This window comes from Eretmochelys imbricata, chromosome 11 (genome assembly GCF_965152235.1).
Source record: "Eretmochelys imbricata isolate rEreImb1 chromosome 11, rEreImb1.hap1, whole genome shotgun sequence".
In the NCBI taxonomy this organism is placed as follows: Eukaryota; Metazoa; Chordata; order Testudines; family Cheloniidae; genus Eretmochelys; species Eretmochelys imbricata.
In genome coordinates this window covers 40,518,739-40,662,917 of record NC_135582.1, presented here as the reverse complement: position 1 = coordinate 40,662,917, position 144,179 = coordinate 40,518,739, and the positions used below count along the sequence as shown (strand labels likewise).

General features: G+C 42.8%; 3 protein-coding genes and 1 long non-coding RNA gene across 7 annotated transcripts; 1 reads left to right on the top strand and 3 right to left on the bottom strand.

Annotated features, from left to right (window-relative positions):
• Window positions 1-31,603: 31,603 nt before the first annotated feature.
• On the top strand, window positions 31,604-33,495 carry DLX2 (distal-less homeobox 2). The gene is made up of 3 exons (XM_077830196.1): window positions 31,604-31,949; window positions 32,338-32,522; window positions 33,151-33,495. Exons 1-3 carry the CDS (start codon window positions 31,604-31,606, stop codon window positions 33,493-33,495), a joined length of 876 nt encoding a protein of 291 aa, XP_077686322.1.
• Window positions 33,496-44,661: 11,166 nt separating this feature from the next.
• On the bottom strand, window positions 44,662-47,972 carry DLX1 (distal-less homeobox 1). Of its 2 annotated transcripts, XM_077829975.1 has the most exons (3): window positions 47,555-47,972; window positions 46,920-47,119; window positions 44,662-45,839 (listed from the first exon to the last, which is right to left on the bottom strand). In XM_077829975.1, exons 1-3 carry the CDS (start codon window positions 47,865-47,867, stop codon window positions 45,585-45,587), a joined length of 768 nt encoding a protein of 255 aa, XP_077686101.1. In that variant the 5' UTR covers window positions 47,868-47,972; the 3' UTR covers window positions 44,662-45,584. The 2 variants fall into 2 exon arrangements, with proteins under 2 accessions (XP_077686101.1, XP_077686102.1); XM_077829976.1 differs by lacking the exon at window positions 46,920-47,119 and having other exon boundaries at window positions 45,661-45,839.
• A 3,440-nt stretch (window positions 47,973-51,412) lies between these two features.
• METAP1D (methionyl aminopeptidase type 1D, mitochondrial) lies at window positions 51,413-124,876 on the bottom strand. Of its 3 annotated transcripts, XM_077829744.1 has the most exons (10): window positions 124,585-124,876; window positions 77,745-77,914; window positions 74,339-74,488; window positions 70,835-70,983; window positions 70,115-70,157; window positions 65,380-65,543; window positions 56,473-56,570; window positions 54,753-54,800; window positions 53,789-53,867; window positions 51,413-53,659 (listed from the first exon to the last, which is right to left on the bottom strand). In XM_077829744.1, the coding sequence occupies exons 1-10, from the start codon at window positions 124,622-124,624 to the stop codon at window positions 53,581-53,583; spliced, it is 1,020 nt and encodes a 339-aa protein (XP_077685870.1). In that variant the 5' UTR covers window positions 124,625-124,876; the 3' UTR covers window positions 51,413-53,580. The 3 variants fall into 3 exon arrangements, with proteins under 3 accessions (XP_077685870.1, XP_077685872.1, XP_077685871.1); XM_077829746.1 differs by lacking the exon at window positions 77,745-77,914; XM_077829745.1 differs by lacking the exons at window positions 51,413-53,659; window positions 53,789-53,867; window positions 54,753-54,800; window positions 56,473-56,570 and adding an exon at window positions 58,646-60,314.
• On the bottom strand, window positions 101,228-106,769 carry LOC144272008 (uncharacterized). The gene is made up of 3 exons (XR_013347480.1): window positions 106,607-106,769; window positions 103,429-103,681; window positions 101,228-102,434 (listed from the first exon to the last, which is right to left on the bottom strand). It is a non-coding gene; the product is annotated as an uncharacterized LOC144272008 (long non-coding RNA).
• Window positions 124,877-144,179: the final 19,303 nt, after the last annotated feature.

Below are 144,179 nucleotides of genomic sequence, written 5' to 3'. Positions count from 1 at the left end.
TTAATTTGCAAACTGGATACAATTAACTTTGGCTTGAATAAAGACTGGGAGTGGATGGGTCATTACACAAAGTAAAACTATTTCCCCATGTTTATTTCCCTCCCCCCTACTGTTCCTCACATGTTCTTGTCAACTGCTGAAAATGGCCCACCTTGATTATCACTACAAAGGTTCCCCCACGCCCCCGCTGGTAATAGCTCACCTTACCTGATCACTCTCGTTACAGTGTGTATGGTAACACCTATTCTTTCATGTTCTATGTGTATTTAAAATCTCCCCACTGCATTTTCGGCTATATGCATCCGATGAAGCGAGCTGTAGCTCATGAAAGCTTATGCTCAAATACATTTGTTAGTCTCTAAGGTGCCACAAGTACTCCTTTTCTTTTGCGGATACAGACTAACACGGTTGCTACTCTGAAACCATACGTTAATCAGACCAACATAATAGTGATGGCTGTAGGCAAGAGGCATTGTCAGGCTCCAGGACTCTGGAACAGGAGGTCCCAAACCCTCCCTCCCCCCCCCCCCCCCGAGGCCCACCTGTGCAGCTGCAGTAGGCACTGTGGCTCACTGTTAACAAGCGTCCATCAGGGAGAGGGGCAGCTCCAAGCACGTGTGGCCCCTTACCTCAGCAGAGACCAGGACCATCGAGAGGGCGAAGGGGCCAGGCAGGTGCCACAGCCAGCCCCTGCCAACACCCTCCACTTAGCAGCTTGGTGAGTGCCTTGAGCTTGTCACTTGGCAGCCCTGCCCCAATGACCCACCCAGCCGTGCCTCACAGGCACCCCTGCCTGGGAACGAGGGAGGAACTCAGGGGCTACCAGTGCCGGACAGAGCCAGGTGCTTGGCACATCACCTAACAGTCCCGATCACAGCGTTGTCCAGGCAGAAATAAAGTGGCACTGCCCAGCCCCAGTCCCTGATGGGGGTTGGGGGGGTTGGAAGGCCGATACTCCAGGGGGCCCAACAGCCATGGATCACAGGGCGCGGTGTCTCACAGCGGAAATGGCCACAAACGGACCAGCCTCGTCCAGCCACCATGGGAGCTGCTGCCTCTCAGGGCCAGCCCCTTCTCCTCACCCTCTGACTACAGCCCAGTTGCTCCACTTCACCCTCTGCTGCCTGCCAAGGGTGCTGGGCTCCCCTAGCCCTGGGCAGTGGCCACCACCAGCCATCACTCCACCAGCAACACCCCTTCCCCCCAAACTCTGCCCATGGTGGACTACCCAGGACTGCTTCATGGCCCACCTTTGGGCTGTGGCCCACAGTTTAGGAACCCCTGCTCTAGAGCAGAGGTTCTCAAACTGTGGTCTGCAGACTACCAGTGGTCCGCAAGCTCTATTCAGGTGGTCCGCAGATAGTTCCCTCAAAGGTGCGCGCCTGGACGACCACACCCGACAGAATGGAGGGCCACCCACCTAATTAATGGAGCCACACCTGCCTGGACGGTGGAGAAGATGCACATGTAAGATGAGGTGGTGGCCTCGGGGGGGGGGAGGGGGAGATAGGGGAAATATGGGATAGGTGGGAGGGGGCAGCAGGGGCAATTTGGGATGTGCAGGGCTGCAACGGCCAGAGAAAGAAAGAGGCAACTCCCCAGCACCTGCAGCTCTTGAGCTGGGGAAAGAGACCCCCTCTCCTTCCCAGCCCCAGCTGCCACGGCTGGAGAAAGGGCACATTTATCGCATTAGAAAGGTAAAACTACTGATTAAACAAAAATATGAGTTGTGTGCTATTTGTAGAAAAAAAAAGTTTAAGGTTTTTTATAAATATAGTGCTTTTTATCCAAAGTGCTTTACAATAGTTAGCTAATGGTACAAACAACATTTGGAAAGACCAGTAAGTGGTCTGCCAAGACCTTCAGCAATTTGCAAGTGGTCCACAGGGAAAAAAAAAAGTTTGAGAACTACTGCTCTGGAGGATGATATGGAAGCATCCACTAGGTATATTTGGAAAATAAAACCTGCTTTTAGGAGGAAAGCTTTCACCCAAGTAAAAGCTCAGACATTGTTTTTCACTTGTAAAAAGTGTGTTAATACCAGTCTACTGTATTAATGTTATTACTCTGATGCATACTAGCACACGTATTGGCTACAGATGAAGTTACACACACACACACCATTCAGTGGGTGTGTAACTGGAGGCAATCTAAGCCACACGTGTGTTGTAGTGCATACTCTTTTTTTTTTTATCCCCCCCCCCACACACACACACACAAACAAACAAAGAAACCTGAAGTTCATGGTACTGTATAGTTCACTTTATTTATGAACCCTGAGGTCCTTCAGGGAATCTCCTTTGTATGCTCTACAGGGAAATTGGACTTTTCAACTATATCCAACGTGTGTTGAGGAAAACAATTGTGACAACTGAAAGTTTTCCACTAAGACTATTGAATTCTTACCACCACCTCTAAGGGTGGCTATTTTCACTAACATTCAGCTAAAGGCATTAAGGATCCCAGAATATCACCGCAGTTCATTGCAGAAGAGGATTTGCACCCAGTTCTCAGTGTATACTCTTCTCTTTTCACTTCCCTAACTCCCACCCCTCCACAGAGAGAGGACAAGCTTCCAGAACTGGTCATCAAAACCACCTGTGCAAGTCTCACACCTGAGCCCATGAACGGATACTCACCATAGTTACCCATTCTGTACATAAACGGGAAATCTGAGCACACAGTTTAGATCAGTTTTGAAAGTGCTTTCCCAACTGTCTCCTCAAGAGACTAAATTACTATTCTTTTACTTCCAATACATTAGATATTTGTGACTAGGACCTCGCACAGTTTCTTAGGGAGTTTTTAGTCAGAAAAAGGTGACAGATCCTGCCCCCAAAGAGCTTCCAATATGAAAGCACATCTGTGAATCTCCAAGCACTTTACATGTGTTAATTAAGCTTCAAAAGAACCCTGTGAGGTAGGAAAATATCCTCCCTTCCCCTCTGCCACAAAAAAAAAAAAAAAAAAATCTGCAGATCAAAAAGATAATAGTCTAAGTTTCCACAAGTGATCACTGGATTTTGAATGCCTCAATATTTGGGAGACAACTTGGGCCTAGCTGACAAAGGTGTGTGTCCACTGCTTCCACTGGACTTCAGTTGCAGTTCTGACTTTTCAGCATTTCAGGAAAAACAGATCTAATGTGTCTCAAGCTGGCCACCGAAGAAGAGTGGCCACTTTTGAAAGTTTTAGTGCAAATGAATTACCCAGGATCCCACAGAAGTCTGCATCACAGCTGGAACTTGAACTACAGTCTCCTAGCTCCAAGTTCTTGGTCTAACCCCATAAAGCCTTTAAAAATATATACACACAAGTTTACAAAACATTCATGAATGGGATAGAACCTTAATTCCTCCTTGATGCTACCAGGCAATAATATTGATAGAATATCCTGTCTGAAGGAGACTATGCATCACTGACTGACTGCTTTAATGGACTTGAAACATGGGACTTACGTTAAAGTTAGCATATCAGATGTGTCCGTCTAGCCCCTGTCAACACTAGTAGGAGAATGAGTGAGATGAGGCAAGAAAACTGCTTGATGTCAAATACATCACCTGAAACAGGAAGTTCCAATTTGTTTGACTCCAATGATATGCTTAAACAACTGCTAGTTTGTGTAACAGATAGACAGGACAGATATACAATAGCTTGTGTGTTTACTTTGCTATCCATTCAAGATATTACCAGCATTGATTTCCGTAATGAGGGCTAAATACAGTGAAGTTGAATGACTCTTTAAGAGCACCTTTTACCAACATGATTATTGTAGAACCTAGGCTAAATACACAGTGCCACTGCTAAGGAGTCTGAACTACAGGTAATTCAAGCCAGAAATTAAGGCAACCACAGGCCTAATCTACACTACAAAGTTAGGTTGAAGTAAGTAACCTAGCCTCAACCTATTGCCCAACTATCTACACTCAAATTTGTTTATGGCCAATATAAGCACCCATTTTAGCAATGCAGTAAAACCACCTCCTGAATGGCACAGAGCCACGGTTAACCTACTGAGGTCAACACAGTGCAAGTTTAAACACTGAATGACTTTGTGTCAACCCTTACAGTCCTCCAAGCAGGGGTCCCACCGTGCCACTGTTGCAGGAAATGGGGCAGCTCTGGTCACAGTTATAAACCACTGCACAGGAATCAGGGCGACTATCAGCGACACAACACTTTAAGAAATTATGTGTGTTTTTGAAATTCCTTTGCTTGATTGCCCACCTTGGCAAGCACACCTAGCAGCTCTCTTGTTGCATGCAACTGCCCAGCCAACCATGCTGACTCAATGCAGTAGACGTATTGGATCTCCTGGGCCTGTGGGAAGAGGAGGTTGTGCAGGCATAGCTATGGACCAGCTGTACAAATCCTGATATGTTGGAACAAATTGCATGGGGGGGTGCAGACAAAGGGACAGGACAGCGATCAGCAGCAAGGATATATGAAAACAAAGAACCTTTGCAAGGCGTACCACAAGCCTAGGGAAGCCAACAATCAATCTGATGCTGAGTCACAGACCTGCTGCTTTTACAACAAGCTGCACACCATACAGGGCAGAGACCCCACCAGCACCCCCACAGAGCACCATGGAGGAACCTAAGGCAGAGATCCTTGCTGTGAACAGCAAGGTGGAAGAGAAGGAGGGGGAGACTCTGCTACAGTCTAGCCAGTTCCGCCAGCTGAGCGCAATGAAGGGAAAGGGACCTTGGGAAAGTGTGTGCATGTATTTTGGCTTGCAATGTTTAAATTTAAAGATGGCATCCAGCCCATCCCCACATTAACAAAACACAGTATTGACTTTCATTGTTTTACTCCTATGAGAAGAGGCAGCAGTACAAAAAGAGGTAGAGTTGGCATTTGCTTTTCACTCCCTGTTGGGTTAGGCAGTGGGGATGTGTGGACCACTCGGTTTATATGAATAGGGATGTCCCTTTTATCCTCCGGAGACCTTGATGAAACTTTCACGGAGATACTCCGCAATAGTCTCCCAAAGATTTCTAGGGAGGGCTGTCTTATTTCTTCCTCCATGGTAGGACACTTTCCCAGGCCACTGCACAATGAGTTCAGCTGGCACCATCGCAGTAAACAGGCGAGTGGCAAATGGGCTGCACAGCTTTGGGACACCAAGAGCAGCTGTGCTCTCTGTACCTTTTCTACCCTCAGGAGTGAGAAATCACCTACAGCCACCAGTAATAAGGGAAAACAGTACTGATATTCAGTGTCTTTGCCCTGTACTTATACCCAGGGACTACGGGCTGAACTTTTACTGCTTCTTGCAAGTGAAAGTCCTTCCCCTTCTTACCCATGGGGGGCCATACTCACCCTGGTGGGGACTGGAGAGCAGTGCCATGCACACATACTCCAAAGTGTCAAGTTGTCTTATTCAAAACTCCTTTCCCTTAGGGTATATCTACACTACAAAATTAGGTCGAATTTATAGAAGTCCGTTTTTTAGAAATTGTTTTTATATAGTCGATTGTGTGTGTCCCCACAGAAAATGCTCTAAGTGCATTAACTCAGCGGAGTGTTCCACAGTACCAAGGCTAGCATCAACGTCCAGAGTGTTGAACTGTGGGTAGCTATCTCACAGTTCCCGCAGTCTCCGCCGCCCATTGGAATTCTTGGTTGAGATCCCAATGCCTGACGGGGCAAAAAACATTGTCACGGGTGATTCTGGGTACATGTCATCAGGCCCCCATTCCCTCCCTCCCTCCATGAAAGCAACAGCAGACAATCGTTTTGCGCCTTTTTCCTGAGTTACCTGTGCAGACGCCATACCACGGCAAGCATGGAGTCCACTCAGCTCACTGTCACCGTATGGCTCCTGGGTGCTGGCAGATGCGGTACTGCATTGCTACACAGCAGCAGCAACCTATTGCCTTGTGGCAGCAGATGATGCAATAGGCCTGAAAACCATCCTCATCATGTCCGAGGTGCTCCTGGCTGCCTCTGTAAAGTCGGTTAGGAGCGCCTGGGCAGACATGGGCGCAGGGACTAAATTAGGAGTGACTCGACCAGGTCATTCTCTTTAGTCCTGCAGGCAGTCCTATTGTACCATCTTATGGTGAGCAGGTAAGAGATGAGGATGGCTAGCAGTCCTACTGCACTGTCTGCTGCCAGCCAAAGATGTATAAGGATAGATGGAGTGGATCAAAACAAGAAATAGACCAGATTTGTTTTGTATTCATTTGCTCCCTCCCTCCCTAAAATCAACTGCCAACAATCATTTTGGTGAAGTCTGTCAGGGGCACCTTGAAACTTTTAACAGCGATTCAGTCCTGCCTGAAATACCAGAGGGAGGGATAGCTTAGTGGGTTGAGCATTGGCCTGCTAAACCCAGGGTTTTGAGTTCAATCCTTGAGGGGGCCATTCTGTGTGACAGTTGTTTTTGTTTCTCCTTGATGTAAAGCCACCCCCTTTGTTGATTTTAATTCCCTGTAAGCCAACCCTGTAAGCCATGTTGTCAGTCGCCCCTCCCTCCGTCAGAGCAACGGCAGATAATCATTCCGCGCTTTTTTTCCTGTGCAGACGCCATACCATGGCAAGCATGGAGCCCGCTCAGATCACTTTCGCAATTGGAAGCACATTAAACACCACGTGCATTGTCCAGCAATATATGCAGCACGAGAACCTGGCGAAGTGAAACTGGGCGCATAGGAGACGTCAGCGCGGTGACGAGAGTGATGAGGACATGGACACAGACTTCTCTCAAAGCACAGGCCCTGGCAATGTGGGCATCATGGTGCTAATGGGGTAGGTTCATGCGTAAGGGCACTTTCATGGAACTTTGTGACTGGCTTTCCCCTGACCTGAAGCGCATGAATACCAAGATGAGAGCAGCCCTCACAGTTGAGAAGTGAGTGGCAATAGCCCTGTGGAAGCTTGGAATGCCAGACAGCTACCAGTCAGCTGGGAATCCATTTGGAGTGGGCAAATCTACTGTGGGGGCTGCTGTGATGCAAGTAGCCAACGCAATCAAAGATCTGCTGATATCAAGGGTAGTGACCCTAGGAAATATGCAGGTCATAGTGGATGGCTTTGCTGCAATGGGATTCCCTAATTGTGGTGGGGCCGTAGACGGAACCCATATCCCTATCTTGGCACCGGAGCACCAAGTTGGCGAGTACATAAACCGCAAGGGGTACTTTTCAATAGTGCTGCAAGCACTGGTGGATCACAAGGGACGTTTCACCAGCATCAACGTGGGATGGCTGGGAAAGGTACATGATGCTCGCATCTTCAAGAACTCTGGTCTGTTTCAAAAGCTGCAGGAAGGGACTTTATTCCCAGACCAGAAAATAATCATTGGGGATGTTGAAATGCCTATAGTTATCCTTGGGGACCCCGTCTACCCCTTAATGCCATGGCTCATGAAGCCATACACAGGCAGCCTGGACGGTAGTCAGGAGCTGTTCAACTACAGGCTGAGCAAATGCAGAATGATGGTAGAATGTGTATTTGGACATTTAAAAGCACGCTGGCGCAGTTTACTGACTCGCTTAGACCTCAGCGAAACCAATATTCCCACTGTTATTACTGCTTGCAGTGCGCTCCACAATATCTGTGAGAGTAAGGAGGAGAAGTTTATGGCAGGGTGGGAGGTTGAGGCAAATCGCCTGGCTGCTGGTTACGTACAGCCAGACACCAGGGCAGTTAGAAGAGCACAGGGGGGTGCGGTGCACATCAGAGAAGCTTTGAAAAACAGTTTCATGACTGGCGAGGCTACGGTGTCAGAGTTCGGTTTTGTTTCTTCTTGATGAAACCTCCCGCCCCTTGGTTCACTCTACTTCCCTGTAAGCTAACCACCCTCCCCTCCTCCCTTCCATCACTGCTTGCAGAGGCAATAAAGTCTTTGTTTCTTCACATTCATGCATTCTTTACTAATTCACCATACAAATAGGGGGATAACTGCCAAGGTAGCCCAGGAGGGGTGGTGGAGGAGGGGAGGACAAGGCCACACAGCACTTCAAAACTTATTGAATGCCAGCCTTCTGTTGCTTGAGCAATCTTCTGTGGTGGAGTGGCCGGAGGCCCCCCCCACATTCTTGGGCATTTGGGTGAGGAGGCTGTGGAACTTGGGGAGGAGGGCAGTTGGTTACACAGGGGCTGTAGCGGTGGTCTGTGTTCCAACTGCCTTTCCTGCAGCTCAACCATATGCTGGAGCATATTAGTTTGATCCTCCAGCAGCCTCAGCATTGAATCCTGCCTCCTTTCATCATGCTGCCGCCACCTTTCGGCTTCAGCCCTCTCTTCAGCCCACCACCTCTCCTCCCTGTCATTTTGTGCTTTCCTGCACTCCTACATTGTCTGCCTCCACACATTCATCTGTGCTCTGTCAGTGTGGGAGAACATTTCATCGCGAGTGCGTTTTTTTTTTGCCTTCTAATCTTCACTAGCCTCTGGGAAGGAGAAGATCCTGTGATCCTTGAAACACATGCAGCTGGTGGAGAGGAAACAAAGGGACAGTGGTATTTAAGACGACATTTTTATAGAGCATTGGGTACACTCTTTCACAGTAAACCTTGCTGTTAACATTACATACATAGCACATGTGCTTTCATTCCAAGGTCGCATTTTGCCTCCCCCCACCGCGTGGCTAACCTCTCACCCCTGACCCGTCCCCGTGGCTAACAGCGGGGAACATTTCTGTTCAGCCACAGGCAAATAGCCCAGCAGGAACAGGCATCTCTGAATATCCCCTTAAGAAAAGCATCCTATTTCAACCAGGTGACCATGAATGATATCACTCTCCTGAGGATAACACAGAGAGAAAGAACGGATGTTGTTTGAACGCCAGCAAACATACACTGCAATGCTTTCTTCTACAATGATTCCCGAGTACATGCTACTGGCCTGGAGTGGTAAAGTGTCCTCCATGGTGGATAGAATAAGGCTGCCCTCCCCAGAAACCTTTTGCAAAGGCTTTGGGAATACATCCAGGAGAGCTGTGAATGCCAGGGCAAATCAATCATTAAACATGCTTGCTTTTAAACCATGTATACTATTTTAAAAAGGTTCACTCACCAGAGGTCCCTTCTCTGCCTGGTGGGTCCGGGAGGCAGCCTTGGGTGGGTTCGGGGGGTACTGGCTCCAGGTCCAGCATAAGAAACAGTTCCTGGCTGTCAGGGAAAACTGGTTTCTCCACATGCTTGCTGTGAGCTATCTTCCTCGTCCCCAAAACCTGCTTCCGTGTTGCCTCCATCTCCACTGAAGGAGTCAAACAAGACGGCTCAGGTAGCGGTGGCTGAACCCCCTAAAATGGCATGCAGCTCATCATAGAAGCGGCATGTTTGGGGCTCTGACCTGGAGCAGCCATTTGTCTCTGTGGTTTTCTGGTAGGCTTGCCTCAGCTCCTTAAGTTTCACATGGCACTGCTTCAGGTCCCCGTTATGGCCTCTGTCCTTCATGCCCTGGGAGATTTTGACAAATATTTTGGCATTTTGAAAACTGGAACATAGTTCTGATAGCATGGATTCCTCTCCCCATACAGCAATCAGATCCTGGATCTCGCGTTCGGTCTATGCTGGAGCTCTTTTGCGATTCTGGGACTCCATCATGGTCACCTCTGCTGATGAGCTCTGCATGGTCACCTGCAGCTTGCCACGCTGGCCAAACAGGAAATGAAATTCAAAAGTTCGCGGGCCTTTTCCTGTCTACCTGGCCAGTGCCTGAGTTGAGAGTGCTGTCCAAAGCGGTCACAATGGAGCACTCTGGGATAGCTCCCGGAGGCCAATACCATCTAATTGCGTCCACAGTACCCCATATTTGACCTGGCAAGGCCGATTTCAGCACTAATCCCCTTGTCGGGGGTGGAGTAAGGAAATGGATTTTAAGAGTTCTTTAAGTCAAAAAAAAAGAGCTTCGTCATGTGGACGGGTGCAGGGTTAAATCGATTTAACGCTGCTAAATTCGACCAACTCTTAGTGTAGACCAGGGCTCATGCCCATAAATACTTTTAATCTTTTCTTTCCCTTTTCATTATGACTGTTAACCCAGTGATACTTTTGTTCTTGTTTGTTTTTGTTTTTTTAATATATATTATTAGCAGCTTCTCCCATTGTGGCCTTGAGGGATGTCCCCTCCACATCCACAGAACACCTGAGTCTGATGAGAAAAAGAGGTGGAGTAGGAAGGATATGTTCAGTGAGATCATGCAAGCACCGTCCTGCTGAGACAGTAGTTGAATCTTTCCTTGGTGCTGTGGCCAGCATGCAGTTTCATGAGCCACAGTAGCCAGGGGTAGGCTGGGTTTCCCAGAATCACTCTTGGTGTTTCAACATCAGCAATGGCAATCCCCCAGTCAAGAAAGAACATCCCTACTTGCAGCTTTCTGAACAGGCCTGTGTCCTTAAAGACATGAGCATCATGCACTTTCCCTGACCAGAGTACATTGGTATCAGTGAACAGTCCATGGTGATCCACCAACACCCGTATAACCACAGAAAACTAGGGCCCTGTCTGTTAATATACTCTGTGGCAAGGTAGACTGGTGCCAAAAATAGGGATAGGCATGCCATCTATTACCCCAACACAGTTTGGGAACCCCACTGCATCACATCCATCATGTCCTGCACATTTCCGAGAGTAGCAGGAGCCCTACACAGTTGCATGCCAGTCACCCCCCACTATGTATTTTCCAATTCCAAAATAATTTCCTCCTGACTAGTAGCAATTTGGAGTTGCAAGCTTCCAGAATGCCATCACAACTTGCTTTTCCACTGTCAGTGCAGCTCTCATTCTACTGTCTCAGCACTGGAGGGACAGGGTGAAATCAGCAAGCAAATCCAGAAATGTGACCTTTTGCATCCATAAACTCTGCAGCCACTGCTGATCATCCCAAACCTGCATAACAATCCCACCAGCTGGTGCTCATTTCTCAGGCCCAGAAATGGCACTTCACAATCTGCAATTGCTCCCTGAATGCCAACAATACTGAATTGGTTTTCCACTATGTCCCTCAGTAAACTGTCCAAGAAATCATTATGTCTTTAGTTGTTGCAGTACTTCCTAATGGTCTGCAAATACAGGAGAATCCTGTGTTTGCAGTATTCATGAGAATAGTTCAGAGCTCTGCTGGCTCCATGCATCTGTCAGAAATGACACAGACTGAGAAGTGCCATACAAGTTTGTAGGATTTATTTTTATATATATTTTTTTTTAAAAAAAGATGAGTAAATCATAGAATATGCAAGGCATTATGGGACAGAGAAAGTTGCACATTGGGAACTTGACCCTTAGCTGCCAGAGATCCCTGTACAAGTCACTTCTATTCCACAACACATTGCCAACATTTCCCAAAAGGCTTAGCACAGGACAGCAGCATGTGTCACACTGGGATATCTACACTCATACATGCACTTTGCCGTGACAAGCACTCTTTGCGTCAGTGCTGTGTGAACTCGCCATCAGCCAACTATGCACACACCCAGACTATATACAAACTCGGCGGCTGTATGCCAACATAACTTGCATTGACCAAAGTTTGTAGTGTAGATATGGCTTCATTCTCAGCCTACAGACAGATATCTTTACAAGTTAATAGATAAGAATCGAATCCTAATAAGTTATATCCAGCCCTACTGAAAATTCTGACAGCAAGTCATGGAGACCAGAACCCCAAGAGGTTCCGAAACATTTAAAGTGCCCAATCTGGCACAGCCTGGTCTGACATATGACAAAGATGATATTCAATAAATGCAATAAAGTTACCTACTACAGGACAGGCCCAACAAAGAAAATAACAGAACGCCACTAGCCATCACCTTCAGCCCCCAACTAAAACCTCTCCAATGCATCAAAAGATCTACAACCTATCCTGAAGGACGACCCATCACTCTCACAGATCTTGGGAGACAGGCCAGTCCTTGCTTACAGACAGCCCCCCCCAACCTGAAGCAAATACTCACCAGCAACCACACACCACATACCAAAACCACTAACCCAGGAACCTATCCTTGCAACAAAGCCCGTTGCCAACTGTGTCCACATATCTATTCAGGGGACACCATCATAGGGCCTAATCACATCAGCCACACTATCAGAGGCTCGTTCACCTGCACATCTACCAATATGATATATGCCATCATGTGCCAGCAATGCCCCTGTGCCATGTACATTGGTCAAACTGGACAGTCTCTACATAAAAGAATAAATGGACACAAATCAGACATTATAACATCAAGCGTTATAACATTCAAAAACCAGTCGGAGAACACTTCAATCTCTCTGGTCACTCGATTACAGACCTAAAAGTTGCAATTTTTCAACAAAAAAAACTTCAAAAACAGACTCCAATGAGAGACTGCTGAGTCGGAATAATTTGCAAACTGGATACAATTAACTTTGGCTTGAATAAAGACTGGGAGTGGATGGGTCATTACACAAAGTAAAACTATTTCTCCATGTTTATTCCCCTCCTTCCCCCCCGCCCCGCCACTGTTCCTCAGACATTCTTGTCAACTGCTAGAAATGGCCCACCTTGATTATCACTACAAAAGGTTTTTTCCCCCCCGCTCTTCTGCTGGTAATAGCTCACCTTACCTGATCACTCTCGTTACAGTGTGTATGGTAACACCCATTGTTTCATGTTCTCTATGTATATAAATCTCCCCACTGTATTTTCCACTGCATGCATCCGATGAAGTGAGCTGTAGCTCACGAAAGCTCATGCTCAAATACATTTGTGACTCTCTAAGGTGCCACTAGTACTCCTTTTCTTTTTGCTTATACAGACTAACACAGCTGCTACTCTGAAATAAATGCAATGTAAGATTTAGTCAGTCTGCAACATCTCTTTTCATTGTAAGGAAGTGAAAGTCTCCTATATGGCAAAAATATATGGTTTGATTTTCCCACAGCCTTCCTCTCCCTCCAGTATACCATTCTGTCTGTAGAGTTCTCCCCCAGCTCACTAATACTAAAACTTAGAATTTGTGAGTGTACTATGTTAAGTGTTAACTGGCAGTCACAGCTAATCACCCCTTGCTGAATATTCACCAGTAGCTCTATTTTATGTTTAGGGAAGGTAGAATGCTTTGGCCAAAGCTACATATTAAAGATGGGTCAGGACAGGACAACTCCCTTGCTCTGTCTCACAGCTAGACCATGCTACATCTCACTACTGAGCTGCCCCCTCCCCTCTTGTAGCCAGAGGGCACATTGCCTCTTCTGCAGGTGGGGAGGGAGCTTGTGAAGGGACGTAGCACCATCTGTGACAGGTTCTAGTCCAGGGGCCTCAAACTCAAATCACCACGAGGGCCACATGAGGACTAGTACATTGGCCCGAGGCCCGCATCACTGACACCTTTTAATACAAAGATACAAAAGCCCACCCCTCTGCCCCTGGTCCCACTCCACCCCTTCCATGAAGTCCCGCCCCTTCCCCAAATCCCCATTCCAGCCCCACCTCTTCCTCCCCTGACCATGCCACATCCCCACTCTTCCCCTCTCCCACCTGGAAAGTCCCAGCTGTTTGGCAGTGGGAAGCACTGGGAGATAGGCAGAGGAGCAGCACACTTGCGAGATGAGGAGAGCTATGGCGGACTGCGGCAAATAACTCTGCGGGCCGCATGCTTGAGACCCCCTGTTCTAGAACCATATAATGGCTGGGATTCCCCACCAGGGACTGCACGAACTGCACATGATTGTTGCAATTCTCTCTCTCTCTCACACACACACACACACAAATTCCCCCCAGGGTGAAGAGAGACAGGAAGGTTTATGAAATTACACACACAAAAAAAAAACACACATGCTGCACCATTTGCTCATAAGCATTTTTAGTCCTCAACCAAGAGATAGCACACGTTACCCAAGAGGAACAGCTTACAGTTCTGCAAGGAGGACAAAAGTTCAGACTGCCAGAGTCAGGCCTCCTCCTCTTCATTTGTTTACTTTTTCCAGCACCAAATCTATTATGAAGTTTTGACCAAATCAATACAAGTATACTAGAAATACACTAGTTGAGGAACTGGCCAGAGAGGACTGCAAGGATCTTAAAATATTACAGTTCTGAATTTGACCGTCCTATGATCCATAATTCACTTCCACCATTATTTAATGCATTGCACAAATATTTAAAGAGCCTGAGCTAGAATTCTGGCCCTTCAGATCCAAGAACACAGTAAAAAGCTTGTCTCCCTAGTGATCAGTTTCACCAAAGAGATCATTCTCACAGCATATTTTCACAGCTCTTATTTTTATGTTATATCTGAGCTGAGATTTGACATGTATATGATCACAAGAGTCAGAGCTAAAGCTGTGGGTTTTGTGAGCCCAGATGCCAACTCACATCAGAGTTTCTTTGTTCCATGCAAAGCTACTACTGAAGCCAAAAGAGCCAAATCTATCACTGGTGTAAGGGGACTCAATTTAAAGGCAGTTATAACCAGATTAGTTTGGCCCAATGGAAGTCTTGTGCATACCAAGAGGGATGCTAGAATAGGATCTATTGATAAAAATCCACACCCAGCCTTGAAAACTACAGCCACAAAATTCATGAAATATACCCCAGCATGAATGTGCACAGAAGACATTGTTTGCTGGAAGAGAAGCCACAGCTAGAATGCCTCTCTCCCCCCAGCGTAGAGTTTCTAACCAAGACCTTTCAATTATAACCCAACATGTACAGTCACAAAGATATGAGTTAGACTAAGTCCTCCATGGAAAGAGCACAGTCTCCCTACATGTTCTTTCAGTGCTGTGCACACAGGCAGCTATTTGAGTGTCAGTTTGCATTCAGATTTTAAAAACAAAAAGCAAAACACACTCCTAACAAGTGAAAAGCCAGCCATGGCCTGTAGCAGCTAATGAATTTCGAAGTTGCTCACAATTTACTCACCGTTACTCAGACTCAGAGAGATCTGGTCTACAGTACCATTTAAACTAGGCTAGAAAATCATGTATAGACACATACCGTTGCTAGATAACTGTAGAGTTAACAAGGCTGCAGGGTGCCATAAACGTTGTGCTGTTATCAATGGATGATCCCAGATCGATGAGAAAAGCGCAATTGCAGTAAGGACATAGAAGCATAATTAAACAGTGGTATACACCTAGAGGAAAGAGAGAAAGCCAGGACCTACTAGGAACAGAATAATCTCCTCTTGCAGTTCTCCCAACAAGCTGAATGGTCACCATATTGCTATTCACCCACCCCTTTTTTTGCTAGGTAGATGAGTCAATCCAATAAGACTTTCTGGGCAGGACAGCTCTACAAGTGTCGCTGTGCTCCTCTGTCATATACACAGTACCTGACCTCTAGGATTCCACTGGAACTACGAAGGCACCACTCATCTGGGGGCTGAGGTAGTCTAACCCAGCAGATCCTAAGCGTTTAGAGACAGATATTCAGAGGTGATGAGAACTTTCAGCTAACCTTAAGCTCAGCTGGATTTATACATATACTTGCTTAAAATAAAAATATTCAGGTTTATGTTGGCTGACTCATCGGAGTTCTTCCAAGGCATCAGGAGCACATATTGCAAGGGTCACCGCTACACTTTTAAGACCCTCAATAGGAGGGAACTATGGCCCTGCCCCTTTACGGGAGTGCAGTGTCACTAGCTGGCTCCACTCTCCCAGTCCTAGTATGGAGCAAACACGTTGTGCTCCTTACTCTTCCCCTTGCATATCCATGTAGGGACAACCATAGTCTGGCCCATAATGTATAATTTATAAATAACTTTGGGGACCTGTCTGTTATTTAGATGGCACATCCTATAAGAAACCTTCTCTTATTAGCCATTCTTATTCATTACCTGCAGCAGAAAGAACCTGAGTTCCATATCTGACTGCTAAAGGAACTGGGTAGTTAAAGCAGAGGACTGAATCAGGAAACTTAGGTTCTCTTCTCAGCTCTTCCTTAAGCTTTGTAGGTCTGTCTAGCTAGTCTGTATTAGAAGATATTTGCCAGTATACAAGTTCAAGTTCTGCTCTCACTAATGCCAGAGGAAAGCCATTAAAAAAAAAAAAAAATCAATGGAGCTGCCTCAAGTTTTCAGCAGCATAAAGAGGAGCAGGAGTTTAACTAGCATAACACAAGCCAACCAACTACAGCAGCCCTGGTCAAATCCAAGGGAAACTTAAATTGATTCTTTCCAGTATGATCTTCCAATCATATTTTGTCTATTCACAACAAATGAATAATCTTAGTGAAAACCTCAGACCTTGTCTACTTTGTTCTGTACGGTTCACTGAACTTCCTAACACAGAAGAGCTTTGGTTGGCTCACTAAATTTCTTCCTTCCTGCCTCTATAAGCAGCAGTCACTACTGAACTTAATCCTCAACCCAGGCATAGCTAGCTATCTTCTCAGTTAGTAAAGGCATATCACATGCAGCTCAATTCAGTGCACAAAAGAGTAAATTTCAATCCTTAAATCATGGGCCAGGGTGGGCGTGTGTCGGATAGTTAAGTGTGAAGCTTTGTACTACTGGATAAATGCCCTGATACATTAGTGTGGAACAGTGGTGACATCCAGTGGCCAGTTAGATTATTAACACTTAAGTGTTTTTATTATTATTTACTTTATTTATTCAAATCCATGTTGTCTGAGGATTCTATTCAGATCCAAATTCATTTCATAAAGTTATGAGCCCTAAATGCAATGGGGTTCTCTCAGCTGGTGTCCCACAAAGCCTTCTACATAACCCTTTATTAAAAGCACTCCACACCACTTTACACACCCCACATTCCTGTTAACTTTTCCTTTAATTCTCTTTCAGCTAGAATCCATGTATACTAGAAGGTCCACATAAAGAGGCTGGCCTGCTGTTATGACATAGTGCTCAACTGTGACAGGCATGCATCCAAGACAAAAGGGACATTATTTTTCTTTGATTTGTTTAGATTTATAACATCTTTAGAAAGCCCCTATCCTCAGCTCTAGGCACCCTTGTGAACATTAAAAATGCAAGCAAATTAAAAATAAAGCCAGCCAGTACTTCCCATCCATAAGCCCAAAATAACTAGCCACAGTACAACTCAAGGCCAACAAATCTTCCCCATCTGAAAACAATAATAGTCCTTTTCATTCCCCTCCCTCCAAAAGACTATTTCAGACCAAGGTTGGGCAAGTTTCAAAGCAGAGAGAATCCCATGACAGCAGCTCCCCCTGTTTTCATACTCAGGGGTCTGACTCCAGTTCAAGCACCTTAACGGATTTCAGTTTTGGCAGCAGGACACAAGGAGAAGGTGGTCTCTCAAACAGAGAGTTTACAAGCCAGTTACAATTCTCCAGGTCAAGATCAACACCTTACAATGAGAACTGATTGAAAAATGTGGGAAAACTTTAATGAAAAAATGTTGATTTTTGTGTGTGCAATTTGTCTAAATTTTGACTTTGAGAACTGTTGGGCTCTTTATATACCAATACACAGCCAAAAAAATTCATTAAATTTCCTCCCCCCCAAAAAAAAAAAATTGAAAAGCTGTATTTAAAATACACTAGGAAACCAACTGGCTGCCAGCGTAGGTCATGGAGCATTGGCATCCTATGCCCCTACCAAGAGGCACTGCTTAATAGGCTGGCAGCTGCATTTTTACTTTACTTTCTGAGCGGATTTAAGGTGTAGGGCCACGTAAACTGCAATGCAATAGTCTATCTTGTCAAGAGCGCATGGCAGCAGTCTAATCTCCTCAAATAATGGTGTATTGAGCAAAAACTAGTAACCATTTCTTGAAGAAAAGCCAACATCCAGTTCTCCCATAGGAGGGTTCATGGTCTCCACTAGCAATAGACCCCATTTCTTCACCAGCCAGGAAGGACACTTGTCCAAAGGACAAAACATAGGATAAAACACCTCAGATAGTATTACCTGCCTAAACTCAGCCAAGAAGATTGAAGAGGGCAATATTAGGTCTTCTCAAATGTCTGTCTGTGTCAAGGAACAGAGATAATCTGCTCAGTTTTACCTACAAAACAATCTGAAATCTCATCACAACAGAAGAGATGAATATCAATTACCAAATCAAGGCAGTTTAGATTAACCAAGCTGTTCACTGTGAACAACAAATCCACTGATTGAGATTTTGTGGCTGTTAAGATAGAAGTAAAGAACCTCTTCTTTGCCATCCATCCAATGATGATGCAGGAACTTCAAAGCCATTATGATATAAATGAGACCAGCTTCAGCCTGAGACTGTCACCTTTACTCTGGCCAGCTTCCCTCATGCTTCATCTAGCACAGGTCATCAGTAAATCAAAGCATCGTAAATTCAAGTGCCTTGTGATGTTACCCCCATAAAATGAGTTTTGGGGCACTGCTACACTAATCTGCCTTAATCTCTTCTTCCTGAGGTAAGAATTCCCAGGGTTGCTAAAGAAGCATTCTAAAGGACAGATATATAACCTACTGATAAAGTAATTGACATAGGCAGTTATCTTTCCAAAAGTATTATCTTTTCATTAAAATAATAATCCCTAATACAGTGTATCCTAAAAATCCTAAACAATGCACAAAATCCGTGAGACACCAATCCATTATTGCAAGTTAAAGGGCACCTAAACTACAATAGCATATAGTACAAATGATACTAAGCAAAGCAATTTGTTGCAAGTGGCCAATTTGCAACAAAATTACTGACAGGAGATCTTAAATTGCTTTAAAGTGTACCTAAGTAAGTAAAACACACATACGCATCTCAAACACACACATATTAAATACTATAAAACAACCCTAAACTAATATCAAATCTATAATTAAAAGAATGTTAAGCTTACTCTATAAATCCATTGCTGCTTGCTTTTAAAAAAATCAAATCACTACTGCTGCTGTTCAGCTCCTAGTCAATCAGTTTTGCTCCACTCCAGCTTTCTTTTCTCTCTCTCTCTCTCTCTCTGCATCAGTTTGTCTTTAGCTTCTCTTACTAGCTTCCCAGCTCCTTCTGCACAGCCCTCCCCTTCTCAGATGCATTTTACTAGCAGGTGGCCTTTTATGCAATGTTCTAGCTCTTTCTTTATATAACTCACAGGCTCTAACTTTTCAAAGTGGGGGGGGGAGCCAACCCCTGGCCCGGCCCCCACTCCACCCCTTCTTCCAGGCCCCACCCATGCCCCACCTCTTCCCACCCAGTTCCATCCCCTCCCCCAGACTCCTGCACAACACCAAGTGAAACAGCTGTTTGTGGTAAATGGGAGGTGCTGGGAGGGAGGAAGAGGTGCTGACCGGTGGGGCCCACCGGGGCAGGTGGGAGGAGCTGATAGACGGGGCTGCCAGTGGGTGCTCCAGCCCCAGAATCAGCACCTATGATATAGCTTTCTATTCTTAGCTACAGTTACCACACTCACATGTTGAGCCTTGACCATTACCTCAGAATTCTGATTGACAGCTCTGACCTTTAAAACCAGTTGTGACTGGTCTGAGTAGGTTCTGACCCCCTAGAGGCCTAACTGACTGACCTCTCTCTCTCACCCTTCCCTTTACTGCACATGCTCAGTAGTGCTATAGCAGGGGTTCTCAAACTGCGGGGCAGGAGCCCTCAGGGGGTTGCAAGGTTATTAGGAGGGGGGGTCGTGAGTTGTAAGCCTCCACCCCAAACTTTGCTTTGCCTCCAGCATTTATAATGGTGTTAAATATATAAAGAAGTGTTTTTACTGTATTCGGGGGGGATCACACTCAGGGGCTTGCTATGTGAAAGGGGGCACCAGTACAAAAGTTTGAGAACCACTGTACTATACTATTGGCCGTCAGGTCTTTGCTGGGCATGATTTTGCACCTGCTCACTAGTTGCCAATCTTCAACCTGCTCATTGATGTCCTTTACTTCAGAGCTGTGATGCTGCCTAGCCACACCCACATACACTTGGCTCTTTGTCAGGGCACCTTTTTTTTTTTTTTTTTTTTTTTTTGGGTAAATCCTAAATTCTTACTCAGCATGCTCTGAGTCTGTAGCATCATCTCAGAGTGGAGTGCTGTCAAGGTTCCTTCCCCACTCTGAACAGATGTGGGGACCTGCATGAAAGACCCCCTAAGTTTATTCTTACCAGCTTAGGTTAAAAACTTCCCTAAGGTACAAACTTTGCCTTGTCCTTGAACCGTATGTTGCCACCACCAAGCATCTTACACAAAGACCAGGGAAAGAGACCACTTGGAGACATCTTCCCCCAAAATATCCCCCCAAGCCCTACACCCCTTTTCCTGGGGAAAGCTTGATAAGAATCCTCACCAATTGGTACAGATGAACACAGACCCAAACCCTTGGATCTTAAGAACAATGAAAAATCAATCAGGTTCTTAAAAAAAGAATTTTAATTAAAGAAAATGTAAAAGAATCACCTCTGTAAAATCAGGATGGTAAATACCTTACAGGGTAATCAGATTCAAAACACAGAGAATCCCTCAAGGCAAAACCTTAAGTTACAAAAAGACACAAAAGCAGGAATATACATTCCATTCAGCACAGCTTATTTTACCAGCCATTAAACAAAAGGAAATCTAACGGCATTTCTAGCTAGATTACTTACTAACTAACAGGGGTTGTGAGGCTGCATTCCTGATCTGTTCCCAGCAAAAGGATCACACAGACAGACTCTTTGTTCCCCCACCCCCTCCAGATTTGAAAGTATCTTGTCCTCTCATTGGTCATTTTGGGTCAGGTGCCAGCTAGGTTACCTTAGCTTCTTAATCCTTTACAAGTGAAAGGGTTTTGCCTCTGGCCAGGAGGGATTTTATAGCACTGTATACAGAAAGGTGGTTACCCTTTCATTTATATTTATGGTAAGTGCTTTGCTATTCAGAATAGAGATCAGAAATACAAAATTGAGGCTAGAGGATTTTATCTGGTAATAGTAAGGGCAATTTGGGAAAGAAAATGCTTAAGGGCCACCCTTCCAATGGCTCAGGATAAAAGTTTATGATTGCATCCTATTAAACCCTTGAAAGAGTGGTCTGTCATAGCAAGAATACCTTCCTTCAGGCCTCCAGGATCCATTAGCCTTTGAGAGAGCTCCAGCAAAATGGATTCTTGGTGCTGACTGAAGGGTGTTCCCCAACCTGAGAACACAGAAGATAATGGTGGGTGTATGTTATTAGCTAATATACAAGTGTCTGTGTCTAGCCTCTAATCTGAGCCCAAACCCCAGATCAGTGGTTCAGGAGCCAAATTACCCATAAGAGCCACAGTAGTGTGAATGCATTGTTACTATAGTACTATATATTCAGTATGATAGGGGAAATATTTAATTTTTATATATACATATGTTATTCTCACAGCAAAATGATTGACCAATTATTATTTTATCGACTACAATTGGCTAATAACATAGTAAAAGCATCCTGACTGGTTAATAACTTATACTGGTTAATAATTAAATCACACAATATTTTAATATGTACTGCAAAGAGCCACAGGAGACACAATAAAAAGCAGCTTGTGAGCCTCAGTCTGAGTATCACTGAACTAGATCAAGAGCGTGACTAGCTGTGTGAGTTAAATCAGAAACCACCCAGGATAGTCTGTGTTTTTCATGGTGGCCATAGAAGCCTGAACGAATTCTAAGGATGTGTCATCCACACAGATGTTAAAATCATTGAATACTATCAGTGTCTTTAATGCCACCATGCAGGTAATATTATTGATCACACAGGACATTTGCAGTGAAGTGAGGAAATGAGTACATTAAAACTAGTCTCATTTTGACATAGTCTTGGGACTCACATACAAGCTAAACTATATTTGATCTAATTTTGGGGAAGAAAGCTTCCACCATTTGAGGCTGCATGCAAACAGCACGACCACATCAGCTCCTCAGAAATATCCTTTTAGCTTCATACTGCACTGACTATCCAGTTCTGACATGGACAGCAGGGGAGGATTCTGCAAGGCAGAGCAACAAAAAAAAACCAACCCATCACCTTTAGAAGGAAACATACATCTGCCAGGGCAATCACTAATAATATTTTCCAGTTTGGGGTTCTTGCTAATAACTAGATTGTGACAGAGTGTGAGTAGCGTATGGCTGATTCATCACTCTGTACTCTTGGGAAGTGTCCCCACATGGGGTAAATTGACAAGGTAACAGTTTAAGTACTAAATGATTAATTAATTAGCTGGTTGAGTCAGGTCTTCAGCTGGAAACAGTTAAAGGAGAGGCAGGAAAAAACTGTAGGGAGACAGAAGGCCCAAAGAATTCCAAGAGCAAAGCTTCCCCTCCCACTGTCCCAAATATGCCTTGGTGGTAGGTAAAGGCTTGGGGAGAAAAGCCTTATGCTGTGAGAAACAAACACTTGTAGAGCGTGTAATAAATACAGCACATGGCATTGAACTGGTCATTGGGGTGGGTGAGGACTGTTTGCAGCAAGGAATCCAGGGTGAGGAAACCCTATCCTGCGACCAAGGTTTTTTCAGCCTACACAGGCTGACTTCACCTAGGAGAACGATGATGGCTGACCACCACCCTGCCCACCCCTACACCATTTTCACTGTATAGTTCCATGGAAAGATAAAACCAAAACAATACGGAGAAAGAAGACAAGATGCAAATAAACTTAAATGCAGTCAGTGCAACCACTTAATTATGTGCCTCCCACCTCATATCTCTGCTGTTTTTCCTCTCCAGGAGTGTAGGATTCTATACTTAATTAGTTCAAAATCTCCACTCCTAGCCTCCAGCTCCAATTACTCTAATCTGATTGCTCCTGTTTTCTTGTGCATTTGCTACCCCTTCAGTTTGACAGTGCCTCTGGTCTGGCTACTCAACTAAATCAAAGAATAAATGTAATAATATACAGGATGTGGGCTTGATTGCCAGGAACTGGCCAAGCAGAGTTGGCTAGCCCCTAGGGCAACAGAGAGTAGTTCCCCTTACAACAGCCTTCCTTTGCTTTCTCTTTATAGGACCCCTCATTAGGAAGAAAGTGAGGCTGCCTGTAGTGAATCAGGCTCCCCTAGAATGCAGCTGTCCCCTCTCAGTTCTCCTGAGGTGAGAGAGAAAAACTTCTGGAGTCTAGTTTCTCCTGGTATATTCCTGTCGAACATTCTAAATCAGTGTCGCTTTCTGTTATTAGGAAGACACGAACAGTAGAAAGTTATGACCATGGGAGCCCTCTTTCTCTACTGACCATGATTTAGTTGATCAAAAAGCCTCTGGGAAGCCTAACAAAGATTCAGACTGCCAGGAAGCATCACCGTCTTAAGCCTGACTCCATCACTATGGGAGAAGAAACTGCAGGGAGCTCCTAGACTGACTGACTGATCTGCATATGATCCATAGACCACAGACTGAAAACCGCTGTTCTAGCATTTTCTTGTCTCTTGCTCTGCGGGCAGAACAGTTTCTCTTTCTGGTTATACCAGTGATTACATCCCAGAGGGAACTGATGTTTTACTACCATCCCATGCAGCAGGTAGTGCAGCTTTGAGAGCCATTGCACAATATGAATTTCCCCAACACAGTGCCTGGAAACAAAGTAAAGAAACACCTGTTTTAAATAACACTGGGCTAATCCACTATTAAAATTCATAAATTGTCCTCCAGCAGAGGTTTTCATTGTTTATAGGTGTTGAGCTGCCATAGTATCTTCAATGAAGGAGATAATCTGAAGTCAAGGTGGCTTAATAAACAACTCCAGAAGGATTTTGCAGAGCACATGTCTCAGACAAAGCTTGAATAAGCTGTTTACAATAAGGACCAAAGACTGGAAATTCTGGGAGAGCCAGGCAAGGGGGCAATTCCCCCAGAAGAGTTTTGTGATTTTTTAGAATAGAGTAATCTGGTACACAGATGGATGAGAGAATAAACAGTTTTTAGAGAGGAAAATGATAGCACTGGATTCTGAAACTAAACACAGCAGGCAGGAAGATTCTGGATGGATATTAAAAAAAACTGTCCCAGGGTTATCTTATTTTCTAAAGCTGATATTCTTAAACCCTCACAGAAGGAAGTGTAACTGTTATCATTATTTCAAAATTAAGTGCCTGATCTCCTGGTTATAATGCAAGTATTAACCATCCTCAAGACTTAATTTGGCACATTACTAACTAGTTACCCTTCTGTTATGTAGGCAGAGGCCTAGGATTGTATGAAATGCCATTACTCATCCACTGGAAACTGTTTGCTACAATCCTGGAAAGAAGAAGACTAGATCAGCTGATGGGGCACTATTATAGAAATTATTGCTGTTTCTATAAGAGAGTTTATAACTGTGTGTGAGCACATGTATTCCATTGCCACCACATTCCAAATTGTTGCAGATCACTGACACCCCATGGAAAACTTTGAAAAAAATTCTATTTCATAATAATTCCACTTATACATCATCTATATTCTATATTGCCCATCCTTCTTTCTTTACTACTCATGGCATCTGATTAAACCACGATTTCTGTTTCTCAGGAGTTCATCACCTACTTATTCTTCACCTAAAAGCATAATCCTTTGTGATACCACAGTTACTTCAACATAAACCAGCTGTGATGTGTCAAGCAGAGAATTAGGATTTCACATGAGGAACAGCATGAGATATTTATTCTTACTCTTCTTAATACTGTACTAAAACATGGGAGGAAAACAGTGGCTCAGGGGATACGTAACTGGCTATTGAGTCTTTCACCTTTGAATCAACTCTGCTCCAGGATGTTAGTAATCAAAGGTTACTGCTATCCAATGGCTCTTTAGTAGTCTTATGGATAATGAGTTGATCCATTTGTTAAGCCTGATCCACTGAATGGGAGTTAGGTCAGAGTTGGACCTCTAATGAACAAAATAATGCATCACAATAGGCATCCTCACTAGAAAGGCCAAAGACTGATTGGGTATTAAAAGTAAACTGCTTTCTCAGTGCTAGATCTAGTCCCCTCCAGGTCAGGGTTGAGCCAGATCTCTGTAGGACAGCTTGCATTGCTCGTGCCTGTGTTAAACCTATTCTGTACACAGAGGAATCCAACCTCCAATGCTATCTTTTAGGGGCCTTTTGATAACATTAAATTCACAAAGGAAAGAAAGGAAATATAACATATATTGTGCAAGAAAAAAATGTTTTTAATAATTTATGTGAGTCATCTGCAGCCAGACTGTACAAAAATTGATGCACACTGAAAGGATTGAATGATCAGCCCCGGATATGCTGATTTTTAGTAGGAGCTGGATGTTTCTTGGGAATGTGTACTGTTAATTTAATAAACAAAACATGTCACCGGCATTCTTACTAACCAGCTCTAAATGGGTATGTGGATGCTTCTAAAACAAACAAATTAACAAAAAACAGTTCAATTCTCTTGCAGCCTTTGCAACTGAATGATTCACAGTACATATGAATCTCACAGCTAAAACCTTTGACAGTGCGCCTTTCAGTGATCAAAAGCAATGTGTTTCTCTCCCATTTGTGACTGCCTGATTAAAGCCTCTAAATATTTTGTGTCATTACAGTGCACCTTCTGACCAAACTACTAGGTCACAAACAACTGACCTATAATTCCAAATCTATTCAACACTTCTGTCATTGCTGAAGAGTTAAACAATGTATACAAAGCACTGATATTTTCCTGGCTGTCTCCCTTTAAATCTCTCCTCATAATCCCCATTTTCCACAGTCACTCCAACAGTATTCCACTATGTTGTGCTAAACTTCTCAACTAACCATATAAAGCAATTAGAGGAAGAAAATAGACTATGATTAATTTCATATAAAAAAAAGCAACTGCATAAGCATAGGCTATGTCATGACACCAGTTTTTACTGATTTCAGTAGGAATTCTGTTTAAAAACTGACAGTACAAAACCACGTTAATTTCAGTGTAGAGTTTTGATTGAAAATCTATAGTAATATAAGCCCCCTTGTTTTGTGTATTCTGCCCTCCTTTCTTCCCCTTGCCTGATGTAATCTCCCCTGCAATCAAAGTTAGCCTTTACTTAGGGCTTGGTCATGCAAGCCCTTATTTACAGGAATAACAAAAGTCAATAGAATTACTCACGTGAGTAAGGACAATTCAGCTGAGTAAGAATCGCTGGATGGTTTCCTAAGGAGCCAGTCCTGCCAATGTAGATGAATCACTTTACTGATGTTAATGGTCTCATTCATTGATTTCAGTTAGATTATTTGTGTAAGAAAAATCACTCACATATATAAGGAATTGCAGAATGAGCCCTAGGACTGTAAGCCACTTGGGCAACCACCATGCGCTCATTCTTGCAAACTCTCATACATGTGCAAAGTTCCATTGACTGAAGTTGGGCTACGTGTATAAGTAAGAACTATTCAGAAGAGTAAGGGTGCGCACCATGCACACATAAGGAACAATACAAACTATTAACAACCTCTAATACCTTATAAAAATATTTCATATTTTTAGACAACTGAAGCCTGCCATATAAAGACACAGAGACTATGATTAAAAAATCTTTCTCAGCCCATTCAGAAAGGAGTAATAAAAGGTGTAATTTTTTCCCTTTGTACCTCACCTTTAATGAGTATTTTGAGGGCTTAAAACTGTGGTTTGTGATCAAATTATAAAGAGTACCATTTTGATTACTCTGATCACTGTTTTTAATCTCTGAACATTTTCTCCTCTTTTGTACTATTCAATGGCTGTTTTCAGCTGCTGGTCTCAAGCCAACAATGAGGGGAAATATTATTGTCAAGATCTAAGGATTATGCATCTGGAGTACATTGGAAATCTAGAACATGCACTTTGGAAATCAGCAAACCTTGTGATCTGTATAAAATGTACCAGTTTTTACAAGGGACAATAATAGATGAATTTATTCTCTACATTTTTCTGAATTTGCTTTGATATTTACTGTTCCACCCATACACTGAACAAACAGGCTTTTGAGGCCCCCTAGGTAAACACTGGATTTAACTAGATGCATCAGGTATGTTTTCTGTCTCCTATGGGTTTGAATACATTGTTTATTTTAGATCAGATTTAATTAATAATGTGTGGATTGTTATTAATTATATTATTATTTATTATTATATCTGAGGATTTCAAACTGTTTTACAAACAGGAATTGATTGACACTTCCCAACATCCCTGTGAAAGGAAGGAAGTATCATTATCTCCATTTTGCAGATGAGGACACTAGCTGAGGCAGGGAGAGATTGGGGCAGAACATGATGTCAATGGAAAGACTCTGATTAGCTTCAGTGGGGGTGTGAATCAGGCCGCAGGTCTCCTGCCTCTCGGTGCTATGACTTAGCCACAAGAGCTTCTCGTCTTAGTTTTCTCTTCTTACCCTCTCTGTATCCTCCCCTGCTGTGAAAAACGCACCGTGACAGTCCTGAGAGCACATGCGTGCAACGTCCAGAATAGGTCCCGCTTACCTTAGACCAGGGCATTTCTGTGAGCTGCAGGTAGAGACGGAAGCTGCTAGCTCTGCCCTGAAAGGAAGCAAGCGCTCAGCAGCCAAACAGAGGCTTTTAAACTCCTTGTTCAAAGCAAACACGTCGGGCACAGGGCCTGGGACAGTGAGGGCTCTGCAGCATTAGGAGCCTTGTCGTCCATGTAGGGGCATTGAGGAGTCTGACTCAGCATCTAGGAGGGAAATCAGAGCAGGCGTTTGAAGAAACCGGAGTTAAACTCGAACCTAGGGCTCTTGGAAAGTTCGTTTGTTCTCTGGATACTGGTAGCAGCCTGCAGCCCCTTCCCCCGCCCCTTTTCCTCTCCTCGCGTCCTCACAAGCCCTTCGTACCAGAGCCTCGCCCGGGGTGTAGTTTGCAGAGGATGGAGACACGCGGTTACCGAGCTGCTGGTACAGGTGCTGGGGGATCCGGGAGGATGAGAGGCAGTGCTCTAGGTCCGACCGGGCGGGGACCCTCTGCGATGGGCACTGGGGGAGAGGGGGAGCTATTGCTAGAATGATGCACAGCTTGGCTCCTACCCTCTCCCTCTCCAGGTGGATGCCTCTGGCAGGCACGGGAGACGGAGAGCAAAGACACAGGGATGCTGGTTGTTTCGCTCTGCAGGTTAGTGACATGACCTGTAACAAGTGCAATGGCTGAAGAGTAAACAAGGGCGATCTATGGCAAACAAACCGCTCAGAGAGCCCAATACTGATCTCATTGATCCCACTCTCCCTCCGATTTACTCCGCCTTTACACCAATGGCAATGCAAGCAGAATGTGTCCCAGGAGTGGTGAAGACCAGGAGAGCATGGATCTTGGAGCATCCTAGGGGCGAAGAGGGACTGGAGATAATGAGTCTCTTGCAAAAGAGGATCCTTGAGAAAAACAGAAAGTTAAAATGTAAAGAAATCAGTGTCACGCTAAGAAATCTCCCTTACCTCGAGGTTGCTTCCTAAAGATGGATACAGATGAAGTTAATGCATTTGGGCAGAGGAAACAACATGCAAGGCACTGGTACTTCAACAGAAACAAGTCCAGCCCCCGACCTAGACATTGTCAGAGCCGCCCGGACAGTGCTGATGGGAGCTTCAGCTTTGAGTAATTGCGATTGTTTTCCCCAGTACTTTATATTTAAAGCTCTCGGAAGGTCAAAACACCATCACTGCATAGGAGGGATCATAAACTCGGCCTGAATAGCAAGGAGAATAAGCAAAAGTATAAAGACACAAATTCCTTTTTAACACCACCTCCCCTTCCCACAGCTAGAGTTGCCACTCCTCCAGGATTACCCTGGAGTCTCCGGGAATTAGAGATCAATCTTTAATTCGAGATTATGTCATGTGATGCAACCTCCAGGAATACGTTGACCACACTTGGCAACCCTACACAGCACACTCACCCACCCACCCCTCCGGGACAGCTGGCCTCGTGTAGGAAGAAAACGGATCTGATCTTCTGAGGGTGGGGGAGGAGTTTGGGGGAGCTGAAGAGACTGCTCCCTGTAGCCCACCCCCCAACCTTTAGATTCAGCCTTAACTTGTTGACCAGTTTAAAACTCTGCAAAGAAAGCAATTAACCGGGTTTTATTCCATTCTTACATTATTAAAAATCAATTAACGCATAAATTTTGCCGGCGAAGTAGCTGCCTTTCTTCTCAGCTTGTCTTAAAATAGAGGGCATTAGTACTGAAAAGAGTGGGTTTAACATGAAATGCACGCTTATTAGACTTCCAGAGGCAATCGCTTCTACCACAAACGCAGCTGAGCTACGTGCGTGTTTTACAAGGTAGGATCGCTACAGGGATTAATTTGCATTTATAAGTTCCTCTAGGAAACAATTTTCTGACAAGTAGCATTGTATTGATCCACAATTGATTGTATTTAGCTATTAATAAAGTCAGAAGGGGAAATACAATATTTCAGCTATATCACTTTGCTTGTGCTTTTACAGTGAAGCTCTGTATCTGTATAGAACCGGGGGACTAACTGAGATCTCGTCATGAAATGAAAAGGAGGACTTGTGGCACCTTAGAGACTAACAAATTTATTTGAGCAAAAGCTTTCATGAGCTACAGCTCACTTCATGGGATGCATTCAGTGGAAAATACAGTGGGGAGATTTATATACACAGAGAACATGAAACAATGGGTGTCACCATACACACTGTAAGGAGAGTGATCAGGTAAGGTGAGCTATTATCAGCAGGAGAGCGGGGAAAAAACCTTTTATAGTGATAATCAAGGTGGACCGTTTCTAGCAGTTGACAAGAATGTCTGAGGAACGGGGGGGAGGGAAATAAACATGGGGAAATACTTTTACTTTGTGTAATGAGATAATATTTTTCATACCACCAACTTGTTTTCCGTTACACTGTTGATGCAACAATTTGGTTCAGTGACACAATTATGTCTTTCCTCAGAGGAACTTCAGGCAGTGAGTTCTAGCACAGTTTTGTGGCTTTTAATTACCATTTTGTAAATTGTTCTTTTGGGTGTTTGGAGAGACTGGCGCCTCGGTACCAATAGACTGTATGTCTATCTACTCTACCTGAACGCAGAGACACAGTGTTTTGCCCGCTAGGTGGCGGTACAAGGCAATATCATAAATTTAACTTGGGCATCCATAAAACGTGTTTTCCTTCCTCCCAGTCTGTACTTCCCACTTTAAGAAAGAAGAGAATCAAACCGGGCTTTTAAAAATGTATGTTGTAAACAATCGTTAAGAAATAAAAAGTTATCCTGAGACCGCAACAAAACATGAACATGCAATTCATTTAATACCGGTGCCGTATATTGTTCAATGGGAAGTGCCCTAAAGAATTTGGAATGGAATCTAATTGTTAAGGATAGGAATTATGAAGCTCAGTTCCGTTAAGAAAATATTGTACATCTTTAGTTTTTCATCTTTCTAATTCGATCTAATAACTGTAACAATATGCACATAAAAATAGAAATGATTAAGGTAACCAAGGATGTTCCCGAATTGACATAGTAATAAATATAATAATTTGTATGTTATATAGAGTCTTTCATTCAAGATTCTCAAAGAACTTTATGTAATCCAAACATTCGTTAACTGGGACTCAGGGCTACACCCACCCCTGCTTGAGGTGCAGATTATTGACAGCTCTAGGTCCATGCAGATATTAAAAATGAATACCGTTTGACACCTACATAGCAGTTTTTACTCCCCAGATCTCAAATCACTTTACAAACAGGGATGAGGGTCCTTATCCCCATTTTACAGATGGAGAAATCAAGGCACAGAGAAGTTGAGTGACTCGTCCAGGGTCACAAAGCGACTCAATGGTAACCCTAGGTATAGCACCCAAGTCACTTGTCTCCCATTCTTCTGCCCTCTTGTCACTGAATTACATCTATCTGTCTATTTAGATTCTTGAACGGAACCCATCACCTTGTATCTGAGGGACACGCTTTAAGTGCGAACTGTATAATATTCTGTCTGTATATCATCATCATTCCAGTAATAGCACCCACCGCTCCACTCTAAACTCAGCTCTCATGAAAAGGATGTGTTTAAGCGGGAAACCAGAACAAATGAGAGTTTGCGGAGACTCCAGGGGTTTCTTGCCTCCGTGATAACTATATCAACAAATATACCTAGGGCTTCACCAGGGACATAACCAGTTCTGGCTAAAGTAGAATATGACTAGGCTACAGTAACATCTAATTAGACTAGAATCTTGCTGGGCTAGGATCTGGCCGTGGATCTCACGGGGCTCAGATCTAACTGCTCCATCTTCCCCCTAGTTTGCCGTATTTATACATACTGCTGCAGTGTGAATACTAAAATGGCAATACTCTGTTTTGTGTAAACCCCCCTGTAGGCTGGTTCCCTTTTGTATGTGTTCCCCCTCCCCGCACGCACCCCTCCCTTTCCGCGCACGTGTCACATGTGAGGCGCCTCCTGTGTCCTGGGGTTCTATGGAACCCGAGGGGATACAATGTGATTGCGCACTTGATTGGCTGTTGCTAGGTGACGTCGCCTTCCCTCACGTGACTGGTGTTAAATGCCCGCCTGGCAGCTTCCACCGCGGCAGACAATCGTAAAGCTGCTGGGGAGCCGAGTGAGCTGCTGCGGCCGCCGCCCGGTGTCTGGGAGAGTGTGTGACCGGGCTATGATGGTGACTCCTCCAGCAACAGAGTGGGACCTCCAGTGATCTCCTCCTCGGGGCTTCCAGCAGCAGCGTCTCTGCTCTCCCTGTACTTGTCCTGAGGGCTGAGGCGCCTTTCTCCCTCGCCCCCTGCTGCTGCGGCTGCCTCCCCCCACACCCTACATTTGGGGAGGGAGGACCAGGATGACTGGAGTCTTTGACAGTCTAGTCTCAGATATGCATTCAAACCAGATTACCTCCAACAGTTACCACCAGCACAGCAGCCTGCACAAGTCCCAGGAGTCCCCCACCTTACCCGTGTCCACAGCTACCGACAGCAGCTACTACACCAACCAGCAGCAGCAGCACGGAACAGGCGGCGGAGGAGGCGGGTCGCCCTATACACAGATGGGCTCTTACCAGTATCACGCCAGCGGCATCAATACGGTTCCCTACTCCGCCAAAGCCGGCTACGACCTGGGTTACACTGCCACTTACAGCTCCTATGGACCTTATGGAACCAGGGCTTCCCCGGCTAACAATGAGTCTGGTAGGGCTAAGCCTCTGGGGGGAATAGTTTGGGGTCAGCTGGTGTCAAACAGAGCAGCTCCATCGCCTTAGACAGAGCTTGGTCTGTTTACACCGGACGAGGATTTGGTCCATTATTTTTAAATGTGCCCCTCCCTCCCCCTCTCCTTTTTAAGGCAATCAAGCCGCTCTGGCTGCGGATCACTGGTTTGGCGGGGGATGGGAGCAAGAGGCTAGCAAGGGGATGGACTGGCCACGTTTCTCCCGGTAATTCACGCAGGGCTTATAGGAATAGGCTGCATGGGGAACAACGTCTTGCAAATCAGCTGCCTTTTGTTGATTCCAGGTTAACTTTTCCTTACAGCATGGCTGGTGAGTGATGGTGGTGATTGTTGTTGTCATTATAGCAGAGAAGGAAGAATGCGAGCCCGAGGTCAGGATAGTAAACGGGAAGCCAAAGAAAGTGCGGAAACCCAGGACAATCTATTCCAGCTTCCAGCTGGCCGCTCTACAGAGGCGTTTCCAGAAGACCCAATACCTGGCACTGCCCGAGCGAGCTGAACTGGCGGCATCCCTAGGCCTCACCCAGACGCAGGTAAGATGCCCCAGTACTTTTCATCCTCAGGGTGAACTCCGGGCCCTGTTGAATTCAGTGGGAGTTTTGCCATTGACTTCAACAGGGCCAGAATTTTTGCCCTTTACGCCTTGCACCCTGCGTCCTGCAGCAAAGGGTCCGTGCCTTTTAGCACTGGCTCAGAGGGGCAGGTGGCATATTCCCTGCTGTGTCTCACCGTGTCTGGTCTGTTTTTCCTGCCCGCTGTTACACATTCAGTAACGGAGAACCCTGTTTGCAGTTCCCACTTTGCGCTCCCGGGATGATGAAATGGGCCGTGGCCCTTACCCCTCGTGTCCGTGGGAGGGAGGCGCTGGGGTTAACAAAACTCTCAGAGAAATGTTATCTGTGCTTCGTCTGCTCTCCGGCATACGGAGGGGTTGAAACAACTGATTGGCCCTTCTTGCTCTCTTTAGCGCCCGTTCCCCACCCCCACTGCCCTCCAGCTCGCCCACCCGCATGCTCTGCCTGGCCCAGCTGAGGATCTTGGAGCAAGCCCTCTGCTCATAATAACCTCTGGCTTGCCATTACCCTGCCCTGCCAGCCCCCCCACACCCAGCACCTCCCCAGCCCAGCCCTCACGCCTGTCTGTCTGTCTCCCTTTGGAAAGGTGAAGATTTGGTTCCAGAACCGCCGGTCCAAGTTCAAGAAGATGTGGAAAAGTGGCGAAATCCCCTCGGAGCAGCATCCTGGAGGCAGCGCCTCTCCCCCCTGCGCTTCGCCTCCGACCTCGGCCCCTACCTGGGACTTTGCTCCACACCAGCGCATGAGCAGCGGAGGAAGCTCGGGATCTAGCCCCAGCGGCGGAGCGGCCGCTTTCCTCGGTAACTACTCCTGGTATCACCAGGCGGCTAACACCGCTTCTCACCTGCAAGCCGCCTCCCCGATCCTGCAGCAAGCGCAGCCCCATCACCATCACCACAGCGCGGCCATCAGTGCAGGGACGATTTTCTAACTCGGCAGAGACTGAGCAAACAAGCCCCGCTGAGCAGAGATCCAGGGGGATCAAACCCAACACACACCCGAGCGGACTGAGGTACAGACACTGGTGCTTTGATGAAGAATTTCTTCGGCATTCAACGCCTCCCTCTCCCTCTGGCACATTAAACAGGCGAATAACTCTTCCCTGCAGACTTTGCTTTGTTCTGATCCGGGCTCGGTTACCTCTGTGTCTCCCTCACCCCGTGTCTTTCTCTATTCCAACTCGCAGACTAGTTCCTGCCTGCGGTTTATGTCCCCCTTCCCGTGTAGTTCACAGCAAATAGAAAATAAAACTTCCCCTTCCCTCCTCTCCTATTTTTCATCAAATCACCAGTGGATAACTTTTGTTAATTTTGTTTTTTAAAAGTTTATAGGTGCCTTTGCGGATGACCTCATTTTGATGTTGAAAAAAGATAAATAATTTTTATATGTAGATTTAAAAAAAAAATTCCCGAGTTTAAATTATCTTTTTTAAATGGGTGCAGGACTATCGTTCCCGAGGAAATGTTTGTAAATAAAGCTGTCTGTGCAGATTTTTTTTCATGTTTTCTTTGTATAAAAAAAAATTCCATTGGATCAGCCTGTATTTCATTTTTGGTTTTTGTGACCAAAGTGTGGAAACTCCCAGCTCTCTGCGTAGGCGCCACACCTTCCTGCTTATTTTCAGTTTGATACGTTTTCTCTTTGCTGTCAAAATAAGCTACTGATTTCCCCCTCACCGTCGTTGTTTAAACCTTAAAAACAAAAAAAAAGGTACTGTTGGTTATTTATTATGGACACAAAATACTCTTAATGTTGCTTTTACAGTAAGAGATTATTTAAATAAATTATTTTGTTTTCACTGTACTTGGTCTGTATTTCCTTCGGGATCCAGACTCACACACATTATAGACACCTATTTACACTAGCCCCTGCAGCTCTGCAGACTTACCTAGCACTCCCTTACAGCCCAGCTCTGGAGGAGGGGTCTGTATGTTTCTTACGTGGCTTTCTTTGCCCTCCTTACAACTGTTGCGTTGAGTAATTGACCGCCCCCTCCCCCTTCGCTTCCCTTCCCTTCCCCTCCACAGTCAAATCTCGCCCCTGCCAGTCTGCAGCAGCCATGAATCACTCAGCAAGCCCCTAGCAATGCCAGACTCGGCCCCTCCTCCCAGCGCGCTGGCGCCACAGACATTTAGCCCGGGACTGTCTCCTGCCGACTTGCAGCTCCTCCGGGCTCCAGTGTGACACACGGGGCGGCGACACTGGTAACCGATTCCAGCCCTGACCAGTCTGCACTGGGCGCTGCACCCCTAGCCCCAAGAAGCTTTTAAAATTCAGTGTTAACTACCTAGTGCCAAGCTCCAGGGCCCTGCAGTGCGCTGGGGCTGGCTGCTAGGCAGAGCTGCCCTAGTTTGCCTGCATGATTGCTGCTAAGGGGAAGGTTGGGATCCTACAACGTTATTGCTGTGCGAAAGCCTGGGCCAGTCGAGGTGTTTTGTGTGTTCCATGGTACCTGATCAGTGACCTCCCTTCAAAGCAGCCCTAAATCCAGCTCCCCACCAGCCAAGGGGGAGCTGTATGGAGCTGTATCAGCCTCTTCCAATCAGGCCCAGTCAGTGCAATGTGCAGGCTGGTTACATTGCAGGCAGGTAACCGATTCTTTACCAGCCTTCCCTAGTTTGGTTACCAATAAAACAAAGATTTTTTTAAAAAAATAAAACCAACTAGGTAGGCCTTAACTTTGCTCAGTTGCACCAGTGTTCATCTGGAGTAATTTTTATTGAAATCAATGGAGTTACTCCTTTTAAACTGGTCTAATTGACCCCCCCTCCCCCCTTTGGCCCTAACTTGTTACCAGGAGCATTGTTTAGTTTCAGCTTCTGGCTGCAGGGCAAGCACAACTAGTTGGTGTCACTTGACTTTACTGTTCAAGAGCCCCTATGTTTGGGTTGTGACTATTGCAGGGGACTGTTTACAGCCCAAAGAGCGCTGTTGGCATTGCAGGGAAAAAGATGGAAATGCTTCTGCTGCCACCAGCTTTTGCAACAGCTTTTATTTTTAGCAAAGCCTAACTGTGGGTCCGAACCACCGGCCAAAGTCCCTGGAAGGGAGTCCCGCTCTAACCAAGATGCACCAGCGTCAGTGCTAACACCTCATGCCTCTGGTGCTGCTTTTTGACACAGGCATTTTCGGGCAGAGAGCAGCTCTGAAAATCATGCTAATCTTTGAGGTAGCCCCCAAAGGGCTGTAACATGAAAGAGCCTTTCGGCAGGATATGAAGCCATGCACCAAAGAGGCCTGTCCGGAAGCAGGCTTGGGTCCAAATCCAAGGCGGCCTTTTTCTCCGTTGAGCCGCTGTAGATCTTGCTGCTGTTGCTCGGCAAGTGGAACTGGCGCAAGGAGTAGAGGGAAGTGGCTGGTGCTGAGGCCTCTGCTGCAGACGAGATGATTAAGAGGCCTAAACCACAGCGCCTGGGGCAGGGAATGTGCAGCCCCACTTGGAATCACGCAACAGGCCTTGGCATGAGAGCGGGGCGGGCGGGACAGGCGCTGGGTGGGCTGGGTTGGCCCGTAGACGCGGCGGAGTCTTGGAGCCTGGCAGGGCAGATTGCTCCAGGGAGCTACGAACACACTCACCCCGGATGAGACGGAGACAAGGGAGGAGGGAGGGAAAAGAGGAGCGAGTGAGCAGAATGAGAGAAGAAAGGGGAGGAGGGACGGGAAAAAGAAAGGGGGAGTCAGGAGAAGAGCGGAGCGTGGGGGAAGGAGAGAAAGATGGGAGCCGAGGGGGAGAAAGAAAGAGACAGAGGAGAGAAAGGGAGCGGGAGAGCATGGGAGACAGAGAAGGGAGGGGAGGAAGCTAGAGTCTCCATAGCCGCCCCAGGCAAAGCTCTTGGAAACGTTTCTCACAAGTTGCAGCTCTCTCCAAGACACAGGGCCCTGTGATCCGGCCCCTAGCAGACATCCCCTCCCCCGGTGATGAACGGGCCTTCCAAATGTGCTGATGACAAATGGAAATGGGAAACAGTCAACTCCCCTGCATCCACCGGGAAACATCCCGACTTTATCAAACCCATAAATCTTAATTGTAATCCCTCTCGACCTGCACCAGAGCAGTGTCAGGGGAGAGCCAGGCATTGGCAGGTGCTGGGAAGGGCAATCTAGCTAACTAAGAGCCTCTGCCTTAGATAACCACGGCAGGGCCACAGGAGTTTCCAAACTTCCAGACATGATTATTTGTGGTCAGGGGTATACGTTTCATGTTTCGCTTGGAAGCAAACCACTGAAATAAAACCAGGCTTGCGAGGAGCTCTGCAGGCACTTTGGAGGCGAAGGAAGAGTTTCAAATTCAAATACCCTGGAAATGATGGGCATTGAACCTTCCTGGTTTTTTTGCAGTTCAGCAAGGACCGAACAAAAAACAAACCCCTTCCCCAAACTTTTCAGTGTGATCAGCAGAGACAGAAATGTGGGTTAGATTTGACGGCTTCCTCATTCCACTCAGCCTGGAGGGTAAAAAACTGGGAATATCCCTCTGTGTGTAACCATTTCCGAGCCTCTTTAGCGAGGTTTTGAAGGGACACTTGAGCCGTGTTTGTACAGAAATGGAGGAGCCCTTTTACATTCTGCTTTTGCTTCCTAATGCCTGCTTTGAAATGCACCGTGTGTACAGCGCGCCAGGCGCCAAGAGCTCATTTAAAAGCAGTCCCACCTTTTGTATCTTGATAAATAAAAGACGTCTCTCTTTACACCGCCTTATTTCAGCCGCGGTCATCACACACAATACAGAGAGGGGCTTGCTCCACGAGGTGAAAAGTTCGCCAAGCATTTCCCCGCTCGCTACTCACCCCGCCAGGCTGCAACAGGCCGCTAGGGCCCGGGGTGGATTTACACCTGGAACCAAGAAAGTCATTTGCTAAGCTGGTATTTTGTGTAATGAAGTCCCGACACAGAGCAGCCAGGCAGAGCGTGCACCCGCCGCACCCCGGAACCGCGCGGGGCTCCTGCCGCAGCAGCGAGCGCTGTTAAGGTCTACGGCGCTGGAGATGAAGCTTGTCCCGGTTGATCGGGTTCAAGCGCCCGCCACGATCGTGACACTGCGTAACAGCAGGATGTGGGGAGGGAGCAGGGTTCCGACGCCTCGAGGAGCGGGACCTTCTGCATAATAGGGATGTACTTTGTCAGTGATTGCTACATTACAAGATGCTACATTACGCCCTGGGGCTGTCAACAATATATAGCCGTGTAAGCGCCCCCACTGAGAAATAGGAAAACTAGACGATCGCGCCAGGAAGACAGACAGACCGACTGACTTGTCCTGAGAATCCTTTTCGTTTATTTGATTTCCGTGTAATCCAGATACCACTTGGACTGGCCGCTCCTTGGCATTTCCCAGTGTCTCGTCTTTCAAGCCATTGCTTCCAGTTCCCAAACCAGCCCCCCTCTCAGTCACTCGGGTGCTATTTATTTTGCGTTGGGCTTGCTTTACGCGAGCTCTACACGCACGGAACATTCATTAGGGGGAAGGCGCAAACACATTGCGATACTTTACATTCAGACACCTCTTTCATTATTGTTCCCCCTCTTCCTGCCTTATCCAGGCTAAATGAGGCGCCCCCAGAGCAGTGAGCCCTGTCCAGCCTGGGTCCCAGCGACATTGAGTTTAGGCTTTGCAAGGGGCCAGCGGCGGGAACACAGAACACTTCCCATGCCCGGAGGAAGAGCTGCGCCCTAGAGCCGCCAAGCATTGGTGGGCAAATCACGTTTGCAGGCGGAATAAAGGGGCTGAGGTGGGGTGGGGGCTGATCTTGGAACGTGCAACCGCTGGGGCGCTTTCAAGGTTAGCCTCCAAAGGTGCGGAGGAAAGTGGGGCTGGAGATTTCAGTTCTCTCCCCCACCCTCTCGCACCTTTAGCAACAAGCGTGCTCGGATTTGCCTGAACTGCTCCTGTGACTTGCTGCTGAAGGGCTCCTCCCGCCGCGCCCTCTTTCCCTGTGGGGTGGCTGCCACCCTAGGGCTCCTGCAGTGGGTCAGAGCTGTGCAGCAGGCTCGGATCTCCCTGCTGCAGCCCGGGTGGGGAGGGGGATGGGGAGCCGAGCCAGAGAAAGAAGAAGGGTGGGAGGGAATCTGGTGTAATTAACTTCTCCAGCTCAGTTACCAGATTGAGTCCAGGGGGACTCAGCCCGGAATCCAACCTGAGCCAGGGGAATCATCTCCCTGGCAAATTTGCAGGGAGAGGCTGGTGAAATTTTGCCATGGGTAGGCAATTTACTCATTTGCTCCTATTAAGAGAAAAGGCATGAGAAATTGAATTAAAGCATCTCTGGCAAAGGAGTTACTTGAGGCATAAATGTCTCCCCTAAAGCTGTAGCAATCATGTGGCATTAGACACTTCCGGAATCCTATAGCCAACTTGAAAAATCCCAGACCCCCTTTTTCCCTAATTTTTGCTCTGATCTGTAATTTTATCCACATTTGCACTAGTTTGAGCATTCTGGCTCTCCCATCTGAAAGCCTGCAATTACTATATAATTCTTCGCAATTTCACATGTCCTAATATGGACTGTAATTTTTGCGCAAGACAATTTCCTGCTATTTCAAGCATCAACATTGTCAAAGTTGTATGTACATAATAAATGGGAATATCAATGCATAGTTTTTAGCATAACATCTTGACTCCTCGATAATTATATCCGTTCGGAGCCTACGCAGAATTAGCCTGAATTGCATGGTAACTGCTGCTGCTTTAAAATTTTTAAAAATTACTCATAATTTTCCCAAAGATTACCAAGATCTCGAGTGCACAATGTCATCAGCGTAATGAAGAGTAAACATTTATGCTAATAATCTGCAATTTTTTTCATCAGCTATAAAGACAGAGGCTATATAGCAGAAAATTTCAGTCATATTCTGCAAGAGCGGAGCTGCAAAAAAGGCTCTGCTCTCCGAGGCATCTTCATCTCTGGGGGATTTCAATCCACATTTGCACTCTCGGGATATTATTATTGTGCTTGGCTTCTTCTTTTTCTTTTTTTTTTTTTCCTTCTTCCTCTCCATTCTCTCTCCCACTCTCTTTCTCCTGTAACTTTCATAGCAAAATGCCGCCTTCCATCCTTTGAGTTGTTGTAAAGCACAGAATTGTGTCCAGATTAACTGAAATTGAGACTGAAGGTAAGGGTGGCAACACGGTTTCATTTTTCTGAAGGGTGGATGGATGCGCTGTGTCGATAAGTTTCCCAGCGCGGGGAGTAGGGGGGTGGGGGAGTGATTATATATGCACCAACTAATTCTTCCATCAAAACTTCTTGTCAGTTGTGTCAAGATTATTAAAAGGGGGGAGAAACCTTGATGCTAGATCCCTTAAGATTCATAGTGCAATGGGGGGGCGGTAAAGGAATCTAGATGTTGCTGTTCAAGGGGTCTCTGGTGGATGTGTACAGCATATACTGTGTGTGCGGGGCTGCTGGATTTCAGTGTTTGCTTTGGAAAAAATCAGAAATAACAGAACTACAGACAAACGTGCAGCGGTGTGATGATCACAAGCTGCTGACCTGTGCGATCAAATACGATATTTCCTCCCACCTGTTTTAATAAAGAGGCTGCGATGCAGAGTGGGGAAATTTGTTAGGAGGGGGAAACCTCACGCACAAAAGAGGAACCTGGTTTTATTGATTACCGTTTCTTCTTCTAGTTGGTGCTCAGCTGAACAGTTTCCTCTTTGATATGTTTTAGTGAATTTAGGGTGTATTTTCTGGTTTCTGTGATTTTTCGCAAACGTTAAAATTATTCACTGATTAATAAATATCGGGGGTAGCCAAAAGCCAAATCAAACTTTTTCTCTGCTGTGAAACTTGTGAGGGAGCTGCAGGGAAGCCAGCGGACTGTGGAAGGATATTTGATCTGGACAAAATGTGGATTTATTTTTAACACGTGGGGGGAGACATCCGATGTGAACTGGTTTGGACTCTGATTTTTAAAACATTTCTAGATTCAGAGGCTGTGCGCTGCTCTGCAATTAGACTGACATATGTTACAACAGCCATTCAGGGAGTTCTAGAAGACACGCCAGAGGGTTTTTTCTTATTTTTTTGGTAGAAGATATTAAAGAGATATCTGTTGTTTGGCAATTTTGCTAAGTCTGTCTTCATTACTTCGACATTGTGCATTTGCTAATTTGGAAGCCCCTTCCTATTGACAGTCTGGCTCCATACACCTGCAAGCAATTTGCAGTGCTCCAATATAGGAGAATTGCAGAGATGGCAGCTCGCACCTATTTTATTTTTTTTTCCTTCCCTTTTCTCAATGCACAGCAAATTTGGCTTTCAGTGCGTTATCTCTTTTGTTAATGCAAAAAGATTCCCTGGGCGAAAAAATTGCTCATAATTACCAGAGAGATGGGGAAACTGCATTAGAATAAATAAACCTGAAATTACTGTAATTATGTTGTGTTTGATGGGCTCGGCTTGTAATCAAGAAGAGAATACAGTGAAATGATGCTGACCCTCTTGGGTTTGCAGCTGTACGCACACTTTGGGGTCTTTTTTAGCAGAAAAGAGTCATTTTGATCATCATTAAGCGGTGTGTAGCCTAGTTCAGAAGTGTTTGAAAATGAGGGCCACATTTTTTTCCGACAAGAAAAAAAATGTCCCAAAATTGCATTTTGCCATTTACAGACCCATCCATACGGTTGTGTTTGCAGGGTGACAATTGGTAAAGGTATAATATTCGAAATCAGTATTTAATCATTGTAATGAGGTATTGTTTCAATATAAACACCTTTGGATTATTCATAGTTTAATTAATATCCTCATTATGAAAATCTTCGAATCAGATATTTGATGAACTACTTGTCAGCAACAAGGCAGAATTAATTAGATCTTTATTGAGATTAACATTTTCAAATCTATTTCAATTATAATAGACTCTAACTCAAGACCGCCTAGTTGAGAGAAAACTAATAATTTCTCTATTTGAACGGTTAGCAAGACGTTATTGAATTAGTAGAAGCTAATATATCTTAAAGTGTTCCAATATGCTTGACCACACCGTTCCTGTCCGGTCAAAGGCATTTGGTCTCTGACTGCATTAGGCTGGGGCGTGTGAGATTTGCATTATTATCTGTAAATAATGTAGCCACTGAGTCAGGCAATTATTGTTCAGATAGGGGCTGTTCGTGTTCACATTTTAGCCGGTGGCATTGCAGGAAATACAGAGTGTTTCTTCAGTGTTTCTCCAGGCAGAATCTTTCATTCCCTGTGAACTCAAAATGCAGCGGATCTCCCTTATCTCTCCCCTTTAGTCTCCTGCTCCAATCCTGTGTTTAGCAGTAACTGCACCCCGTGCCTTATCTTTTGAACGTACATTAGACATGACCGCATCATTTGATCACTCATCACCAAGAATTGAAAAATGGGTGCGTGTCACAACAAAATCGATACAATTTATCATTACCTTCCTCCACACAACCTCCCGGGAGGGATTCCCCCCCACTATGGAAACTGCATGCAGATCCCCACATTGCAATCGGAATACAAAGCAGATGCAGCGACTTCCCAGATCAAATCTACCATGTGACGATTCTGCTCTGATTCATAAAGCTTTAACCAAAATTACAGCTGTGGGCATCTGATCTTTGCAAAGCCACTTTAATAAGTTGGTATATCTGAGTCCAAACATCGGTCTTAATAACTCTTTAAGTGGCCAGATTAGTTTAGTCAGAAAAATAAATTTTGCAAAAAAACCTAGCTACTGTGAGCTACAGAACCACGTAGCGGGCTCGAGCTCCTTTCCCACCACATCTCCATTGAGTTGATTTGTGACAGGACTCTCCTATTTTATATCTATTTGATAGCCTTATTAGCTTGCAAATTTCCAGCGGCGATTGTTTTGCTTAAGGTTGGGGGGTTTGAGGGCAAACTGTATCCTTCAGAGCATCCCCGTGATTGCTGGCGGCTTGCTCAGAAACATGCTCCTTCATTTCCTGCCCTGACCAAGTGAGTTTTCAGGGACAGCAAATCTCCACGGCCCACACAAGCTGCGTGTCAGAACTGCTCAGATCCAACATGGGGAGGAAAGGAAAATCTCCTCTGCATAATAACGACTTGCCAAATCCTTGTACCGGAGTCCCCACCACCACCACAGACACACATCAACCTGCCCCCGCCGCAGAAAAACGGGAAAGCTGGCAAGGCGCAGTGCAGCTCCACTAACACCGGGAGACATTTTCGGAGCCTGCAAAGCCTGTGGTGCATAATTTGCCGCTGGATAAACTCTGCTTGGGGTCTTTAAAGCTAGGCCTGCGCCCCGCTTTAGTACCAGGGCACCCAAAACTATGGCACCCGCTTGAACAAACGATCCAGTCTCCCGCGCCCACTCCCACACCGGGGGACTACGGGGAATATTTCCCTTTCTCCCCTGCTCAGCCCTTCTTCCTTCTAGCCGGCAGAGGCGGCTCCCACGCCACCCCCCAGCAGCCCCTAGCTTGGCCCTGAAGGGAGGCACCGGGTCCTAGAGCTGGAACTCTCCGTACCAGCTGATGTCCTGACGCTCCCAGCCTCGCTTTACAACGTGTCGGTCCCGTGAAAGGCGAAAGCAAAGCCCTGGGCCCCAGGCCGCTTGGGACACCGGCTCGCTTCGGGCGCAGCTCGCCCTCTGCCATGCCGGCGCTCCGCTTTTGACGTCTGGTGTAAACGCACCTTGTGTGGTTAGAGAGCAGGGAGCACGTTAGCCTCCTTTTAAAGCCCAGAGGGGGCTGCCACTCAAGGTGCTCGCTCAGACCCCAGCACCCAGCCCAGGCCCCTTTGAACTTGTCAGCCCTCCTTTTTTTTAACCTGAGCTCCACTTTAACTTTCTTTCCTCCAAACCGCGGCCTTTTCCTGCAGCACCTGCTTCTTCTTCTAACCATTCACTTAAAACACATCATAGCTTCCTCCGCCATTCAGCCTAGGGGGAAAGACTGCGCCCAATCCAAGAGAGGCAAAAAGAGGAAGCCGGGAGCACCTCCGTTTGCAATGAACAGGACAAAGGATGCATCAAAACAGAGACAGGGGGACGATGGGGCAAGAGGGCGGCAGAAATGAGTTAAAGAGGAGCTTCGGGCCGGAGAATTGGGACTAAACACGTAGCCAAAGCTGATGTGAGTAACATTCCCCACTGCGCTCTCGAGGTCTATTTTCTCCCCGTCAAAACGACAACAAACAACCAGTGACTGTGGGCGAGTTGCAATGAAGGGAAGATAAAACCCAAAGGAGTTTGCACGGTGTGAGTTGTCTGTATCATCTCCCACAGACAGGATCGCTTTGAAATCGGAAGGCAGGATATTCTTAATATTGCCTGTGTGAAATGCCCGCTGGGATCTTACATATATATCACTTATATCATATCATATGTATATTTGCACACACACACACACACACACCCCATGTGTGGAACACACCGAGCCCCTTATTTAGATGCCGATAGAGATCTGTCAATGAGACCTCTTGATTTATTCGCCCGGTTAAAATCTTTCTCTCTGGAAAGTCTCCCACGTGGGTTGGTCTCCACGACGCTCAGATATATAGAAGAGGCCGCAGGTCCCTTAGCCAAGGCCTAATTCCCAGGCTTGAAAGAGGCTTGCACTTTCCCTTGCTGAGGAAAGAGTGTGAAACCCCAGCTGACAGTGTCTGTCAATGTCCCTTCAGATCGGATCGCAGGGTTCCCATCCCCGGTGCTCTTGAGTCTGCTACAAGCGCCGCACGTGAGAAAACAGCACGCATGCAGAGGCTCTTTTTCCAAACCATAATTTTACTGTCTCAAAGAAACTTTATAACTTATGTACAAAGATTTGTGTTTTCCCCCAGATACAAAGCAATAAGTTAACATTCTCAATATAAAACTAAACTTTGACATATAGAACACTAAACACGACTGATCTCAGTTTATCACATCTTCCGAACTTCACAAGTCAAATGTCAAGATCTCAGGTCACAAAGCATCATGTTTTACAGCCACACAAAACGGAACGGAAAAAAGGCTAAATTTGTGCAACGTGTTTACAGAACAATAATAATAATAATAATAATAATAATTAAGAATAAAATATGTACAGCGATCAGATCCTGCACTTCAGTAGCGCATGTAGACTTCAGATTGGCATTCTGTGGTAAAGCCTCGAGATTTCGTTTAAAGCTGAATTGTGTCACGTTAGAGCCAATTGGCATCTCTTCTTCCCTGCCATCTCTTTCCAACTGCTGAGTATAGGGAACTATTGCCTTCCTTTCCCTCTCTTCACATTACGTAAAGCGATCAACAGCTGCCGTGATTCCACTTCCATTAAATAATGCGTATTATTTTCTTTGCTAAATAACTCTAGAGATGTGAAAAATGCAGACCACTCGGAACAAACCTCTCCACACCAGCAAAGTATAAAAGTTATTGTAAAAGTTAAAAATCACATCCTTCTTTTTGCTGTTTTTGTTCTGTTTTGTTTAAAGTAAACTGTGCGTTGAAACAGTGCCCTTTGCAAACCAGATAGTCCGTGTGTTTCTAGCACTCTTACAGTGGTAATTTAAGTCAATAAATTAAATCCCCATCTCTCCCTTTAACAACAACAATAAAAATGTACACAGACGAGTCGTGAATGGTACAGGCAAATGCAAAGAAAAAATATCTGGCTATAGTACAGGTTGTTTTCGCATTGCCGTTAAAGAGGAGTGGGGTAGTAAATAAATGACCTACATTTCATCAGGCTAGACACAGACAGACAGACAGGACAGAGGAGAGCTTTTTTCCTCTACAAACATATTTTTCTGATTGTCCCACAAAGCCGAGGGTCGGATTTTCTCTCTGCTCCCAGGCTGTTCTCCGGTTGAGCTAATGGCTGCTCTGTCAGCTGTCAGCAGTTGGGAACCAGCCCCGCATCACATCTGTGCTTGTCTGCACCACGCTATAGTGCAGTGTTAATGGCTCTGTGGGCAAGAGACCTCTTTCCCGATTGTTTGTTCTTTTTATTTCCCCCTCTCTTTTTTCCCTCTGTTTATTGATTGGGCTTATTTATTTTTCTGGACCGATAGTGCTTGAAATGGGGAAACTGGTTTGTAATCACATCAGCTGAGGTTGCTGCATAGCTTCTTGGTGGGCTGAAGGGTACCACGATGTGTAGCTGGGTATGTAAGTGCCCGGGGTCCCCGTAGAGGTCTTACCCGATGACGAGGTGGTGTTCCACACTGGGGGGACTGGGGGCGAACTGGCCGAGAGCGCCCTGCCATTCGCCAGAGCGCTGCTTTCCAAAGCTGCCCCTCCCTGCTTCATTAGCTTCTTGAATTTAGATCGCTTGTTCTGGAACCAGATCTTCACCTGGAATACAATGAAGCCATTACTGAATGGGAAGAAGGGCAGAGGGAGACGGGATTGTTCATAGGGCTTTGTGTAAAAGTCTGGAGACAGTGTGCCCAGAACAGAGACTAGCCAGCGCCTCTATTGCCGAATAATGGAAAGTTCTTAGCTCGCCCTGACTCCTAATCTCAGTGCGAGAAGTTTGATACAAATAAACCCCTAATACTGGCCAAAGGACTAGGACAGCCGGGATCAGGCTTTGAAATTTCCAACCAAACTGCCTTTACAGCAGGAAATCCTTTCGCAATCTCACGGCATTTTGCTATCAAAGCAAAGATTTAGGGGTTAGCAGAGCCCATTTCCCCCTTTCCCCTCCCAGAAAATGGGTGCGCGTGGGCAGAAACATACATTGGAGTTACAGTTTAAGCACGGGCTTGAAACAGTAATGCAATCAATAAACAAATCGTCCCTTTTGGAAATGAACTCAAGCCCCCCGCTCCCTGTAGTCTCCGGGCGAGCTGTTCATTCCAAGCAGGCTCATTTCCAGGGTTTCCTTCCCCCTGCCTTTGCTAGCGGGGCGGGTGAAACCGTATTTTGTTTTGTTCGATCTCTTCTCCCGGAGCAGGCAACTTTGCTTTATTGTTGTTGCTCCAAACTAGCCGAGAGAGGTAACACTGAGCCGACCCCAAACGGCCAGGCGCCCACAGCTGGCAAAACCTACCCTCCGCTGTGGGAAACTTCGCGTCTCCCCTTTCAAAAATGCCGCGAGGATCAATTTAGAAACGCTGTGGCGAAGCACTTACAGTGAATACACAAATAAACCCGGCCCGAAGGCTGGCCGGGAGGAAGAGGAGGGCGATGCTGGTAGATTTGGGGTGTGGAAGGCTGAGTGATTAGCTCTATTGCTCCAGCAGTCCGGCCACGCGTGGCCCCAAAGCCCCCGGACAGATCCTGGGACAAGCTTTCCACAAGCCGGGCTAAGGCGGCTCCCGGTGCAGGGCAGGGCCACTCGGTGCGAGGGAGAGAGAAGGGGGGAGAGAGGAAAAAGCAAAGCGATGAGGCGGGCTGTGTGGAGGGTAGGACGGAGCGGCGGCTCTGTACCTGTGTCTGGGTAAGTCCCAGCGAGGCTGCGAGCTCGGCTCTCTCGGGCAGAGCCAGGTACTGCGTTTGCTGGAATCTCCTGTTCAGAGCCTGCAACTGCAAACTGGAATAAATAGTCCGGGGCTTGCGGATTTTTTTCCCTTTCCCATTAAAGCGAACTTCCCCTCCTTCTACTACAGTGCTTTTCTCCGAGTCGGCCCCTACAACCACAAACGATGCACAATAAATAGGAGTAACAAGAGAAGCAGCATCAACAATAACAATAATGAGAAGGAAGAAAAGAAAAGTGAAGAACAAGTCGAGCTAACAAAGGCTCCAGGCGATTGTGGCAGTCCAGGCTCCTTCCCAGAGAAAGTTTGCTATTTTTACAGGCTGCAGTTTAGGTTTAATTACCCATAATTGCATACATTGTTTATAGCGCTACGCAATAAATAATTACGAAGACTAATACGTGCACATCTGGGTTGATTTTTTTCCAGCCGGGCATTGTGTGCTCTGTGTGCTGATCCTCGCTGAGCTTCAGCCTTTTCTGACTAATTATTTTTATTTTATTTTTATAGATATATTTTGATACAAGCAACCTCCCTCCCCCCCTCCCTCCCCCCTCCCCCCTCCCCAAAGCCAAGTGCACCTACCTGTCTCCTCTAACCGGGTCTGAGTCAGGCTGGAGCTGTTGGGGTAGGATTGCACTGAACTGATGTAGGGGTTAGACGAGTGGCTGCTGACCGAGTTGACATAGGGGTAGCCCAGCGGTCTGGAGAAGGACGAAGCTGTGCTGTACGAGCTGTCAGGCTGAGAGTGGCCAGCTGAGTGTAAACAGTGCATGGAATAGTGTCCGTGGGACATGGGAGAAGGAGACATTTGCTGGCTGGGTGGCCCAAACTCCATAAAGACAGCCTTCCCTGAGACAGGGCTATTAAGACTCTCTGGCATGGTAGTCATGGTCATTTCTTGTCGCTTGGTCTGTGTGTGGGTTCTCTCTTCAGCCTGCCTTTTGGGGGTCTGTTGTGTTTCTCAGGACAGGAAAGAACCCAATTTAAGCGGAACAGGGCTTTTCACTTTCCATTCATAAGAAAATGGAGTTTGTCTCTTTGAAAAGTCTAAGCATGATGCCGTAGATCTACACAAACTCGCCTAAAAGCTTTGACTCAGCCAAGCCTATGAATATTCATGAGCTGGTGGAGCTGATTGGTCCGCCGTCTTGCATAATCGCTTTGGATTGGTCAAAGGCGCTTGGGGCTCGCCCGGACCCTAGTGAGTGAGACGAGCCGGACTTGGTGAGCTGAGCGTCCCCCGTCCCCTGCGTGTGATCATCTGGAACAGACAACGCCGGGGCGCACAATGAAGGCGGCGAGAGAGAGACTTTCAAGCCAGGGGCGGGCGGCCCAAAGTTACTCCAGGCGGGGAGCCGGCCAGCCAGGGGGCTTCACATCCTCCTGGGAGACCCCAGTGCACCCCCCCAGAGCCCACTCCCCAGCCCGGACACCCCGTGATTCGCTGCGTCCAGAACCTATTAGTAAACAAGCGCGCGGAATCGCCTTGTCTGCGCTAGATGGAGAGAAACGGCATAGGACGCAGTCAGGCAACGCAGGAGTCACAGCAAATCCCCTCCGATCTCTCCCTCCTCCCCCTTCCCCGGCACGAGGCCCTGAGGGTCATCACACCAACCTCTGCTGCTCTGCTCCTCAGGCAGGACAGTCCTGGTCCTTCCTGAAACACAGTGCTCTGGGAAAGGTGGCCCTGCGTGTCTCCTCACAGCAGGACTAGATCCAATGGCTCCTGTTAAAGGCCTTTTGCCACCCACTGATTTCTACTTCACCATAAAGGAGCTAGTACCTATAGACAATTGTGTGAGCTAAGCTGCAATGAGCATACTGTTAGTGTTGTATTTGTTTTAGCATATAGTTTTTGTGTCTGTATGTGAATGTGTACACACACATACTCGCAAATCCATAGACACAATGCATGCTTCTTTGAATTCTCTGCATTCATACACACACACGCATTCTGTACCCACACACAAATATCACTAATATCTGCCACGCTGATTTATACCATCTCATAAATTATTATTAAGTTTTTGCTATCACCTGAGCTGGACCTTTTCCATTTTTTTCCTCCCTAAATTGTGCATTGAAACCCAACCTGGGATGAAAACTTCCGTGTGCGTGCGTGGTGACAAGGTGCGACTTTGGAGATCCTGCACAGAAAGCCTACGCTGAATCCCAAATTACTTTGTTAGATAATTAGAAAGTGTGGATAATTATTTCTTTCATAATTTAGTGGTGTGTGGCTGTAACAGGAAAATGATCTTGTGAAAGTTCACACGTGCAGATGTATTAGTTACTGATTCATTTGATTAAATGCTAGTCTCAAGTGCTCTGATCCACAGCTGAAGGCGGCCCCATTAGCATAACACCGATGTTTAATTTTCATACGCATAATTAGCCATATATTTAACACTAATAGCAACATGCAGCCTTTCAGCATTAAACAGCCTGGGATTTGATCTGGCCTGAGCTGAACTTTCTCGGTTACACCTAGATTGTCTAGGGTGCGCAGTTATCACAGAACCAAATCTATGTAATCAAGCGCATTTTGGCAAAGGGAGCACACCAATAAAAATGAACATTCAAAACAAATCACATTGCTGATGTCGTTACAGATATTAATGGAGGCTTCTCTTCCCTGAGCTCCCGCAGCTCCCGCTCACGGTATTTCTCTCTCAGGGTATCTGGTGGGGGCACAAATATGGCAGGAAGCGTGGCTGGGACTCAACTCACTCCCAAAATACAATCAGAGACCTTTGCCGGCGTTTAAAAGATGTGTAAACTCTTCGGGCAGTGGTGATGTTTGAAGCAACCAGCTAATGACCGTGCAAGCTGACAAGTCTAAGCCTCTCTGCTCTTTTTTTTTTTTTTTTTTTTTTTTTTTTGCTTTAGTGGCTCTGTCGGTTTTAATTGCCCATTTCCTAGCGCCTGTTTTATATCCTTTTTGGTTGCGATGCGAAAAGTTCATTTTCATAAAGTAGCTGCGGATTGGTGCGGGAAGAAGGGGCAATGGTCTATCCCCCCATGGACTCCGCTGGCCATCAGCTCTCTGCCCCGTGCTCATCTTGTCAGCCCTGGCTATGTAAGTGATCATTCGAGGCGGGTTTGAGTTCTTGGACAGAGAGGGAATGGTGACCGTTATCCGAGATCTAGGAGAGGTGTGATTAATAAGCAATAATTAAGTAATGTCTATAGTCAAACTGAAGGGAACTGGCTAGCCAGACTGAGTAATTTATTCCAGACAGCTGCAGATATGTCAACTACTAAGCAACAAGCGTGTGCAGTTGAGGATGTTCATTGCTAGATAAATGCGGTGCCTGAGTGTTTTCACATCTGGACCATAGGATGGATGGACTCCACTCTGGGTACATGGGCGTCAGATTCTGATCCCGGTTACGCTGGTGGACATTCGGAGTAACTCAATTGTCTTCACTATCTTTATTCCGGATCCACAGTGGTGTAAAGGATCGGAATCTGCCCCATTCTGTTAAACGTGCTCTACATATACGAGCTCAGAATGTTGACACTGGCTTTGATAGCTGCATGTCCCACAAGAGATAAAAGCGCAGGCTGAAAACGCTTAGCTTTTTCTCCTCTCTATTTACTGGGTTTGGTGTTTTGTGTGTATAACACACACACACACACACACGCTCCAACGTGTGTGTGTGTGTGTTTAAAACCTCACTTAGTCAAAAAGATCGTTATGATTCTCAACCAGTACTGTGCTTGGTTTTATACCCTTTGGAAGTATGGAACACAAAAGCCCACTGTAATTGTACATAACACCTGTTCCCAGATAGCCTGTCTTTATTTGCGTGGTTCTGAACACAGACTAGAGATATGCTCTTCCATGCAAAGACTCCCAAATATTTACTTGTTTGGAAAGTCACTGGGGAGTAGCAGGACAGCCCTAGCGAAAAGTGTACCTGGATGTGATGGTATCCAGGTGCATTGTGAAGCCCATCCTCGAGCTGAAAAAAGTTTGGTGCTAGCAAATCAACGGGGAAAAAATAATTAAAACCTTCTAAGCCTCCTTCATAATGTCTGCCTGAAACATATAGCCTGAGTGAAGTATTTAAAACCGAGTTGGTTTCCCATACAGCCGAAACGTTTTTACTTTAGTAGTCACCTTTATAATTAGGATTATAAATGTGTACCCTAAATACCATCACCTCGGTATAATTGCTACCCAAACAGCTTGTTACCACAGCAGTTGGTAAAATCCTGCAGTCCTAATAAATTTATACTTGGGAAAACCTCAGAGTAAACAGAGACTAAAACAAGATGCTGGACTAATTGCTAGCAATCCGATTACACTTTGAGGGGAGAAATCACTTTTTGGTTCAGCAGTTTATCACATCGAAACGGTCTATCTATCTCCCTATATTGTATTGTTCGTGCTGATCACCCACAGAGCTATGCAGAACGCTGCTGCTCACCTTTATCACTAGACATTTCTGTAAATCGCTAATTGTGTTTTTGTCAAACTAAAGTCCACTGCCTGTCGCTTTTGAACAGCTCATCTGGGAGGCTGAAATATTACCATTCTCGATTGATAGTCCAGGCCAATACAAGTGACATTTCATATTTACAACCCAACTGTTGGTAAAGAATAAGAAATGAGATGAAAAGACACATATAAAGGGGAAGGTGGTAGGATATTTTATTGTTCCACCTTTCTACTTTAACATTTAAGGCCGATTCAACATCCCTGACGCACCCAGAACTCAGTGGGAATTTGGGGGGAGATGTATTCTTTTTATTTCATTACTAAATTGTCGTTACTTTTTGTAGGGATTAAACCTTTCAACACGGCGAAATAGCAAAGCGTTTTTCTAAACACAAGCACTGGTAGCCCAACCTTCGTCTTCAGGAAACAAAATCTATTTCCCAGTATACTGTATTATGGATTCTACGTCTTCCTGGGATCAATGACTATTTAACTTCTGGGTATTAGTAAAGTTGTTTGATCCATCATTTCTTGTACAGGTTTTAAGGGCCAGCTATCTTCCAAATTAATCTAAAGAACGACTGTGCAGTGCCTAAAATATCACTTTGCATGCCTAAAAAAATCCCTTTACACGGCTCCAGGAAGTCAGAATTGTGCTTTGCCAAAACCGCTGTAAGAAAGGAACAGAGTTGACAGCTTTTTGTGTTCCAGAACAAACAAACAGCAGAGTAAATCTAGTAGAATTCGGTTACTTTGACCCCCCGCCCATCAGTCACGACACGCTGGGCTGGTAAGAGGCTAAAGGAAGCAGTTCGCAAAGAAAAGGCAAGTGATGAAGAGTAAGGTATCAGATTGGCGTTGGCAAAAAGAAGAGGAGTACTTGTGGCACCTTAGAGACTAACCAATGTATTTGAGCATAAGCTTTCGTGAGCTACAGCTCACTTCATCGGATGCATTGGCCTTGTGGCAGTTTTGAATGCCACTTGTCTATCTCTGACTTTGCAGTGCCGGGGCTGGGGATCTGCAAGCTCAGCAGCAGCACCCAGTGTATTTAAATACCAGATTCAAAACACTTATACATTCGGGCAGGGTGATTAGCAGCCACCTAATGGCAGATCAAAACCTTAATCTTCAGGACAGGTCCGGCCTGAGATTTTAGCAATTCATCTTGGAGTGGTGCAGCTGGATTAATTATTAGTTATTATCAATATTCATGGGATCAGAACAGTTGCAGTTCTTATTAAAAGTCCAAACTCCCCCAAATAAGCAACCACCGGAGGGGAAGCTGGGGTCATCTAACTAGGGGTCTAGATCCTAAAACCCACTTCTTAATTTTTGCTAAACGTTCAAAAATGCGGAATGAGTTTCTCATAGCTGGAGCTGAGATCTTTAGAAAAAGGAATGCTCAATATAACATGTGCAAGCTGGCTAATTCTCCAATCAGGGCGATGGTTGATCCTAACAAGGGAAAGACGCTTTTTAGCTCACCCGGAATCTCGTTTTCATCACTTTTTCTTGTGTGCAAAAAAAAACAAAACCCAAAAACATTAACCGAGCCAAGAGGGCAGAGAGCAGCTGGGCAGGCCCGCTGGAGGAATACGATCTCTGTGTTTGATAGCACAAAGGCCGCATTTCGGAAATTAAGTATTTGAATTTATTTATTTAGTTTTCCTAGTAGCGTAGATCACAAGCTTGGGAAATAGCAGTGTGCTCATCACAACGAAGGGAAATTGTTCCATAGCTCTCCACAGTTCAGATATAATAGGAAACTACCATTTCCCTCTGTCTTCTCAATTGCATTTACTAAATATCATCCGATACGTGTTTGTCCAGTGTAAGCATCTGGAAGTAGGAGTAATAACTTTGTGTATCTGCCCCCTTCCCCCCACCCTTCATAATTAAGAACCCAAACTCTTCTTGCTTTTAGAGTGTGCACGGTAGCTTCAAGATTTACACAAATCAACTGATTTGTATTAAATACTTATCAGGCAGTGATCCGCAGTATGTGTCACTCACATCTGCTCTAAAAGCTGTCCACTCCATTTCCTCTAACGAGCCACAGCACCTATTCCCCGTAAAAGTTCCAGAAACCTCCTCTGGCTTGGTAAAGCTGACAGGCATTCCAGGAGCATAGTAACTTCAGCCACTTCTTGAGCCAACCTTAAGATTCTTCCAATACTTTAGTAAGGCTTTCTGCTCCTCCTGATGTAATTACAATGGTATGCTCAAACTGGGCTGATCTGAAATACACATTTAGCAATTATTAGGGGCCAAAGGTGGCTAGCAGTGCCTATGAAACTCACCCATTCCTTCCGGCTGTCAGTGATCAATTCCACAGTTTAAAATACATAAGAAGTAAATTCAGGTACCTTTTATTGTCGACAGAAACTGCAGTCCATTTATCCTCTAGGATCTTAAATTCAGGGGATCCTTCCATTATTATTGGCTCTGTAATAGGGGGGGAAAAAACGTTTGCTAAACTGGCCACAGCACATCGTTGTCCTGTTTCTGAAAAGAAAGGGTCCCCAAAGGTAGAGTTTTGAAATTGTATCGCTACGCTAACATAAGAACTAACGAGGAGGAAGAGGAAACTCTGAAGTATGACGTTATTCATGTATTTTTTTTGGTGAAAGACTAAAGAAGGGCATTTTAATCAAGCTTTAATTAAGACCCCGTGGATAATAACCAAAGCACCAACCACTCCTAAAAACAGCAGATAGTTTTAAAATATTTGAATTTTTAAAAACAGGCTTAAAATGTTCATTAAATCAGCAAAACAACAATTTTCTTATTTCCCTCTAATTGCTGCGCCATTTAGGCACACAGTGAGAAGAGGGCTTTTTTCCCCCTTAAGCTTTCTATGATTGGTATTTAGCACATTCAACCTTCCAGGGAAAGGATTCTGACTGGTTAGCTAGGATGTAATACATCAAAAACCACACAACAGCTCCTGTCATGAAGCAAATGACAAAATAGTCACCAGATAGCTTGGTGGTAAAAACATTGCTTTGGTAACAGAATTAGATTGTACTATTTCTGCAAAGGCAGCTCCCAAATGTGCTGGATAAGTCTCTACCCTACAAAAATATGGAGCAAACCTGTTATTTAATAAGATTTGGGGGGGATTTTCCTCTCCCAGATCTTATCACATGGCAACTATTTCCACGAATTATTTCCCAAATGAAAATTTAAAGGATGTTTTCAATTTGCTTCCCATGGGGTTAGCCTAACCGAAATCCCAAAATCTGAAGAGTAGATAGTCAAAGAAAGAGAAGGTAGGGATGCGGTTTTAAAAAAGAAAGCAAAAGAATAACATTCGCAACTGTTACTAACCTATTGTAAACGCCATTCCCTCTTCCATTAACAAATCACTGTCATTGTCTACAAAAGAAAACAAAAATGCTTTTTTGGTGGGTGGGTTTTTTGTTTGTTTTTTAAGTAAATGTAACCAGCACTTGCTTTCAGAAACCCTTTTTTGTCCCGCAGGTACCATGTAAGGCAATTCCCTTTAAATATCCGAGGAAAGTGTTTAAAAATAATCTTCCCAATCTCAAAGCAAAGCAAACCAGGTATAAGATCTGGAAGATCACTCTATTATGCATAGATGAAACTATTTTGAGTACCAGCTCACTTCTAAGGGAATTACAGAATTTTAAAATTTAATCAGTACAGTCATTTGTTTGTTTGTTTTGCAATAAACTTTGCCCGTTTCGGTCAGCTTATGACTATCGGTGAAGAACACTAATAAAAATAGGGACTGTATTCATACTGATCTTTAGTCTTTCTGGCTTTAAACAAGTTATCTGTTGTTCCTGAAGAACAAAACTGACTATAAAAGGGGAAAGCCTGCAGGTAAACTTGCATTTGGTCAAACAGAAAAGTTTAACCGATTCTTATTCTTTTAACCAAGGCTTTTTGTTGCAAAACAAAATCAAATATATTTGGCATAGGATAGGTCGTCATCTAGGGATGGTGTTTCAAATGTCTGCTTCCGAAGAGAGCGCTGCCGAGGCCCTACTTTCCACTTTGCCGTCTATTGTGATCTTAGGTATTATTTAGACCTCTTCTAAACACGCTCCGCAAGTCACACCTTCTGAGTGTCCTCCCAAGAGAGCCTCCGCTGCAAGGGGGGTTATGGCCAAGGAAGGCCCGGCAGAGGGGGAAGTGATTTACTCCTATTCAGAGATACTGAGCTGCTGAGCTTCCGCTAGGACCTTCTGGGCGGTTTCAGGGGGCCTCCGAAATAGTTTGCAGACTGTATTTGAAGGCCTTGCAGAGCCTCGGGTGGCTTCGTCCTGGCCTCTGTCAGCCTTCTGAAGCATCTCTTGTCATCAGGTGTCAGTGGCCGGCCAGCCACGCTGTGAGCTGGCCCAGAGCTTGGCAGTGGGAGGAAGGGGTGAGGAGAACAGCAAACACTCAGCCAAGGCTGAGCAGGCAGCGCTGATCACTGCTACCCCCCGCCAGCCCCTAGGAAGCGCAGAGCCTGGGTCCGATTCTGCTCCCGGTGAACTCAACGGCAAGGCCATCGTCTATTGATTTCAATGGGCGCAGGGATCTGCCTGACAGCGGCGCCGGCCAGGCCAGTGGGAGCGCCCGGCAGGGCTGCCCGGGGGGGCCCAAGCCAGCGCTCAGGAGAAGGCGGGCTGCTGGCCGGGCCCCGCAGCCTAGACCTCCCCGCAGAAGAACCTGCTGCTCCATCAGCTGTCAGCACGGGGGAATGTAATGAAGCTTAACAGCAAGAGTCAGCGGTTATGCCTGCTGGGATATTGATGCAGCGAGGGTTTGTTTTTACTAATTTTAACTTTTCTCCCAAAGAAGTAATCCCAGTGCCTTCAAACCACACCAGCCTGGGGATCCGGCAGCAATCTCCCCAAGTCACTAATAAGGGGGGGGGGGGCTGTATTCGCAGGGAAGAAGAGCTCCTGCTGTCTCAGGACTGGTAGATTGCAATGACCCCTAGGCGGGGGGGGGGGGTCGGGTTTTGCAGCTGGGTTACGTTTATTAAAATACTTCAGTAAGATTCCTACGTATCTTTCACAATGGACTTCCTTACCATGATGCCAAACTTCAGGGTGTCCATGGAAGTAAGATCCTATTCCATGCCCAACAAAGTACGGGCAGACTCGGAAATCATTCTGATGTGCTATGCGGCTTTAAGGGACAGCAAAAATAAAATAAGATAAAAAGAGAGAGAGAGAGAAAGCCCATTTCCAATTAGACATCAGACCCTCGCAAACCCCGCGTTTCGGATTGTGTAACACTCACAAACCTATGAGCCCCAAACTGTAGCAGTGACACTGGGATAATTCCAGGCACTTTCACAATAAACACCTGTCAGGCAGTGTGGCTGGTGATAATCTCTTCGGAGTGTAACACAATGACACATTCACACCGTTAGTGGAGGCTTCTCCAGGCATTCTTTATGTGGGGGGCAGAGTCCAGGTGCACTCAAGCCCCGCCCACAATTCATAACTCCACCCACAATCGAAAAGTAGCCGGGCGTCTCTGGGATTATCAGCAGTGGAACAGGGAACCATGTCGCCAGTGTAACTGTCATGGTTAGGCTTCAGCTTTTTTATACCAATACACTGGAATCTGGAAGCTCAGAGCTATTGGTTCCGACCCTCTCTGTGGACTCTGAGAGCTTGATCAGTTTATATTCCAGAGGGTTGTCTTGGCAAACAAGTGTGCTAGAATCTTATTTGTTGTAAATAAAACTTAATACAGAAATTGAGGCAGGTCTACCCAATAAAGGAGACTCCTGTATACCAGCACTTAGCAGTCTGAACCCTGCAGCAGATCTGGGAAAAGGACACTGAGGCATTTGTTTGGACTCTACACACACAGATTTACAAATATTTTTGCAAACACAGATTTTTGCAGAGATACAAGAAAAAGAGCAGGTCATATTTGGGGTCTACCAGTCTGGGGCCCTTTAAAAAAGTTACAAGTCTAGCAAATGCATGTAATGCTAATTAAACAGTCCACCTGTTTCTAACATGTCCATAATCACAATATCTGGGCACCAGAACATCAGTAAGAGCTGAAAGAGGGCCAGATCACTCAGCTCCTCTCTATGCCTTTCTAATATAGGCTTGTTCCGTGTGGTTGTCTTTCAGAACAGAAACTTCTAGGCTATTCTGCAGTCACCATTATCTGTTTAGGGAAGGCCTGTGCGAAGTTTTACATTGCATCCAAAATATGAGAAATTTGGGATGAACCTGTTCTCGGGAGGCATACAGTTCTATAGCTAAGGGCCCTTCCTCAAGAATGTCCTACCCCAGTCCCCAAAAGTTTCAGCCTAGGGCTATAGATTTCCATCCGCTCACTGCTATTTGCAGAGAGAGAGAGAGGGTCTTGTTAGGTAGCTGTGCTTTCAAAGCTTTAAAGATTAGATTCAGAACCACAAGCAGAGCCTTTACAATCACCAGCCTGAGTTACTGGGAAAGTCAAATTACTACTGTATGTATCAGCATTATCTTAGACCTACAAATAAGTCTTTATCTTATTAATTTGAGATCGGCCATGATGGCAGCTGTGCTCATCCATATCACTTCCATCCAATTTCTAAAACCACACAGGAGTACTGTAAAGAACAAAGGATTAGTTTTACACTTAAAAAATGTCACCTAAAACACAGAAAAGCGGAATTTGTTGGTTTCAAATCCAGTGGACCTGGTTGTTTCTGTCAATATGAAAGGTAAGTACTTAAACACACTGCTAAATGATTTCCTACAGAAGCCGGGATATTTACACCTTTGTGCATCACAGGCCAAGAATTTACCGTTGCTACAACTGAAGTAAATGGTGTAATGCTGCTGTAAAACAAGTGTTAACAGGGTGGAGAATCAGGTCAGTGGTAGTTAATAATGTTACAAAGCTCAGATCTAAAATGGATGCTTGAAAAGGTTCCATATGTTATCTAGTACCTGCCTTCCAAGCTAACAAGCATGTTTGATAGTACTTCATTTGACTTTGAAGGGAAACAAGGTCCTCAGTTTAAGATATCCCCAACTTCTTTAAGACTCTCCTAATTATTGGCATAAACGGCTAGTAATGGTACAAGATCTTGGGCTCCATTCTGCTGGGATTTTTATCCCATGAAGTACACAATTTAAATAACATTAAAAAAATAATGTAAGTTAGAGATGGAAAAGCCAAATAGGATGCATCTTGGATATGATGATAGTAAAGGTCAAGGAGGAAGCAATGGATGTGGAGAGGAATTAGAAAATTACAGTTTATTCACTAACATATAAAGAACAAAATGTGAAATGATGTGAGTTGTAGAAAACCAGAATTAGTGCAACACAAGCAACACTTCATGTAACAATGAAATATTCTTAAACAATTACCCTAGGGGAGGAGAGGAGTGGAAGACTATTTATGCAACATTTGGCAAGCTTTTGTTCCACCTCTATTTTTCTTAAAGTATGTTGGCCAGTGCAAAAGCAAACCCATTCACTATTCAGTTTTGCCTGTCCCCCTCTGATACCATTCAAAGAGGTTGATAGACCCCAGGGTCATTTTTTTAGGCTTACAACTTTGCTATAGGATGTCTTTTCAAAACTCGTCTTCTATCTAGGAGGTACGTCCTCTAAGTACCAAAACTAATTATTCTTATCTTGGCATGGAAAGCTCCAGTGTGCACCATTCAACTAGCCACTGAGAGAATAATGTTCAACACCAAGACTTTAGAAGCAACAGCAGTTGCTTTGAGGCATCAAAAGTAGGAGCAACATGGTCATCATCATGAGAAGACAAGGTTGAGACAGTTTTTCTTCCTCATACAATGAAAGTAGTTCTTGTGCACTGCATTGATTAATTCTGCCTCTTCCTTGCTCAAGAGCATGAAAACAACTCTATTAGCATCACTACTTATGCTATTACAGTCTGATCAAAATAGGAATCTTTGTGCTCATATGTATTTGACATCTGCACTGAAGTACTCAACTGACCTTCCCTCTTCACCCATAAACGGTGCAGAGTATGGATGTTCTTTACATAAAATGTAATGTATCATATGAACCTGCATTGTTGTACAGAACATCTGTGGAGAAAAAAGCTGTAGGTATGAAATTCAGTCACTTTCAACCTCTTTCTAATATTTACACTTACATATGGTAGCACCTCACATCCGAGAATTTTAAAATACTACAAGTGTTAACACCTGTGAGGGAAGATCTTCAGGGTCCTGTGTATTCCTCAGTTCCACATTCATGGAGTTAAGGTTTTGCTAACAAACTGTGCTCCAAAATCCCTTCATTCATTTTTTAAAAAATTGCTTTTAGTCCTGATAGTGCAGAGGTAACCTTGTAAATATGAACTGACTGTAAACTGATCCAGTGATGTCTTCCTGAGTCAGTAGAGAGCTTGAAACATCGCTCAGAGAGGTGCCCACCTCAGTCAGGGCCCTGTGGGCTTTGTGATGCTGGGGCTGTGGAATTTGGGATTCTTCGTCAAGATACCATGGAATTCAGCATTTTTGGCATGGAATTCACCATTTGCTGCAGCCTGGGACTCAATGTTTTGTTGTTTGGCTCCCTGCCCTACCAGGATTTGCCTGCACTAGCCTCACTCTCTCTCCAGCTTTCTCCAGAAGAAGTTGTTTATCAGACAACGGTGCATGCTTCTGCCACCGTTCCATGGCACTGGGCAACAGATCAAGGAGCCAGAGGTGAAGTCCAACTTGAAGTCAGGCAGTGGAGGTAGCTGAAAATATAACTGGTGAGCCAGGCTGCCGGAAGTACATCCCTGGTGCTGAGGCCCTGGTTGCCAAGGAGATGAGCTGTATAAGTTCTCCCGTCCCTTGGGTCACACAAGGGGAAAAAGGTCCTGAGTCTGGCTACTGGGATAACATGGCGGAATGAGGGCTGGGGAGCAGAGCCAGGTTGCCTGGAGAGCACAGAGAAAAAACACGTTCTTCAAAATAATCCCTATTGAAAATAACTATTGACAAGTTTTACCTCAGTGAGTATTTTCAGCTACGAGCCATTGCTGTGTTAGGGAGTAGGAAGGACAGGAGTGACAACACAGTAATTCAATGTTGCAGCAGACTTTAGTCTGGTGGTTGCCATGAAATTTATCCCAGTGTGCTGCAGAGTGCACAGGACCCTGGGTATTATACCTGTTTTACAAATGGCAAAGAGAGGTTAAATATCTAAAGCAAGGTCACACAGCCAGTAAGTAGAGAACTGTAAGCAGAACTCAGGACTGCTCACTATGGGTCAGATCCTCCCTCCCAAATGCCTACATACAACCATTTGCACTCAGATATCACCCTTCCTATGAGCGGTAGGGGAAAGTGGGACATCAGCCACCACCAGAGCATCATCTTCCCAGAGTCGCCCAAACTATGGACAGCCTTCTGTGAACAGAGGAATCCATACAGAAGGATGGGACAATAGGCAGATACACATCATCCCTCCACAAACCCTACAGGTAAGCCGCAGAAAAGCTACAGGCAACTAGAGGCAGGACTGGATTCTCTACAATGCTATCTCTTGATGCTGTAGAACCTCTCTCAAAGGTCTTCTGGGGCAGAGGTGGCTGAGGTAAGCCCCAGAGCCCTCCTACCAGGAAGTTGCAGAGCAGACTCAGGGGCTCCAGTGCCAATGTGGTGGCACAGATCCCTCGTACAGCTGGTCCTGTGCCTCTAGCAGATCCCCTAAGGTCCTGGGAGATCAAGAGGGATCTATGGCAAATCCCATCCCTTGCCAAAATGGGGAGAACTTGGCAGTTTCTTTCACCCTCTCTTGAAGGTTTTTCCACAGGAGGGCAGATCTGGCCCAATGCACTAAGCAATCACCCAAGAAACACAACTGAAACAAATCCCATTGTAAGCATTTATAGTGGTACACTCTAGCTGCTTTACTCCGTGCTCTGGTGACACAAAGCAGCTGTTAACTAGCCAGTTAAGACAGGTTAAGGCTGCTTCATAAAGCAGTTGAAGGCTACTAGTGAATCTGACCCTCTAATTGTAGATTCCAGTTTCCTTACAAAAAAATTAAAACTTAACTGAAATGGTGTTAAAGAGCAGCAGCAACAACAACAACAGACTAAAATTACTAAATAGATCTGACCCACACTGATGAGGCAGGAAAACTGCTCTGCAAACAGGGACAAGAATATCAAAGCTATGAAAATAATTCTTTCGTAGGGAGTAATATGAAAGCATAATGCACCTTAGAATTTAAAAAAAATCACATTTTTCTTTATATTATTATTTGTAAATTATGGTTATTGAATGACATTACTATTTTTTGCACGTTCTTAAAGAGACATCACTAGTTTAAATCATATTTGCTCATGAATAAAATATTTATTTTGAATGCTACAGTATAACCTCATTTGGTAAATTACAAAATCCAACTGCACGCTTCTAAAGGTATTTTTCTTTTAAGTAGTAATCTTAGATTGAGGGAATGCACAAGTTCAGGGATTCCCTTTAATGACAACGAATGTTGAAGTATAATTAGTAATATTTTTGAAAGCCAACAATTGTTTTTTGAAAGAAAGGTACATTTTGGTTTCAAACTGGAACACAAATTACTGTATTTTTCTTACAATAGTGTTGAACTTTTATTTGAGGTTCTCTGTTTCTGAAAAGCAGACATGATGGATTGAAATAAAAGATAATTTATTGCAATGCTTACTTTCAAGTGTAGAGAGAAGCAGTGTAATTGTAATTTACAGTAGCTGTCAAGGAAAATCTATCACAGATGACATTAAAATGACTTATTTTGCCTGAGCCACTTATTGTTTAAATGTGCATAATCTGATAGAAACAGATTTTTTTAAATCTGCTTTATATTGTTCTAAATTAATATCAAAACATATACTTATGAGTTAAACATTTAAAAAACATTTATTAATACTTTCATCGCTGCAATTTTTTCCTATGAGTTTGAAACTGGTTTATTTAACTATGCCACATTTGCATTGTTTGGATCAATATATTCATAACACTTTCACATATCTAAACTCACTACATAACAACTACACTGTATACATGTATAAAGACTATAATTCAAACTATATTTAATCTTAAAGAAAAGCATCTCAAAGGGTATAAGAAAATAGAACATGAGGGCCCAATCCTGCTTCCTCTGAAGTCGATGAGACCTTTGTCATCAATTTAACAGGAAGCTTAGCAAAGGATTAGCAATTTGCTAGGCAAAGGAAATTGATCCATTCATGTAATGTTTTTATTTGTAAGTTCCACCTGATGACACTGAAGAGCTACTATATACTATATATTCCACTTTGATGGGTCTGAACACTTCTAGCTTTAGGTGTTTGCTTACAGGTATTTATATTATATATTTTTCCACTGAACTAAGATTTTTACTGCATACGTAAATGTAAAATGACAAATATACAGAAAATGATGATTCAACACATCAGGACATTCCTTCATCAGAGTTAATGTTAGAGTAGTTTTAAACAAAACAGAACATTAAAATAGCGTGCACAATAAAATCTTTTAAAAAAAAGTTCACGATCTGTTATTTTGTACGCAGTTTTGAACAAGCACTAGTTCTGATTAATTTGCTTTTCAGTGGAGCCTTTGCATACATATTTACACTCTGTGAGAAAACTGACCTCTTCATCAACACAGTGAAAATCCAATGTCACTTTCAATTCTGCTCCTGTTTTGTTTTTTGTTTTTTTTTGTTTTTTTAATATAGCTAGAATTAATGTAGTGAATCTGTAATGAAATGCATTATCTTGCATGGAGATTTATCAGATTTTCCAACTGAATGCCATGCTTTGCTAGCACTAGCTGGAGTTCACCTGCATGTTGGTGTGGCGTGTGGCTCTTTTTTGTGAAGAGTTAAGTTGAACACAAAAAAAGGGAACAAAGGTCAGCACCCAGCCGCCACTTGAATGTGAGATTTTTCTTTTTATTCCCCTTGATGTATACTAGGCTCTGTGTTATTAGTCTTAATGATGGAAAATTGTAGTGTTGATACAAATCTTTTTTTCAAAGTAGTAGGCGGGAGCTCCATTTGTTAGTAAGTTTTTTTGTGACTAAAAGCCACGGACAGTACATTTATGTAGCAGTAAAAGGCCTAGATGCTCTTTCCATAGCAGAGCTAATTATTCCTACTGTGACCTTACTGATCTACCCTGTTCCTAGTACATCTCATCTGCACGCCTGTTCCTCTGTGTAGATGGTGTCAGAGAATATGAAAAACCCTATAATGAAACCATTTTCATGATGGAGAAAGGCTACTGGAGTTGCACTTGCTACAAAGAGGCTCAATTATATGAGTAATTGTGATAATTTTCTACATTCATAGCCTTCAATGGGGAAAAAAGAATGAGAGCCACAAAGGAAAATTACTTTAACAAGAAAGTACAGAGAGTAAAAATGGAAGAAGAGACAAAAAGGGGGAAAAAAATAACCAGAAAAAAAAGTTTAAAAAATAGATCTGGAGGGAGGAATAGCAAGACAGTGAGAACAACAGAAATGCTCAAAAAGCCTATGTGCAGCTGTGTTGCACAATTAAATTGAATTTTTTTCTGCAGTTGATGAATGTGACTACTGCAAATGTGCCTCTGTAGTTAGCTATCATTTGTTGTTCCGTGACAGGAAAAGGATAATTACCTCTCAGAGAGAATCAAAGGCTGACATGCCCTTTAGACACAGCCATGAATGCAGAGCTCGATAGAATGCTTGAATAAGAATCTAGTGTTCTGTGCCCCCTTCTACTCAAGAATAAATTTTGTTAAAATGCAAGAGCACCACCAGTAAATCTGTTGAACCCTAGGTGTTCAAAAATATGAGGTGCCTCTATCGACTCATCCCATTTGCAAAAATAAAACTACATTTTGAATTCACTTCTATTATATTCATGGACAGTAAGATAGTGAGATATGCATTAAATTTCTTTTCCCAGTAGGGGTCTGATTCAACATTTCCTATGAAAGAACAAAAAGACACTATCCTTTTTCCCCAGGCTAGTTAGCCTATAATTTAAAACTGTCAAAAACACAATTTTCTACAAAGTCTTCAATAAAGGCTTCTCAGACATAACCCAAAGAGGTTTTACTAAAGTTCGATTCAGACTCTGTTACAATATTTTTAAAGCTATAAATACATCTAACTGATATTTTGCCTCTCTCTTTTTTCCCCCTTAAAGTATTTGAAGATTTACAAAGAAAAAAAGGCAGTATCTTTTCAAAGTGACTAAGCCTTGCAGCTTTTAAGCAATCAGAATGCATGCAATAGTTTGTCATATCCATTAATATTCACAAAAGTACCAGTGAGGTACCTGTTAAGGAAAATGTATATGACGTGTTTATTTAAAAAAAAATTGTTTAAAAAAAATCAAAGAAATGGATACATTCAGGAAATAGTGACATATTTTAATTCAAACCAACAAGAACAAAAGCAAAGATTACTTTTATATAAAAGAACAAATGCAAAATAGGAAAACTTCTTCAAGAGGGTGCTCTTTCCTTATGATATTTGCATGCACTCTGGTTTGAAAGGTAAGAATTTCCTGAGCTAAATATTTTTGTACTTTTTAACAAAGTGACTTATTGATTTTGACTAATTCCTTTATAACGTTATTTGCTATACAACAAAAGGAATGCAGGTTTTTCATCTTCTTACAGTGATTCTATTAAAGATGTGACGTTTCAGGTAAAAATAATAATAAAAAAAAGGGGATGTAAAACACTACAAATCACACCTCTTAATCTAAAACCACAGCAGTCTGATAAATATCTTTGAGTCTTTCTACAGGTATCTTTGCTGATCCCAGTGTAATTCACTTTTTTAAATCTTTCTTATCCAAGGAACAACATTATAGCCTGGCAGTTCACATACTGATATCAGACTGAAATGATGGTTCTGAATCATAAAACATGTCATCAGCTTTATACCAAACCACCAATAACCTTTGTCCCACTTGCCAGCCCTCCCTTTACTTGTCAGTATAAGGCTTACCTGATTGTGTTTCCAATTACAGAGAAGGGAGCCCCTGGTCTGCAAGCTGCAATTGCTTCATCTCTACATTTCCTGGCAACCTCCACTAACTTTTGACCAGATTTATCCACATTGCCCACCAAAAATGTTTCAGAAGTGTCACCATGGTAGCCATTGTAATATACCTAAACACATGTAGAAATGTAAAGACATTTTCTTGTTTTACATTCAGAAACAGATCTCCTGTTAGTTAAATTAATCCTATTTATTTTAAGGTTTTCTTTTAGGTTGCCTTCAAGCTCAATTTGCAAAAATAAGGTAGAGGAAATAAAAGATTAGAAATTAGACCTAAAAATGCAACTTTGAGGTACAACTGTAATGATAAATTATATGTAAAACCCTTCAATTTTATGTCTAGGGCTGAACATTTGAACAAATACTGGAAATGCAAAACTGGAACGTTCTAAGAGCCCTAAATACACAAACAATTAAATTCATTTAATCTACAGGAAGTTAGGTCTTGTCTTCACTACCGGAGTAAGTCGAACTAAGTTTTGCTACTCCAGCTACGTAAATAACGTAGCTGTAGTCGACGTAGCTTAGGTCGACTTACCATGGTGTCTTCATTGCGTTGCTCTCGTCGATTTACCTTAATCTTCTCAGGAAGCTGGAATACTAGGGTCAACCGGAGAGCGCTCTGCCATCAATTTAGCTGGTCTTCACTAGACCCACTAAATCGACCCCTGCTGCATTGATTGCAGCAGCATGATCTCCCTGTAGTGAAGACCAGCCCTTAGAGTAATTGACCTTTATGTCAAAGATGTGCAAGAGGTGGGAGTGGGTCTGAGGAGGATGAAAACCACTTCCCAAAACAGGGCCAGGGTGCAGGGGTGCAGCACAGCCCTCCCAGAGATACAACATCACCCTGTGGGCTAGGATAGTAGCTGCTGCAGCTGCTTATCCATGCCATCTGCCTATATAGTGTATGGTGGTGCCACTGGATTGACATAATTGCAGATCCCATGGCTTCTCTGACCTCAACGCCTTCCTACACACTGGCTTAGGCGGTGCAGAGACCCTATTCATGGCATACAGTGGGTGCTGAGACCGTCCTTACACCTGGAGTTGGTGGCTGGGAAGACCTTTTATTGGCTCCTCACACCACAGTGAATATCATCCAAAATGAATTTTAAAATGTACATTTAACAGCCTGATTAGAAATCCAAACTACTACAAAGATGTAATGTGTGTAAACTAACATAGCTATAAAAAACTTAGGTCAAATCAATTGTTAGTATAACCCAGTACAGGGCCACTGTTGTTGTGCGCATTTCACTTAATTACTTTTTAAACTCCAGTTTCAAACTGTAACATTGCATTAGCATAGGTTTTTGGATTTAATTTCCATGGTTTAATTTAAAAAAAGAAAACACGTAGCTCTGGCACTATGAAGTTGCCTACAACAGAAATGCAGCATTCTGTTAGATACACAAAACCTCTACCTTTTTGACTATGTAATTATGCAACTGTTCGTCAGGAGCAACATAGGTTGTGAACTACAGCACCCTATAGATTTCTCTACAAACACAGGAAAACCCCGCTCTTTTACTGTGAAGTCTTATAATGTGGCATTAAAAAGGGTTTTGCAGCTCCACAGTACTTCAGGCAATAATGTAACTGAAAGACTATTCGAAATTTTCGAAATGTGTAAAGGACAATTTTAATTGCATATAACTTTGGTGTTATAAAATATCTTTTTCTCAAACTTAGTGGGCAACTACTCTTCAGAGACTAACACACTTCAGTGCTTAACGTTCTGCTACTTGTGAGCTATTTGTGAAAGAAGGTTTGTGACACTTTTTTTAATGGTCAGGTATTCTTTGCCCACTCCCAAACTCAAAAAATAGCTAATGATATTTTTCCTCACACTTTTCTGCAAAAAAAATATTATACTCAACTTGAGACTTGAAACATTTTTTAGATATACTTATGAGTGAGTGGTAACAGGGTTATAATGAAAGTTGAATTTCAACAAAAAGGCCCCACTTGCTCTCACTGGCTACAATGAGAGTGGACTCAAGCCCTTAGTTATACACCTTTTTCTGCCAGTTAAGAACATCACTGCAGCTTTTCATTATGTTGTTATATGTTATAGGACAGTTTTTGTTCTAGCAGGTTCACTTTTAATAGGACCAGATCATTTTTAATAGAACAACTCTCAATCTATCAGAAACCAAACTGTAAAAAAATCTGATCATTACCATGTCAGAAAAAGGAGCACAATTGTAATAGAACACGGGGGGTGGGTCGGGGTGGTGGTGGGGGTAGGGGTGGGAAGAGTTGATCCTGCAAGCTCTGCATGACTTTAATAAGAACTGCATGCACTCAGGGCTTGGAGAATTGGCACCTAAATTAATGAAGCAGGACTCATCTAATACTATCAAAACAATTTCTTAAATACAATTAGGGTTTACTACAACCCACTTACCACAATTACATATTTTTGACATTAATAAATTACCATAACAGAAAGTAAGATATGGTAGCTCTATAACAGCCAGCGCTCGAACTAAGACGTAGGACACAATATTTGATAACGGATGGTTGAGTGCTGTGTAGTATGTTGGTGAAGCACAATGTTTTTTTTCCATAATTCTTTTGAAAATTTAAAGGCAACATGATTTAAGTCAATAAAATGCCTTTATATTTCATCTATGACATTTCACAAACCCACTTGTGTAAAATACATTTAATTTTTTATTCCCAGATAACTTGCACTCACTGTGAAGTATTTACATTTGCTAGCTGGCAGATTATTATGTAATCATTTTATAGATCCTGTACACAGCCATAAACAAATTATTGTAGAATGTCTACTGTAACTGTACTGTTATGTCCATAATTGTTTCCATCTGTGAAATGTCCCAGTTTTTCTCATTAAAAATAAACTAATAGGTCAATTATAAACACTACAAAGCAATATTTTTTCCTCAGACATATTGGAAATGAACAATTACCAAACACAATGTTTATTTTCAGTGATAAATATACACACACACACACACACAAACCCAAAGATAGGTAGTCAAAGACACATGAGCGCTGTTCCCACAACTGTCATATTCTTGGATACTTGCAAGATTTACTTTGTTTTATGAGGTTAATCAGAAGAAAAACTCAATGTATTTTCAAAAAATATCCCTCTTATTTAATCAAATGTTATTTGAAAAGAAGAGTGGAGAAAGCAAAGAAAAACGAGTGTAAAAATGCTTAGAACAGTCACTGTGGAAAATACCTGTATGAATGTGAATTTCGTTATTAATCTAAGGAGTCAATGTTGTCTTTGGGGGCAATACAAAAAAAAAGGAAAATTAACTTTAAACCAGATTTGATTTAAAGAAAGAAGAGGCCAGATCCTCTCAGCTGCTGTCAATGGACATAATTCACTAACGTCAGTGAAGCCACATCAATTCAAACCAGTCAAGGATTTGGGCCAAAAATATATTTTGAAGAATACCGATCATCCTATGTAAATCAAACAGAACAAATACCTACAGCTAGAAAATGTAGAGTAAGGTGGAATGCAGTAAAATAAGTTAAAAAACCCAGTACAGGATCACAAGTGAATGGTATAATGGGGCAAAAGTTCAAGTTGACTAAATGTAATGTAAAGAGCTATCTAAAAAGCTTTAAATGTGAGGTCAGAGTTATGGCACTTTAGAGCTGCTCCCACTTATGCCAGAGGTGAATTTGGCCCATGGTAAGCAATATCAAACAATTGGTACAGATAAGTGTATCAGGAAATTCTTTAATGGTTAAAAAACTTTCCCTTACAAAACATTACTTTATTCTACACCATTTATTATTGTAAAGTAATGTTTAGAATTCAGGAATACAGTTGTGTATTCACTAGAAATAAATTGCCAAAGCTTTGGGGAAACTTACCACTTGGGGACAAAAATAAGAACCACAAAACATGATTAATCCCCATTTCAATAAATGAAAATACCAAAGGGCATCACAATTAGGTTTTCTGTTTCCATATTTTTTTGTTCTAATGCTAATTTGGTCAGCCTTTATTTAAATGGTATAAGTGACCATTCTGTGAAAATGTTAAGTCAATGGTTATATCACACTATCTGTTTGTGAGTAAAGGGTTCAAGGCTCTTATACCAGAAATGGAACACAACACTACCTTCAGGGATTTTAATAAATGTAGGGAACACTGCTAGCAAAAGAGTTGCTGTCCAAATAGACTGACATACACAGGCCAATGTAGCCTCTAATGACAGAGTAAGATAATGACAGGCCCCACTCAAAATCAGCAGGAAGAAGAAGATCAATCTTGGCAGAGTGAAGGAAAAATGCTGGCTTTCTTCATGTTAGCTCATCTCATACATATCTGTCTTCAGCTGCTGCCCAGTACTGTGGTGCTCTGCGTTAACTACACAGTGGATCAATAACAATTACACCTTCTCAAAAACATGACACATAGCAGGATTGGGCTGACATTTCACTTAGGCCAACATTGATCTCAGTGCATCTGATTCCAGCCCTAAATTCAAGTCAGGCCTGGGTCTAGTTGGAATAAACACAGAGTTAAAAACAAAAAAGGAAACCAGCTGCTTGTGCCTTGGATTAGAAATAAACAGCACACATCCATCTGTGCATTCCACATTTTCAATCTACTGCTCTTCCTGTTGCTACTAGCAATTGTAAAGTTGATCAAAGACTATTTTTTATATGAATTACTCACTGTGACATCAATGTTGATAATGTCTCCATCCTGAAGAGGTCGACTGAAACATAAACAGACAAAAAAAAAATAATGGTGACAGACAGTTCTCAACAAAGGGAATATAAGAACAAACACCTAATGACACACACACACACACAAATCTGGGGATGGAGAGGGGAGAAGATATTTTTTGGTGGAGGAGGATGGAGACAAATGGAATAACCTTTTCTAATCTTCAGCTCTTGCTACTTAAAGAACAAGTACAGATGAATATAATGTAATGACAAACAACTGACAGAAAACATTATCAGTGTCTGAAAATCCACCACCATATTTCTCTGATTTATAGTGAGCTGATTTTACTTTGTGAGCAGCCTCGTGTATTGCTAATAATAAAAATTTACATCAATTCAAATGTCTTCAATTCCTTAAACTACATGTATTTTGCTGAAAAATTAGAAGCATTTACTGTACTGTATTTTTTCAGACTCTAAACTCTGGAGGCATTACACCACAATTTATGAGTGTCATGACAAACAGTCGATTATGTTTTTATTATTATTAAACAAACTCCCAAAGTGCCCATCGCCACAGTATCGTTGCATGCTATGCAGCTGCAATAGGTTTATAGGTGTTTTTTAGGTAAACTGAAACATGTTTAATATTAACCTCTAAATTATGAACATTAACATAACATTTTTGTTTGCAGTGGTAAAATGTGTGTTATTAAGGGAATACCTGTCAGGAATACCATGACATACCACATTGTTCACAGAGGTACAAACAGATTTGGGAAAACCTCCATAGCCTAGAGGTGAAGGATAGGCATTTTGTCTGATTATTTCGTGATGAACAATGGAATCTATTTCTTCAGTTGTCATGCCAACCTAAAATATAAAATAAAAATTGTGCTGAAAAAAAAATATTGAAGACATTTTCTTTTATTTACTGAATGTGATCACAGTCATGCACTTCAGTGAAATCTAGGATGATACAAATCAAATGCTTTGATACAAAACACTAAACTGTTTGATACACTTTATAGATACATTATGTTTTATTTAGAGAGAAATCAAGCATACAGTAAAGGGAGCACTTAAAAGCTTCCAGAAAACTGAAAATACTGTCTACTTTCTTTCTTTATCTATATTTGCCTTCTCAAGGCCACGATTTTCTATTGGCCTCTCTGTTCAGTAGCTGCTATAGAAGTGTCTGCTTTTTTAAACTTCCTTCCTCTCTCTTTCCATCCCCCTTACATAAATAAAAATACAGAAGCTTCAATTTGTATTTACAAGTATTGCATTTAATGCTTTCAACCTTTTAAAACATTTGCAGCCATTTGTAGATAAATCCTTAATTCTTATGACTTGCAAATAAGATTACGGTCATATTGTTGTCAATTATTTTTTCCTTCAAATTATTTTTGAAACCATTTTAATTCATTTATACATAATTTTAATATTTGGTTTCATACCCAGGAGCTGTTTGCATTACAGTGGGCACAGCAGTGACTTTAACAGTGAAATCTGCATTAGAATTTCCATTCTAGCACCCTTATTTCAGTGACCTACAATACTCAGAAACACTCATTTTTTGACTGAAATTTTCTATACTCAATCCTTTTCTGAAGGTGAATTTTTTTGTAAGATTAACAGAAATGGTTTAGCCATTTTTGACTTGTGAAAAAATGCCACACACTTTAAATATTATTATTCCAGCTTTTCTTTTGGATCAGCTTTAGTTCTGAAATGGTTCAAGGTGAAAGTTGAAATTTGGTAGCGAAACCTCCCTCATTGAGAAGAAGTACCTTGGAGTGTTCCTGTGAAAATTAGTTTTTATTTGAATGAGTTTTAAGCCTTTGAAAATCACACTTCGCACATATGTACTACAGTGACTTCGATTTTTGAGTACTTTTTAGTATCGTTTGGAATAAAGGATGGCTGCGGTGCAGGTGTTCATATGGCTTTCCTAGCGGTGCAGTGAAAGATTTAGCAATTGTGCATGGTGAATGAGGCAGCATACATAGCATGCAAGGAATAAGGGCTGTTGTGGACCCCTTACTTCATTCATGATGAACTTGTGGTTGGTCAGGTGAAAACTACTGCCTACTTCCCCCCCGCCCCCCCCAACAAGGGCAGGATGCTATGTTGCTCCCCTATCCCACAGCAACTATTCCAATCTATGTGCTGGAATCGTAGTCACAGCCCCTGCACACAGACTGTATTAGATACTAGGGCCACTGGATCAAACACAGACCATAGTTCCCATCCTGTGTCACCTGCATAACACTTTTGACGCACACGCAGCATGGGCCTTCTGTACCCGTTGGTGCCCAGCTCCTTTCTGTGGTGCACAAAAAGTGCCTGGGCACGTGTGCATGGCCATTCAGTGGGCAGATCTCCTGTGTAGCATGGGAGTGAGGCTTATGTGTTCCAAAGAGCCTTTTGTCACCACTTCACACATCAGGCAATTTTGCTTTAATTGAAAATACTGTCTGAGGGGCAGTAACAGCATCCTCTGGTGGACCATTTCTGCTACCTGGGATAGGGTATTCTGGTGGTCTCTTGCCACATAGTTCCATATTGTGGAATTTGATTTTTTTCCAAAAAACACTACAAAATTCCATCAAATATAATGTGAAGAACATGTTATGATTGCATGGTTAAGCACAAAAATGTAAGGAAATTACAAAGTTAAGACCATACATTCAGCCTTAACTCTGTCCCCTGTGTGTATGCATTACAATATAGCCTTTAATTTACATAGTGACATACTATTTCTCAAAATATACTCCCCCCACAAAATGTAACCCACACATACATGCCATCTCCTATTACTTTGTACATTCTAGCAAAAAAGAATAATCAATATGAAAAGTACACCATAAACTACACTTACACAGAGCACTACACATTACCACACAACATCAAAGAGTAACAGTGAGAAACTGCTGTTATTTATAATCCAAGTAAGTTTGGCGCTAAGTCCCTGATTCTGCAAACACTAATCCATGGGCTTAACATACATATGAGCTGTTCCACTGAAGTCAATGGGATTACTCACATAGAAGAGGTTAAAAACACCCACAAGTGTTTGCAGGATCGAGGTCTAAGTTACTTTTATTATTTGCTGCATCATCTCCTGAACTACCCCTAAGGAAAGCTGTATTGATGGTTGAAAAGCAAATGCACACTAGATGAATTCTGACAAAATTTTTCAGGTTGAAAGCACTAAACTAAGAGTAGTAATATAAACATTTTAAATTAATAAAGATATTTAGGAAGATTACAATGATGAAATTAATGTGAGTATAAATAATGAACAAATGCTACACATCCACTTAAGGTTGCAGAAAAATAGTATATTATTTATTGTCATCAAAGAAATAGTATGTAATTAAAAACTGTATTATAATGCATATGCATGAGGGGTAAGGGTACATAATTTTGTCATTTTCTGACTTTTGAGTGCTTAACTGTGCAATATTAATCTTTTCTAAGTGTCTTTTTTTGATAAAATACATTTTGTACCTCCACATGCTCTGAACACCCTTTCTGTACCGCCACACACATATCTACTAACTATAGAATATATTTCACCCTATCTTGTATGTTATTCATTAAAGAAAGGGAGAAGCTACCAAAGCATTTTTCCATCTCCAAAGACTTTAAGGAGGTTCCCCTTTATTATGTGGGAGGCATCCCACAAAAATGTTCTCTAGAAAACATTACTGAAAACCAAGAGTTTTCCTTATCAGTGCACTCTGGCAAGGTGCATGGAATTTTACAGTGGCATTCTTTAACAGTGGTTCTGTAGTTTGTGACGTGTCTGATCAATTGGCCAGAGGAGAAGGAGCAGCAGAATGGAAGGAACAGCCCAATCCGTCAGATTTATGGAAATGTAGAGCTGGAAAGCAGAAAGTGTGAATCACAGGATTTGCTGTGTCACAAAATCATATAGAATCCCATGTGCCTTATGACAAACCCATGCAACTTGGCAGGTCAGAATGCAGACCTAAAAGGATTACACTTCTAACAATGAGTAAATGTAATCACGCCCCACACAGATTTCAGTGATAAAAGAAATTAAACACGTATCTTATATAGCAAAAAAAACATTAAAATTAATACCCCCCCTTTATTCAGTATGTAATTTAATAGCAAGTTAGCTGTACATTAAATAAAAACAAAAACAAAGCACAGAAAGCATCCAAGTTGTTACAGGACTTCATGTGACTGTTACCTTTAAACTCTTTCCAGCTAGAAGTAGAATATGACAGGCCAGTTGACAAGCCTGATGAAGCCCTTGAATCTGATCTTCATTCTTAATTTCTATGTAGTCTCCCCAGTCTGGTACAATGCCTGTCGTCACATAGTCTGGCTTCTTTATGTGCTTGGAGAAGAAGGATTGAAAATGAAGATCAGAAAACTGAGCATGACAATGGGATCATTTTCTCAGAAAGTGCCTCCTGCTTCATGGCAGTTTGCCCTTTCTGTCATAGTACTGACCTTCCTAAGCCATCAGGGCAAGCCCTCAAGGCTGCCTCAGTATTTCTTCCAATGTCCTTTTGAACTTAACATTGCCTGTTACTATTGACTTAGATAGTGCATTAACCTTACAGTACTGAAATTCAAGATATTGCAGTAGTCTTTCAGTCCAAATAGCTGTGAGCTTTAAAACTATCAGAGGAAGACTTAAAAGCTCATTATTTTATTTTTAAACAAAGGTAAATTTTATATAGAAGCCCATTACACACACTCTCACTGAACAAATATATGTACAGTAGTACAGGAAAGTCCTGAGCTTCTTACTCAGACAAAATTCCCATTAACTTCAATGGGAGTTTTTCCTGATTAAGAACCTCAGTATTTCTAGCTGTCAGCCTCATTCAAGCGTAGTTGTAGCCGTATCAATCATAGGATATGAGAGAGACAAGGTGAATTTGGGTACGCATGTATAGTATTATAAAAAGAAAAATGTATGTGCAGCATAATAGATATGAATGAGAGACAAGGTGCGGGAGGTAATATCTTTTATTGGACCGACTTCTGTTCTCTCTCTCACCAACAGAAGTTGGTCTAATAAATGATATTACCTCCCGCACCTTGTCTTTTAATCGCATTGATATCTATTATGTTGCACACACATATTTCTTTTTAACAGATTTAATTTTTTTATTAAAGCTAATGTAAATAAATATATATAATACACAGGTTAAGAAATGTACATCTGGCTATAGTGATTAGATTATCCACAAATACCAAGTTTGTTTTAAAAATCATAAGATACATATAGTACATAATCAGCAATAACCTAACTGTACAACCATGTCCTAATTCATTGTCTTTCAAGGAAAACTATAATATATTTTTATTTCATGAAAAGGTCTCAGGCCTCATGCATGTAAAATTCTATTTCCATTTAAAAAAAAACAACAACATTATAATTCTAAGACGAATATATAGTAACAACAAAAAAATATCTTACACATATATACAAGCACATTTCATCCTCCTAAGGATTCCAGAATATTTACAAGCTATATATAATTATCACTTTACCCATCACAAAGGGCCTGGTGGTCCTGCATCGTTCAAGTCATTGCAAGAGTTTTACAATTGACTTCAGTGGAAACAGGATCAAGCCCACAATGCACACAGGATTAAATGGACATAGGACCCAGGCTGTAGGGTAGTTACATAGAAGCTGTTTAAACAGCACACAGCAAGACTACACAACATTTTAGTGTAGGAAGTGAAGAAGAATGGCGTATCCAATTAACTCTAAAGGGGGACTTTAGGTAGGTAGACTATAGTTACCCCAACTGGTGTTTGGCCGTCCCTATGCTTACAGAAAGTGTCATAGGATCTTTAATGATCCCAAGCCATCAGGACTTTAGGTTTACATCTCATTCAAACACACAGCACCACCAGCAGCACAGAACCTGTTCACACCATACTAGGACATTAATTTATTTCTAAATCGGAGGGAAAAATCCCACCTCCTGAATTACCAGCTCCATGCCCTGCAGCACTCTGAGTTTTCCCTTGGAGAACACTCATCCAATAACTGCCTAGACCTGACACTGTTTAGCTTGTGAGATATGATGAGATAGCAGCTCAAGATGGTATAGCTGCAGACATTTATGTCTACCTTTTCTCACCATTTCTCCTTTCCTACAAAAATCTGTAAAATTCATATGCCATTTTTAATATAAATATTATTTCTGCGATATTCTGTAGAAAAAATGCTCTTTCCCCCCAATAATATATATTCCTGTAATAAGTTTCCCGCATTATTTAGATATTTCCTAAATTATTCTTATATCCTAGTTAAATTGTAATTCTGTAGGCAGATGAAAAATGAACAGATTATTAAAGATGAGCATTGCAACCTGTGAAGATTAGTTTTCAGCATGACAGTTTATTTTTTGTATTCATCCTGAAAGAAATATCTACAAGTGCTACAACAATTTTTCTAATCTTTGAAAATATATAGGGTCTTGATCCTATATTCATTGTGTATCCAAAGCTTCTATAATGTTTTAGGCTTAAGAACTCTATAGTAAGCATCCTCAATTTTTACTATCACCTTAGGAAAATGTAAATATTTTATATTTTGTGCTAGAAATCTACTTTCTTATAAAAGAAATAAAAAACTACTTATAAACATCACTATAAAAATATTATCCAAAATTATTTTCATTAAATAAAGGGTATGAAACAGCCAGAGTACATACTACAATTAAAGCAGAAACAGGGAAAGGGCAATAGCACACCTGTTAGAACAGCTCTAAATAAAGTCCTAATGGATTCAAAAGCAGACAAAAAATGTATTTTCCAAAAAAACAACATTTAGTCAATGACAGAAAAGGTTAGTTCATAAGTTACATAGCAGGGCAGCTGGCTGACATTTTGATGTATGCTTTCATCTAAGCCTGAAATCACCGAATCACCAAAACTGCAGGAGGATGTAAATGTTTGAGACTTAATGTGTTAGAAATTTACATTGAAAGGGCAATATTTTGCCCTCAGATGAGCATGTGCATCTCATGTTGACTTCAGCTGGAACTATCTGCTTCTATCAGAGGTGCTGCTAGACCACTGTGGACCCTAAGCAGGAATATTTTTCCACCTCCCTTATCTCCTTCACCCACTCCCTAAAAATACTAATTGCATTATTTTCGCAAACCAAAAAATACACCAACACAACACATACTAATACACTGGTTAAAAACTCCATATGAAATTAGAGGCATGGTATTTTGGGGGTAAAACTAAATCAGGGACCTCTAAGCTGCCTGGCACGCTACGCAATTGCTGCGTATGCCTAATGCCACCACTGCCTGTAGCCAAAGGGGTTTGGATCTAAAAGTGTTAAATGTTATAAGGTGATCAGTTACAGTAACAAACATAATATATGAAGAACTGCCAATTTTAAACTCCCTAATGGCGTATTTACACCACTCTGTTTAGCATGGCAGGGAGCTGAAAACTTCTCACACCACTGTTCCTATTTCAAATCCCAAATCAAGTAACAAGACCATGATTCAAACTCCCAGCTGTCAGAGGATGAATGTACTTCATCACTCGTGCAGTCAATCTTTATACTGACTGGAAAAAGGATCAGATAATAGAAATTACAGTACCTTAGGAACTGGGTGAGCTAGAGAAACTATAGCCGGCCGAACTATACTATAAGCAGTATTTCTTTGTCTCTGGAAAAAGAAATATCTTCTTTGTTGACTGCATGACTGCTTGTGTAAGCAGATATGATTGACCGGTGAAGAGAAAACTCCACGGCAGTGAGTCACACACCCTGTGAATAGAAATGTTTTTTTTTTAAAATGGTTCAAGAAGTCGTTTTATTACTACCAAATTACTAAGTGGTGACTATGCCAAAGAAAAAACCCTAGATAAAAAAGATAATCAGATTGTATACAATAGCAAGTTCCAGTTCACTAATTTAATTATGATTTTGCTAACATATTTATTACTTATCTGTAGTTTTATATAAATCTACATAATGAAAAAAGTGTGTTAACATTTAGAAGCACTGAGAACAAAACCACATTTCAAAGCCTTATCTAGCAAAATACTGGATCTATTTTGGTGCGATGTATGAGAAAGTTGTGTAAATCCCCAGAGCATCAAGAGTAGAATTGACCCTATAATAGGGCCCTGTTCTCAATGACTTGAATTACTAGTCTGGACAGGCCAACCCTTGGGGCAACAGTAAAACAAGGGACAGTATCTAGAAGTCAAGGGAGAGAAAAGGATGATAGTACATACAATTTTTCCATTTGTGTTTTGGTTTGGATTGTGTCTGTATCAGAGTAACCAACAGGCTGGTTCAGTGTACTTTGCCATTAAACTTTCAATAACTCATACAAGAATGTTTGGAAGCATTATGGAGTAAATTTCACATAATAAATTAATTGATCTTGAAAGGTGTCATATATACACGAATACACTAGCAACATTGATGTAGCAGAGAACCAACACAGACAATGACTCCTCAATAAAGGGGCAGTGTTTTTTGTTTTGTTTTTTAAACCTGAGCTAACTATTCCGGTTAGATTCAGAAAAATTAGTGATGGAAAATCTCTTGAATCATCTAGTTTAACTCGTTGTCAATGCACCATTTCCCCCTACTGCACATTTCCTATTGTATTGTGTAATCTAGTTTTAAATGTCCCAATTAAAATTCTTTATATTTCTTAGAAAATACCCGTTTCTTCCATATCAGGGATGCATGTTCTACCTCCCCTCCAAATACGCTTATTGTGACCAATGCATGGAAGTTTCACTCTACATTTATGTTTGGCTTCTTAGATAGCCTTTGTCAAGGTTCCTTCCCCACTCTGAACTCCAGGGTACAGATGTGGGGACCTGCATGAAAAACCCCCTAAGCTTATTTTTACCAGCTTAGGTTAAAACTTCAAGGTACAAACTATTTTACCTTTTGCCCCTGGACTTTATTGCTGCCACCACCAAGCGTCTAACAAATACATAACAGGGAAAGAGCCTGCTTGGAAACGTCTTCCCCCCCTCATAATCCTCCCAAACCCTGCACCCCCTTTCCTAGGGAAGGCTTGATAAAAATCCTCACCAATTTGCATCGGTGAACACAGACCCAAACCCTTGGATCTTAAGAACAATGAAAAAGCAATCAGGTTCTTAAAAGAAGAATTTGAATTGAAGAAAAAGAATCACCTCTATAAAATCAGGATGGTAAATACCTTACAGGGTAATCAGATTCAAAACATAGAGAATCCCTTTAGGCAAAACCTTAAGTTACAAAAAGACACAAAAACAGGGATAGACATTCCATTCAGCACAACTTATTTTATCAGCCATTTAAACAAAACAGAATCTAACTAGATTGCTTATTAGCCCTTCACAGGAGTTCTGACCTGCATTCCTGCTCTGGTCCCAGCAAAAGTAACATACAGACAGAGAGAACCCTTTGTTTCCCCCCCACACTCCAGCTTTGAAAGTATCTTGTCTCATAGAATCATAGAATATCAGGGTTGGAAGGGACCCCAGAAGGTCATCTAGTCCAACCCCCTGCTCGAAGCAGGACCAATTCCCAGTTAAATCATCCCAGCCAAGGCTTTGTCAAGCCTGACCTTAAAAACCTCTAAGGAAGGAGATTCTACCACCTCCCTAGGTAACGCATTCCAGTGTTTCACCAACCTCATAGTGAAAAAGTTTTTCATAATATCCAACCTAAACCTCCCCCACTGCAACTTGAGACCATTACTCCTCGTTCTGTCATCTGCTACCATTGAGAACAGTCTAGAGCCATCCTCTTTGGAACCCCCTTTCAGGTAGTTGAAAGCAGCTATCAAATCCCCCCTCATTCTTCTCTTCTGCAGACTAAACAATCCCAGCTCCCTCAGCCTCTCCTCATAAGTCATGTGTTCTAGACCCCTAATCATTTTTGTTGCCCTTCGCTGGACTCTCTCCAATTTATCCACATCCTTCTTGTAGTGTGGGGCCCAAAACTGGACACAGTACTCCAGATGAGGCCTCACCAATGTCGAATAGAGGGGAACGATCACGTCCCTCGATCTGCTCGCTATGCCCCTACTTATACATCCCAAAATGCCATTGGCCTTCTTGGCAACAAGGGCACACTGCTGACTCATACCCAGCTTCTCATCCACTGTCACCCCTAGGTCCTTTTCCGCAGAACTGCTGCCTAGCCATTCGGCCCCTAGTCTGTAGCGGTGCATTGGATTCTTCCGTCCTAAGTGCAGGACCCTGCACTTATCCTTATTGAACCTCATCAGATTTCTTTTGGCCCAATCCTCCAATTTGTCTAGGTCCTTCTGTATCCTATCCCTCCCCTCCAGCGTATCTACCACTCCTCCCAGTTTAGTACCATCCGCAAATTTGCTGAGAGTGCAATCCACACCATCCTCCAGATCATTTATGAAGATATTGAACAAAACCAGCCCCAGGACCAACCCTTGGGGCACTCCACTTGATACCGGCTGCCAACTAGACATGGAGCCATTGATCACTACCCGTTGAGCCCGACAATCTAGCCAGCTTTCTACCCACCTTATAGTGCATTCATCCAGCCCATACTTCCTTAACTTGCTGACAAGAATACTGTGGGAGACCGTGTCAAAAGCTTTGCTAAAGTCAAGAAACAATACATCCACTGCTTTCCCTTCATCCACAGAACCAGTAATCTCATCAAAAAAGGCGATTAGATTAGTCAGGCATGACCTTCCCTTGGTGAATCCATGCTGGCTGTTCCTGATCACTTTCCTCTCATGCAAGTGCTTCAAGATTGATTCTTTGAGGACCTGCTCCATGATTTTTCCAGGGACTGAGGTGAGGCTGACTGGCCTGTAGTTCCCAGGATCCTCCTTCTTCCCCTTTTTAAAGATTGGCACTACATTAGCCTTTTTCCAGTCATCCGGGACTTTCCCCGTTCGCCACGAGTTTTCAAAGATAAGTCTCCTCATTGGTCATTTTGGTCAGGTGCCAGCGAGGTTATCTTTAGCTTCTTAACCCCTTACAGGTGAAAGGGTTTTCTCCTCTGGCCAGGAGGGATTTAAAGGTGGTTAGCTTTCCCTTTATATTTATGACAGCCTTTTTACAGTGTTCCCTGGTCTATGTAAAGTACAGGAGTAGTAGGACACTCTTTCAGGAGCCCAAAAGTATAGAACAAATGGAATTATTGAATAAGCTCCGCCACAGAAGGACTTTTAATGATATTTTCATATTTTGACAAGTGACAAGGTTAATGAATATTGTTCATATCTTTATAGCACCCTGAAGCGGTGCAGAGGCCCCATACATTACTGTTTAGATCTCCCACAGGGGTACAGGGTAAAGTAATGAAGTAGCGATGGGGGCTGAAAGTTCAAATCAGGCTCTCAGACGAAAGCCAGGGAATTCTGTGAAAGTTGTTCCGCAATAGTTAAAGAGCATAGAGGGGCCTCTGAGGAGGCAGAGCTTCACAGTTTTTAGATGGCTGGGTTGTATCCCCAGCTGGGTTCATTCTGTTTGCTTTTTTGTTTATGTAAAATCCTTTTTTTTTTTTTTTTTGAGCTGTGTACCTTGGATTCTAAGAATGGTACCTAAGAGAGAAAAACCTGCTGGTTTTTCTCTTACTTGCTGGACCATTTAACCCAGCCTACCAGCTGACACACAGCATTCATCCCCAAAGAGCCAAACACACAACTCAGTGGCCCAACTTGCATCAGTTTTCAGTGGTACTAAGTGCAGAGTCTGCAGAAGCAGCAACATTTAGGTTATCAGAAGTAGCAGCAATGAGTCTACTGTGTGTGATCAGTGTGATCAGACCACAATAAGACAGTTCTTCTACAGAGTGTAATGAAGGTATCTTGCTCTTAGTACAAATAGAGGCTCTTTCTGTGCAGTTTTATACAAACGTAATAATTTTCCAATCCATTCAAAATCCACCCTCATTGATGTGGTCAGCTAGAGTCCACTCAGATATCAGGATGTGAATGTGCATTTCAGATGCTCTCCTTCATGAATGGCATGCTGCCAATGCACGTGTCCTGCCACATAGAAGTTTAATTGGGGAAAAAAGATGCAAGTGCACTTGTTAATTATTTGACAATAGAACTCTAAACGTTACAAATGCATGCTCTGAAATACACCGGACCCTCGCTAGAACGCGGGATTTGGGATCCATGCCAAGTACCGCGTTATAGCAGGGACCACGTTAAAATGAAATTACTGTATACAGTAAATGTCACATCCAGAAAATAAACTCCTACTTGAAGGAAACAAACAAGAAAAAAAAGTGTTGCTTTACTAGAGATTTAAAGTAGACATTATAATAAACTAGTCTAGTTTTTCTTAAAAAAGTCGGTGAGTTGCTTTTGCTTCTTGCTGCTGTGCTGCTTCTGCTTAGCAAACTGCAAAATACTACGTAGCTGCATAATTTTTATAGGCTCAACGTCTTGCATCTCAAACCATCTTAAAGCAGTCTCTAAGCCAGCTACGGTCGCAGCTGACGTTGGAACTATGTCCACTTCATCTTCCTCTTCTTCTTCCACAGTGAAGGCCAGTTCTTCATCTTCTGGAATGTTGTTTGGTCGTACTGCCTGAAGAATTTGGTCATCCGTTAGACTTTCAGCAACGGGACAAAATTCTTCTGCTTCATCGTCACCTCTTATCCAGGACTTGTTATTTTATGGCAGAACAGTTACCCCGAGCCCGGACAGTTGCTGGCACAGCTCCTGCATCCACTCCATGTCTGTTCTTCCAACTTCCTCCTCCATAAATCCCTTGAAGTCAAATTCCTCGTCAGACTGTGATTTGCTTTCTTAATTTTCTTCCAGGAGCGGGTGGCCAAACGACTCTCTTGGTCCCACCATCCAACAGTGGTTTACCATTTCAGCGCGTACTAAATTCCAGGAATTGCCGCCAATGTAAAAGAAGTCTTTTATAGTCAACTTCTTCAGAAAATCAGTGACAGGCAACTCGCTTTCTATCATTTGTCGTACCAAGATCCTTCGATAGTGCTGCTTAAAAATGGCGATAACACCTTGATCAAGCGGCTGAATTTTGGAAGTCATGTTTTTAGGTAAGTATTCAACCCGTATTTTACCTTCACGGGTTCTGAGTTTTTTGGCCAGAGGATGTGCTGGACAGTTGTCTAGCAAAAGAACGGCCTTTTCATCTAAGCTTTTTGCCCGCAAATGCTTTCACACAGAACGGAAAATTCGGTGAAGAACCATTGTTCAAAAATCTCTCTTGTCATCCAGGAATTTTTGGAGTTCTTGTATGAAAACGGCAGGAAATTCACATTTACGTGATGAAAGCACTGAGGCATGCGAGACGTTCCAATGCACAATGGTTTTACTTTATGCTTGCCTGTTGCATTCACACAAAACAATAAAGTAAGGCAATCTTTTGTCCGTTTATATCCTTCTTTCTTACGTTCACCTGTTCTGACAGCCAGGGTTTTATCGGGCAACACTTTATAATAAATTCCTGTTTCGTCTGCATTGTTAACCTGTTCCTCCGAGTAACCCTCTGCCCATAAAATTTCCCTCAACTTCTCAGGGTACGATTGTGCATCATCATCGTCAGCAGAGCGTTTTTCTCCCAAAACTGCAATCTGAGAGATTCCATGTCTTTTCTGAAATCACCACAGCCAATCCGAACTCACCTTAAAATTGCTGAATTCACCATGAAGTTCCCGGTTGAATTTTTCCGCTTGCATGGCTATAAGCAGACCAGAGATCGGAATGCCTTTCTGCTGTTCTTGCACGAACCACGTGTCCACCGCAGAACCAAGATCGGCATCATTCGCTAAACAGGCTCATTTTCTTTGAAGACCATGCTCTTCATCCAGGTTATGAATGTAAGTTCTGAGCTTGTCAGCATCCTTTAGCCATCCACGAAAGGTGGACTCGTTAATGCCAATACCACGGCTAATCTTTACCTGGGTTTCGCCATTTCTAAGTCGTTCGATAGTGTCCAATTTCTCCTGCACCGAGTAAGCCTTCCTTTTCCCCAACATTTTTGACATCTTTCTAAAGATAAATACAGTACTGTACCTGTAAATTTTTATTACATTACATTTGCATGGCGTTATAGGCCTACAGCAATCGTCATAAGGCTTGTCTACACTACCACGCGGGGTCAATTTAAGATACGCAACTTCAGCTACGTGAATAGCTGACGCTCTCCCGGCAACTGCACTTGCGCTCCTCGTTCTGGTGGCATACTAGAGTCAACAGGAGAGTGCTCAGCGGTTGATTTATCACGTCTACACTCAAAAAAATTGTACTGTAATTACATTTGGGATCCATGGCTGCGACCGCATTATATCTGAATTTGTGTTATATAGACGCACGTTCTAGCGAGGGTCCAGTATACATCAAATCAATTTATATTTACTGGTGCACTCCTATCAGCTACCCCAAAATCAAAGGGATACCTCTTTATTTAGAGTAAAAATTTTACCTCTGTCCCATAAAAGCCACACTATAGGTGTTGTCACAAGGTAACAGGATAATAAGGTACTGTACTGTGTTGTTATTCCACTAACTATTCATTACAAACCAGAAATTTGTTTTACTTGCACTGGTGAAATGCATAAACCAAATGAATGCCATTAGATCATCACAAGAGCCCTAAAATAAATTGGTAAGAAATACAAAAATAGGATAACGAAACCTTTATTTAAAGGAATAAATATAATATTAAAATATTTTCTTCTAAGATTTCTTTAAAAAAAATAGAATGGCATTACAAAAATAATGCACAGTGTTTGTTTAGGGGAGAAAATATCTAGTTACTGTCACCATGCTTCCTTTACAAAGAATGCATTTTTAATGTCTCTACAACTACTCTTAATTTTTAAGCTTCCCTATTCACAGCTAATTTGATACACCAACATCATCAATCACTAGACACAAGAACAACTGGCTGTGTTCCATAACTCTTGTCCGCAGACTCCCAGAGCCGCTGACACACATGGAGGCTGCTGTCTGTCAGAGTCCTGTTTACTTCTATTATTCTACAGTTCGCAGTGCATTTTCCTTGTTAAGCTGTTTTGGGCCATAAGTGTGTATATTAATTCTTATAAGATATAATTTTATAAATGTAGAGTTTATGATGTTTCCTGTGGGAATTATAAACATCTGGGAGATATCAGAGTGAGAAAGCAGTAGCCTTGTAACACACAGATCATCATAGCAAGGGTGTAATGTTGACTATTTACAGGGTTTCTTTTTCCCCCCTAACACTAAATCTGTGTTATTTGTCATGAATAACAGAACATTTACTATCAGCTGCAATAAGGAGACTTATTACCAGTGTTACAAAAAAAAAAAAATAAAAAAAAAAATCACATCAACAGTTTGTGCTGAGCACAGAAAATTATAGACAACTGCTTCTTTTACTCCATGGTGAATCACACTGTGCAGCTTGTATGTATGTCTTTGGAAGCTGCTGGATCCCCCAGCATATCTTCCATGCTTTAATTTGTATTAATAATATAAATATGCACAAATATGTGAGTTATTGCAATTTACCATATGAAATTATCTTTTATGGAAATTACATTTGATTTTCTTTTAACTGATTCAGCCAGAAAGGTTGAATACAGAAATCAAGAATGATGATGGGAGGGAAGCATTTTAAGTGACTAATTTTGCAGCACAATGTGCCCCATATTTATTAGCCTTTTACTCCAGGTCTATTTTAATTGTTATCTGTTCATGCATGCTATACCATATAATGAAATTCTCCCATCTCACCCACTGAGTAGTGAGGTTTTTTTATATGTACCTCTATTAATGACCCTTAATTAAGTTGATTTTAGTAATTTAAATGTAATTTTTCTTCTGGTCAACAAGTATTTTTAAGGGAGAGGTCAGGAATGAACTGTTAAATGACTGCTTTTAAAATGTTTCTTATTTAATAGTAGAAAGAATAAATGCTGTATGTTTCAATGACTGTGGCCTACCAACATCAAAACCATAAGTCTACATTATTCAACAGATTTGAGTGCCAATACTCTCACGTCATTAAGCTCTTTAATACCCGTTTAGTCAAGATATCAAACGTACCAATTAAGAAGCAGAAAAATTACTACAGCATAAGCTTCAGTCTGATTCTACTGTACAATAACTAAAACGTACCTTTAAAAAGATAGACACTATAAAACATATATATTTTAGGAGTACTTGTGGCACCTTAGAGACTAACAAATTTATTTAAGCATAAGCTTTCATGAGCTACAGCATCCGATGAAGTGAGCTGTAGCTCACGAAAGCTTATGCTCAAATAAATTGGCTAGTCTCTAAGGTGCCACAAGTCCTCCTTTTCTTTTTGCAGATACAGACTAACACGGCTGCTACTCTGAAATATATATTTTAGAATCTTTTCAACTATTACAATGATCAGTAGACTACAGAAGCGTACCAGCAAAAATATTTATGGGATATCAGAATTAACATCCAATTGATTTAACAAATATAGGCAATTAATTCTTGGTGAAGTGAGCCTTGCATAACACAAAATAATTAGCAATTACCAACATCAAAACCAGTGTTTTGCTATCCTATTTTCAAATATTGGGCATTAGTTCATCTGAATTCAAAATGGAGTTTGGTGATTTACATGAATACACGAGGGAGTAAAAAATGAGCATTTAAAATTTTTTATTTGCTCTATCAGATAATTTTAACCTTGATACATAATTATGCTGCTTCTGCCAGTTTTGATTTTTAAAAGAAAGGAATGATGTTTGAAGTGGCTGATTTAATAAGCACCATAGCTAACAGCACCTGGACTTCAACCAGCGTAACTAGAGTAAGAGTACACAATTTTTTATTGTTAATTACAAAATGTTTAGATACAAATTTTCAATGACCCTATCTAAAATACTGGAGTTACGTTCCAACTTTTTTGGCAGATCTTTCGTGGCACAGGTTATTGTAATAAAAATTTATTCATACAACACTGATTTTGTAATGCCCGTGTTACAGAGGTGCACATGTGCTTCAAAAATAAAATGCGAAAGATTAAAGGTTCTTTCCAACTCTATGTAACCTGTACAACAGAAGAGCAACTCACATTTCACAAGCAATAACCTGTGCATTTGCTGAAGAAAAGAACAACACAGAAGAATGCCTCAGGCAGAAGTTGAAACTGATTGGGCAAAGTAGAAGAACAAGAGCCCTTGAAACTAAACAAAAGCAAATTCATTCTGTTGACAGATGTTGATTACATCAAAGCAATGAAGGACTTTTTTATTTAACAAATATCTCTGCATTATCTGTACATGAGAGATGTAACATGTCTTAATCAACATAATCTAACATGTAATAATTTTTAAATTCAGTAAAAATATATTGTAATGAGGTCTTAACTACAGGCTTCTGTAAACAACAGTGTATTCACATGGTCGCGTCTCCATACCCGTGCTGATAACGCCACCATCAGTCCCTTACTGCCAGGGGTTAACTGCTCTGGCAGCCAAATAAAATACAGAGAGAGCCGTATAATTATGGAGACAGTCAAAGGGCAGGCTCTATTTTGAAATCTATTTGCACAGACAAGGTCTCCCAATTTGGCTTACAGGAAACTAGCTGGTAAAGGGAGTCTCCTTTTCTCCAGATGCTTTCCACACTTTTCCCCCACATCAAGAAATCATGGATATGGACACCATACACCACTGTTTCCTGGGTTACAGGCCTGTGTGTCATTACAGGAAGAAGACCAAATCCATAAAACAAGCTTGTGAGAAGTATTTTCCTCTAATTGACAATATCAGGAAAAAGCAAAGCATAAAAAGACTACTGAAAATGTTAATCTAGCAGCAGTTCTACACAAGATTTAGCCAGAGCTGACAATAAGGTGTTGACAAGGAAAAAATAAAAATGCATGATAAGCATGTCTGTGTTTTAAACAACATGCCTGGGAGAAACATAACATTCATCAGCATAGATATGCCTTTGGTTACAATTAACAATATATTAGTATAAATCTCTACAACTATGTGGTTCTGACTGTGCAAAATATTGGCAAAATATTGACCTAAGGCCAAGGTCCTTAAATACATAATGCTAAAACAGAATTTATTTTTATTCAATTATTGAAATGAAATAGAAATTTATGACAGAAGTTGGTTATTAAATACTGTAACTAGAAGTCTTCCTATCCGACTTACTCAGACCCAATGAAGTTGTCCTGTTTCTATCAAAATCAATAGCAAAACTCTCACTGACTCCAATGGTGCAGGATGAAGCCCCAAACCTGGCATCACTGGGATTCCTCAAAGGCGTGAGGCAAGCTGGATATTGTCTTTAGGGCCCAATACTACTCCCCACAAATTCGAAGTTTTGCCAGTGACTTCATTGGGAGCAGGAGTAGACCTTCTTTGACAATATTTGAATTTGTAAAGTATTATATTAAAATTCACTTCGCATTTTCACAAATATTGACACTGCTTATTATTTCTTTATATATCTTCCATATTCATATTAAGATAATTCAATACTATCTTTTCTAAGATAATACAGTTCTTGTAATTCTTCACTGAGCCCAAACCTAAAGCCAATAGAATAGATATCTTAGAAGTAGGTAAACTGGGAAACTATGAAGAATCAGAACCTCTTCCATGTACAGGAAGGATGACGGCCCGAGGGTACTCCAGCCCAATAATAACAACATTCAAGTACTAGCACCCAGGTCATGACAAGCCATGACCCTACCCCATTGCTCTTTCAGGAAGTTGGCTCTGTGCCACACTTTATCAATAGCAATTAATAGTGTGTAACAAGTAAAGAGAAAGAGAAAAACTTCTAATTTTACATGTTACAAACCAATAGCCTTACAACAAAAATCCCCAGATCTTCAACTGGTGATGATTCCCTGAGCAGCTGTACCAAAAAAAGTCACATCAAAAAGCCAGTAAGATAAGTTAAATTTACTGCTTCACTAAGAAAATTCTGGTATTGTCAGAGCATATTACTACTACATACTAGGGTTTAGGAAACACAAAACCAATAATTGAGTATAACTATGTCTGAGTATTACAACCCGGGCTCATTCATTCATTCATACCCCAAAGGAACTTCATTGTCCATTAAAGTGTGACTAGATTCCATATGTTTCTATTATTAAAAGCAGGATTCTTAACATTTCTGCAACACACAGACAGGCAGCTTCTTTGACAAAGAAATACTTTATCTTCCCTGTTGGGATAACTGGGTTTATTAAGATTGTACATTCTAGTGAGGTTCTAAGAAAACAACAGAAGTAATCTTACATCCAAATTTTTCTGTCTCCAACATAACAACATAAACAGAAAACAAAAGGCAAGTGTTGTTTACAGCAGTAACAGCAGCAAAATGAAACAAGTCAGATTCCAAAGCCTGGACAAGGCAATATTAAGAGTTTCACACACAGTTAATTCCAAGGAAATATAAGCCCCGAATCAGCACAACACATCTGGCAAATTTCAACTTTTCTAACTAACAAATGAACCATTCCCATTAACTTACTACATTCCTGTTAAGATGAAGAAAATAAATGAATTCATCTTAAAATGCACAAATTAGAACCAGAAACATATTTGCTCAGGCTTGCACATTGAAATACATCTTAAGAATGGTTTCTAAGAATTTTATAAACATAAAGTTTAGTCCAGCTTGAAAGAATAGCTGATATATTAACTACTTTGCTTTTCTCAAGGAACTGATCATTGTTTGGCTTAAGTATTTAACTTTAAATAAAACAAAATACCCTCAACACATACACAGTATAGAATCTCATTGTTAAAAAGCACACAGCCACAGCTGTAACATCTATTGAATTCTACTGTTATAAAATAATTTCAGATAGTATATGGAACACAACTGTTTTTCAAATAACACATTTATGTCCAGTATACTGTATCACTATTCTGATATACTATTAAATGTTATGGTGCTAAAAAAAATAAATCTTGCTATAAACTCCTTGTTTCCCATTGAACTTCACAAACCTATATCCGTATCCTCACAAAAATGCTTTACACATCATTTCTTTCATTGTGCAAAACCATGACAAAGATTGATAAAATAAGAGCATAAGTTTGCATAGAAATTTTGTGGACTATCATGATAATTATCTGAATATTCTCTATGTAGTCCCTCTAAGCTGAAGTAGTGAGAGTTTGTAGTTGGTAATCTTTTCCCCAAATAAAAGATACCACCCACTACAGTAATGTGTCATCATACTAATGTAGTTCCACATTTCTGCAGTTGAATCTCTGAGGAGTTAAAACAAAAGGATTCTTGAATCACAAGCCAGTGTTATCTCAACAATAAAGATAAGTATAAATTATGTTAGCAATTTCTTCAGATAGAAATCTTTCAATAAAATACTTATAATTTTACTCTTGTTTGGAAATAATGACATATAACCACAGGTGTTTCCAGCTGTATGTCAAGTTTTGTTAATTATCTGTATTATCTTGTTTTATAAGCAGCGGCTGCAAGCATCTAAAAACACAATTTATATATTATAGGGGTTAGTCCCCCATTGAGAGACTTTACAAATGTAAGTTACATGCATCCATCCCTCAGCACATCTATGATGGAGAATAGACTTTAGGATATTTGTCATTCCACTACCAAAACTATTATTAATGTCACCAGCTTATAAACTAGGAGTCTGATTCTACACTCCTTACTCAGGCAAAGCTTCCACTAAAGTCAATGAGAGTTCTGCCTGAGTAAATATTGCAAGGTTGGGCCATTACACTCTATAACCTATTCTTCCAAATATATGAGCAAATGTAATATTTTGCAGGATTACAAAGTTATGTTGGTGAGGGTTGGGAGGCAAGCTCTTATTTTGTTATAGGAAGATACACTGTGTAACAAAGATGTCCCAATCAAGAGCTCACTATAGCTAAAACTTGGTAGCTTTATCACAGTATTTATTTTTCTACCAACTATTCATTAAAATGCACTATTATATCACCGCGTAACTACAGCGTTTATTCATAAATGTGACATTTGATTCACTGAGCGAATCTGAATTATAGGATTACAGATCCTGTTTAGAAGAGTGTAATAAATATTTTGTTTGTTGTTGTTGTTTTTAAATAGAACACCCTACCTTCTTGCTTAAAATATACAAAGATCTCCTTAGCATAAAAGTGCCTGTTTATCAAACAGTGATACAGGAAGAAGTTGTTTACATTTTCAGCACAACCAACATACATCATTTATGACAAAAAAAACCCCAAGCACTCAATAAGAAATGCTCAATCACTGTCAATCAGACACACTAAAATATACATAAACCAAAGCATGCAGTGTGAACTGTATTAGATTCAAACTGAACACAGAATTACTAATACAACAAACAAAAAACAAATAATTATAAGTGACTCATAGACCTATTTGCACATCTCACAAAACTGTTGAAAAGGTGGATAACCACAGAAACCTTTTGACAGCCTAAATTAAATATTTTAAAATTTGTATTCATTTTAAAATGCTGGAAATGACGTCTCTATCTAATTAAATTAATATTTTTTCAAAAGCCTCAACTCACCTTTGTTTCCTAACTAGTGCTCAAAATGACTTTCCAACTCAATTACTAATAATTTGCCATTTAAATTTGATTTTACTCAAATAAAGAAACAATTAAGTATCATTGTGCTATAAAGCACATCAATATATTTTAGTCCTGCAAATTAATATTTCTAACTTCCTTCTTTAATGTTTGAAAGTAAATAATAAAACGATACAAAACAAATACTCTGATTTTAGTGCTTTATTACAAAATTGTGTTTTGACATATAGACTTTTTTAAACTGCACACTTGCAAAAAAAAAAAAGACTACACAAATTAACTGTTATAGCTGAAATGCTAATAGCCTTTTCAATTTATAGTTCTTTCTCACTGACAATTACAATTTGCATGGCTTAATATTTAATACTGTGATTAGTACTAATGTCCTATATTATACTTCATAATCTAAATGAGTAAAATATTATTTTGTAGTTCACTGGGTCCTATACTTAAGATGTAATGTTCGGTGTGTATTTCATTATGCAGATGAGCAATGGATGTTGTCTGACATGATTTAAATGGGTCAACAGTATTTTCCTATTCACATTAATCATTTAGACAGCTAGAAGAAAAATGCTTTGAAAACTAAACTAGAAAATCTGTTTTACCACTGATACTTACCACTAGTTGGTTTAACAACAGTACAGATGTGCTGTGTGAGACCAGGACTGTAGAAATCAGACAGAAGTCTGACTCTGCTGTTCTTGCTCAGGAAAAACTGCCATTGAAGTTAATGGGACAAATTCACTCTTGGCATAAGTGCATTCAACTCTGCTGAGTTCAAAGGAGTTGTGCCCATTTGTGTCAGAAGTGAATTTGGCACAAAGGATGTTTTACGCGAATACAGATTGCAGAAAAACTCCCATTGAAGTAAATGGGAGCAGGATCAGGCCATTTATTAGCAATTGTTCCCGAGCACATAAAGACCACAGGCTCTATTCTCAAACTATGTAACCATAATCTAAGGCCAATTTTGATATATGGCAAATTGCAAGGAAAATTGTAATTTATAAATAATGTAGTATGCCTGTGCAAAGGGAAGACTTTCCACTAAGTGCTAGGGGAAGTGCATAAGTACAAAACAAGGTGGAAATAGATGGGAACAGGAGGATTAGGTACGAAACACTAGTTTCAGCCATTCAGTGAATGAAGAATTTACAACATTTAAAAAAACTGAAAGAACAAGCCAGTTTCCCCAGCATGCAAACTGCATTACATGACGGAAAGTGCGCACAGAGCCAGAGACAACATATTTGGTCTCATCACTGTGTAACAGCATTATCTGAAAATCCTGCTGTTAAGAGGAGATGATCCTGCTGATATAAAATGGGTTTTTACTGACACTCTGTTGCAGCTGGCTCTTTATTCCACCTGGATATAAAGGAAAGGGAAGACCAAGATCTAGTGTGTGGGCTGAGCAGTCCTTTTTGAGGAACCCTAGAAGCAACCACACATAAGGAGAAAGCTTGGACTGCATTATATATTTTTTTCAAATTCGTTAGGTGAATAAAGCCAAACCCTAGGATGGAGATAAATTTTGAGTCATTGAAACTTGTATGGCCTATGTTTTGAGCAGTCTGGGAGAAGCCACCTACTCACACTAGGGTTATAATTTATACAAGAGTTAAGCTGGTCTTATACATTTTCACTAATAGTAGACACAAATCATTTTTATTCTTGGGGGCTGCAGGGTGAGACTTATGCTGGTTTTCATTTTCTGGTCCATGTTTTCAGAGCACATTTTATGGCCACGAATCTGATGCTGCATGAGTCTAACTAGTGGATCACCCCTTTCTAAAAGGCAATCAAAGCACAGGCGTCTGGGCTGATTTTTTTTTAGATCAATTAGTAATCTTTGCTACCACTGACAAGGTGGCGTTGAGTCATCTGTGGACGCCAGGTGGGATACATCAAAGTGTTTTGGTTCTTTCTTATCATCTGGTTGGCAACTGTTCATCTACTCAAAGGGCTCTTGCCTGGAGGGGTATGTGCTGTGACCTTATCCTGTTCAAACATATATGAGGCAACTGGGGGAGCCCGTTTTGTGCTGCAATGCCATCAATATACAGGTGACATACAGCTCTACCTTTCCCCCCCGCACAAAATGGGGAAGTAATGCAGTCTCTTTGTTTTCCCAATGCCTAATAGATGATGGGGCTTGAATCAGGGTAAGGGCACATCTACACTACAAACCAGGGCTTTGGAGTGGAGCCCAGAGCTGGAGCGCAGAGCAGCTCCGGAGCAGTAGGTTTTTGCCTGGAGCTGGAGCAGAGCCAGAGCACAGCTCCAAAGCCCTGCTACAAACTGCAGTCAACTTCAGTTAAGTGGACATCCAGTGGCCGCCGTAATTAATTCAGTTGTGTGTCCACACCACAATTCTTGTGTCGATGGAGTGTGTCATCAGTTGCATCAATGCAGAGAGCCAGTGCTTAATTTTTACTGGGCTGATGAGGGCTGAGCTCCAGCACCTCCAGGCTTGCTGCATCAGTAAGGCCCTTCATTTTCAGTTTTTATTTTATTTAATTTTTCCCAGGAATTCATCACTATTTATTACCGCAACAACAAAAACAGGTGAAAATCAGTGCAAAAAACTATTAATAATTTTTCTAGGTAAATACTGGGGTTTATTTTGGTGGACGGAAAGACAGGGGAAAAAAGTATTCAGTAGATTAATGCTATGAGTTCCATTCATCAATGTGGCTCGCTACAGAACTCAAACCTCTAAGTTTAAGAAAACAATATATCTCTAATCCCCAAATAAAACTTCTCATTTAAATAAACAGTGTACTGTTTTAGTCTTAGACCTATTAGCCTATAAATATTTACATTTAATAATTGGGCAATACCGTTTGCAGCACATACATTCAACTTCATCCTTTTCTCCTGGTTTTTGTTTTTTTTAAACTTTCGAATACTTGTGTGTGTTCTGAAACGTATTCTGATATAGATTTTCCTTTTCTTCCCACTTTAGTGTGTCAAATCTTTAAACCATTATCTGCTAACAGCTTGAAATCACAGTTGCCAACTTTCACGTGGTAAATAAGCACCCTGACTTTCACAATAAGCGAAAAATCAAGCTAATCTCATTTCAAAACAAGGTCAAAACAAGCCAATCCCTAAGAACCCCAACACTCTATGTGACTAGATCCCCCTGGTGTGCAGTCTGAGACTGTGGTGCACCTGCTGTGCCCCCCAACTCTATCCCCCCCTTGCCCCTGTTTGCCGGAACCCAATCAAAAAAAAGAAGCAACAAGCTACAACCAGGGTCTCAAACACGCGGCCCGCGGGGTTATTTTCTGCGGCCTACAAGCTCCCCGCGGCCCTCCCGCTCCCCCAGCGTTTACCTAAAGAGGCTCCGGCCCAGCACGCACCGGAGACAGGGCAGGCTCCCTCCCTGCCTGCCTACTCTGCTCCCACACTGCTCCGGAAAGTGGCCAGGACCTGGAGGAAGGGCGGGGGGCACAGGGGTCTGTGTGTTGCCCTGGCCGCGCCTCCAGGTACCTGCCCCGAAGCTCCCATTGACTGGGAACAGGAGCTTCGGGGAAGGGGTTAGAATGGGGGCAGGGAAGTGGTGGGAAGAGGCGGGGCAGGGGCGGGGCCTCATGGAAGGGGTGGAGTGTGGGTGGGGCAGGGGCAGCGGGTGGGGGGTGGTGGTCAGTGGTGTGGCCCTCGGGCCAATGTACTAGTTCTCATGTGGCCTTCGTGGTCATTTGAATTTGAGACCCCTGAGCTACAACAAGCAACAAGCTACAAGCCAAAAACTAACCAACAAGCAACTCCCAAGCCAACTAAGCCAAAAAAAAAGCCCAATTTCTGCGTTTTTTCCGTGGGTTTGGCATGTATGCTTGAAATGTGTACGTGGTGGGTGTGAGATTCATCAATACGTACAGATGCGCGTGCGCTTCAGAGCTAGAGTGCGCGCCTGTTTGTTTATTGCGTGCGTGTTCCAGACTAATACATAGCTTTACTTCAACAGGCACATACACTCAGCCTTGGTCTACACTACGAGTTTAGGTCGAATTTAGCAGCGTTAAATCGATTTAACCCTGCACCCATCCACATGACGAAGCCATTTGTGTCGACTTACAGGGCTCTTAAAATCGATTTCTGTTCTCCTCCCTGACGAGGGGATTAGCATTGAAATCGATATTGCCAGGTCAAATTTGGCGTAGTGTGGACGCAATTCAACGGTATTGGCCTCTGGGAGCTATCCCAGAGTGTTCCATTGTGACCGCTCTGGACAGTGCTCTCAACTCAGATGCACTAGCCAGGTACACAGGAAAAGAACCAGGAACTTTTGAATTTCATTTCCTGTTTGGCCAGTATGGCGAGCTCATCAGCAGAGGTGACCATGCAGCCCCAGAATCGCAAAAGAGCTCCAGCATGGACCGAACGGGAGGTACTGGATCTGATCGCTGTATGGGGAGACGAATCCGTGCTATCAGAACTCTGTTCCAAAAGATGAAATGCCAAAATATTTGAAAAAAATCTCCAAGGGCATGATGGACAGAAGCTATAACAGGGACCCAGAGCAGTGCCACATGAAAATTAAGGAGTTCAGGCAAGCCTACCAAAAAACCAAAGAGGCAAACGGCTGCTCTGGGTCAGAGCCCCAGACATGCCGCTTCTGTGATGAGCTGCATGTAATTCTAGAGAGCGCCCCTACTACTACCCCACCCCTGTCCATGGACTCATGCAAGGGTGGAGTCTCACGCAACAGGGATGAGGATTTTGGGGACAAGGAAGATGATGATGAGGATACCACACAACAGGCAAGCGGAGAAACCGTTCTCCCCGACAGCCATGAACTGTTTATCACCCTAGAGCCAATACCCTTCCAAGGCGGGCTCCCAGACCATGAAACCGGAGAAGACACCTCTGGAGAGTGTACCTTTGTAAATATAATACATGGTTTAAAAGCAAGTGTGATTTAATGATTAATTTGCCCTGAAGACTTGGGATGCATTTGCAGCCAGTACAGCTACTGGAAAAGTCTGTTAACGTGTCTGGGGATGGAGCAGAAATCTTCTGGGGAGATTCAGAGGTGGCCGTTCCTGCTCGGCTGTTTCCCTGTGGCTGAAAATAAATCATCCCCACTTTTAGCCACGCGGTGGCGGGGGCCCCGTTCACGCTCAGCTGTTCGCGTTTGGCTGGCAGTGATCTTCCCTGATACTAGTCACGCAGTAAGAGGAGGGGTGAAGCAATTATCCCAGAGAATTCGGGGGGCGGGGCAGTTGGGTTTGTACTGCACGTTAACCCGAAAACCGCAGCCCCTCCTTTTAAATGGCCAACCCAACAGGCTTTGCTTGTTATCGGAAATGAGGGCGCTGCTGTTTGAAACCATTCCCACATGTTATGAAGGTTGAAGAAGCTGAAAGACTGTGGATTATCATGGCTGCCTGCAAACCAAATTCTGTTGCCTGGCCCTGCGTGTGTGATTTCTCACACCAAACCGGCAGGCCTTCAATATAAGAGGCAAAATGCAACCTTGTACCAAAAGCACATGTGCTATGTAATGTTAACCGCTTGGTTCACCGTGAGTCTACCCATTGTTCTCTAAAATGTGTCTTTTTAAATACTACTCTCCCTTTTTTTTCCCCTCATGCAGCTGCAAATGTTTCAACACTCCCCCTATCATCTCCGTCCCAGAGGCTAGCACAGATAAGAAGGCAAAAAAAAAACGCACTCGCGATAAAATGTTCTCTGAGCTCATGCAGTCCTCCCGCACTGAAAGAGCTCAACAGAACGCGTGGAGACAAACAATGGCAGAGTCCAGGAAAGCAGAAAATGAACGCGAGGACAGGAGGGACGAGCAAGATGAGAGGTTGTGGGAGCAAGAGGAGAGGTGGTGGCAGCGTGATGAGAGGAGGCAGGATGCAATGCTGAGGCTACTGGGGGATCAAACTGACATGCTCCAGCATCTGGTGGAGCTGCAGGAAAGACAGCAGGAGCACAGACTGCCGCTGCAGCCCGTGTAACCACCCGCCCTCCTCCCCAAATTCCATAGCCTCCTCACCCAGACACCCAAGAATGCGGGGTGGGGCGCCCCTCTGGGCACCCAACCACTCCACCCCAGAGGACTGCCCAAGCAACAGAAGGCTCGCATTCAATAAGTTTTGAAGTGCAGTGTGGCCTTGTCCTTCCCTCTTCCCCTCATCCACCACCCCACCCGGTGCTTCCCTCCTCCCCCACCCCTCCCGGCCTACCTTGGCAGTTATCCCCCTATTTGTGTGATGAATTAATAAAAAATGCATGATTTTGAAACAACAATGACTTTATTGCTTCTGCAAGTGGTGATCAAAGGGGGGAGGGCAGTTGGCTTACAGGGAAGTAGAGTGAACCAAGGGGGCGCGTTTTCATCATGGAGAAACAAACAGAACTGTCACACCGTAGCCTGGCCAGTCATGAAACTGGTTTTCAAAGCTTTTCTGATCCGCAGCACACCCTGCTGTGCTCTTCTAATCGCCCTGGTGTCTGGCTGCGCGTAATCAGCGGCCAGGCGATTTGCCTCAACCTCCCACCCCGCCATAAACGTCTTCGTCTTACTCTCACAGATATTGTGGAGCATACAGCAAGCAGCAATAACAATGGGAATATTGGTTTCGCTGAGGTCTAACCGAGTCAGTAAACTGCACCAGCGAGCTTTTAAACGTCCAAATGTACATTCTATCACCATTCTGCACTTGCTCAGCCTATAGTTGAACAGATCCTTACTACTGTCCAGGATGCCTGTGTATGGCTTCATGAGCCATGGCATTATGGGGTAGGCTGGGTCTCCAAGGATAATTATAGGCATTTCAACATCCCCAACATTATTTTCTGGTCTGGGAAGTAAGTTCCTTCCTGCAGCTGTTCAAACAGACCAGAGTTCCTGAAGATGTGAGCATCATGTACCTTTCCCGGCCATCCCATGTTGATGTCGGTGAAACATCCCTTGTGATCCACCAGTGCTTGCAGCACCATTGAAAAGTACCCCTTGCGGTTTATGTACTGGCTGCCAAGGTGGTCCCGTCCCAAGATAGGGATATGCATTCCGTCTATCGCCCCACCACAGTTAGGGAACCCCATTGCAGCAAAGCCATCTAGTATGACCTGCACATTTCCCAGAGTCTTTACCCTTGATATCAGCAGCTCAGTGATTGCATTGGCTACTTGGATCACAGCAGCCCCCACCGTAGATTTGCCCACTCCAAATTGATTCCCGACTGACCGGTAGCAGTCTGGTGTTGCAAGCTTCCAGAGGGCTATCGCCACTCACTTGTGAACTGTGTGGACTGATCTCATCTTGGTATTCTTGTGCTTCAGGGCAAGGGAAAGCAAGTCACGAAGTTCCATGAAAGTGCCCTTACGCATGCGAAAGTTTCTCAGCCACTGGGAATCATCACCGACCTGCAACAGTATGTGGTCGCACCAGTCTGTGCTTGTTTCCCGGGCCCAGAATTGGTGTTCCATTACATGAGCCTGCCCCATTGCCACCAGGATGTCCAAATTGCAAGGGCCCATACTTTGAGAGAAGTCTGTGTTCATGTCCTCATCACCACGCAGCCGTCGCCTCCTTGCTTGCTTTTGCAGGTTCTGGTTCTGCACATACTGCAGGATAATGTGCGAGGTGTTTACAATGCTCATAACTGCCGCGGTGATCTGAGCGGGCTCCATGCTTGCCGTGGTATGGAGTCTGCAGGAGAGCAGAGTTGCAGCAGAAGCAGTGGCTGACGATGGATGCCACGAGAATAGATATTTATAGAGAACGACGAGAGGACCTGCAAGGTGGATTCATGAGAGCAGGAGAGCAGAGTTGCAGCGGAAGCGGTGGATGACAACGGTTAGCACCTCACACATTTCCCGAGGAAGAACACACGTACCCGGAAGCCCATGACAGACAACATGGAGACATTTGCTAGTGAGACAAAAGCAGCAGAGTAGAGCTGCAGCGGAAGCAGTGGATGATGACGGTTAGCAGTCCGACTGCACCATCTGCTGAAAACAGTATGGCGTCTGCACGGAAAAAAAGGCATGAAACGATTGTCTGCCGTTACTTTCACGGAGGGAGGGGCGACTGACAACATGTACAAAACCACCCGCGACAATGTTTTTTCCCCATCAGGCATTGGGAGCTTAACCCAGAATTCCAATGGGCAACAAGACTGCAGGAACTGTGGGATAGCTACCCACAGTGCACTGCTCCATAAGTTGATGCTAGCCACGGTAGTGAGGATGCGCTCCACCGACTTAATGCACTAAGTGGGGACATACGCAATCAACTGTATAAAATCGATTTCTAAAAATCAACTTCAATAATATCGACCTAATTTTGTAGTGTAGACTAATGTATTATCATAATACATATATCTCATGCAATGTATTGTATTTTCCTAATAACAGAAGTTATTTTTATATATTTGAATGATACAAAAGTCGGGTGAAAATCAGAAAAAAGCTGAACAACACTTTTTGTAAAACCTGTGAATGTTTTGGTAAAAATGGGTTTAAACTGAAAATGAAGGGGCTTTTGCATCAGTTATGAATGTAAAAAATCTGCTTGAGCCTCAGCACCTCTTTCATTACAAATTAGGCACTGCAGAGAGCAGCGCACTGTGGATAGCTCTTGCATGGCACAGCTTGCCACAGGGGTTTGGGGAAGGGCTTGGGAATGCCTCTTGGTACTAAAACATTCTCACAACTGCAACCCATAATATTTCATGCCTTTTTTCAACAGCCTGGCATAGCCACGCGTACACCATATCCCGAGAAGCGTGGACCCCGCTCAGCTGTGCACTCTAGTTCTGAGCATTACAAATACCACATGCTTTATCCTGCAGTATTCCCAGAGCTGGGAGAGGAGCAGCCACGCAGAATATGGCAATGTCCTTCAAGCAGCCCTGCTGGAAGCCACAGAACAAAACAATTCCTGGTTGCTGCTGGCAATCCCATAGCAGCCAAACATGGTTGAGCACCATTTTGGTCCCAAGAAACAAGCACTGACTGGTGGAATTGCATCATTATGCAGCTATGCAATTTTGATCAGTGGTTGCAGAACTTTCATATGCACAAGGCCACTTTCCAGGAACCGTGCGCGGAGCTCTCCCCAGCCCTGCAGCACAGTGACACTAAAATGAGATCTGCTCCGACAATGGAGAAGCGAGTGGCGATTGCTGTGTGGAAGTTTGCAATGCCAGACTGCTACCAGTCAGTGAGGAATCAATTTGGAGTTGGTAAATCCACTGTGGGGGCTATGATCCAAGTATGCAGAGCCATTAATTGCCTTTTGCTAAGAAGGGTAGTGACTCTTGGCAATGTGCAGGACATACTGGATGGTTTTGCTGCAATGGGGTTCCCTAACTGCGGTGGGACAACATATGGCACGCATATGCCTATCTTGGCACCAGACCACCATGCCAAAGAGTACATAAACAGCAAGGGATACTTTTCATTGGTGCTGCAAGTGCTGGTGGATCATATGGGGCGTTTTATTGACATCAACGTGGGATGGACAGGGAAGGTGCATGATGCCTGCATCTTTAAGACCACAGGTCTGTTTAAAAAGCTGCAAGCGGGGACTTTCTTTCTGGAATGCAAAATAACCACTGGTCACGTTGAAATGCCAAAAGTGATCCTGGGAGACCCAGCCTATCTCTTGTTCCCATGACTCATGAAGCCATATACCAGCAGCCGGGACAGCAGCAATAGGCTGAGCAAGTGCAGAATTGAACGTGCCTTTGACCAGGAAAGATCCTGTAAAAGGGTTGCTGGCGCAGTTTACTTACTAGGTTAGACCTCAGTGAAAGCAATATCCCCATGGTTATAGCTGCCTGCTGTGTGCTCCATAATATCTGTGAGGCCACAGGTGAGAAGTTTCCACAGCGGTGGGGTGTGGAGGCGGATAGGCTGTCTGCTAATTTTGAGCAGCCAGATACCAGCAGAATAAGAGTGCTCAGCATGGAGCACTGCAACTCAGAGAGGCTTTAAAAACCCGATTTAGTAATGACCAAGTACTGTGCACTGCTTCTTGAGTTGTGTCTTCCCATACTGTGAACCTTGCGGTGCCTACTGGGTTTCTGTCTCCAGCAAATCCCTTCTGTTGCCTCAGTTTCCCTGTACCTTCCCTTTCTCCCCTCCCTCTATTGTGTGAAGTAATAAAGATTATTTCATTCTCAGGACCTGCACTTTTATTGCACAAACATATTGAAACTGAAAGATCAGAAAGATAATTTAATCTTGGACAGACAGTGGAATAAAAGTGGGAGGGGAAAAACACATCAATATTGTCTTTAAAAGCACAGTGGCCTTGCCTGTCAAACATCATCATATGTGCGGCTTTTACTCTTAGGACCCTCCCCCAGTGTTGAGTAGAAGGGATAGAGCATTTTCCCTCCTCACCTCCTGGAGGATTTGCGAGAGGGGGAGGGGGAATACAGAGCTGCAGGAATGCCATTCTGCAGGGGCTGCAAAGGGAGTCTAGCCTCAGGTGTTTCTCCTGAAGGTCTACTAGAAATCTCAACGGAATCCTTCCAGAATCCACAGCATTTTCTGCTGCACGCCATGCTCACTCTCCTGGACTGGTCTCCTGCTCGCCATGTCCATGTCCAGTTTTTCAGAGAGAGAAATCCTCTTCGCTCTCTGCTCAGTGTCTGCTGTCCCAAAGGCGTTCACAATCTCACTGAACATGTCGTCAAATGTTCTCTTTTGCCTTCTTCTAATCTGGGACAACCTCTCCACCAGTGTGGAGGAAGAGCTGAAGACCACACTTTCAGCTGTAAGACATGGAAAGCACAAAGCAATCATTGTCAGTGCAGACCCAGGGTCTAGTGCACAGCTGTTATATAAAAATCACTCCCCTTATTCTACTGAAGTACAAGGCAGAACATTTTCATTTACACAAGGTATTCATTGAACCAGCTTGCTGTCCCAGTCATGGTGAGTATAGCCCAGGGACATGGGCGCCGGACCACCTACAGCATTGGGTAGGCAACCCATGGTGGGAGCACAAGTGGGCAGGGAGCCAATGCCACTTGTCCTTTGTAACATGAATGTTGTGTGGAGAACGGAGACCACTGCTGACCCTCCCAAACCACAAGCCTTAGCAGAGGCAGCACTGGGGGCGGGCTCGCAATGGCGAGAGTGCACAAGAAAATTTCCCTTCCCTCAAACCCCCGCAGCGCCACTGCTGCTAGCAATGGCCTGAGGCTTGCAGGTGCTAAGCTCAATGCCAACCCCTGCCACTCAAACTACCGGCATGTCTGGGAAACCACGAAGGAGCGGAAAAGCACAATGGGGATGCGATCACATGTACTACTGTTTGCAGTCTGAACAATTGAAAACTGCCATCCTCTCCCTAGGTGAGCCTAGCTGATAACACTCTCCTGAGGGTAACAGAGACGGCAGGAGAACAGATGCGGCAAGCGTCCAGGTACAGACAGGGTCCTTATGCTGCTATGCTGTGTACTGCAGTGATGCCAGCAGAGTTAATACTGGAGTGACGTGGGAAAGAGCCCTACCATGGTGGAAGAAATTAGGCAGCCCTCCCCAGAAACCTTCTGCAATGGATTGCAGAGTACCTCCAGGAAACTTTCTTGGAGATTTCTGTGGAGGATTCCCAGGCCACCCCTCTGGACATCAACAGTCCTCTGCCTAGCTGGTTTGGCCACTGGAAAGCAGATAGCCAGTCTACCTCACCTATTTTTTAAAAAAATTAAACAGACTATAAGAATGTGAATTGGAAAATATGAATTGGAATTGCATACTCACCAAAGGTCCCTTCCCTGACATCACGCTTGGCCACGATGCTGTTCTGCAACTAGCTGGACTGCTCTGGGGTTTTAAAGAGCTCCTGGCTCTCTGGGAGAATGGATCCCCCCCTCACCTGTTTCCCATTCACCTCCTCAGTGTTGCCTGCAGTGGCCCAGGACTCCGACTCCTCAGAGGTAGCCACGCTGCTCTTGGGGCTCGTAATGGGTTCGTCGCTGAGGATCACATGTAGCTCACTGTAGAAGTGGCATGTCTGCAGTATATAACCAGAACGACTGTTCACCTCCCTTGTCTTCTGGTATGCCTGCTGAAGGGCTTTGATTTTCACGTGGCACTCCTGCGTGTCCCTAGTGTTGCCCTTGTCCCCCATGTCCCACGTGACCCTTTTGTAGATGTGTACATTTCTACAGCTGGACTGGAGCTGTGCCCTGCACTGACTCTTCTCCCCACAGACAATAAGATCCACCACCTCCTGTGTACTACAGGTTAGAGTGCGTTTGGGACACTGAGTCACCCTGATCAGCTGGGCTGGTGAGCTCTCCTCACTGATCAAACAGGAAATGGGAATTCAAAAGTTCCCAGTCCTTTAACAAGGGAGAAGCTGTTTCCTGTGTACCTGGCTGCTGTGCAGTGGAGTTGAAATCGTTCACCAGAGCGGTCACAACGGAGCATTGTGGGACACCTCCTGGAGGCCAGTAAAGTTGACGTAAGTAATGCTGTGTCTACCCTGCCTCCGCATCAACCTTACAACATTGATTTAAGTGCTACGCCTCTGACGGGGGTGGAGTAATTAAGCCAACATGGCAGGCAAGTTATGTCAGTTGAATGGACCTGGCAGTGTAGACACAGATATGATTAGGTCAATGTACGGCAGCTTACATCAACCAAACTGTGTAGTGTGGACCAGGCCTGAGTTAGTTAAGCTTTAACCCAGATGTGATGAATGTGTTTTTGAGAAGCATGGGGAATCAAATGGAAAAAGCTTGACAGGGATGGCATCTTTCCTGTTAATGCAGATGCTTTATATGTTTGGTTAGCAATCTGTGGGTGTTTATGAATCCCCTATTGCTGCTGGAGTCCCAGGTAGCATGGTAGCAGTTTGGTGCTTATTTAAACATAATGGATCTCAACATAACCATTAATGCCTGTGTGACATTACTGCAATAAGTTCTACTTCTACACGTGAAGACCATTTGGAGGCTTTGATTATTGCTGAGTGTGGCTCTGCTTGCTGAATGTTGCTTGTGATAAGAAACGCAACATCTCTTCTCCAGAAGCTGCACTGGCTTTCTATATACTTCTAGGTGTAATACAAGGTGTTTGGCTTGCAGCTATAAAAGCTTGTATGGTTTGGACCATGGCTACTAGTGAACTACTGCAGTGCTTTCATTAACCATCTCTAGTTTTCCAGTTCATTGAACTGCATGTGGTGGTGTATTATCCAGCTTCCTTTCTTGGACTGTACCATCCTAGAGATGCTAAAGGTCACTCTACACCAGCTATCGCCAGTTCTCTGATAACTCCACTTCACATGCACCATTGTTGCCCCAGTGCAGGTGTTTTGCCATTGTCTTTCCACAACCACCAGGAGTATACCATAAGCAAACCATTTTATTATGATAAACAATAGAAATGAGAGGAGCTTGATAAGTGTGGAATATATCCATGCTCAAATTAATGAGGCATTACTACAATGAAGAGAGTCCAGGATCCAGAAAGATATGCAGGTACAGTGTGAAACCTCCATCAGCACTGACTTGGTAGTTTATTTTTAGGGTAAATAATATGCCAAAACAGTAGCCATCCAAAAAGCAGCCCTGGGTTTAGTCATGACCATCTACTTCTTGGAGTTCTTCCTGTTGTTTGTAGCATTTAAAAAAAAAAAAAAAAAGGATCCACAATAGGCCCCAGGTGTGCCAACCTAACTGAAGTGAATGTGATCAGCTGCCACTCCAGGAGTTACCCTTGCACGTAGGCCAACCAAAGTTAATGTGTCTACTATAAACATGAAAATTTATGGCTGATGCATAATATTAATTCATTTGCAATGTGTGTTCCTGGGCTTAACAGCAGCACTGCCAGTATTTTTCAGGTGAACAAGATTCAAGCCTTGATGCCAGGAGTCAACAGAGGGCCTTCCATGGTACCATGGCTCATCTACAGCCATGGACAGTGAAAGACAGCTGACTAATCAAAATATCTTTTGTTCTAGAAACTTGAGTCACTGTGTGAGACTCAAATTTTGTATTGTTGAAACCAAGTTATAAGCTGCCTATCACTCTCTCTTTAACCTAGGAAGACAAAAGAATCCTTCTCTTTGACTTTGGGAGCAATCCTGACCTGAAAACTGGTCAATAACGCTGCTGGGAGCATGTGGTAAGAATTTTACTTTGAACCAAGCCTAGTTTGTTTAGTTGAATACTAAAAAGCATTTTATCTTTATTCTTCCTGTAACCACTTCTGACTTTAAAGCCTTAATACTTGTACTCACATAAAATCTCTCTCTTTGTAGTTAAATAAACTTTTTTGTTCTTTAATCACCATTAATTCAGTTTTGTGAGCTGTGTGGATAATTCCATGTAAGGTGGTGTAGTGGTTCAGCGGCAGGGTTCCTCCCTCTCCGGGACCATGGAAGGCCACTCCACCTCACTACGTCTCTGGGCGTTGCCTGTCATGGGGATTTAGTGGCGTGGCAAGAGTCTATAGCTCGGGCCTGTGGTCAGGGTCAAGCAACAAAGGCAGTTAAGTAACCCAGGCCCTCAGTCAGCGCAGGGCAATGAGTCTATAGCTCCAGCCTGTGTTCACGGCCGAGCAGCAAACACAGTTAAGGCGCCCAGGCCCTTAGTCAGGGTGGGCAACAAAGACCTATGTCTTGGGCCTGTATTCAGAGCCAAGCAGCACCGGGTTCGGGCATCCTAGCTCCAGTAGATGGCTGACAAGCACTGGCTTTTTAGCCTAGAGAGAGGAAGACTGCCACCCCAGGGTTGGGATGGCGGGGGCGCACAGGCCCACTCACTCCACTGAGCCCCTGTCCAAGACTCTAACAGTGGCAGCGGGATTTGCCACTGAGTCAGAGGGGATCCTGACCACAACACACTGACCTAAATTCAGGCAGTGCTGCAGCCAGACTAGGGTCTGCTGCCCCTGGGCCACTTCCTAACTCACCCTTGGATTGTACCTGGGTCTGTAGAGGGTAGTCCAGATCATCAGGGTAGAAGGCCTTTGGTAGTCCTGGCAACTCCTCTGTGGTCGGGTCGGTGTATGGCTTCAGCGGCTCTGGCCAGTCCTCAGCTCCCCAGGGGTCTGCAGCAGTCTCCCAGCTCGGAAGCAAGCAGGAAGCATCTGCCTCCTCTGGCGGCTGCAGCCCAACTGAGCTCCCAGACCCGCCTTTTCTACTTCCTCTCCTGCCCACTGACTTCGGGGGGAGGGGGGGTGAGTCCGGCTTGGCTCCACCCACCAGGGCTCAGTGAGGGGTTCCTCCCCCTCCGGGTCTGTGGGAGGCCACTCTGCCTCACTACAGCTGGCAAGTTGTATATTGCTCCCTTATAGGGACAACGGACCTTTGTTACCTGAACTGTCAGGAGAGGGCTGGACAACGCAGTACAGAATACACATTTTTTGGGGCGTGGAATCCGGGATTGGGGATGAGTTGGGGTCACCCTGAATATAATAACCAAGGCTGCTGGAAGCCAGAGTCTGGCTGGTGTTTGCTGACGGGATGCTGGAGTCAGAATTGCGAAACCAGGACTGTGGCTATACACAGACACTCCAGGAGTGACCTGCTTGCTGTTTGTGAGGCGCTCTTGTTGGAAGCCACAAAGTCAAAGCATTGTAAGGCATCCAAGGCTGCAAGGCAGAGGTGCCACAGCCCCTCACTCATCTGGATTGCACCCTGGAATGTCAGATCTTCCCACATTGTTAAGATCATATGCCAGTCCAATATATAAAATATTACACACCTTTTTGTTTCAGAAGCGAGGGTTGTGTTATTAAACATTATCAGATGAGCTATAGTTGGCCAGATCTTTTTAGGGAATGGGCTGCATTTATAAGACACAGGGACTGATTATAACTTTTATGGCTATCTGTGGATAGTGAAAAGTTTTTGATTACCCACCAGGAACTGGTGGGAATCACAGCTGTGTTTTGCTGACAGTGTGGAGGGAGACGCATTGTCCTAGCCCCATCTCCAAACTTGAATATTGTTTTTGGAATGGGAGACCTTGTGGTATGTACAGAGGTGGGAAATTGAACACGGGAGCAGGCACAAGTACAAGGCTTGTCCTATCAAAGAACCTAATACCCCTAGAGGAAGGCTTGACACAAGGGCTGTAGCAGAGGACCACAACTCATGCTACTTGGTCAGTAGCTTACAGTAATTGGTTCTTTACTTTGCAGTGATCTTAACTGTGACAGCAAGGCCTAAGAAGTGTTTGGAAAACTTTCTTTAGGCTTTTATAAAGTTGTCCTTTTGTACAGGCTTTAATAGAGTTATGCCCTCAGACCTTGAAACCCAAACATCTGTCAGTTTTTAATGATGATATTAGATGCAACAGCAATATTACTGAAGTCATTTATTTAAATTGAAAAAGTCAGTTCAATAAAGTCATTATTCAGTACATTAAAGAAAACCAATGCAATTATCTGAGTAGGATTCATCATGTCCTTGCACTTACTTAAAGAGCATAAAACAAACTGAATGGAGAGTTACAAAGAATAGCCTAGAGAGTGCTAGTATTCCTGTTTTTTTCCACTGCATGCATCCGATGAAGTGAGCTGTAGCTCACGAAAGCTTATGCTCAAATAAATTTGTTAGCCTCTAAGGTGCCACAAGTACTCCTTTTCTTTTTGCTAGTATTCTTGGTCTCTCAACTTTCCACAAATGAAATGAAACAATGAAACTTCACTGAGTAACAGTTAAGATTGGTAAATGTTACTCCAAAGATGGTTACTCCTGTACGTAGTTCATTTAAAACACATTAAAAACTGAAAATAACTAAGTTTAAACAAACAATTTTGATACTGCTTAATACACTATATAGTAACACACCCACAGACTGGAATTTTTTGTTTGTGCAAAAATCCAAAGAACCTTAACTCGGCTCAGTAGAGATACTTACTGCCTTCTATTCCACCTACCTCCAGTCCTGAAAGAACTTACACAAGTGCACAACTTTGCTCACAAGTAGTAATAGAGAAGTCAGTGGTACTTCTCACATGAGTAATTGTAAACATGTCTTTACAAGATTGGAGCATTTGTTTTGTTGGGGTTTTTTTTAATACTTACGTCCTGATCCTGAAAACCCATACTTACAAAAATAAGCATTTGCAAGATGAGGCCCCTAAGCTGAGTAGTTTACAATTTAAATTGGACAGACCATACAGTGCAAATACATAAAGGTGATCAAGGACCAGAAGGTCCAGTCTCAGAGTGGTGCACTGTTGCTTTTGGTTTGAGTTTTCTGTGTTGTTTTCTTCCTGAGTGGATCACTGTCGGCAGGATATCCAAAAGAACTGTGTCTCAAGGATGGATCCTTACAAACTGAATGTGGTCAGAAGTGAGCTGTAGCTCACGAAAGCTTATGCTCAAATAAATTGGTTAGTCTCTAAGGTGCCACAAGTACTCCTTTTCTTTTTGCGAATACAGACTAACATGGCTGTTACTGTGAAACCTAGAAAAGGAAGACGGGTCCAAGGACAGGATGCATCATGGAAGAAGACAAAAAACCAAGAGTAGAAGAAAGATAAAAAGGAGTCGTGGGTAGAGCAAACAGCATGAGGTGGTGGGAGTGAGATAATGCGGAAAGTGAGAAGAAGACAGTAATCAGTCATGCTACACCTCCTGGACCCAGAACTATACAGGGGAGACTTCCCACACACACTCTAAGGGCATTAGGATCCAGGTGGTGCTTCTCCCCCACACAACAGCCTTGGGGAAAAGGTGCAGAGAGGAGCCAGCCAGACTCCAGCCAGTAGCAACAAGCAGCCAAAGCAGGGACCTTTTTCCACATTAGGACATTCCAGTCAAAACTGTAGAAACTTCTCTGACTTTCTCTGCCCTGTGTGGATTGGCCGCTTCCCCCAATCCTCCCTCTCCTTCATTGTCTTCTTGGTTGGCCTTTAGGCATTGCCATAATGATAAACATGGAAAGTGAGGAGAGAGCCAGTGAACAGACATGATGCAAGTGACAAGAGAGGAAGAGGATTTTAGTGGCAGTCTTTCAGATGGACTGAAGGCAAGCAGGCCACTGGGGTGGGAAAGATTGTAGTAGTCAAGGCAAGAGATGGACAAGGCTTTTGGCAGAAAGGAAGGAGATGAAACATTTGAGAGATGTTAGAAAGGAAGAAACAAGAGTGTGCAGTGAGGGAGAGAGAAGGGAACTGAATGAAAATAGATCCCTGTCCTATGAAGATCTAACTTTTACAATTCTGAAAAAAAGAGTTCCTGTTGTTCAATTTTAAAAACCATTTTGAAGTTCAGATTTTTGCTATAGACAGCATAGGAGGGAGATATGGACTAACTTCCATGTTAAAAACTCCTGGACACAAAATATGAGAGAACGTTTGTAAATGACAACAGAAAACTAGACTTTGATCTCATGTAGTGCCTTTCATACTTGGGGTGTTACAAATTGCTTTAAATATTGTGCAGGCAAACAGCCATTATGCACTTATGAAGAGCTCACACATAATACTACTAGTTAGCATTTTTACAGCGCTTTTCATCTTCAAGTACTTTACAAACAAATCGTTAACCTTCACAGCACACTGGTGAGATAGGTAAACATCTCCATTCTGTAAGTGGAGAAACAGACAAAGAGATTAAGTGATTTGTCATTGCCACATATTATCAGAGCTGGGATCAGAATCCAAAGATTTTTGGCTCCTAGTCCTGTGCTCAGATCACACCTTTCACATATGTACAGCTGTGGAAAGGAGAACCTGTCCTATTGAGAAGGGGATGCTGGGCAGGATAACAAGATCTCCTATCATGTCTGAAAATGAGCAGGATGGTCCAATAGACACAGCACTGGAAAAGATCTTGGGAGAACTGATTTTTATTTCAAGCTCTGCCCTGATCTACTGTGTGATGGTGACCATGGTCAGTTCATCTTTCTGTGCCTATACTTTCTCTCCCATGCTTTGTCTGCCTTGTTTATATAGAATATAAACTCTTCAAGGCAGGGATTATATGGTCTTATAGTGTTTAGCGTTAGGGGCCTCAATCTAAAATGAGGCCTCTAGGTACTGCCCTACTACAAATAATAAAATAACTTCTGCTTAATGTCTCAGACCTCCTGAAATTATCCACAATTCTGTGATGAGCATGGCTCTCTACCTTTATCTAGCAGCCACAACAACTCCCCATTATTGTTCACCTGCAATGGATATTTTTTTAATGGGATTATGCCCTCTTTGTGGTTATCCTGTTTTTTACCTCAGAAATATTAAGTACATCAAGACTGGTCTACTTGAAGGGGTGGGGAAGAGGGTGCTAAAATATTCTCCGAAATGTTTGTTAGACATTGGAGTTAAATATGTAAAAATAAAAGTGTTAAATAGTCTGACAATTCTTTCCTCTCCCAACAGCTCAACTTTCAGCCTCTTGCCTCATGTGATACCAGAACTTCATAAGTGCTCCAGTCACGGTAGAGTCTTCCAGAGTAAACAAAACCCAATTTTTTTTAAAAAGCTTCCTTTGTAAATAAATATATATCATAAAGAAGGAACAATGGGCACATGCCCAATTTTTTCCCATCACAGATCACCTTTAACCTTTCAAATGTTATGGTGGTTGCTGTAATGAACACTTATTTCGATATTTCTCAGGCTATTATTATATGTACAAATGTACAATGGGATAAACAGTTAGTGCAATGAATATATATGAGAAAAGATAAGGGAGTAAGGGGATTAAAACCTGTTTGGCAGTGCAAACCAGGAACCTCTCGATTTCATCTGGCAGAATGCTCAAGGAGCACAGAGTTTCACAAAAAGAAAAGGAATACTTGTGGCACCTTAGAGATTAACCAATTTATTTGAGCATAAGCTTTCGTGAGCTACAGCTCACTTCATCGGATGCATACTGTGGAAAGTATAGAAGATCTTTTTATACACACAAAGCATGAAAAAATGGGTGTTTACCACTACAAAAGGTTTTCTCTCCCCCCACCCCCCCACTCTCCTGCTGGTAATAGCTTATCTAAAGTGATCACTCTCCTTACAATGTGTATGATAATCAAGGTGGGCCATTTCCAGCACAAATCCAGGGTTTAACAAGAACGTCTGAGGAATGGGGAGGGGTAGGAAAAAACAAGGGGAAATAGGTTACCTTGCATAATGACTTAGCCACTCCCATTCTCTATTCAAGCCTAAGTTAATTGTATCCAATTTGCAAATGAATTCCAATTCAACAGTCTCTCGTTGGAGTCTGGTTTTGAAGTTTTTTTGTTGTAATATTGCAACTTTCATGTCTGTAATCGCGTGACCAGAGAGATTGAAGTGTTCTCCGACTGGTTTATGAATGTTATAATTCTTGACATCTGATTTGTGTCCATTTATTCTTTTACTTAGAGACTGTCCAGTTTGACCAATGTACATGGCAGAGGGGCATTGCTGGCACATGATGGCATATATCACATTGGTGGATGTGCAGGTGAACGAGCCTCTGATAGTGTGGCTGATGTTATTAGGCCCTGTGATGGTGTCCCCTGAATAGATATGTGGGCACAGTTGGCAACGGGCTTTGTTGCAAGGATAGGTTCCTGGGTTAGTGGTTCTGTTGTGTGGTATGTGGTTGTTCGTGAGTATTTGCTTCAGGTTGGGGGGCTGTCTGTAGGCAAGGACTGGCCTGTCTCCCAAGATTTGTGAGAGTGTTGGGTCATCCTTCAGGATAGGTTGTAGATCCTTAATAATGCGTTGGAGGGGTTTTAGTTGGGGGCTGAAGGTGACAGCTAGTGGCGTTCTGTTATTTTCTTTGTTAGCCTGTCCTAAGGAATTCTGGATCAGTTATATGCATAATAATTCACTGAAGGATGTCATGTGAGGTCTCTACTGAGAGCCAGTAACACCCTGGTCATCCTAACCATTCTGAAACGTATGCAAAGATAGTATTTAAGGAGTTATGTACCTATACTGAAAATTATGTTATTAAGGTCTGAGAGTTGAAGCAGGTCACCAGGAGAAGACATACATGTTCCTTTCAGGCACGCAGGGGCTGCTTATCTATCTGTTGGGTTATATGCAAACTGAGTATTGTATATGCAATGGATACCTATCTGCATATTAATCCACCAGCTAATCAAAATTCTGAAATTAACACGATATGATAAAATCTACAGGAAGGAACACACAGCAGGACAGTGTCCAGTTTATGGATAAAGCTCAAAGGACCCTGTTTTGATATATCTGGGCTTGCAAAGGACCACCCTGGTATCTTTTACCTAAGAAGTAAGCAGACAGTGGGCTTGCTTCATGAACAGAACATCCCAGCCAAGCCTGGCTATAGTACGCTGGAAGGATTTGGGGTGAGCTTTTGCTTTTATGACATAATAATGTCCTATTACTGTAGTTAAGTTTGGGCTCTAATATGTGTGTTATGATTTTATTTTATATGTAACTCTGTTTCAAATATTTCTGCTTGCTATCATTTCAATCTTCTTTCTTTGTTAAATAGACTTATATTTGTTTTCACTATAAACAAATCTAATGTTAAGCCAAGATGTGGTCTAACAAGTAAGCTGTGGTGATCGTGTACTATTCCTTTGGGAACAGTACTTCTGAGAACATCTAGTAGATCAGGGCCTTGACACTGCAGGGGGATTCTGAGAGGACTCAGGGGTTGGAGTGTGCCTTTCACTAACCTGCATGAAGAAAGAGAAAGGGGCCTGTGAGTGCTAGTGTTGCCAATAGCTGGTGGAGTCAGGGAGCTGACCCCAGCAGGCACAGACAAGATGTCCTCACACTAAGGGCAAGTGGTAGCAAGATGCCTCACAACCAGGGATTCTAGAAATCTGTTTGCCATGGAAAAATGTGGAATTTGCGTTTTTACACAGAATCTTTAGTTTTTACATTTTGTGAAAAATAATAACCATATACATTAGAAACCTGTTTATCTGAGCCTCATTCTCTGGCTCTCTGTGTTAACTGAAGCTCACCCCAAATTCTTCCAGTGTATTATAGCCAGGCGTGGCTGGGATGTTCTGTTCATGAAGCAAGTACATGATAGTCTGAGCCCCAGTCGAGGGAAACTAAAGTTCAGCGTTTCATTTTAATCATGGAAAAACATGGATTTTTATGTTTTTCTGTCAGAGAATTTTGGTTTTTTCATCATGGAAAACTAGGATCCCTGCTCACACCCCTGGGCATCCCCAGGAAGTGTCACAGGCAGAAAAAGTAATGAATGTTCTCTGAAGGGATGCCTGGCTCACCTGGACAGAATAGCTGATGTAGGGAAAAGAAGCCACTTCATATTGGCCCTCTAAAACTTTAAATAAAAAAAATAAAAAAATAAGAAAAAAGAACCAGCAAGGAGACAGAGTCCTAAACAACATGAAGAGGCAGCTGTTGAGTATGCAAACAGTTAAAAAGCGTCCTCTAAAACTAAAGTGGTTTTTATTTTGTTTTAAAGTAGTATGGCCTGAGGTTATAATTATGGCTTATTTTTAAACAAAATCCTATGGCTTTTGCTTCTGCCATACCAAATCCATATTTTCCTTATATATGCACAACAAACTTACAGCCCCAGATGAAAATAAAGGCATGTAGAAGCAAACTAAAAATAAACCAAACAGGAAATGCAATTAAGTTTAATTACATTGAATGCTAACACTCACCCTGCAATCATAACAAATTTTAAAATATTTTCTAATGAAAGATCCACCAAGATAATATTATGCAGCTAATAATAATATATTTGTATTATGTCTAAATAGTATACCATTATAAAGAGACTATGAACCAGACTAGAGAAATAAAACATGTAAGAACAAAATTAATGTAATTGTGTCTACCAGTTAAATTCTGTTAGTATAAACAATGGTAGTAATATTGTCAAAGATCAGCAGATAACTACAGAGCTATAAGTAACATATTTATTATTTTATTTAATAATTTGTCACTTTTTTGGTAAGCAGTAATCAAGAGATATCAAGATAACTTCTTTCACTGAATAAACTGTTGACTGTGTTTGTATTTATTCTATTTTAAAAGAATCCTTTTCCCTTAATTACCAAAAACCCAAAAGAGGTTTCACTAATGGTGATGTACACTAGCCCATGGGTATAACATGATACCATGTAACACCAGCAAATAAAATAATAAAAGCAAGAGCCAAAGCTTGAACACAAAAAGAAAAGGAGTACTTGTGGCACCTTAGCGACTAACCAATTTATTTGAGCCTGAGCTTTCGTGAGCTACAGCTCAACTTCCTTGGGAATTCTGGTACTATAGGTCTTAGATTCCTTAACAGAGGGGATCATGTTTATCAGTTACAACAGTCCATCTGGGCCTAGGTCTAGGTAGACTGTTTGATGAAGTCTAGGCGCCACCAGGTAACAGCAGTGGTCAGGGATCCTGCCAGACATGTGTAACTAAAATCTAAAAAATGAAATTAAAACACTACTTTAGTCGAACAGTCTCTTTCTATAGGATGTCATAACTGTAAAACAGAGACTGTACACAACACAGACAACTCTTTGTATACTTTCAGTAACTTTCTCATGTATTTAATAAAAGAAGTTAGCCACTAACACTTCATTTTAATTGCAAAAGCCTACAATTGCAACAACCACCAAAAAACAAATGAAGGCTCGAGATCTCACCATCCAGTAAAGTGGCATGAAAAAGCAAATAAGCAATGGAATCTACTCTTCCCCTCCTTCATTAAAATATTTTTAAAACAATTTCTAAATGCTATGAAAATGTGTTCATTTAAATTTTTTTGTACCTCAGTTTTTTTTGTACCTTGATAAATTTTTTTGTACCTTGATAATTCTGAAAATTACCTACAGCTATGGATTCTAGAAACAGTTTTAATGTAAACAAACATTCTCTGAAGTTATAGATCACGTAAAATAACATTTGTTGCTTTTAAAAGACTATCTAATTGGGTTGGGACAGCAAAATTGTGACTGTTAACACTCCTCATGTTGAAAACTGTGAGCTTTTGTTTTCATTTGCTCTTGGTTCAAGACAGTCAAAAACCACACTGGATAGGATCTAAAACTAGAAAACAATTTTCTTTCTGGTTCTACTTCAGCTGTGGCCAGATTTTACACAGAACAATTCCACCATTTAAAGACAAAAACTTCAGACTTTAGCCTTATCAAATATAAATCAGAATGCTGGCATTGTTGTTTGCTTGCTTGCTTGTTTTTTGCTTCTATCAGCCTTGAGAGTGCACAAAACGAACTTGGAATTTTGTCAGAATGAAACAGTTTTCCAGGGCTACAAAACATATGCGACATAGTATATTAGAACTCCACTGGTACATATATTGTGATATTTTTGCCTATGACTGTTATAAGTGACTTCAGGACTAAAGAATGAAATTCAGTGTGAAAGCTAAAGCGAAATGAGGACACTATCAAAACACGGAAAGCTGGTCCCTATTTTAAAGGGGCACAGTCATCTTACTTTAAGCCCATTTTACTTTTGTTTAAATGTCAGTAAAAACAGTTGTTTGTTCATTTTAACATGGCCCTGTAATGCTGGAAATACAAACACCACTGTACTAGGTTAGGAGAATCAAAAAATGAAACTGAGTGATCTAGTGTCATCATTCAGTTGAGCGAGATGGATGTAGTAAAAATGGGCAAATACCTAAACCTTGGATTCAAACACTCCTAAATTTTGAGGAAGTTCAGATCCTAATCTGGACAAGTTGGGCCTATCTCTATGAGAAAATTAAAAAACGAACAGTGAAGAGTAAATTAGATTTTTATTTGTTCAGTTTTAATAATGTAAAATCTAAGAACTGGTAAGGATATATAATTGGAGGAAAATATAGTTTGTAGCTGCTTTATTTTCCCAGCTAACCTTAGCTAACAGTAGGAATAATATATTTTCAAAATTGGAGCTTGCAAGTTTTCATGCCTGTTTGGTAGAGATAAATACAGATATGGGCATCCTGTAGAAATCAGTCTGTTTTTCAGCTGCATAACTATTATTAGATGTGACCATAACTAACCATTTCATATATGCTGTATCTTTAGTATTACACACTGTATCTTCACAATATATGGTAGCTTAAGTAGAAAAAACTATCTTTTTTCTTGCATATAGGAATATGATCTATGGATGCGTCCACTGCAAGATATCTTAATATAGATGAAGAAAATTTGAGGGTAAGTATGTGGTGAGCATACTAGAGTTTACAGGAATATTCTGTTATAGTGTCACTAGAGGCAGGCCCTGAAGTCAAACCATTAATTCTCATTCTCAGAGAAATTAAGTGAAAGCCTGTGGTAGGGAGTTAAAAAAGAGCGGTTGGGGAGAGTGTAAAGGGAAAAAAAAAAAGCATTCGAGATAGTGTTGTTTTTTCCTTCTTTATAGTGTATACCGAAGGCCTGGTTTTATTATTATTTTAATTATATCAATTCCCTATCCCTATTTTTTCTATTAGAAATAAGGCTCTATGGTGACTGGAGAACTAGTGAAACTAGGAGAACCAAGGTTTCAGAGTAACAGCCGTGTTAGTCTGTATTCGCAAAAAGAAAAGGAGTACTTGTGGCACCTTAGAGACTAACCAATTTATTTGAGCATGAGCTTTCGTGAGCTACAGCTCACTTCATCGGATGCATACTGTGGAAACTGCAGAAGACATTATATACACAGAGACCATGAAACAATACCTCCTCCCACCCTACTCTCCTGCTGGTAATAGCTTATCTAAAGTGATCACTCTCCTTACAATGTGTATGAAAATCAAGGTGGGCCATTTCCAGCACAAATCCAGGTTTTCTCACCCTCCACCCCCACAGACACACAAACTCACTCTCCTGCTGGTAATAGTTCATCCAAACTGACCACTCTCCCTACAATGTGCATGATAATCAAGGTGGGCCATTTCCAGCACAAATCCAGGTTTTCTCACACACCCCCCCCCCACACACACACACACAAACTCACTCTCCTGCTGGTAATAGCTCATCCAAACTGACCACTCTCCTTACAATGTGTATGATAATCAAGGTGGGCCATTTCCAACATAAATCCAAGTTTAACCAGAACGTCGGGGGGGGGGGGGGGGATAGGAAAAAACAAGGGGAAATAGGTTACCTTGCATAATGACTTAGCCATTCCCAGTCTCTATTTAAGCCTAAATTAATAGTACCCAATTTGCAAATGAATTCCAATTCAGCAGTTTCTCGCTGGAGTCTGGATTTGAAGTTTTTTTGTTTTAAGATAGCGACCTTCATGTCTGTGATTGCGTGACCAGAGAGACTGAAGTGTTCTCCGACTGGTTTATGAATGTTATAATTCTTGACATCTGATTTGTGTCCATTTATTCTTTTACGTAGAGACTGTCCAGTTTGACCAATGTAAATGGCAGAGGGGCATTGCTGGCACATGATGGCATATATCACATTGGTGGATGTGCAGGTGAACAAGCCTCTGATAGTGTGGCTGATGTTATTAGGCCCTGTGATGGTGTCCCCTGAATAGATACATGGGCACAGTTGGCAACGGGCTTTGTTGCAAGGATAGGTTCCTGGGTTAGTGGTTCTGTTGTGTGGTATGTGGTTGTTCGTGAGTATTTGCTTCAGGTTGGGGGGCTGTCTGTAGGCAAGGACTGGCCTTGAACCAAGAAAGTGACAGTTCAGCAACTGAGTGGAAGACATTTTTAGTCAGGCTGTTTAAGAACTTTTTTGTTTGTTTGTTCAGGGTTTTTGGCCAGCTATTTAACATCAATGAGTAATTTAAGGGAAGGGTAGTTTAGTGGTTAAGACACTTATGTGGGACTCTGGAGACTGGCTGTGCCACAGACTCTCTGTCTGTAAAATGTCTGTCTCAATTCTCTGTCTGTAAAATGGAGATAATTCCTTTCCCCCCCACTCTTTAGTCTTGTTTATTTAGCCAATGAGCTCTTTGGGGCAGTGGGCGTTGTACTATATATATGTTGTCTGCAGTGTTGTTGTAGCCATGTTGGTCCCAAGCAGGGGTGCGTACAGGAATAAAAATTTGGCCGCTTTTGGAGGGGCACTTTCTGTGCCCCGCAGGACCAGAGGAGCTGGCTTGTCCCTCTCCCCTGCAGCCAGAGGAGCTGACTCTCCCTCCCACGGCCAGGCCGGTGGAGCTGGCTCTACTCCCCACCCTCCATAGCCCCGGGCCAGTGGCGCTCACTCTCCCCCAGCAGCTGGAGGAGCTGGTTTCCCCCCGCCGTGGCTCCAGGGTCAGAGGAGCTGTCATCTCCCACCCCAGCCCAGGGCCAGAAGAGCTCGCACTCCCTGCCCCAGCTCTGGAGTTCTCTGCCCCTACCAATTGGGGGAGCAGGGTGGGACACGTGCCCCTGCTTGCCCCCACCCCCTCCTTGCACACTCCCCTGGTCCCAGGACAAGGACTAAGAGGTCAAATATGAAGTGACTACTGTTTTGTGAAAGCTGTTCACCCATGGGTTATATGGTCTTTTTGCCTTTTATCATTCTTTTGAGAGTTCATTCAAGAACATAGTGATATTCTTGTATCACCCACAGAGTTATTTAGTGCACTGGATGAGGTACACCACATGTTGTGATAGGCATGTGGAGGACCCATGGATCTTGAAAGGTGTGTTGTGGGCGATATTTCATCACAGCACTGCAGAAGGTCCCTGGGGATGGGGTTGCAGAGTTTCTCTTGGAGTTGTTTGGGGAAAGATTTGATGATATCCTTAAATTCTTGGGTGAATTATGGTATGGGGTATTCTTTGAGTTCTTTATAGCAGGTGGTGTCAGAGAGTTGTAGGTTGGCCTCATTGATGTAATCATCCTGGTTGTCATCACAGAAATCACCTCTACATCAACATCCCTCACCATGATGGCACTGCTCCCTGCCTCAAATAGCCACAAGACAATGGAAAACATTCAGATATCCACCCCAAACCATCGCCAAACTCATCCATTTCATCCTCACCCATAAAAATTTTACATTCAGCAACAAGCACTGTCCAAACCATGAGAATAGCCATGGGGACTAGAATGGGTCCCCAGTAAGCCACCTTGAAGAAGAATTATTGGACAAATGCACCATGAAACCAATGATATATCTCAGTAACATCAATGATATTTTCATCCCCTGGACAGACAACCTATACTCCTGCACAGATTTCCACCACAACTTCATCCTCTCTCTAGAACACTTCCAAACCAACATCAGCTTCAACAATGGAATCCTACAGACAACTATATACAAGAAACCCATAGATCACCACACTTACCTTCACAGATCCAGTAACCACATCGAGCACATCAAGAAATCTGTTATCTACAGCAAAGCTCAGAGATACCACAGAATACGTTCCAAGGAGAAGGCCCAGGACACCTTAACACACTTAAAACCGTGGTCACCAAGCAAGGACACACAAATACCCTGAAAGAACCTGCTTCAATACAGAAGAAAGAAAAAACACAAAAAACACCAATAGCATACCCCAGCAGTCACCTTCCATCCCACACTGGAATCCATCTGGGGTGTCATTAAACTATTATAACTGATATTCAGTGGGGACCGCATCCTTAAAGAAATCTTTCCCAAACTCTCTCTTTGCACCTCCAAACAAGCCCCCAGCCTTGCCAAGCCCATCATCAGAAGCAAGCTGACCAAGACACACTATCTCAAAGCAGCACCAGACTCTGCCAAAACCTGCAGAATATCTCCATTGCTACGATGATCAAGACGCTCCACAACCCATCATTCAGGATTCTTGAGTCCTACACATGCCTATCACAATATGTGGCATACCTCATCACGTGCACTAAATGCCCCAATAACAACTATGTGGATGAAACGAGAGAATCACTAGACTCTCGAATGAACTCACACAGAAAAATGATAAAAGACAAAAAGACAATATCACTCATGGTCAAACACTTTTCACAAAACTATCACTCTATATCTGACCTCTTAGCCCTTGCCCACAAAGGCAACCTACACAACACCTTCAAAAGATGAGCCTGGGAGCTTAAATTCATAACTTTGTTTGACACTAAAAGCCATGGACTCAATAAAGACACTGGATTTATGGCTTGTTACAACAAGCTGCAACCCACTAACCCTCCTTTGTCCTCAGACAGCAGAGGTGTTAACTGCCCACTTCACCTCGAATGGTCTCTTGCAACATGTACATAAGAACAACCATCAGATTAAAGGTCCATCTAGCCCAGTATCCTGTCTTCCAGCAGTGGTCAGGATACTGGGTTAGATTTTAGTAAGAGTATGATTACCTGTCTGATCCATTCCCTATCGCCCATTCCCAGCTTCTGGCAAAAACATAACTCCTTATGCTTAACAATGTGTTCCACCTTGTATTTAGCTGTGACACTCTGGAGTACCTTTCCCAGACCTGAAGATGAACTCTGTGTAAGCTTGAAAACGTGTCTCTTTCACCAACAGAAGTTGTTGGTCCAGCAAAAGGTATTATCTCTCAACCACCTTGTCTCTGTACTATATATACATATAGTGTCTAGCACCAGGATTTTAGTAAGAGTATCTAGGTGGTACTATAAACACAAAATAAATAATCTGGGATCCAGGATGTCTTTGTTAAAGACACAGCACTTTCACCTTTTCTATTAAGTTGTTAAATTGGCAAATACAATTAGATCTTCTCTTCACTGGCTGTAAAACTCTCATTAATATGGTTCAAACATAGTTGTAGCAAAATTGAGTTTAGGATAATTGTAAGGCTTGTCTCAAACAGTTTTTTTAAGTGTACATCTAATGCAGTTCTGCCCCCACCTGCATTTGTGCAGACCACTCATACTATTGTAAACCAGTTCTCATTGCACAGGAGTTTCAATTATGTTTTAAAAGTTTTAAAATGCAATTCTACAGACAGTAAAGCAGGCGCTATTTGAATCAATCTGTAGTAACGTTTACTTTTAGAATATAAAAGAGCTTTTTATCTTTCCACAAGCATACCTATCACAATAATTCAACTTTTATTAACATTAAAAATACACAGTTTTCTAAAAAAAAAAGAGTATGCTCCCCAATCAAGTTTCTTTGATAATTGGTGGAGGGTATTTACCCAGCATTCAATTCCCAATATCCAAGGTTTTCAGATATGCTTATTTTCCCAGTTTCTAGAAACAGTTCCGTCACAATGAACAATCCTTTTTCATAATTTATCAAAATATTTTTAAAAATCCATTAAGAGATATCAGTAAGGCACAGCTGACAAAAACAAGGTAATTTATATTCAATTTAGATGGAATAGTTTCCCTTAGCTCAACAGCAATCTTTTAAACTGGGCTGTCCAGTTCAGGGAAAATCAGCCCTACACAAACGCTTTGGTGGTTTTGGTTTACAAACGTCTCATAAAGCAGAACTGAGAAGGAAACTAGATAAAGTAAGGTGCCCTGAGAGGAGGTCTGATATCTAAACAAAATAAAAATAACTTGGGACAATAAAATGGATAACAGACACAAGTTTGCACCCACAGGGAGAAAGAAAGTGCCAAGCAAGATGGCTGCAGAGGTCCCAGCTACAAAAGCAGAAATTGGTGAAACAAAGGACTCAGAGAAAGACATGCTAGACTAGAAGCTCTGGAAAACCTTGCCAGGTTTTGAAGCTTCTGAAATTTAGAGAAAACTGACAGTGTGAAGCCCTCCAAACTGTTACGTTAAAATCCAATTAATTTGAGACTCAAGCCAGAAAATGATTCTTTATACACAGAGCAGCGCTACCGCATAGTTCAGGGAAAAGAATGGATGTGAATGACAGAGGGAAGATCCAACAGGTACCAGGAATAAAAATAAATAACTAAGAGTTTGAATCTGAAGGACAAACCGTGTGGCTTTTTACGGACTTGAGTAAAGTAAAATTTCCTTACTGATACAAACATTCATCACTAAAGAAACTGACATTTCTGCCCTTCAAAGTTCAGGGTTATATACAAAGGACTTTTATATTTTCAAACTCCAAAACTGTTGTATAGACTTAAAACAAGAAGTATGGCAGAAGATATGGGCTCCTTATACAAGAGAAAGGAGACTGAACTTTTGTTATGTATTAGCTCTAACCTTATGCTTTAGTTGGAAGCATGCAGAGTTTGGCTTAATGTTACAGTTAATGGTTCTAATATTTTCAGTTTATGCTCTGTTATTGTAACAGATTATTTAACAGACTTTTCCAGAACAACATGAAAGAACTTTTCCTTCATGAAAGACCATTATTTCTCACTCCTTACAGATTTAGAGACCAATTCTTACTCAAGCAAGTACTTTGATAGGATTATTAATTTGCAACCCCTCAAAAGCATGGTTGCCTGAAACAGCTTCCAATCTTATATCATGTGACAAAATAAAACGAAGTGGGGAAGGGGTTCAGAGAGAAAAACAATAGAAATCACAGCAATAAGATTATACAGTTACCCAGCAAAGGTAAGTGCATAGCGTGTCTGAACAATTTTTTAAAATAGTTTTTAATCAATATGCTACTTAAATAAAAATAAATTGTCTTGGCTGACTCGCTTCTTGTGGGTTTCATGTTAGAAGTGGTGCTTTTAGGAGGGATTTGAACAAGGGGAGAGCGATGACCTGGCAAATAAGTTTGGGGAGCATATTCTGCACATAGGTGGCAGTGTGAAAAAAGGTACGGAGTGAGCACTAATCATGAGGGTTTGCACGATTGGACCCTTATTAAGGAGACAAGAGGTAGCTGAGATGCATGCACACACTTCTGTCAATATATTGAACCTATTGCTGATACAAACAGCTGAAATTATAACTGAATGGTTAGAGGAAAATAATTATCCTGTGTCTTTATATTATGTATTCAGTAGTACTTTGGGCCTGATATGATTTTAAGACCGCATCATCTAATCCTGCTCAGAGCTGGTTTAATAAACACAGACAGTAATACCCAATATGAAGGCTGCCATTTTATATTAAGGCTCCCAAAGTGACTAATTCTGGTAGAGCTGATGCAGCGCAAGCAACAGAAGAATTTTTTTGAAAGTTATCCTGATGTAGACCGGGACCTTCTGTAGGAATGGGTTTGTTTGTGCCTTGTGTGTAGTAGTGTGTCGGGGTGGACAGCACTGTGTCCCCCTCTCCCTTGGGTATGGTGAGTTTTCTATATCTGCATAATAGTTTCTCTTGTAGGAATGGGTTATTTTGGGTCACAGTCTCTGCCTGCAGGGACAGGAAGAGAATCCCTCCCCTTGAAAAGATTTTGGAAGAGGGATATTTTCCTGTGTGTTTTACACTCCCTAGAACGTATAGGTGGGATTTTACTCTCTGTATGTGTGCATCTATAAAAAGCATTGTCTACTCTAGAAACTCAGAAATAAAATTTCTGTTAGTTCCACTAAAATGGTGTGAGCATAACAGAGGAAAGTGTACACAAGCTTCCCATGGCAGGACCAATTTTTACCATTGTTCAGTTACACTTGCTTTTACCATTAATTACAATGGCAGTAAAGAGGTCCAGCCGTTGAAACCTTGTCTACACAACATCTCTCAAGAATGTTAAACCTAGTGGGAATTTTCCCCCAAAATTTCTACAGCGTAGACACAGTCTCTCCATCAAGGGAAAGGGGAGGAGGATGAAGTTGTTGCGAGTTACACCGCGCCTCCTTGGAAAAGGAAAATGACAGTGTTCGTCACTGTCTGTCTCCCAGGGATCAGTGATTTTGTTGTGTGTGTTACACCTTCTTCCCATGGGGGAGCCCAGCAGTGGGCGTTAGCGTCTCCCGAGCAGGGGAGTGTGGAGAGAAGATCATTTTGCTGAATAGGTTTGTTACAGTCGGTCTCCGGGGTGGGGGGGAGGATTGTGTCTCTCTCGGGGGTGGAGAAAGGATTCTGCTAAGTGGTGTTTTTGGTAAGGCTGCCGCCTCCGGGGAAAGATACGTTAGTGGGTTTTACAAGGAAACTTTCACCGCCACGCCACCTCCCCTTCCCTACACAGGCGTTCACTAGCCGCCGCCAGGCACAGAGTGGCGAACTCACTCACCTCCGCTCAGCAGCGTGCAGGCAGCCCTGGGCGCCGCCATCTTGAACAGATGGGCCAGCGTCACGTGGGCACGGGCGGCGGGGGTGGGGGACCTGCCCGGCGGGAGGGGCGCGCAGCGCACGCGCAGCCCGCCCTCCAGGCTGGTCGCGGGTAACCGATCCTGCAGCGCCCCGACCCCCAGCCCAGCCTGGCTGAGCCACTCTGCCCGCCGGGCTCGGAGCAGGGAGCGCCTGGGGCTTTGCCCCGCTCTCAGCCGGCCCGGCGGTCCCTGGAGCGCGGCTTTCCTGGCCGAGGTTCCTTGGAGAACGGAAGCGGGAGAGCGAGGTTAGAGGAGAGCCCGCCCCCGCCTGGGGCTGCCGCCTCGCCTCGCCCCGCCCCGCCCGCTGCCCCACCGGCCTGCCGCCGCCTGGGCCAGCTGAGGGCCACTGTCAGGTGTCATCATGCGCCCTGGTCACTCGGCTCCTTGCCCAAGGCCTCTAGCCCCCGCGGCCCGCTCCGAGAGTGCTACGTTTCGCAGGGCAGAAGTCCCCAAGCCGCCTCCCTACAGCCCCCAGCTGAACGGGTCGCTAGTGGCCCACCGCCCTTTCCCGAGCCGTCCCTTCCCTTCCTCCGCACACCCCTTCCCTTCCTCCGCACCCCCCTCCTTAATGCCAGTGCTCACAGGGGAAAGTCATGAGCCTGCTGCGGCCTCCTGCTTCTAAGCCGCTGTAGCACTGGAGGAGGCAGCGAGCTTGGCCTCGCCCCTGTTACAGCCGCTTTTGCAGGCATCCAACTGAGCTCCTCTTGATAATATTGAGGTTAGACAGCTCTTAAAGTGAGGAGGTGGAACAAGCAGCGCTGGAACCTGCCAGACCGTCTCTGAGCTCCATTCAGAAAGTGCTTCACAGAGCAGGGCTTGAAAACTTTACCAAGGCCCCGTCTCCACTGGCAAGTTTGTGCGCAGTAAAGCAGCTTTGAGTGCTGTAACTCCCGAGGTGTGCGCACTGCCAAGCCACATAGTGCGCAGAAACCGCGCAGATGCAGTGCTCTGAAAAAACCACCCCAAGGACGTAGAGCTTTCTGCACCAGGGCTACAGCGCTGCAGTGCCCGTGTAGACACCGTGGTGATTACAGAGCTGCGCCTGGAGCTCCGGGAGGTGTCCCACACTGCCTGTTCTCACCTCTCTGGCCTTGGGTTTGAACTCAGCTGCCATGCCCTCAGGTGGTCAACCGTCAGCCCTATCCCGTACATTCCTTTGCAAATTTGAAAGTCCCCTTCCTGTTTGCTCAGTGATGCGTGCCGTGGTCACAGTGCATCTTTCCAGGTGGGCATGCCTGTTCCATGCACCAGGCGATCCCCTGCTTAGAGCAGTGCTGAGCTGCTGGACCTCATCAGCATTTGGGGAGAGGAGGCAGTGCAATCACAGCTGTGCTCCAGCCATCAGAATTATGATACCCACGGTGCATTTCTAGATGCATGACAAAAAGGAGCCACAACTGGGACGCCCTGTAGTGCAGGGTCAAAGTGAAGGAGCTGCGGAACGCCTACCACAAGGCACAGGAGGCAAACCGCCACTCCGGTGCTGCGCCCACAAGCTACCAGTTCTACAAAGAGCTGGACACAATACTCTGTGGTGACCTCACCTCCACTGCAAAGGAGCCTGTGGATACTTCGTTGGCTTGTGTGCCAATCGAGAGTGGACCGAGCCAGGAGGAGGCGGCAATCTTGGACCAAGAGGGGGAGGGGTCCCAGAGGCAGAGGATGACTTGTAGGCCAGAGATGCATGCAGTCAGGAGCTCTTTTCTACCCTGGAGGAGCTTAGCCAATCACAGCAGTCGGATCTTGGCAAAGCACAAACAGGAGAGGAGGGCCCTGGTAAGTGGATCTGATTTTGGGAATTACTGAAGCGAGTTGTTGGGGGTAGGAGAGTTGCAGAAAGCAGGCTTGACTCCCACCTCATGCCTAGTCTGAAGGGCAGAACAGGCTGTTGATACACTCCCTCACTTCATGGGAATCTCCCTCAGATCTCCAGAAAACTCTCGTGGAGATACTGGGCAATCTGCTGCTACAGTTTCTTCAGCAGAGCTGCTTTTTTTTCTTGCCCCATGAACGGTAACTTTCCCGTGCCTCTTTGTCATGACGGGTGGGGGGAAAATTGCTGCCCACAGGCTAGCTGCATAGGTGCCAGGGCGGAAGCTAGAGGCTTGGAGAAGACCCTCCCTTGATTCGCTGCTCCCTTGACCCTCAGCAGCAAGATATCGTTTATAATGATCATCTCCTGTGGAAAGTGTGGGGACAGGAATGATTATCAGGTCCACCCTACAGTGCTGGCTCTCGCCAAGAGCCACGTGCCCAGAGTACAGCAGGGTCCGGGAACAGTGATTTACCCTGCCCCTGCAGCTACTCACCATTTTGGGGGTCTTGTGGCTCATGGGTGCTTGCCTGGGGTCAGCCAGTTAGTGACAGGTGTGTGAGTACTGGCTGTGTTTTAAAGCACTGAATCAGTGTTGTCTGTGTTGCAAACAATACTGCTTCTGTAAAATGTTGCATTTGAACTTCACAGAGATGACCTTCGGAGCACAGCCTCCCTCTTTGTTATCGGCGGCAGAATGGCTGCGCAGAGTTAGAAAGCGTCCAAGAAGAACTAAGGAGGACTTTATGCATGAGGTTATTATGCACTCCACCACAGAGAAAAAAGAACTGAAGGAGTGGCGGGACAGCGAGAAGAGGGACCGAAAGGACAACGCGGCACACCAGAAAGAAGCTATGGAGTGCCAAGTAGTCACACTAGAGGCAATACTAGCTCTTCAAACCAAGCAGATCCGCGCCTGCCCTCCCCTGCAGGCGCTGTCACAAAACTCTTTCCCATGCACCTCCCACACACCAGCAACACACGGTTATCAACCTCCTGGCTCCACTCTCTACCCATAGCATTCCACTCCTCCCTCCTCACAATCCAGCAGTGTGGACTCCCACTACCCACTGCACTCAACACCCATCCATCTGCAGTTTGGTTCTGCTGAAGTACAGCACCCGCTGCATCATACTCCAAAGGAGAAGGTTAGGTATGATCCCTGGACATACACAAATCTGTAGCCATCCCAGGACCCCTCCTCCTCCTCTTGAGACCTTCCCTTCCCCCATGCCCACAGATTTTTTTTGTTTGACTCTCTGGTGGTTTTTTTTCAATAAAAGAATTGTGTTTGTTTGAAAGCAATCTTTATTCTATTAACTGAAAGCAAAAACAGCACTGCAAAACAACATACAATTATGTTAAGGCCTCTTCTTGCATCATGTGCACCAATCACCTACTAGCATTACAAGCACTGCAATCCCGAGCATAGCAACAAATATTAGTAGCTTTCAGCATCAAATTGCTGCCTCAAAGCATCCCTGATCCTTATGGCCACACGCTGTGCCCCTCTAATAGCCCTGGTCTCTGGCTGTTCAAACTCAGCCTCCAAGCGCTGAGCCTCTGCGGTCCAACCCTGAGTGAAGCTTTCACCCTTCCCATCACAAATATGGAGTGTACAGCACGCGACTGTAAGCATAGGAATATTGTCATTGGCCATGTCCAGCTTCCCATACAAGCATCGCCAGCGGGCTTTTAAATGGCCAAATGCACACTCCACAGTCATTCTGCACTTGCTCAGCCTGTTGTTGAACCGCTCCTTGCTGCTGTCAGGTTGCCCCATGTATGGCTTCATGAGCCACAACATTAAGGGGTAGGCTGGGTCTCCCAGGATCACAATGGGCATTTTGAGTTCCCCTATGGTGATCTTCTGGTCAGGGAAGAAAGTCCCTGCTTGCAGCTTCTTGAACAGGCCAGTGTTCCGTTCTGGACCAGCCTGCGTTAATGTCTGTGAAACGCCCACGGTGATCCACAAGCGCCTGGAGAACCATTGAGAAATACCCCTTGCGATTAATGTACTCAGTGGCTAGTTGGTCTAGTGCCAGAATTGGAATGTGAGTGCCATCTATCACCCCTCTGCAGTTAGGGAAGCCCATTTGTGCAAAGCCATCCACAATGTCCTGCACATTGCCCAGAGTCATGGTCTTTCAGAGCAGTATGTGATTAATGGCCCTGAACACTTCCATCAACACGACACCAACAGTCGACTTTCCCACTCTGAATTGGTTAGCGACCAATCAGTAGCAGTCTAGAGTAGCCAGCTTCCACAGTGCAATCAGCACGCGCTTCTCCAATGACAGGGCAGCTCTCATTCTCAAGTCCTTGCACCACAGGGCTGGGACAAGCTCATCATGCAGTCCCATGAATGTGGTTTTCCTCATGCAAAAGTTCTGCAGCCACTGCTCATCATCCCAGACATGCATCACGATGTGATCCCACCACTCAGTGCTTGTTTCCTGAGCCCAAAAGTAGCGTTCCACTGTGGTCAGCACCTCCATGAAAGCCACTAGCAATCTTGTGTTGTAGCTAGTGTTATACCAATAAAATAAAAACCAGCAGGATCTTATTAAAGAGGAAAAGGCAAAATACCACATTTATTGTGAATACAGAAAGAATCATAGTAAGCAGTTAGTTATAGCTATAACATTCCATTCAATCTCATATTTATTCACACATTCATTCACACACACACACAGAGGTTCTGCAAGGTTGTTATCATATAGTTACCAGCCTTAGAGTTGCTCATGCCAAGCCACTGGCCAGGTGGCCTGGACATGAGGAGGGAGCACAGCCTCGTCAGATGCACATCTGATGCTCCTGGAAGTTGGTTTGCAGAATCAGACCCCAAACTTCTCACTTTCTAGAGTCCATTTTTATAGGAATTTCTTCCTATGCCAGTCTATGGGAATTGCTTCATCATGCTGTTGCTGAATCAATCAGCAGATGTCACATTCCTGACGGCTCCGTGCTGCCAGATGTTATCTTGTTCTTTGGTTCTCCCATTCTTGAGGCTGTTGGGTGGATTCCAGTCTGCCCTCTGGGGGTCCTCTGGTTATTTCCACTTGACGCCTTCTTCAGCCGATGGACACTGCATTCTTTGGCTGGCACCTCCCTGATCATTCAGTTATTATCCACACCAAGCATCCATCCACATACATCCTCTATCTCTATTTTAATCACAATTGTTAACAAAGCGAGATGAATACAACAAAAGGGCAGGGAGTCTCTGGGTGCTGTTTCTGTTGTTACAGAGTATTGCTTTGAGTCTTTGTCTGTGTGAGTGGTGGTTGTTACAAAGAATTGCTTTGAGAACAGACTCTGTCTTAGAATGTACTAACGCAATTAGCAGCTTGCAAGTTTCACACATAGAGGGAGATAAACAGTACCAAAAACCAAAAGACCTCTTAATTAGTAATACCCTGGAATTTAAACTATAGGGAATCAAACTCATTTGTGATTTTAATACAGAACTTCTTTAATATGATCCAACACTAGTGTGCGTGGCAAGATCAATGTCGAACTCCTCTTGCCTTTGTAGTTTAAGGAATAACTCCACTACCACTCATACTGGCAGCATACTGGTCAGCAGTTCGGGATCCATTCCTGCAGCCTGAAAGAGGCAGGGCAGGGCGCACAGTACACAAACCATTGAAAGATGGCACCAAATGCAGACTGAAGCCCAGGGATTGCTGGGATGCGAAGCAATGCATGACGGGGCATTCGGACAGGAGCCAGGATGCCCCGCGATCCCTTCCACCTTCCCACAATTCTTAGTGGCAAAAGAGAAAGGTGCTCTGTGGAATAGCTGCCCAGAGTGTACCGCTCCAAATAGTGCCGCAAGTGTGAAACACGCTATTGCACAGGCAGCTGTCAGTCTGAACACACAACAGCGGTTTTCCTTCGGCGCTCTCTGAGCAGCACTGTAACTGTCGGTGCTGTAACTTTGCAAGTGTAGACGTGCCCTAATATACACTGCCAGTAGTTGGTTGCCTACAGAGTGGCAAGCTTGGCCTGCTGGGAGCATCGGAGTCTGTTCTAAAGCTGATATTGAAAAGGACTGCTGAATTTCTCTTGTGTGCTGTAATTTAAATCATATTGAGTCTTTGCTTCTAACAAAGTTAGCTTGATTAGGGACGCTGCTGTAAGCTGTATGAAGTAGTCCCACTTATTATTCAAGTCATGAGTATTCTCCGTTTTTTCATAGCTTTGAATGGCAATGATGGGAAGTAAAAAAAAAAACAAAACAGAAATAGGATTTAGTCATTTTTAACCAGTAGGTGAATCAGTGTGGCAGAGTGATTCCTAAAGAGAAATTACAATCCACAGGTGAGTTGTATCTATACCACACTCCGTAATACTAGAAATGATGTATTGTATAATTTCCCCTTTTAGAATTTTCTCTATCTCATTTGCTTATATCAAGTAAGAACAGTCTATGGAACAAACCCTGGACATGAAGCAGTCACGTGAGAGGACAAAAGTCTTCACTGGAGCCACAGTTTTATTTACTACTGTCAAGGTTCCTTCCCCACTCTGAACTCTAGAGTATAGATGTGGGGACCTGCATGAAAACCTCCTAAGCTTATTTTTACCAGCTTAGGTTAAAACTTCCCCAAGGTACAAACTATTTTATCTTTTTCCCTTGGACTTTATCGCTGCCACCACCAAACATCTAACAAGTATATAATTGGGAAAGAGCCCATTTGGAAACGTCTTTCCCCCCAAAATCCTCCTGACCCTTACACCCCCTTTCCTGAGGAAGGTTTGATAAAAATCCTCACCAATTTGCGTAGGTGAACACAGACCCAAACCCTTGGATCTTAAGAACAATGAAAAAGCAATCAGATTCTTAAAAGAAAAGAAAAAGTAAAAAGAATCACCTCTGTAAAATCAGGATTGTAAATACCTTACAGGGTAATTAGATTCAAAACATAGAGAATCCCTCTAGGCAAAACCTTAAGTTACAAAAAGACACAAAAATAGGAATATCCATTCTATTCAGCACAGCTTATTTTCTCAGCCATTTAAAGGAATCAGAATCTAACGCATAACTAGCTAGATTACTTACTAAGTTCTAAGACTCCATTCCTGTTCTGTCCACGGGAAAAGCATCACACAGACAAAGAAAGCCTTTGTTTCTCCCCCCCTCCAGCTTTTGAAAGTATCTTGTCTCCTCATTGGTCATTGTGGTCAGGTGCCAGCGAGGTTATCCTAGCTTCTTAACCTTTACAGGTGAAAGGGTTTTTCCTCTGGCCAGGAGGGATTTTAAAGGTGTTTACCCTTCCCTTTATATTTATGACAACTACATAAACTTTGCCTAATCCATGCAGAATCATGAAAGAGATGCCTAAAACTAAAACAAGTTTGTTGTATTTTAGTCCAGCTAGTTACTTCATCTACAGTCACTTACTGCAACACAGCCAAACATCATGGAATAAAAATTAAACACCTAAAAAAACCAAACTAGCTACTTACTATAGAGCAGAGGTTCTCAAACTGTGGTCCATGGACCACCAGTGGTCGACAAGCTCCATTCAGGTGGTCTGCAGATAGTTCCCTCTAAGGTGTGCACCTGGGTTGCCGCACACAAGAGAATGAAGGGCCACTTACCAAGTTAGTGAATCCACACAGGCATGGCTCCACTAATTAGGTGCCTGGACCCTGGAGAAGATGCACATGTAATGTGAGGTGGTGGCCTTGGGGGGAATAGGAGGCAGGTGGGAGGGGGCAGTGTGGTGAGAAAAGGAGGTGGGGGGAATTTGGGATGTGCAGGGCTGTGGCGGCCAGAGAAAGGCGACTTTCCTCAGCTCCAGGGCTGCAGCTGTCGGGGAGAGACAGCCCTCCTTCCAAGCCTCAGCTCTGGCTGCCGTGGAGGGGAAGAGAGGGCACATCCATCGTATTAGAAAGATAAAACTACTGATATTAAAATATGAGTTGTGTGCTTTTATTTGTAGAACAAAAAAAATGTTAATTATTGGGTTTTTTTTAATATAGCTCTTTTATCCAAAGCGCTTTATTATAGTTAGCTAATGGTACAAACAACATTGGGAAAGATCATTAAGTGGTCCAGCGAGACCCTCAGCAATTTTCAAGTGGTGTGTGGAAAAAAAAGGTTTGAGAACCACTGATCTAGATGATGAACCCAACAGCTCTAAGGCAAACATATCAAGCACAAAGGGATCAAATACCCAACTAATAAGAGGAATGGAGAGCAATTAGGGTAGCAGCTACAAAAGGAAAGGGAGGGAACCCAAAATTTAGAAGTGACAAATAGTCCAAGAGGGTAAAAAAATCCAAAAACTTGCAGTATGTTTTCACGTCAGCTGTGGGGGAGGGGTGGATTGCTCCTGCAAACTTCCATCAGATAAGAGTAGATGGCTAAAACTTTGTATTTATTTCCTGGCTTTGTTCTTATTGTCTCTGGGTGCATATACAGATTCTTAAAAAGTAGTTTACTAGAAATAGGTTAAAAATCAGAGAAACACCATCAATGCAATCAGCCCCCCACCCACTCATGGAAAAATATATGAACTTTACCCTGCACTCTCAAGGACAGACTACCTACTGAACCAGCGAGGGGGCAACTTCAAAAGTTGAGGGCCTCCTATTCAAAACAATGTGCAACCCATCCCCCACATGTTCCTGTTTAAGGACTGTTAGCTAAAGTGTATCAGTTGATCATATACCTCATATGCAAACCATGTAGTTCTTTAAAGCTCAGTAGCAGTACCTTGTATTGCCCCCAGATATGAACAAGTAAGCTAATCCATTCCTTACATCAAGACTCACTAAGCAGATGAGATGCTACATTCTGTATCAGTTGTAGCCTGTGACTTGTCTTCAAGGGTAGCACTATAATAATCCAATGTGGAGATGAAAGTGGCAAGATCCAAATCAAAGAGAAATTGAGCTAAAATAGATGAAAAATGGAGTTTCCCCCACTCTTACCCACTGCTACTTACTCAAGGAATTCCCCTACGCATAGGGGCAGAATCCAACACCTCCGTATGGCTGCTCCTTCAGCCAAACGGCATGATCTCTCTTTCACTGGATTGAGCTTCAGCCTGCTTGCTTCATCTTGGCAAGGCACTTGGAAAACAGACATCTCACCTTTGGTTCAATTAAAGAAACGTAGAGCTTCATGCAACCTGCACAATGGCCACCCAGCTCAAAGTATCTTACATACATGCTGAAATGGGGGGAGGGCTGCATGCCAGAACAACTACAGAACTTCAGAATAAAGTTTATGAACGGCATTACATGGTGGGGTTGTCTGCAATAGCAGATGACTGGGCCTTCAGGTCCTATATCCTTAGGTTCCTATGTAATCCGTGTGTGTAGGTGTGTGTGGGGGGGTGCAGATATGTAATTAGCTATCACTATTCTCTGGAGTTTTTCTAATGGGCAGAAACAGACACTATTCAAATGCAATTCTGTGCTTTCTTGCCAGGGGCCATAGATGACTCAAGAAAATCTCAGTCAGTCTTATCGAGTGCTGCTGTAGTAGACCAATGACAGAGGTTAGCTTGATCTCCATGAGCCTGAAACCCAACTGACAGGAACCAAGGAAATCCAAGGATTCCAGATATGCCACAACTGTCTTGCAATTACCTTGCCAATAGAGGGCAGATTTTGGAACTAGTACATGTGATTATATACTACTGCTAAGACTGAATTGTTTCATTTTTTGTATGGAAAGTAAAGTGTGGATCAGAAGACTGGCATGCCCAGCTTCTTTTCTATTATCCTAAAGAACAAGTGCAACTTCTGGATCAGTTTCAAAGGAAGCCCAATTAGGAAATCATTATAGTAGTCTTAAATTTGTGCTTAGATGAGGATTTTTGCTACTCAGTAAGAAAGCACCTATAACTTGTCAGATTTAAGTATAGTCAAAACTTTTATACAGATTCAGATACAGTGAAAATAAGTGAGGACCGATCTAGTTGTAGTCAGAAAGGAAGTGCCCACTAAATCTAAGCACATTAAACATAAGGATTTGCATCCTGCTGTGACCAGATACTACTAGTAAACCCACCACTGGAAAAACTTTGATTTTGCTACTCTGTTCTTAGATATGGCTTTATTCACAAGTCACTCAAAATCTTCCAAAACCTTTGAAACGATTAGTCAACTTGCTGTGGGAGGAGTTTCCCCTAGGAATTGAAATTAGAGGAGGGGTGTTCAAAACCCACTAGATTTGACCACTAAGGGAAGGATGGGGGAGTTCAGGAGAGGTGTAGGGAAGTATTTAGTCTTGATGCACATGCAAGTTATCTACATTAACATCAAGTGAAAGTCATATGCACATGGCAAGGAAAGAATATACCTATGGTGGGACAACTTTAGGTAGTATCAGTATATAAAATGATTTTTCTCCTAATGGGCATTCAGTATTGAGAGCTCAACATCATCATTTTAAAATGATATTTTCAAAATGAACTGCAAAGCGTTTCTAACAGAAATTGTTTCTAAATGAGTGATAAACCAAACATATAAAATAGACAAAGGTTACAATAAATTTTGACACCACATAAAAAAAATACAGCCCTTTCACTTACCTAACAGGTTTTAGGTTAAGATTAACATGAAATAGATAAACTAAGCAGGGAACATGAAAATCTTAAAAGCATGCTTTATTTCAAAAGATAAGCAAAGGCTCAGTGGGAAGGGAGATGAGCATCTTCAAAAATAAATTATATTAAACATGGAGCATCTCCTTCATTATAATGCATTTAGAAACAAGAAGGCAGATGCTGAGCCTTCCCCTCCCCTACTAGATTTCATTTATGTTCACTCAGATTTACTCAGAACAGCCCTAACTAGAGCACATTCTTCTTATTTGAGGCATGTTAACAGCATTACATTTTCTCTGATCGCTAAAGGAAGAAAAGCTGCAGCTGCTGCAGGAACAGACAGCACACAGTCCTGCTCTGCTGTCACCCAGAGCTTTCACAATGAACAAGACGGAACACTGAGGCACATATGTGATCAGCCCAAGTCTTCTGTATGTAATCACCTGCCACAATAATTCTTTTTAAAAGATCTTCCAGCTGAACTGAATTTGTCTAAATCAACATTTTTCTATTAGCTTGCAATATTTTGAAAGGGGTGAAGGGAGGAATTTACCTGCCCTTTTAGATCTGTTTGTGCTGGAGATTTAAACATTTTTAACCTGGGAACCTGAGAATTGTCATAATAGATCAGATCAATGATCCCTCTAGTTATATGGGGCTAACAATGGGACTGCAGAGAAGCCTCATAGATGCTCGTTGTTAGGCTTGGCAGAATTCAATTTTTGTATATAATTTTTATGGATAATATGGATGTTAAATTTCAGAGTAACAGCCGTGTTAGTCTGTATTCGCAAAAAGAAAAGGAGTACTTGTGGCACCTTAGAGACTAACCAATTTATTTGAGCATGAGCTTTCGTGAGCTACAGCTCACTTCATCGGACATCCGATGAAGTGAGCTGTAGCTCATGAAAGCTCATGCTCAAATAAATTGGTTAGTCTCTAAGGTGCCACAAGTACTCCTTTTCTTTTTATGGATGTTAAAGCATTTTTTCAATTTTTATTGATTTAAATTTTCACAGTTGCATAAAATTATGCAGGGTTGTCAGCATCACATCTCTAAATATACAAAATAAATATCCTTAAATCAAACTCTAAATTCTCAAGCAGCATTCTTCTTACTTTGCATATCTGTTAATTATCATTGATGAAAATATTTTTTATTGGTTTGGGTGTACATAGTGAAATCGATGTTTACCAACATTTACTGATAAAAATCAAATCCTTCCAAGCCTGCTTATAGTCCAGTATCTTGTTTCTGACAACAGTCAGTACCAGATGCTTCAGAGGAAGGTGCAATTGACCTGATGATAGACAATTATTTGATAGGTGGAGTAGTTTGAGTAGACATGGTTATTTATATTGGCTCTCCACTTTATTTTTCCTCTTGCATTGTAAAAGGTTTGGGTGGTGAAGAGAAAGCAGCATTCCTATTCCTTCAGCTTTTCCTCCTTAGAAATCAAACAAGTGTGATGATGGATAGTGTCCTGTAACACGGCTGCTACTCTGAAACCTGCAAACAAATTGTGCATCTATTAGTATTGCTTTTAATAGTTAGCCTTCCATTTTCAACTACTGCTTGAGATTTTTGGGTGAAGGATATCAGTGAGAGCCAATTGTGTGGCTAAAAGCCTGTGCAAGCTAAACAACTGGATAAATGGAAATTAAGTACTGAAATCTTTTTCCTCTCCAGTCACTGGTCCAGGACTAGTGCTTGGAATAGCTTAGTGGTCCTAAAGGCGCTTGTATTCATCTGTCACAATGTTCCTAGCCAGTGCAGAGATATCAGACTAATATTTTATCATGCTACCTTCTTTGCCCCACTTAAAACCCAACATTATAGTGACCAGTGCCTTACAAATCAATAGCATTAGAGAACGTTTTGCAGTTTGAAAGCCTCAGTTCCAAGTTTTCAGGTGGTCAGCTTACAGCCATGTATTTCAGCTCCAGCAGTTTGACACACTGCTGAAATCAGATCAGAACTGATACAGGGAGAAAAGGTAGAATGGTAAAATATACAACATTGGATTTAGCTAGCACTTTTCCTCCATAGATCTCCAAGTATTTTTCAAAGAAGGGTAGGCATCATCACCTTTGCTCAAATGAAGCAACAGTCAAAAAGGAAGAGTATCTTGCCCACAAGTTAGAGGCAGAGTTGGGAACTGAACCCAGGTCTCTCTGTATTTAGCTGTGACATTCCAAGTACATTTCCCAGACCTGCAGCACAGGGCTGTATAAACTCAAAAGCTTCTCTCTCTCACCAACAGAAGTTGGTCCAATAAACAATATTACCTCATCCACCTTTTGTCGCTAGTATTCTGGGACCAACATGGCTACGCCACCGCATACAACCTATGCTTAGTCCATTTTAAAGTTTAGTATTATGTAACTATTCAGGGTAGGAAACATATGCTGTTTACCTTGAAAAGCTGAAATTCCAAACTTTACCAACTAGTATACAGTTTTCTTTACTAGCCCTGATAGAGAGGTTCAGTTTCAAAACTGTTTCTGGTCCCCTGTTCTAGCAGTGCTTTTGGCACTGGTCCAGGACCATGCCAAGTCCCAGTTCTCAAACCAGTATAATTTTCAGCCCCTGCAATAAACAAGAAAAGTTGGGTCCACATTTCTGCATGTATGTACTTAAGACAAACATACTTGCTAATTACTTATCTCCTGTTCTGAGTGTCCAACAAACCTTTGCTAAATTGAGTTGGTCTCCCTTCTGTAGGCTAGAAAGCAGATCAGAGCACATGTCCTCAAGCAGTTGCTCAGCTTCAATCTAAAGGAACAGCTATTAGAAAAGTATACTCGCAAAGCAGTGACAGTACTTAAACTGTTAGGAGATTGACAAAAGATTAATTTGCAACTGTCTTCAAATAAAAAGTATAAGAGACAGTTGCTATCAGACACTCAGAATCAGAGACAGGACATTACAAGATAATCTAAATGTCTTCCTTCTTCCAGAGTTCAACAATCCTACTATAAGACAAAGAGCAGTGAATAAATCGATAAAGTTATCTGTATAAACAAGAGTAATTCCTACCAAGGCATTACTGTATGCCTCTGTTGAATGTTGCAGAGGATAATAGTAGGTTGGACTGAAACCACATACGGGAGCTTTTTGTATTTCTTCATAGGAGGCATGGACATCTTCTGCCCAGGATATTGCTTCAGATACAGAGCCTCAGCTACACGAACCTCTATCGATATTACTTTGCGATTTATGCCTCCTCTATCTTGACATCAGATAGATTTCTTTCTTGGCTCCTGAAACTATTTCCTAGTGACTTTTTTGTATTTCCTTTTAGTTTTCAGTATTTGTTGTTTATCCAGAGGTGGTTTCCTCATTGGCGATGTCAGATAGATACCACTCATGTTATAGAATAGTCTCAAAGTACGTGGCAGAGTTTCCTTCTCTCACTGCTCTTAAAACTTCAAAAGCTTTCCTTCTACTGTTTCTAATTCCTGGTTGATGGTATTGCTCTCTTCAGGACAGCAAGTGAAAAAGAAGTTGAGAGGTGTATTGCTCCTCACTTGCCTTTGTCATCATTCTGTGAGTTAGCTGTTTGTTGTGACTCAGGATAAAATGCTGATGCATTTATGCTGCTCATTCAAGATAGACTCACTCAAAACCACCCTGCATCTCAGCTTGTGCTTTTTGTGTAGCGGGGTGTTCTGCATTCACCTGCCGCAAAGCCTTTTCTTCATGTCAAACAGAGTCAATTTGGTAGGACAATGGCTAGCGGGGCAACTGAGAATAACATAGTTCCTAATAACTACTCTGAAAGGTTGCGGGCCCAGGTAGTCCCATTTGGAGGGTCCTGTCATGGTTTGGACCCCCCTTCTCGGATGCCACCTAATGTACTGGGATTTCACTGAGCCTCCCTGCTCCACTAGCCTGGGCTCTCTCTCCCCATTTTGCTGAATTAGCCTACCGTTCCAGAGGCCGGAGAGCGAGGCACCAGCTATAAAATCACACAGAATCTGCGAACAGCTCTCTATGGGAAGACTCAGCTAGGAAATCGCGAAGCACTCAAGTGCAGCTCCCCTCAGGAAGGTACACCCAAAATAATATTGTCTTGTGCTGTAGAGAAATCTATACAACGTAAGCTAAGAAATTCACCCCCTCCCTCAATGTGGAGGAAGAGACGCACCACTTCTCCCCCCACACAGTTAGAAATTGCACAAACTGGGTTTAATAATAAACAAAACAAGTTTATTAACTAAAAAAAGGCAGATTTTAAGTGATTATAATGGATAGCAAACAGAACAAAGCAGATTGCCAAGCAAATAAAACAAAACATGCACACTAAGCTTAAGATCTTAAAGAGACTGGTTTCAACAAAAAGAAAAGGGGTACTAGTGGCACCTTAGAGACTAACCAATTTATTGGAGCATAAGCTTTCGTGAGCTACAGCTCACCTGATTTCAACAAGTAATTTCTCACCCTAAATGTTGTTTTAGGCAAGTTGCAGAGTTTCTGTAGCTTCAAGTTCCAGTTATTTCTCTTTACAGACTAGACTCTTGTCTTAGTCTGGACTCAGCCCTTGCCTTTCCCTCAGCTCAGTTCCTTTGTCTCATCAGGTACTTTCAGCAGTCTTTCTTCTTGGGCAGGAAGACAATGGAGAAGAGTCCTGTTTGCCTTACCTCCCAGCCTTAAATAAGATTTACATAAGGCAGGAATCTTTTGCTTCCCAGTCTTGACCTTCCCCTCCTTTTAGTGGAAAATTACTAAAAGTCCAAGATGGTATTTAGTACCAGGTGACAGGACCACCTGACCTAATAGCGTCACAGCTACGTCACAAGATGCCTCTCAGGAAAGAAAGAGATTAGTATCTTCAAAGTCTTATTGTTTCTTCTGAATGGCCCATCTGTTGTCTGGTGGGTGTCTCCCAAATACACACACAGTTGTAATTGTTACATAGTCAATATTCCTAACTTTAGATACAGAAATGACACATGCATACAAATTGGATAATCATATTCAGTAAATTATAACCTTTCCAATGATACCTTACAAGACCCATCTGGCATGCAATATATCTCAGTTATGCCGTATCTATATCATAAGCATTAAGACTATGGGGTGTAACATCACAGGTCCTTGCTCCCTCTAAAGAATACAGGGATATGGAATTGGGAACTTGGGGGTAGGAAGAAAGGCAAGTTGTCTGCCTGTAAACCAGCACAGGCAAAAGTCTCTGGAAGAATTTAGTTTCCCTGTCCTGAAATTCAGGCAGAATCATGGAGAGGAAGGGAGGTTGAAAAGACAACCAAGCCACCACCCAAAAAGCTCGTGGGCAAGAGAGTTCTGCAGAGGCCAGGTTCCCTATTCCTTATGCATGTGAACCCTGATGCGGCTAGTGCTGAATCTGCTGTGGGCAGTAGAGCTAAAGCCAGGGACAGGGAGTTGCCTTTTTGTGGTACTGTATGGTTTGGGTAACCCATCCTTTAAATATAGCCAGGTTCTCACTGAGTTGCTGGTTTGGGGGAAGAAGGGCAGATCAGCTACATGAGATTTTAAGGATTTTCCCCACCAGCAGCAGCTTGTCTGCAATAGCAGATGGGAGGGAGGTATGCGGGGTCAGAGCACTGGAATGTTTTCTCAGATTCTGTTCCATCTTCTTGCTTTGTCACAAACTTCTTCAGCCTTGGGTGGGTTAACAATGGGGTTAGCAATGACTCAGAAGAATCATATTCCGTGCTAGAGGATTTTGTGCTTGCATTTACAAAAATTTTTTTTTTAAAGTTTGCGTTAAACAACATATTTTGCACAGGAAAAACTTATTCTTAAGGTTCCATAGTAACGGGTTACCTGGAACATCCTGTTACTGCTGCAGAGGGCAGGGCAGTTCTCTAATGCCTTCCTGGGGACCAAGACCAGCAACTAGCTGAAGGTCTTTGGCCTAGTCTTTCTCCAAGCCTCATGAAGGGGAACAATTCATCATAGGATGATCAGGTACTAGAAGTAGAATGAAATTATCTTAATGGTTCTGGGAAGTGCTCTTCTCTCTCCTCCTGATCCTTTAAAGTTCTTGTATTTAAGGACTATCTTGTGTTTAAGAAGCACTTCTTTTCTGTGCTATTTTAGGCATTTATGATGTCCTCCACTGTTGCAGGGGAAACATGGAACTCTAAACTTGGCACTGCTCAGGTAAGCACAGGAATTGGGTTTTAAAATAATATTTAAAAATGCATTTGTCATTAAATCTACCCATATAATCTGAAAATTAGAGTCTGGTTGTCTTCCAAAAAGCTGTACAAAAATTTGCAATGAGTATTCCACATTTTGATTGTTTTGAACATATTTGCTCCATTTCAAGTAAAAAATGTTGGGTTTTTTAGGTGATCACACATAACATGCGGTCTGACAGTCTAGCTGCATTCTCACACATCACCACTAGAATAGGAGTGTGCAACCCAAATTCTGTTCTGTTAAGCCTGTGCAATACCACGGATGGCAGTGGGTTTGCACAGATGTAACAGAAAAGAATTTGACCCTGCAGTTGAACTGCATTAACAATTCTGAAGATGTGAGAGCCAAAATAAAATCCACCTCACTTTCCCATATCTGGTGTTCTCTCTGTATTGCTAGCAGGCATAAAAAGTACTAAAAAAACCCTGTTCTGTAAATGATCAAGCAGCTGGGACTCTGAATTAATACAAGGAGCAGATAATGGTGAGTAAGGTGCTGTTTCTACATAGTTGCTGATCAGAGTAGAACTACATTTAATGCTGAGTTGCTGTTACTGTAACTTTTATTTTGAGACTGAAGGGAGTTTGGCAACTTTTCAAGTATTCCAATATTTTTTCATTTTATTTTACCCCTTTGCTTTGAAGTACTTGCTCAGATTCAAAGGTTTCTCTACTGGTAACAAGAGACTTTCACTGTTACTTGCATAAAAATTGTCTAGTAAGCGATGAAAGACTACGTCAGAGAGCAGAAAGCAGCACTCTGATGCTTCTACAACAAAGAACATCATACACAACTTTAGTTTCTTGACCAATGCTGTACAACCTGAAAGTTCAACATGGTATTTCAAGTGCAGCAAACTCTCCTTTAAATCCTGTTTCAAGAAGTTTAAAGTTTCTTCAGCTAAAGTGACTGAGCAACTTGGTTGTAGCCAAAATGGTAAGAAATACATGGAGAATTTTTAAAAAGATAAAATCACTTAAAATAAATCTGTTAATGCTTATTCCATATATAATGAAAAGTTCCCATTAAATATTTAATAATTCAGTGGAAGAACAGCAACTTCTTGGTTTAGTTTATCCTGGAGAATTTAGATTAAATTTGCTTAAATATAAATTTGCATTCAGAATCCTTCTAGTTTTCTATAGAATGCTTGTCATTGGAGTGTCTGTTAGTAATTATTTATGTTTAACACGGGTAATGAATAGGAGAAAACATGGCCTAATTCAACATTTAATTATCCAATTTCAGGTAGCTTTTTTTTTTTGCATTAATATCTGTAGCTGAAGTGTAAACTTTTCCTTTCTCTCTCAGCATTTAAAAGAACCAAGATACTTAAGTATGAAAAGTTAACTATTGAATGCCTGTATATTATGCTACCAAGTTCATAGCTCCACAAAATGAGATTCCCGTGACCATTTAATGGCAAAGCTGTGCAAAGCATGTTATCCTATCAATGCAAATCTATCAGGATGGATGAAAAAAAATGATTTTTTAAAAAAAAAATCACATTTTTAAGTTTAAATTAAATAGATTTTTAAAAATAAACATATTTAAAATTAAATTTGAAATTAACAGCTTATGTTAAGGCCTAAAAATATATTAAAGTTATTTAAATTAAATACAAAAATATTAAGCAGCATGTCTGCTACTGAAGTTTTAAAGAAAGTCAAAGCACTGAGCTAGTGGAAGTTAATAGCTAAACACCTGCAACCAGAGTTGGTTGAAGTGCTAAATCAATGTTTGACAGCAGAAGCATCTTCTGCAGGTAGAGAGAGAATATTTTCTTCACTTTTGTTGGTTCAACTAGTTCAGTACAAATGCAAGTTCATTCAAAGTTAAGAAGCTGACTGGGAGTTGAAAAAAGCAGGAAAGCTGGTTTTCTTCTTCCAGTTTGTGAAAAAAAAACTAGGTGTGAGAGGATGAGATCCAATCGTTCTAAAATCTCGCAGGACCCAGTGACCAGAAACAATCAGGTCAATTCATTAACTACACAGAGAATACTTCCTTTGTTTAGTAAACCGCTGTTAAAGGCAAAATGTGTTTTCATATTTTTTTGGATAAACTTTTCTTATGTATCCCACACATTTAGGGCAGTTTTACTTAATACAAAAAAACCTGTTGTTTTTGTGTATTTTTAATTGAATTTGAATTTCCGTCCAAATAGAACTTGATACAAATCTCAAGTAAAAAATTTATCATCTAGTAAATAAGAAATATATCATTCATCATTTTATAACAATAAAAAATGAAAAAATTAAGACTATTAAAATGTCTTATTGAGACTGAATAATTTAAGTTTAGCTACATCATTGCTTAAATAAATGTGTATATAGTGTATCCTCCTGGTTAGCAAAAAGAAGCATCACATTGAGTGTAAAGGCTATACTTAGTTACAAACAACATTTTAATGGTTAGCAACTAATGAGAATCAACTTTTAAGAAAATAATTAAAAATTACAAATGCAAAACATGATGAAAATTGATTTAAATCAGGATTAAAATCTGTTAAATCGCTTTGATTTCAACCAGTCCACTGTGAAATCTATGAAATAAATTGTAAGAGCAAGTCCCTAGAGCCTCTCTGTCAGTATAACAATTTCAATACTAATATATCATCCCGTACATTACTGAGAGAAGGACTATTGACACAGGGGACTACTGCACAGACAGGATTTTGAGAGGGAGCAGCTATGTGGAAAAGGATGATTCACCCTATCAGACTTACATTTATTTCATTAACTTGAGCAATGTAGATAGTTATAGTTGCTGTTTGTACACTTTGAATATTACAGCACCACAGATGGTTTTCAAGTAAAGTACATAATAATATTAAGCGTTGTGGGACTCTTATGGATCTGCAGGAGTGGTAAGTCATAAAGCAAAGTGAAGGGTGGTCTGATAGCATCAGTTGAACTTGGGTGTTCTTGTCATCAGTTC

Bases quoted from the DNA above. Each gene is read 5' to 3' on its own strand.
- DLX2 (XM_077830196.1), top strand. From the start codon at position 31,604: ATGACTGGAGTCTTTGACAGTCTAGTCTCAGATATGCATTCAAACCAG. The intron at 31,950-32,337 runs GTAGGGCTAAGC...TCATTATAGCAG, and splicing joins CCCGGCTAACAATGAGTCTG to AGAAGGAAGAATGCGAGCCC. The intron at 32,523-33,150 runs GTAAGATGCCCC...CCCTTTGGAAAG, and splicing joins TAGGCCTCACCCAGACGCAG to GTGAAGATTTGGTTCCAGAA.
- DLX1 (XM_077829975.1), bottom strand. From the start codon at position 47,867: ATGACCATGACTACCATGCCAGAGAGTCTTAATAGCCCTGTCTCAGGG. The intron at 47,120-47,554 runs GTAGGTGCACTT...TTGTGGTTGTAG, and splicing joins GACCCGGTTAGAGGAGACAG to GGGCCGACTCGGAGAAAAGC. The intron at 45,840-46,919 runs GTACAGAGCCGC...ATTGTATTCCAG, and splicing joins TGGGACTTACCCAGACACAG to GTGAAGATCTGGTTCCAGAA.
- METAP1D (XM_077829744.1), bottom strand. From the start codon at position 124,624: ATGGCGGCGCCCAGGGCTGCCTGCACGCTGCTGAGCGGAG. The intron at 70,984-74,338 runs GTAACAGTCACA...TTTATATTTTAG, and splicing joins TAGCTGGAAAGAGTTTAAAG to GTTGGCATGACAACTGAAGA. The intron at 56,571-65,379 runs GTAAGCCTTATA...TGTCCCTTAAAG, and splicing joins GTAATTGGAAACACAATCAG to CCGCATAGCACATCAGAATG.